At 46.4% G+C, this 142,531-nt stretch overlaps 2 protein-coding genes across 10 annotated transcripts; one reads left to right on the plus strand and one right to left on the minus strand.

The window, feature by feature from the left end:
* Positions 1–8,704: 8,704 nt before the first annotated feature.
* Positions 8,705–34,825, minus strand: RRP1B (ribosomal RNA processing 1B). Of its 5 annotated transcripts, none has more exons than XM_061193853.1 (16): positions 34,635–34,825; positions 27,744–27,826; positions 26,106–26,163; positions 24,782–24,867; positions 24,395–24,456; positions 23,928–24,057; positions 22,541–22,605; positions 21,922–22,103; positions 19,797–19,891; positions 19,102–19,199; positions 17,634–17,653; positions 16,466–16,594; positions 15,317–15,948; positions 13,497–13,646; positions 12,329–12,392; positions 8,705–11,450 (listed from the first exon to the last, which is right to left on the minus strand). In XM_061193853.1, exons 1-16 carry the CDS (start codon positions 34,762–34,764, stop codon positions 11,257–11,259), a joined length of 2,178 nt encoding a protein of 725 aa, XP_061049836.1. In that variant the 5' UTR covers positions 34,765–34,825; the 3' UTR covers positions 8,705–11,256. The 5 variants fall into 5 exon arrangements, 4 of the variants coding, with proteins under 4 accessions (XP_061049836.1, XP_061049835.1, XP_061049837.1 ...); XM_061193852.1 differs by having other exon boundaries at positions 16,466–16,597; XM_061193854.1 differs by lacking the exon at positions 34,635–34,825 and adding an exon at positions 34,207–34,294 and having other exon boundaries at positions 16,466–16,597.
* Positions 34,826–34,937: 112 nt separating this feature from the next.
* Positions 34,938–117,842, plus strand: HSF2BP (heat shock transcription factor 2 binding protein). 5 transcript variants are annotated; one of them, XM_061192828.1, is made up of 9 exons: positions 34,938–35,035; positions 35,810–35,997; positions 36,920–37,070; positions 50,363–50,466; positions 58,201–58,350; positions 60,011–60,143; positions 70,406–70,523; positions 79,370–79,473; positions 117,173–117,842. In XM_061192828.1, exons 3-9 carry the CDS (start codon positions 36,923–36,925, stop codon positions 117,379–117,381), a joined length of 966 nt encoding a protein of 321 aa, XP_061048811.1. In that variant the 5' UTR covers positions 34,938–35,035; positions 35,810–35,997; positions 36,920–36,922; the 3' UTR covers positions 117,382–117,842. The 5 variants fall into 5 exon arrangements, with proteins under 5 accessions (XP_061048811.1, XP_061048815.1, XP_061048814.1 ...); XM_061192832.1 differs by lacking the exon at positions 117,173–117,842 and adding an exon at positions 115,733–115,789; XM_061192831.1 differs by lacking the exon at positions 35,810–35,997.
* The last annotated feature ends 24,689 nt before the right edge of the window (positions 117,843–142,531 follow it).

Here is a 142,531-nt window from a genome sequence, read left to right on the forward strand (position 1 = left end):
CATCTGCAAAGACCCTATGTCCACATAAGGTCACAAACACAGGTGCTGGGGGTTAGGACTTCAGCATTATTTTGGGGACACAATTCAATGCATAACATGGGTTTAATAATATGGGGGATGAAAGCTATTCATGACATGTATCACAGCTTGCTTTCAGTCTACTGCTAAAAGCACACATACAATGTTTTTGTGATAACTGGATATGATTGATAATGTGTATAACCTATAAAATGCTTCCCTGACAGTGTATACCATTGTGTTTGTCAACTACCTCAATTAATTACCCCAAACAAGGATAACTAGGCAAATCTATTCCTATTAAAAAAAAAAAAAAGAAAGGAAGAAAGAAAGAGAGAGAGAGAAAGGAAGAAGATAGAAGTAGTCATAGCACCAAGGGACATGACGGAGCAGGGCAGGCTGCAACCACCCTAGCATCAAGGGACAAATATTTTAATTATCAATGCTGTCTATCAAAAAATTTATGACCAAAGGGGGGAAGTGATAGAAGAAATTTTCACACATTGATGTATGGGAAATCATTCTGCCTTATACATGAGTTAACTTGAAGTTTATGCTAACTAGAATAGCCTATTTGTGGCCTAAAACATATATTGTACATCTGCTTTGATTATTAAAGAAAAGGGCACACTGACCAGAAGTACAGAATATCCATATTAAAAATAAAGATTAAATGCCTTCCTTCCTGGAAAGCCAAAGCTGGTACTCCTTCCATGATAAGATTCCCTTCCCAGGTGCCAAGGCCATAATCACTCGCTGTGTATGTGCTGGCCTGCTTTTTTTTGAAACCTTCAAGGAATGTATCCCTGACTCGTTTGATGTTCTTTGTTCTGAGAGGAAACCATGCTTCTCCAGAGCAGTTCCTCAGCGTTATCCGAGAGACTGTCTTCTGGGCTAGAGTCCTCACTTTGGCTCAAATAAAACTCTTTTCTATTCCTAAAAAATCCCAATAATAATAATAATAATAATAATATGGGGGATGAAATGGGATGATTTGAGGTTGATTTCATGGACTCACTGGGCTCCCAGAAGTCATCTCAGATGCACCTATTCAAACAGTTCACGGAAGCTGGGGGCAAGGGTGGGGGTCTTCGCTCATCTGGGAGGTGCCCATGGAGCCCACGGCACATTCCCAAGTGGTCCCAGGATTCAGAACTGGCCAGGAAGAGCGGGAAGGCCTTCCAGCCACGGGATCCCCAGGAACCCGGTGGGTAAAAAGCACAGCGTGTTTGGGGAACAGAAGGTGAGCTGTGTAGTTAAAACGGGGTAGGTGAGGCTGTGATTGAGTGTGGGGAGCTCAATGGCTCCGAAGGCAAAGAAGGGGGACCCTGTCCAGCACCTTAGGAAAAAATTGTGGCATAACACACCTGAGTGCCATCCGGTCTCATCCCCATTCTTTGCAGCGTTTTCATTGGCAGATTTCACCACGTACTTATGCAACCATCATTTAAGATAAAGCTGCCAGCTTAACTGTGTTAAAAGTAAATAGCGTTGGGACTTCCCTGGTGGTGCAGTGGTTAAGAATCCGCCTGCCAATGCAGGGGGCACGGGTTTGAGCCCTGGTCCGGGAAGATCCCTCATGCTGCGGAGCAACTGAGCCCGTGTGCCACAACTACTGAGCCCTTGTGCCACAACTACTGAAGCCCGCATGCCCAGAGCCCGTGCTCCACAACAAGAGAAGCCCGCGCACTGCAACGAAGAGTAGCCTCCACTCGCCGCAACTAGAGAAAGCCCGTGCACAGCAACAAAGACCCAATGCAACCACAAATAAATAAATAAATAAATAACCCAAAAAAGTAAATAGCGTTGGCAGAATTGCTCCTGGGGAAGAAAGAGCAATGTCTCCTCTCACGGACAGGAAGCCAGTTATTGGGGAAAAGCCTGAGCGTAGAATCTGCTATCTTTTTGGAGTCACTGTCAGTGTGAGCCACGGGCCAGGACATCCGCGTTGTGACGGCTACCAGTGGCACTTGAGGGAAGGTGCCTATAAAACAGCTTTCAAACTGCGAGCTGCCAGTTGAGTATATTGTCAACTTTTATTCTTAAAATCCTAGGTTGGGAAGTACTAATAGGATTTCAAGATTGACGGCCTTGGAGACGGTGTGGAGAAGAGGGGACCCTCCTGCACTGCTGGTGGGAATGTAAATTGGTGCAGCCACTATGGAGAACAGTATGGAGGTTCCTTAAAAAACTAAAAATAGAACTACCATACGACCCAGCAATCCCACTACTGGGCATATACCCTGAGAAAACCATAATTCAAAAAGAGTCATGGGGGCTTCCCTGGTGGCACAGTGGTTGAGAATCTGCCTGCCAATGCAGGGGACACGGGTTCGAGCCCTGGTCTGGGAAGATCCCATATGCCGCGGAGCAACTAGGCCCGTGAGCCACAATTACTGAGCCTGCGCGTCTGGAGCCTGTGCTCCGCAACAAGAGAGGCCACGATAATGAGAGGCCCGCACACCGCGATGAAGAGTGGCCCCCGCTTGCCGCAACTAGAGAAAGCCCTCGCACAGAATCGAAGACCCAACACAGCCATAAATAATAAATAAATAAATAAATAAAATTAAAAAAAAAAAGAGTCATGTACTACAGTGTTCATTGCAGCTCTATTTACAATAGCCAGGACATGGAAGCAACCTAAATGTCCATCGACAGATGAATGGATAAAGAAGATGTGACACATGAATACAATGGAATATTACTTAGCCATAAAAAGAAACGAAATTGAGGTATTTGTAGTGAGGTGGATGGACCTAGAGTCTGTCATACAGAGTGAAGTAAGTCAGAAAGAGAAAAACAAATACTGTATGCTAACACATATATATGGAATCTAAAAAAAAAAAAGAAAAATCGTTCTGAAGAACGTGGGGGCAGGACAGGAATAAAGACGCAGACGTAGAGAATGAACTTGAGGACACGGGGAGGGGGAAGGGTAAGCTGGGACGAAGTGAGAGAGTGGCATGGACATATATGCACTACCAAATGTAAAATAGATAGCTAGTGGGAAGCAGCCGCATAGCATGGGGAGATCAGCTCGGTGCTTTGTGACCACCTAGAGGGGTGGGATAGGGAGGGTGGGAGGGAGAAGCAAGAGGGAGGAGATATGGGGATATATGTATACGTATAGCTGATTCACTTTGGTGTACAACAGAAACTAACACAGTATTGTAAAGCAATTATACTCCAATAAAGATGTTAAAAAAAAAAAAAAAAAGATTGACGGCCTGAAGCCTTAGTCAGCTGGCAGTGACTAATGCCAGGAAGAATTGCAGTCGTTTTTAGATGGGGCCGCAGAGGCCATGAGTCCTGGGAACAAAGGGCTGTCCAGGCATCTGATGAACACGAGGCTGAACTGAGTCAAAATGCAGGCGGCCCGGCCCCCGTGCCACTTGCTTCCACGGGCTGAGTTCGGGGCTCGGTGCGAGCTCCTTCCCCAAAGGGAAACGTACCGTCAGAAGCCGCAGAGGGGGGACGGCTGAGTCAACCAGAGTCTCGCCCACCTGCAGCCCCTGCCGTCGGGACTAGAGCAAGCCCCCCTGCCACGCACACACCAGGCCCCGGCTCCTGCCCTCGCCAGCCCCCGGCAGCCAGGCCCGTCCTCGTGGGCAGTGTGGGGACAGCCCTCTTCGGGTAGCTGTTCCCAGAGAAAGGTCAGAGGGCGCCGAGGTGCATACACCTGCTGGCCCTGAAAGGGACCTCCCTCTGGAAGCCCCTCACCTGTCACTTCCCCCCAAATCCTGTCGACAAAAAAGTTAATCAGTCGATCTAAGAAAGAAATGGAAAGTTTTGAGCCAAATTTGAGGATTCTAACCCGGGAAGAGCATCTCAGAAAGCTCTGGGGACTGTTCCGCCCATTAGATGTCAAGGCACAGTTATGTAAGGTTTTTGAGACAGAGGGCTGTACATCAAATGACCTATTATTGACACTTTACGTAATCCAGGTCTACGCATCATTGTGCTGGGCCGTGTGGTCCCTTACAAGATCAGGAAGGAATGTTATCTTTAAGGAGTTGTCTCGTGGATGCTGGGAGAATGTTGCTCGTCTTGGCTGCGCAGGAATTTCTGCCGATGGGGAGCTTTGGTCGATTCCTAACGCGGATACACGATGCACAGTGCGGGCGAGAGGACGCCAAAGGGCAGAGAAGAAGTTTTTGTTTAAATTTTTCTTGTCTTACCATAAAATATGGATGTTATCTCACAAGCTCCACAGGGAGTGGCCTCAGGCCCGCTGCTCGACCAGGCTGGGAGCTGACGGTGCCGGTCGAAAGGCCAGTCCGTTTTGTAAGTCAGGTGAGGACCAGGCCCGCCTGCCGCCTGGCTCCCAGCCCTCGCGGAAGGAAGGGCGAGGTGGTCTTGGGGGAGACAGAGAGCCCTCCCCTCTGCCAGCCTCTGCGGGGCCCTTCCTTCAGCGAGGGAGCTTGGGGGGCATCTTGAGCTTCTGCACGTGGCCGGGGTGGTGACGGCGCAGGGTGGGAGCTGGGCCTTCTCCCACCTTCCGAACCCCCCAGCAGGGTCACTACCTGAGTGAGCAGACCTGGCTCCAGCAGGCTCTGCGGGCCCAGCAAACAGAGCTGAGCCTTGTCCCTTCTCTGCATTCACGCTGTGATTGCAAACGGAACTTTGACTTGGCTTATGTTTTGTGTATTTAGTCAGGGTGCTGGTAAAATAATCAAGTTTATTCCAGGGTTCCGTTGACTCCTTGCACAATCCAGCCGCGTCCGGGCCTGCTGCCCTGTGTGCTAAGCCCAGAATTTATCCGACGTCCTAGGTGGATCCACAGCTTAAAGATGAAAATCAGGTGATAATCTGTGCATGTGGAGGCAGGAACTCTCGGGGAGATGATTTCTTTGGGGTCTGCCATGTCCCCACGGTGCCTGGTTCAGCGCCTGGCCAGGTGAGAACTGGCCTCCTCGTTGGGTTTGTTTCCCCAGAGATAGAGAACTGGGCCAGACCGTGCGCCGGTACTGGGCTGCCCCTGGGCCCAGCTCTCAGAGAAAACCAGCCTGTGCTCTGGGGACCCAGTCCTGGCTCTGGGCTGGGGGAACTCATCCTTTCCCGGAGTTGAAAATAAAGCCTTTCACTGTATCAGCTTCCTGAGAAAGCTGGAAGGTTGATGTTGGAGATCACGGCAACCGACCCATCAATCCAAGGCTTCACCTGGCCAGCGATGCTGGGGGCTTCCCACCCTGGGGTCCCGAGACCAAGCAGAAAGGTCACAACCCCTGCTAGACCATCCCCAGAGCAATCACAGTCTACCTGGGAGCTGTAGGGTCAAGCTTAGACACACTCTTCCCAAATCCAATGTCGTGAGAAAAAAGTAAGGGAGGAGATGCTCCAGAATAAGAACCTTTATGACACAATAAGCAAATGCCACGTGTGATCCTTGGTGATTTCCTGGTTAGAAAAAGCATGTCTGGGGACAACTGGGGGGAAATTTGACCGTGGGCTTGCGTGAGAGGATGCTGGGGATCTCATTTGGGTTGGCGGGACTGCAGTGATCTGGTTACAGAGGACGTCATTCTCCGGCAGAGCAGGCTGGGCTGTTTGGGATAAAATGTCATGTTGTCCATCATTTGAGAGGGTTCAGTCCAAAAGAACATAAACAAACCCGCGGCCAATGTCAGCATCACTTCACTCCAGACGGTGGCTCTCGGGGCGCTTGTGGGGTTATTTGGTCTGCTCTCATGTAGCTCAAAAACTTCAAGGTTGAGTGGAGGGCTGAGGCCCAGGGCTCCGGTGGGGTTTCCCTAGCTTGGACCTGGTGGATGCAGAGCAGAGAAAACCCCTCTGCTTTTGTGGGTTTGCAGCTGGGGTTGACTCAGGTCAGCGCGTTTGCCGAGGAACCTCCTGCGTCGAGAGCCCTGCGCTGACACTGATCTTTGCACCAGGGCTCCCCCCACTGTGTGTGCCCTAATCCCCTGGTGCCGATTCACTGGGCCTGGGGGCGACTAACCCCTAACTGCCGGCTGGGGTCCACACCGTGGAGTCAGGGTCTGGCGGCGTGGGGGACAGGTGAGCTGGGATCAGAGCCCTGCTCTGCACGTGCGTCTCCAGGCCTCATTTCCTCGTCTGTGACGGGGACTCATCACAATGTACCTGCCGGGACGCTGAGGACCGGATGCAGGGACATCTGTAAGGCACAGAGCCTGGCAGAAGAGAGGGCCCCGTGGGAGAAGCTCCTACACCTCCTGGGGCTGGAGGGAGACCCAGGCTTTTGCCCCGAGCGGCAGAGTCCCCCTCTGTCCGAGTTTTAGCAGGTGCTACCCCCAGAGCCCTTACACCACCACTCCAGCAGCCCTGGTCCTCCCTGTGCTCCCTGGAGCTGTGGAAGCAGCGAAGGTAAAGGTTACTCTTCAGCTGCCGAGTCTCCCAGGAAAAGCTCCTCCACCCCAGGGCAGCAGGGAGGTGGGAACTGCCAGGCGGCTGCCGACACACTGAAGCCGTCCCTGTGAGGCGTGGGTGCGGCCCCAGCTCCAGCACCACGGCTTCCAGGCTTCCACTGTTCTCACGAGCTTCTGTACATATTATCAAACAAACGCTTCTCAGTTTGTCCTAAGCCCTTTGATCAATCTCTAGGGACTCTGAATGGTTCTTTACTAAGTGTGACCAGCTTGTCAGGTCTCTCCTGGGAGCGGTTTCCCTGAGCTCCTGGCATGACTGTTCTACAGGTCCCAGCTGTCCTGGCTGCTCTTTCAATTCCCTGCACGTGCACCTGCCCCAGGGACTTTGTACGGGCTGTTCCTTCTGCTGACTATACTTTCTTCACATACCACGGCTCACTTTTCAATCTCTTTTGGTCTCTGTTCAAACGTTTCCTTCTTCCTAGCAGAGTCAGGTAAATTAAGAAAAAAACGGTTTTATTTTTTTGGCTGTGTTGGGTCTTGATTGCTGTGTGCGGGCTTTTCTCTAGTTGCGGCGAGAGGGGGCTACCCTTCGTTGTGCTGTACAGGCTTCTCATTGCGGTGGCTTCTCTTGTTGTAGAGCACAGGCTCTAGGCGCATGGGCTCAATAGTTGTGGCACACGGGCTCAGTAGTTGTGGCGCACGGGCTTAGTTGCTCCGCGGCATGTGGGATCTTCCTGAAGCAGGGCTTGAACCCGTGTTCCCTGCATTGGCAGGCGGATTCTTAACCACTGTGCCACCAGGGAAGTCCCACATGCTTTATTTTTATTTCCCGCTTTATTTTTTTCCACATGGAGCTCTTGTCCCCAGGTGACAGGCATGCATTTTATCTGTTTGTTCACCCCCCCGCCCCCCGGCCCCTGGGTCAGCATCGTCAGGCACTGACCTTGTCTGCGTTGACTGTTGCCGCTGCAGCATGTAGCACAGAACACAGCCTGGCACACAGCAGGCACTCAACATTTGCTGAATGAATGAGTGATTTGCTATAGAGGATACACAGTGTCAGTACTGGAGGGAAAGATACCCATTTCGCAGTCTTTTTTTTTTGGCCGCGTTGTGTGACTCGCAGGATTTTAGTTCCCTGCCCAGGTGTCGAATCCTAACCACTGGACTGCCAGGGAACTTCCGAAGTCCGTCTTCTAAGGAGGGTGGCTCCTGCAAGGCTATCGTCTGCCACGTAGGAAAAGGGAGGGCACTGAGCATGCCAGGGGGTGCTGGAAGGAGCTGAACAGATGGATGAGTCTGTGGGTGAGGGCATGGGTACTGGCTCAGAGCTGTAGGCATGGAAACGCTGAGAGATCCCCAGAAACCCCACTCTGAGAACTGCCGTGTTTCAAGGTGATTTTAGGTAGTGGTGGCTGAGTGACATAACCCTGCCCCTAACCCCGAACCTTCAAGAACAGGTTGGCTCCCTGGTGCCTGCAGCATCTCAGGAGGGGTGGGCCGGGCTCAGGCCCCGTGCCCCACACTCAGGTGAAGGGATGGGGAACAAGACACAGGCAGAGGCGGACAGCGGGTGTGGGCGCCCGAGGACACAGACCCTGCTGGGACTTTGCATCCACCTCGAGGAGAAGTCCCCACTGGCACCAGGCAGACTGGAAAGCTTGGCTGACATCTGAGCTCCATTCATAACAGCAAGAGCCTGGCACCAAACGCCCGTCGCTGGAGGAACGGGTGGATACAGGCATCTCGTGGTCCTGCTGCTGAGACGGGGGTCGGGGAGGACGTATGAGGGTGTGGGGGTCTCACGGGTGTTCCAGGTGTTATTTTATGGGTTAAGTGACCCTCTGTGGACGTGTCTGGGATGCAACCCGCGACCGAGGAGCGTCTGTTCGGGGAACACGTGTATATCAAGGCCAAGAGCAGATGGCGGTGTCCTGCTTGCCTGGGAGCGGGCCACGCTGACACCCAGCAGGACAGGGCTGTCTACCTTTCCCCTCGGGGAAGATGAACAGCGGCAGGCAGCTCTCTGCGTTGGAGATGGGAGTCCCCGCCCAGGACACCGGCGTCCTCTGCAACCATCCTCACGGGCCGAGGCCTGAGGAGCAGGTGCTTCAGGCCTGGCAGTGAGGGTGTGTGTGAGCAGCCGCAGGGCAAGCCTCGCCACACACCCCCTTGCCGGCTCTGGGCGGTGGACGCACAACAGAAGGACGGGTGCCCAAAGACGCTTGTTTTCAAACACTTACCACTGTCCCCAACGTCGGCGAACCCCGGCTGCATTCTAATAGTTCCCAAAGAGGCGTATTTTTACATACGCTGACAGTCAAGATCAAGTACAAACCTGAGGGCAAAGACTGATTTTTTATTGGATTTGGCTTTGACGAGTACTGACAAACCCTGCAGACACGAATACAAAATGATTGTAAACAAACAGGCCTTGCCAGCAGTCAGGAAAATTCAGAGAAAACACACACACACTAGTCAAAAGACAGATTCAATTCCATATTCCTTCCAACACTAGCAACTGCTTCCCGATTTTCTTTATGCTTTTCTTTGTGCTTTCAGTTCAGCAAAAGTTAGAAAGGATAATACATTTGCAAAGTGTGATACCAAATTGTACAAAACTGATCAGTCCTATGGGGTAAGAGGGAAGATGATCATTTTACAAAAGACTGTAAGATCACCAGCATTAATTTAAATTATTTCCTTTTCTGGACTTCCAAGTCCCCCCTGGCAACTTTAGCTAGGAAAATAACATGCATCCAATAGAAAACTGGTATTCTAAAGACATTTTCCTTATGTGATACATTCTTGGAGTGTATGGAATGAGAATTTTAAAAAATTGTATTTTTTCTTTCTTTCTTGCCAAAATTTAGGCATTAGAAATAAGCCACAGTGAACCTACTGAGCTTACCCACAAAATGGAGCAAGTCAGGACAGAGTCAGAGAAGGACAGATGGCATCCAAGACACACTGTCACTCCTGGGCTCCAGTCCCCAGGACGCCCCACTGGGGCCTCAGGCGCGACAGATGACACATCAGAGCGAGGAAGAAAGCCCCCGCCCTCAATTGCAGGACAAACGAGCCATTTTTGCCGTTGGATGTCTTGCTAAGACATCTTAACATCGTTGGATTATACGGCCCATTTGGCTATATGACCCATCTTGAACGCTGAAATAAAAATTGTTAGAAAAATAATTTGACCAAGGATAACGAAACATTTTTTTTAAAAACAAAAAGTTAAAAATATCTGAGTATTCAAATCTAACCTTTTCACACTATCAGTTTTGGTTTCGATGGATTATATCAAAGGCAGCACACTAAAAACCATGCAACCACCACAAGGTTACAATGACTATTTAACAGCATGATGTTAATGATTTCTTTTCTCGTGGCCTGATTATGATAAAGCTTTATTAGAGAGCGGGCAAAGAACAAAGTTCACACGTCCTCCTCACCAGGGCCCCCGCAGGCCAGCCCACCTGACCTGCAAGTTGTCAGCTGTGGTCTCTGCAGAGGACCCCACCCTGATCACGTGATCGAGGAAACCAAAGTCACATCAGCCCTGAAACCCCAGTGAGGCCCTGTCACCCCAAGTCGCAGGTGGGACCACCAAGGCAACGCTGGGGTCCTCTGCTGGGGAGTAGCGAAGGGGGCTGGCTTGGGTTGTGGTGAGAAACTGGGGCTCCTGCACAGGGGGAGGGAGAAGGCCCGAGGTCCCCTGAGCCAAGAGCTGAAACTATGTTCCCCGCAAATTCTGCACCACCTCCTTAGGGCTGTAAACTCCAGACAGAGCTGGGAGGGGCCCCAGGGGCTTCTCTAAGGTTTCTGGGTCTGTGTCCCACCTGCCACTCAGGCTCGAGGGACAGACACAGCTTCCCAAGACAGATCAAACACCTAGCCAGCACTGCTCTAAGCTGCATTTCTGTTTTTCCAACTGAAGTCTGAGCGCCTTCCACCCCTGATTGCTGTAATTAACTAAAATTAGAGCTTTATAAAAATCTGTAAGTGCAAGCTTCAACATTTGAAAAAAGGTAGCTACGAACAAATAAATAAGCACAGACAATTCTTAAAGGCTGCTTCTTTTGCCTTCCAGCAGGAACCCAGGTTTCAGACACGGCGGCCGCGCCTCTGAAGACGTGAGTTGGGACTGAAGATGGGGAAGCTGCTCTTGGGGCCGCCAGCCAGGGAGGGTGTCGGCTCACACAGCACGAGGACCCGGGCGCCCAGGGAGGACACCCTAGGCTGGCCCAGAGGTAGGAAACCAGGGAGGAAACCAGGCCAAGGTAGAGGGAAGGAAGTGCCTGACCCCCGAGGGCAGAGGCTCTTCTCTCCCACCCCGGTGCCCCCAACTCGCAGGGTCACCCCCGCTGAGCACGCACTGAGAGCGCGTAGAAAAAGCGCGGTATTGCTGATGTGGTTACAAGTCACCTCTACCCCAAACTGCCAAACACCCCCAGAACACGGGAACAAAGCCCTACATGCTTTGAAAAAGAAAAAAGACAGACTGTTAGACCCAAGACCACCAGAAAACCAGCCTCGCTTGGCAGTTCCACATGCGCGGGGCGGGGCCGGCGAGGAACTGAGCCCCGGGATGCCACCGCGTGCGGCATCAGTGCAGGGACACCGGGCAGCGTGCTCTCAGCCCACGGGCCTCGCCGCCACGGCGGGGGGCCCTGAGGTCGCCCACAGCTGGGAACACCCGGGGAGCGGAGAGCTCGAGCACGGACGTCTGCAGAAGCTCAACCCAGACGCCCGCGGCCCCGCGGCTCACCCAGAACCTCGTACACACAACTCACAGGAATCTATAAAACAATAAAAAGGCCCCACCTTTTAAACGTTATAATTTATAGAATACTCTGTACAAAAGCAGTGTCTGAAAGGACTGACTACCCTAGAAGAAGTCTATAGCTGTCGGCCTCCTCTTTGGCGTGCTGGTCAGCGGCTTCTTGGTCCCCAGGGGCGTGCTGGCCGGCGAGCTGCTGGGGGTCTTCAGCACTCCGTGGAGGGGTCTCTGCTCAGGGTTGAAGGCCACCCGGGAGGGGCCCGTGGGACTGACCAAGATGCTCTTGTCCGTCTTCTTGAATTCTGCCCCGGATGAAAGCAAGGCCACAGGTTAACAGGGTCCGCACGCCTCCTCTGTCCTGCCGATCCACCCACCTCGGTGCTCCTGGCAGCGCAGGTTCCCGCAGGCCCCGAGCCGTGAGCTCACTCCCGGGCAGGGCGGTGCCCTCGCCAGGCCCGCAGAGAGGGCCCGAGAGCCGTGGGAGGAAATGGAGTCACCAGGGAGGCTCCTTCCCTCGGACTTTAATCCTCCACGGAAAACGCCCTGAGGCCGCCTGCATGGACGTGGGGGAGCGCCAGGCGGGCCAGGTCGTGGGGGGTGGTTACGGAATATGGGCATTCGGTGAACCCCCAGTTTGGGTCTGGGATGAACCCCAGGTTTAGACAGTTGAAGGAGGAGCCTTTCCTTCCTGGTGGATTTGTTCCCCCCATTTTCTCCAGCGCTGAAGATGAGAGCTTCTCAGGTCCTCTCCAGACAGCCCCTCCTTTCCGCACGCGTGCGTGTGTGCGCGCACACACACACACACACACATGCACACGCACACACACACGTTTACTTGCAGTCCTTAAAAACAGGCAGGACCTAAACTCATTATGTACTTGTAAAAACCTTGGTTTCCTCCTTTGAAAGACAAAGCAAAGCAAGTGAATCATACCCGTATTGAAAGCGGTAAGACAAGCGTGCCCCTCTTCCCCTCTCCCCCCGGGCAGGCAGCCTGCAGACCTTCGCGGAGGCAGGACAGACCGCCAGACCGCAGGCCGACAGGGCTTCTCAATCAGGGCAGGCAGGCCTGGAAGCCGAGGCCCTCCCGCTGCCCCGTGAGCAGCCCAGCCGGGGGCTGCCCGCTGACCCAGCAACGGGCCCAGGCCCTCCCCGCCCCGCAGAGCAGACGCCGACTCACCCGCCGTCGTGTTCCTGCTCAGCCCGAACGTCACCTTCTTGGAGCTGGACGGCGTCCCGTGTGGCTGCGGAAGAAAACGACACCGAGAGGAGTAAAGGATAGCGGCCGAGCCGCCCCGAGAACCCACGGGGCCGCCTCGCAGGCCCAGCACTGGCGGGCCAGCCCCGCTCTGCAGTAACCGCCTGTCACTGGCGCCCCGGGGAGGAGAGCAGAGCAAAATTACGGTGCTTGAAACCTCCCGGGAACGAGAGAAAGCTCACCATTAACTCCATCCACCTCGTCCCAGAGCCCCGCTGTGACCGCGTAAGGGGAGCGATGGGCCCGCTCCCGTCACGGCACCTGACTTCTGGGGGCAATGGATGGGCACTTCCCAACTTCTTGTGCAGGCGGACTCCAAGCGGATTGGATCTTCTAACAATTCATCAAAATTAAGTAACTGCTTCCTATCTGCCAAATTCCTAGAAGCGTCCCCCTTCTGCGTTATGAAGCACTTTATCAAATCCTTCTTAGAATCCCAAATTTGTGTGAATCCCATAATTCTACTTTATACCATTTTTGCTTTAATATCAACATTTTAAGAGAGGGACTTGGCTTGTGTGAGTCTTGAGTCATTGAACAAATACCCCTAAAATACCTTAAAATAAACACAGGCAGCAGTCACCCTGCTGGTTCGAGTGGGTGCTATTTAAATGTGAACTTGCCGGGGTGTCCCCAGCAGGGCCAGCTCGGCCCGCCCGCCATAACGGCTCCGCCAGGACCTCTGTCTCCTGGAGGTGGGCCGGACGCACGCTCAGCGGCCGGGCCTGGGCATCGGCACGGCTGGCCCTGAAACAGGGACCGCGCTCTCCCCCACCGCGACTCGCTCTGACCACTCCCCTCGTGTCCCAGGCGGATCTGCAGACCCAGACACCCCAGAGCTTCCGCCCTCCCCCTCGCTGCCTAGTCCCGCGACTTCCCGGACATGGAACCCCAGGCCCGCCGACGCGGAACGGTGTCACTGACCGCACCTCAAGCTCCCCGCTGAGCCCTGGGGCTGTCCGGGGCCGGAATGGCTGCCTGAACAAGGCCGGCACGCCGCGGGAAGCAGCAGAGGCCAGAAGCGGGGCCCCTGTCCGTGCCTCGGGTGGCCGTGGTGGGCCGGGGGGCAGAGGGACAGCGGGGCGGGTACCTGCAGCCCGGGGCCTGGCAAGGTGGCGGCCCCGCTGCCCTTGGCCTTCCTGAAGAACAGGGGTTTCGGGGAGGAGGAGGCGTCAAACTTCACGAAGTCCTTGTGGGTCCTCAGCTGCTTCTTCAAAGGGCTGAGCGCCCCACTGCTCCCCTGCGTGCAGAGGGGCGAGATGGGGGTCACGCCACCCGTGAATGCGGGAAGCGAGCAGACACAACGCGGGACCCCCTTACCAGCTCACCCCAAGCCCCCCGTTTCCTGTTCCAGGTGTGCAAACACCTCGCTTCCTGAGCAGACGCCACACACACACGAACACCCGCCTCCCCACGCTGGCACCATGCCGACGGCTAGAGGTCTACCTTCTCAGCCACGACAACCCATTTTTACCCATCTTCAAACTTATGCCCATGTTCTGAAGATTTCTGCCTTTCAGAGACCATCTACTAAGCAGTAATTCACTCTCTCATTTCTGATCAGACATCGCTGCCCACAGAAAGTTTGGCACGGGAGGGAGAGTGTGAGGCGACCAGGTTCTGTGGGTCCGTGACAGGCAGACACAGAATGTCCCCAGGATGTTTTACACTGACAACCCCACGGCAGCCCCGCTCTACTCCTGGGGTCTCAGAGGTCTGGGAAACCCAAGGCAGCCCACTGGTGGTTTTGGCAAGTCCTTGGTGTTCCTGGCGAGGACCCACGGTGTCGCAGACATGGACGAGACACGCCACCCCTTGGGGAGGAAAACCTCCCTCGACCCTGTGACTTATTTAGCAGCTACTCCAATCCTCTCCGAGGAGGGCTACTAGGGGCCAGAGAAACGAGACTCGAAGAAGGAAATTCCTCTGATATTCTTAGTGAAGAGCATCAGTGACTAGTGGGTGAAGGGCAGAGGCTGCAGAGCCCAGAGAAGGTAACACAGGTGACCTGGCAGTCAGGGAAGGTCTGAGGTGAGAACAGACTTCCTGAATCCCAGCTGAGTGCCCTGCTGCCCTGGCTCAGACTGACTATGGACCCACTTCGGGATCCTGCACTCTGAGGCCTGGAAGCAGCGTTTAACCCCGTCCACACAAGCTCTGTAGACAAGGGCCTTGACGTCATAACTGCTGCAAAGCAGGAGATGCAGATACACGCGCTGGGCAGGGGTCAGCTAGCTTGTTCTGGAAAGGGCCAGGGAGTAAACGATTCCGGCTCTGCAGGCCGTGAGGTCTCCGTCACTCCTCAGCTCTGCCGCGAGAGGCAGAAGCAGCCAGGCCGGCACGGGCGCCGCTGGCGGGCTGTGTGTTAGGGAGACGACGTCTGCCAACCACTGGCACAGAGGCACTGCACGTCCAGAGAGGAGGATGCGAGACGCAGACCTAGAGCCCAGGTCCCCATCTATAGGTGGCTCTAGAGATCCAAGTGGACAAAAAGTTTTTTCATTCAAAACATCAGTGAGATAAGAGAATTTGGGGCTTCTGCCTTTGCCAAAGGAGCCCAGGGCTTGCCATGAGTTGAAGAAGAAAAATGAGATCAGCGTGTGACGGAGACACACACCTGCCTGTTTATCTGCTAGGACTGGCCACGGGGACAGTTCCCCAGCCTGAGGCTGGCCCTGCCCTGGCCTCTGCGTAGCCGGAGGGGTGGGGGGTGGGGGGGAAGCAGAGGAAGCCACCGAGGTGGGTCACTGCTTGCTCCTTCGTAGAGGCTGTCCGGAGCCATGACCGCTCCCTGGGCCAGGGGCTGGCTGTCCCCTGCCCTGCCCATCCATGGGGCTGAGGAGGTAGGGCCCTGACACTCCTGCCCACCCGGGAGCTCCAGCCCCCCGGCCCTGGGCCCGGCCGCCTTACCAGAGCCTGGACGAGCTTGACCCCTCGGTGCTCCGCCAACTTTGACATCTCTTTCATTTTCTTCCTTTTTTTCAAAATGGCAGCTTTCTGAGCAGACGGGTCATAGAGGTCAAGGCCGCCGGGCTCCCCCCTCCTTTTCTTCAGTTTCCCGCCCTGGGGGGGGATGGCAGGGCAGTCCCCTCTGTCTGCTGGGCTCGCTGGAGGGCCCTCCCTCCGGGGCAGGGGCCAGGCCGGCGTGGGCGGGCCGCTGCCGTTGACCAGGAGGGCCCCGAGCTCCCGCCTCCTCTTCAGGACTGGGGCGCCGCCAGCCGGGGCCGCTCCCTCCGGGCCCTCCACCTGGACCCTCAGGCTCCTCTTCCTCAGTCGTTTCCTCCGGCTGTGCAGGGAGGCGGGCTCCGAGCCGCTCTGCTCCCGGGGGCCGGGCGTGGCCACCGTCCCCAGCTCAGCCGCACTCGCTTCCCAGGCTCTTCCGGGACCGGCCTCCGGCTCCCGGCTGCCATTCTGCTCCGGACACGTGGCCTCACCACCGGGCCCGAAGTGTTCGGGCCGGAGGTGGTTCTTCTTCTTCTTTTTCCTTTTTCTCTTTGGAATACTGCCAGCGCTCTCCTCCTCGGCAGGAGAGAACTTCGTTCCTAGAGACACAAAACGGTCAGTGAGCGCCCAGGCCGCCCTGCCGGCCTCGCGGGGGTCCCAGGGCACGTCCCCACGGTCTCCCAGCAGGTCCTCCTCCGCGCCCTCGAACCCCACGAGCTTTCTCCCCTGGCCCCATCTCTTCCCTGCCCCAGCTGTGACCGGAAGCCTTCCTGAGGCCTGCTTCGATATAAATGGATCTGAAATAGTATTCAGACTTCTACTAATTTTCAGGCCCAGACCCAGTAATAAAACAAATGCTCCGAAGGGCAGTGTCCACCCAGCATCTCCACGTCCCCACCCACTTTCTCCACTAGGAGTCAGTAAATGCCTTTACATTAGGGAGGTTCAACGTGGTTCCACAGGAAACAGCAAAACACTCGGACAGACTTTCTGTCTCAGCCAGCCCCTCAGAGCGACGGCTTCCGCTCTGCGATGACCCGGGTGGATGGCAAAGGCAGTCCCCGCGCCGCCCCCTTTTCACCCCTGCCCTCGCAGGCTGCGGGCTTGGCGGCTCACCTCTCCCTCTTTCCATGTCCATTTTCTCCAAAAGTTTGTTCCCTTTCTTCTTATGCCTTCCTTGACTGAGGGTTTGCTCATCTTCATCAGCAGAAGTGTCCTCAGCGAAACTGAGGTGAGAGATACTGCCTGCTGGACACCAAAGCCCCTTCTGGTCAGCTTTCTGAGACCGGCACCGCTCTGTCCCCAGGGCCTCCGAGCTGCGCCCCTCCCCACGTCAGGTGGGGAGAGTTTTAACCCTGATTTCTGCCGTAAGGCCCTCGCTACTCCTCCGACCCCAACCCGAAAGCTGGGACACAGGAAGTACAGACTTAAAAACACTTTGTTGGGACTTCCCTGGTGGCGCAGTGGTTAAGAATCCGCCTGCCAATGAAGGGGACACGGGTTCGAGCACAGCTCCGGGAAGATCCCACATGCCGCAGAGCAACTAAGCCCGTGCACCACAACTACTGAGCCTGCGCTCTAGAGCCTGCAAGCCACGACTACTGAGCCCACGTGCCACAACTACTGAAGCCCACACGCCTAGAGCCCGTGCTCCGCAACAAGAGAAGCCACCGCAATGAGAAGCCCGCGCACCGCAACGAAGAGTAGCCCGTGCTCGCCGCAACTAGAGAAAGCCCGCGCGCAGCAACGAAGACCCAACGCAGCCAAAAGTAAATAAATTTATATATTAAAAAAAAAAAAAAAAAGCTTTGTGGATCTCTCAGCAGAGGCAAGGGACTGCAGACCTGGGGTGACACCCTCCACACCTCAGCCAGGTCTGCAGGGCCCTCCGATTGTAAGCTCCCCGCGTGCACGAGGGACGGGGGCAGCAGACCATCCACTTGGCTCAAATGTAACCAAGCTCACAGGCAGCAGCTTCCCCTGGGGGACGACTGATCACACAGCAAATGAGAGGGACTCTGAGAGATCAGCTTATCTTCTTCATGAAGAGTCCACCGCGCCCCAGGGGCCCGAGCCCTCGCCCCGGCGCCCACAGGGAGAGCCGCTCTCTGGCCGGGGAGTGGGCGGCGGGCTGGCGAAGGGCCTCTGCTCAGCTGAGCGGGCTACTTCCTCGTGCTTTCAATTCACGTCTCTCAGGCCTGCTCTTCAGTATTTGGCAAGTGCCCCCTGCGGGGCCCACGCTTAGTAAGAACAGCACCAATTGTAATCTTCCCAGTTTCCTCACCTTCAGAGAGATCTTGGAATCTGAAACAGAAAACAAGAAAGGTTCCTAGAGAAACCCCGTCTTTCTGTCTTCTATAAACATATGCACTAACCTTTTAAAATATAAGTGATACTTGTCTTTTCTTAAAGTAAAATCTTTGAGATATAATTCACATACCAAACAATTCACCCTTTCAAAGCGTACAGTTGAATGTTTTATTATCAATATATTTCTATTGAAGTATAGTTGATTTACGTTATTAATTTCTGCTATACAGCAAAGTGATTCAATTATACACGTATATACATTCTTTTTTTTACATTCTTCACCGTTATGGTTTATAATACGATACTGAATATAGTTGCCTGTGCTATACAGTAGGGTCTTGTTGTTTTCCATCTTATATATAGAAGCTTAAAGGGTAAGCGACATTTGGAGTTTGTTAACTCAGCTTCCTTCTCTTCTAGAAGGGGAGGTGGAAGAGGAAGGTGGTGTGAGGCAAGGGCAAGAAACAAGGGACAAAACTGCTCTCAAGTGTCATCATATCACCGACACAAGGATCTAAAGATTTGTCTTGGCACATCCAAGTGAAAGGGAGAAATTAAAATCTTCTTGTTTCTTAAGGCTGAAAAAGCTTACATCTCTACTTACATTCCATTCTCTGCTTTGTTACCAAGTGGAGACAGCCTAGCCGTGTTTTGCTCTACACGACTGCTGCGTTAGAACAAAAGGAGGTGTGGGGCGTGTGCCGTGAGGGGGCGTGTGCTGTGAGGGCACGTGTACCGTGAGGAGGCGTGTGCCGTGAGGGGGCATGTGTGTGTGGGGGGGGGCGCGTGGGCTGCACGGCAGCGCCGGGGAGCAGACAGGCCTGCGTCCAGCTGCGTCTGGCAGCTGCGAGCCCGGGCCATCGGTCGCCTCCTGTGCCCCAGCTAACTCATCTGTTAAATGGGGCCGTGACAGAAGCTGTCCTGGGGCGCTCTCCTGAACATGAAACGATTTACGTGCAGTGCTCAGAACAGGGCCGGCTCACAGAGTGTGTGATCAAGGTCAGCTGTTACCTGTCATCAGTCACACGCCCCGGGGCTGCGCGGTGAATTACCTGAATGGTTGTAATGGTGTCACTACCACACTTCTGGCAGACAAACTGGGAGCTGGGGGGCGGGGAGGGGGAAATAGCTGAACCGCTACCCCAACCACACTGCAATTTCTTGATTAGTAGACTTTACACGTTCTCCACAGGCTTCCTTCTACATCGTCACAAAACAGCTAAGAGGTGGGTTTAGGCGCCTCCACAGAATGAACCTGAGGGGCAGAGGGCGGCTGTGTTCACAGACTCTTTCAGCGGATGGGCACCGCAAGGCTACGAGTGATAACATTAAAGGGCCCAGAAGAACGGTAAGCACGGGGACGGCTCATCTCGTGCCAAGAAACGAAAGCGCTGGACTTGAACACGAACGAAGATCAGGTGAAACCTTCCTCGATCACTTACTTTTTGATGAGCTTGGAGAGACGTTTCCTGTTGAAGGGAGGGATGTTTTTCCTGTTGGTTATTTCCAGGAGTCGGTCAGCAACTGCCTTGTAGTCAAACTACGTGAGAAGAAAAACTAAACATCAGCCCGAAGCACAACGCTGCCTGACTTGGAAATCACATCAACTAGAGACAGGAAACCCAGAGCTCGGGATTCTGGAAGCATCCCCCAACAGGATGGTGCGCACAGCATGCCTAAGGCCTGCCAGCCAGAAGCCTAAGCACTGCCTTTGAAAACGTCCTTCTATTTGTTCTCAGAAGAAGCTACTCTTTATTTGCTCTATTTCTTCTTCCTGAAAATTTAGTTGGGTATGCTGTTCTGTAAATTTAATCTAGATGTTCAATTTGTACTTGGTAATGTAGTAAACCTCCTTTATTTGAAAAGTACCATTGGGCTCGCTTTGTTGTATGGAACAGAACAGATCTTCGTAATTCAGGCCAAAACGAAGACTGACATCTTTCAAATTGCCATCGTACTTAAATCTCTTTGTCTCCAATAAGCTCATTACAAGAAAGGCGACACCAGTGACTGAGGGATTAAAAAAAAACCTTACGCATTAGGCATGTGGTTTAATCAGCTCTGACCCTAATTCCCCAGCAGCCAGGTGGCTCCACAGCAAACCTATATTCTACAAAAAGCAAAACCTGCTACCAACCTGGAGAAGCAGCCCGGCGTCCTCCACGCTTCCGCCGCCGTCCCGTCCGCCTGCCTCACCGACTTCCTCTTTTCTGGAGTGATATCTGCCCAGTGCTATCAAGGAACACATCCACAGACACAACTCAAATACATGGCCATGGCTACCCCCAAAGGAGCCACCTACCGTCCAATTAGGTGCCTCTTAGTGAAAAACAACATTTCTTTTTCTTTTCCTTTAAAAAAAAAAGTTATTTATTTATTTGGCTGCGCCAGGTCTTAGTTGAGGCACTTGGGATCTAGTTCCCCGACCAGGGATGGAACCTGGGCCCCCTGCATTGGGAGCTCGGAGTCTTATCCACTGGACCACCAGGGAAGTCCCAAAAAGAACATTTCTTTATAGACAAAACCCTGCAAGTACATTTATAATCTCCCAAAGATGTTTTGGTTTTTCAGTCCTGGGACATAAAAAAAAAAAAACAAAAAACCTGGGCGAATCACACATTTTGCCTTTTAATTACGTCGTAGACAAGACCCCACTGTGGAGTGCAGTGGAGGTGGATGGGAAACCTGTGGGCCGGGGCTCAGGCCAGTGGGAGGAGGGCAGACAGGGTCTGTCCCTAGTCTCAGGAAAGCTGAGGCTGTGGTGAGCTCTCTACAGTAGGACATTGACTCTCAGGGGGCCGCCTCAGGAAACACAACAGGCTGATGTTTACGTGACTCTGGCATTTAAGAAATAATCCAAAGAGCATTAAAGCCCATGGAGAAGCAGATAGAAATTACTACTGAAATCACACAAGCTCTCAAAGGTGTCCCGTCTCTGGAATCCTATCAGCTCCTGAGTGGTGTAGCCTCAGGGCAGAGCCCGGAGAAGACTGGGCGAAGACTGGGCGGCTCCCACAAGCGTCTGATGAAGAACCTGGGGGGGAATCTTGGGAAGCGCTCAGGGAAGAGGGGGAACGGCTCTAGTTCAGACACAGACGTGGCGGAAGGAGCTGGCCAGAGCCAAGTCAAAATGTGCTCAAGGCCATTCAGTGAGTTGTCTCTTGTGCTGAACTTACAATTAGAATATTTTATCTTTTCTTTTTTAAAGATTTGTCTTTTCCTGACTAAAGAATATATGATCATTGAAGAAAACTTAGAAAAAACAGACAAAAGTACAAAGAAAATAGAAATCACCCACAATTTTGCCACGCAGGGCTAGCTCTTACCACCTTGGTGTATATCCTTCCAGATACATACATACGTGTTTATATGCATATGTCTAAATATACAAATCGGGCACCTTCTACACAGTTTTTTGGTCCTGCTATAAAAAAATTTAAAAATTATATTTTCTCTATTAGTTTTTGAAAACTTTCCTTTTCAATGGCTCTAGAACATTTCAAAAGCATGGGTACAACCTGAACTAGCCCTTTACCTGACACCGTGGCACCAAGATGCTGAAAACCACCGTGAGTTCTGATGAGGCTGCATTTTAAATGCCCCACGCAATTCCCACGGATACAAACAGCGCTGAGAACAGGGTCCATCCACAGTGGTTATTTATACACTCGAAGAAAAAGAACCCTGGAGGAACTCGGAGACAGAAAGGAGGGCTGCAGAAACAAGCATGCGTTCCCAATGCAACAGTAAATCAGGTCTCCCGTCAGGGACCCTCTTACAGACACGAGGCCACATTAGGATTTTTAAACACATCAAAAAAGCCGAAGGAATTCCCTGGCAGTCAAGTGGTTAAGACTGGTTAAGACTCGGTGGTTTCACTGCCGAGGGCCTGGGTTCAATCCTGTTCGGGGAACGAAGATCCCACAAGCCTTGCAATGCAGCCAAAAAAAAAAAAAAAAAAAAGCCCAAACAACAAAAACACACAAAACCCAAAGCAACGGCAACAAAAATGATAAAACCATCGAAGAAAGCCCTGCGACCCTGGGAACTGCAGAACTGTGCATGAGCCCCAGTGTAACCAGGGGCCCTGGACCCCACGAGTGTCTAAACACAGCCCTACTTCCTTTCTCAGGTGGCGGCCAAGGCAGAGGCACCTCTGATGAATTCCAGGGTGTAGTCAGTGAGCTGGCAACAAATGTATTAAAAAGTGTTCCTTTGAGTGAACTTTACCTAAGAAAGACTCTTCAAGTAAATTCTGTTACCTGTTTTCTTCCTACTGATTGCTTTTCTCCACGTCATCTCCTTTCCAGACGTCTCTTCCTCAGAGAGGTCACTGTCACTCACTTTGGTTTTCTGTTCCTCGACCGTCTCTTCAGGTGCAAAAGGAGACTGATCTACAATGACTTCAAAAACACCCCTAGCTATAGTCTGTACCAGAGTCTGGCTGAGGGCGGAAGCACAGCAGAGAGAGTGTGGTTAACAGTCGGCCTGGACTTGGTTCCCTAAAGGAGCACAGAGGGCCGGGAGGTGGAGGAAGTCACCGCACACCCCGTCCAGCCCCCCGGGGACCCGCTGGGACCAGCGGCCGGCACCCGCGTTTCTAACCACACCCCCGCGCCAACCAGCTGCAGCCGCCAGGGGCCAGCTCGGCGTCGTGTGCCGAGGCGGAGGGCCCAGGGGTGGGAGGAAGCCCGGGCGATGGGAGGGCGAGGTCCCCGGAGCCGCTGGGGAGCCCAGCCATGACTCAGAGCTTCCTTCCAACGCCGCGCAGCTGTTCTTAGCTTTGGAGGGCCTGTGCGCCATGCTGCACCTACAATTTTACCACCACCTCCCATAATGAAGCACCAACCGAAGCAGTAAAAACACACGTGGACTACTTACTCCTTAGTCTTGGCGGCCACCTTGCAGAATGGGTCAATAAACTTGAGGTTCTGATCAGCCAGCAGCTGTAATTTAGAAAGAGGAAAAACAATGAGGGGGAGAAAAAGAGCCTTTCTCCTTTCTGATGTGTCCTTGAGAAAGGAACCATTCGCGTTTCTCACACAGACTGAATCAGACCCACACGTATCTCACAACACCCGAAACACACTCCGCTGAAGGCCATGGCCGCCATCCAGCCACCTGGGCATCTCGGCGCAGTGACCAGAGAAGACTGCCCCTCCCAGCATTCCCAACACATACTCCCTCCTCCACGGAGAAGTCCTACTCAGACACTCCCAGACACTAAGGTGAAGGAATTAAAAAACAAATGTTCACCACAGAACACTCGTGAAAGAAGAGAGTAAACCACTGCTCCTAATCCCAAATTCAGATAATCACCGGCGTGCTAAAAATTGTGTATTTCCTTTCTAGCTCTCTGTCTGTTCACGTATGAATATATACTGAAAAAGCCATGCCATTTGCCCAGCTTTGTCTGTGGCCTTTTTTCCCTACTGCTTTTTATTTTTATTTTTTGGCTGCACCTCATGGCTTGCAAGATCTTAGCTCCCCGACCAGGGATGGAACCCGTGCTCCCTGCAGTTGGAAACGCCAAGTCCTAACCACTGGACCGCCAGGGAAGTCTCCCTACTGATTTTTAAAAAATAATTAATTAATTTATTTATTTTTGGCCGCGTTGGGTCTTTGTTGCTGCGCGCGGGCTTTCTCTAGTTGCGGTAAGCGGGGGCTACTCTTCGCTGCGGTGCACAAGCTTCTCATTGCGGTGGCTTCTCTTGTTGCGGAGCACGGGCTCTAGGCGCGCGGGCTTCAGTAGTTGTGGCTCGCGGGCTCTAGAGCACAGGCTCAGCAGTCGTGGTGCACGAGCTCAGTTGCTCCGCGGCATGTGGGATCTTCCCGGAGCAGGGCTCGAACCCGTGTTCCCTGCATTGGCAGGCGGATCCTTAACCACTGCGCCACCAGGGAAGTCCCCCCTCGATGCTTTTTAAAAACTCAACATCACGAGCATTTCCTCATGTTACAGAATCCTTCGTTGGACTGCATAAGCTGTTTTCAATTCTGTTTTATAAGACTGCCATGTACACCCTTACTGCATAAATCTTTATCCACATGACCCATCACCTGCTTAGGACACATTCCTAGATGGGGGAAGAACTACGTCAAAAGAAAGGCTGACCCATCCGTGCTGCTACTGTGGCTGGTAGCCCTGAGCGCCAGCAAAAAGCATTTTCACCCCCAGCTCACAGAACATTCAGAGCAGGGCCAAGGCCCTGCCTGTTCGGGGGAGCTGTGGCCACATTACACTGCTGAAGGGTGTCTGCCCACTTCTTACCTCTTTCCCTCCCACCTTGGACAGTTCATCCAGATAAATATCAATGAAGTGGAATTTCACTCCGTCCGGAGACTGACTCTCAGGATGTAGGATCTCCTTCATCAAGACGTCTAGGAAAAGCTTGATTCGGCTAAAGGAAACAACACACACGGTTCTGTTAACGCCAGCTGCCAACACCCTCTCTTCCCCCAGAGAAACTGGCAACACTCTCATGCCCCCTGCTTAACAAGCAATGCGAGGCGGAAAACGTCTGACAACCACTGAAACGGGTATCAAATGCTAACTGTCACGTGTGCTCAGCTCGGCTGGATTTGAAGTTCTTCACGCGTAAGGATGTTTTGCTCTTGGTACGCAGAGTGGAAGGCGTGGATCAGGCGATTCAAACTTGTTAATTGAAACACCTGAAACCACACTATTGCCTTAAAAGTTTTAAGGCCCCCAAACGCTAACCCAAATAGTTTACCAACCTTTCTTCCCAGCCGTTTCGCTTCAGAACTTCAAAGGACTGCCTCAGGACCAGACGGATCAGCTATAGAGACAGACAACTCTTGTTACAAAGAAAGGGGAAGTGAGAAACATCCATCAGCTGAGCGGAGTGACTGGTATAGCCTGCATCCCCAAAGCGAAAAAGCTTCCGCAATAATCATATTTAGCTTCTAGCACAAAAACTGCTAACTAAGGATCCCCAAACTCATCCCCAACAGCTAAAGAGACAAAAGAGACGGCTCTGAGCACATCTTCCAATGCTCTCCGCTGGTCACCTCACTGTGCACCGCACCAACCCACCCTGGCACGGTCCGCCAGCCGCCGCCCGCCCCCGGCCCCGAGTAAAGGGGCTGTGGCTGCGCCCTCACCATGTGGTACTTGTCCAGGCGCAGCCCGTCGATGTCTGGCCACTCCCGGTTCACGGTTTGCCAGAAGGTCTGGATGAACAGGTGCTCTGCAGTGAACAAGAGGCTCTGAACGCTTGGTTTACAGGGTACCATGTTACCACAGAGCAAGAAAGTAACGAAGGGAAACAGACTAGGATTGTTTATTCACTCTTCTCAAGAACTCTTGGGCAGCTAGAAAATCTGGTCAGTAACTAAGTATGCTCAATAACTTCTTTTACATTTAAATAAAAGCGTATTTTAATAACAGGAAGGCTGGTCATGTCTTAATGTTCAACTCGAATGCTGTCTGGAGAGTGTTTCATTATCCACTGCAAAGCCACGTTTCTGTTAAAAATCAAAAGATTTCCTGAGCCACAGCTACTGGCCCTTTTTCAAAGCCCATCTCTACTTAACAGTCAATCCAAAGCCATTAATTCTGATGAACACTTGGAGGATCCATGTAGAAACTCGGCTTTTTTTTTTTTTTTCATGTTCAGTGTCAGCTGGGTGAGCTCTAACAAAACATTCTATTCTTCTCTTCTGAGCCATGAAATTAGCACTTTTTCACCCCAAAATAATTTGGTTTTTTTGATTTACTTCTTTTTGCACAATTCTCTCTTGATATATGAAAAGCTACAGTATACTCCACGTGTAGAATTTTGGTCCTTACGAAGTCAGCTGAGACCCCGCTAAAATCCAGGGAACCACTGAGGGTTAATAAGGCCAGTGGATGGCTGTGTTCTGAGGAGGGCTGAGCAAAAGAAGCGAATTCTGCTTTCTCTTCCTCTGTAACTTATCAAAGCCTGAATGTCTCAGAAATAATTAATTCCTCCCTTTGTTTATTCTTTTTGGTCAAGAGGGGTTACTTTACAGCTTGTTACCAGTGATGACCTTAAACGGCTCTAGTCTTAAGGAGGATAAGCCATCCTCTACATCCAGAGGTTACTGCAAACACCAGCATATTCACACACAGCCTCTAAGAGTGCTAAAGTAACTCAGGATTTGGAAACTCTGGAGGACTGCTATTTCTTAAAATATTTTTTTGAAATTTTTGAGATGCCAAATGTGGTGTCCCACAGGACACCTCCTTCGTCACCCTCTCAGTGTGTTTAACACAGCTTCCCCATGGGATGGTTTGTCTCCTGACATTTACACACTAGCAGCCCAGGTTCACGTGAAGCTAGCCCATTGGAAAATGGAAACTTTGAAGGAAGGAGAAGAAACAATATTGACTAGATTTCTTAGGCAAGTTACCAAATCTGATGAACAAGGAAGTTTTGAAAGTCATGAAAATATCAGGACTTACGAGCCTCTGAGTTGTTAACAACATGGATGAGTTGGGAAATAGTGTTCGCTAGCTCCTCCTGCAAAGGTGGGGTTGGGGAAAAACATCGGGGTTATTGTGTGGTACCACTGAGACGACAGCATCACGGCCTGAGGGGAGGGGCGTCTCTAGCTCTTGTTCTCAATGTCACTTCCACTAAGAAGAGTGTATCTGGATATCTGGATTTCACCAAATGTGAAATTCCCAATTTCGACGGACCACTGTGCCAACTCAACATGCCTTTGAGAACTGCCTAAGCCGCACGCTTACACAAGTCATCTCTAGCTATGCGCTCAAATGACCTACAGAAGAAACACACTAGTTGTCAACAAGTCCTGGCTGTCAAAATACAACTTGAATTGAGATTCCATCCAAACCCCCAAATAATGGAAACACAGGTGCCAACGAGGGGGAGTTGCCGGCAGGCAGACACCGGGACTGTCGCTCCACAAGGCTCTGTGTGGAACCCGGAAGTCCTCTCGTTGGCCTGCTCAGAGACAGGCTGCAGAGGCAGGGCGGTGGGAAAGGTTAAGGGCATCCAATGCCACGTGCAGAGCCCGTCCTGCTGAGCCACACAAGCTCGCTGGGGAGAATTTGGTGTCTCGGTCTATGAAGAAACCTGCCTTGGGGAGTGTCAACAAAATAACTGCTTATGAGTTACAGAAGGAAAGAACAATCCTTGTCGATATTACCTGGACTCAAGTCTTTCTTACGCATTTTAAATGAACTCCCAGACTTGCAAGTGATGTTCCTTTTCATCTGTTTTCTTCCTCCACTAAAGCTGTTGGTTGTTACTTTGAATGTAACTTAAAAATATTTTGCTCCGCTATCCTACTCAAAACATGTTCCGTGGAATAAAGGCAATAAATCAAAGTGAGTCATTACACGGCTTAGGGGAAGTGGCAAAGCCGCATGGTAAAACCCAGCCGAGTAAAACCTACCCACGACGTGTCAGGGGGCTGCAAACAGTGTTTCCTAAGGCTGACCCTCTACTGTTGCAAAGGCAGGCCTGCTTTTACACGTCAGAACAAAGCTCTTGAAGAACCTAAACCCTTTTCTTTGATAGTTTTGGTGGCGGGGCTCGGTGTGCTCGGCAGACAGGGGTCCAGGCGAGCACGCACACCAGTGACCCGTCTCCACGGCCTTGCGGGTGGCGGGTGAGGCCGTCAGGTCCGGGGCCGCAGCTCACTCTGCAAAGACCTGCCCCCCGCATGGGGGCCGCCCCGTCCCGGGCACCCACTCAGCTGTGGCAGAGGTGGGCCTGGAGCCGGGGTAGCTCACAAGATCTTAGACTAGTGCCATGCTGTTTTTGACCACAAATAATAAAAGACATAACAGAAACTTTAAAATAAGTAATGTAAATAAAACCTACCGTGGAACCTATGAAACTGTGACAGAGAAATAATCTAATTTATGGGTCGTCTTTGCTCTTTGAAGAGATAATTAACCTCACTGCTTGCATCCCTTTCTACACGGACAAGAGGTCAGAAAGTGAACCCTTGAAGCAATGGTTTTCAGTTTGTTTCCGTACATTAGGGATGGATACAGCATAAAATGGGCAGGTCTCTTATCCACCTGTGCCAAAAATCCAGTCATATGACAAAGGGAACTGTAGGTTACCTGTAGAAGGGGTTCATCCTGCACCCACATGCAATAGAAGAGCCCTTTCCATATTTTTAGAAGTTCTTCTTGGCTGAAACCTCCTAGAGGGTAAAACAGCATAAAAATCTTATTTTAGAGTCCAAACATTTCCTGTCTAAGTTTAGAACTGCCACATAAGCCGTGAAAATAATACTGCATACGTTTTCATTCTTTCACTTGCAAATGTCTTTTTAAATTTAAAGCATACATTTTCTTGCTGTTACAAAACAAACACACATAAATTAGGCAGTTTTATCAGCTATGGGGCAGGGCGGTAGTGGTGGCGTGTTCTTATTATCTGAGAAGCAAATGTCATCACAACAAAACATTAACTAATTCAGTGGTCATTTACGAGTTCCCCCAAGTGGCCCTCTGCCTAAAACTAGCACCTCACCCTGCACACCAACATTTTCACTGGTCTTACAAAGCAAAACCGCAAATCCTACAAAAGATGAAGGATTTGCTTAGGTCCCGTACAACTAGCCCAGGGAAACTGGCAAAGCTTTGGGATATTTTTGCAAAGATGACCCTTTTAAGGATCGTACATTCGGCTGTACCTTGATCTCCCTCTCTCCTGGTTACAGTTTTCATTTACTGGGCAAGCGTAGTCTTGTTTTAAGTGGCATCACCCTGGTCAGCCTTGTTCTCACTCATTATTCAAGCCCCCCACCTCTGCCTGAACCACCTATGGCCAAGCCACAAGTTGCACACAGACTTCTGTCTCCTGGGTGGACCCCAGGTGTCACGGAACAATTGCTGAGTAACAATAAGAACCCACAAAATCAGGTAAGTGTAGTGTACACCCTTGCAGTTTCCAAGCCTATGGAGAACAAACGGAATCCTCAAGCCTTGATGCCTGTTACAAATGGTCTTTATTAATATTTCACTAGAAGGTACTAGGAAGAACCTTTTGGAGCAGCAAAGGATAAACTAGGTGAATGTAAACAAGTATGTCTTTGGAATCAATGTGATTTCAATACTCCAAAGCATAATTAAGTTAAAAGTGACAAAGAGATCCCTTTTGATAGAATGAGGTTTATTTATTTTATTCAGAGTATGCTTTAGAGCTTTATAGGTATTGATTTCCAAGTTACTAAAGACCTTTCTCATACCAACAATTTCATTATAGTGCATTTTGATTCTTTGTGATAGGCTCTCACTTCACCAGAAACTACAGTAACATTGGTTTATTAAAGTGCCTTTCCTTTAGGGGTCGGGCGAATGATGTGCCAACCGGTTTCCTCCCCATCTTGTAATAAATAAGCCACACCCGACTACACAGCTATAGTGTAAGTGATAAGTGCCACCAGAGCAGAGCCAACTGCAGTCACGACCGTAGTAACTTTGTCATAGTCACCTGTGTTTATAACCAATCATGTTAAGACTAATGAATTAGTGGATCTGGGTAAGGATCATCAATGGCTGCTAAAACATTAGGTGAAAAAATATTGAGCGTTACAATGGATGAATCAGACCAACAACACCCAAGCCCATTAGATGTCCCATGTGATGCAACAGGAAGAACACAGCATCACTTGTTAAGTATTCTCTCAAAAACGAAAAAGTTAATCTATACCACTTCAAATCTTAACTATTAATACCAGTTTGCAGGAAATATAGGGGTCAGAGGAACATGTCAAATGAGACCCTGGGATGCAGCCAGCAAAACCCCAGATGGCAGAAACTCTATAGGACAAATGACCCAGTTCCTCCAATGAATAAACTGCAAGGGAAAAAAAGGAGGATAAGCCTACTGGAATTTAAGATATTTGTAGACATACTGACCAAACGCAATGGGTGGTCTTGTCTGGATTCTGATTTGTCATAAAGAATCTATGGAATGATGGGAAAAACTCAACAGATTGGATAGTTCATATTAAGGAAAAATGTTCAGAAGGTGTGATAATGGTGCTGTGGTTAGGTTAGAAGGGTCCCTATCTTAGAGGTACACACTGAGGTATCAGGAGATGAAATGAGATGCTGGGGATTTGTTTCCCAAGAATCTCGTGGGAAGGAGGAAGTGGGCCGATTAGACAACCCGGCCAGGTAACTAATAAGTACTGAAGCAAAGTACTGATATTTGAAATTATGCACTTGAAATATTCCTTAATTAAAAGAAGAAAAAAAAGAACTGCATGAGATTATCAAAATGTTATCACGGGCTGTTTTCTTTCTTCTTTTTACTGTTTAGAAAACTCATCATAATGAAACTGGAAAAGCACGACCACTGATGAAACTGGATTTAAATGACACCAGTTCCTGCATGAGGCTTGGGACTGGGCATCCTTGTTTTTGCCAAGCAGCTACATGGTCTCCCCCTCCAGGGCTGCCCCGCTTCAAGGCAGGGCTGGGCAGGGCTCACCTGCGTGGCGGGAAGCAGCCAGCTGGGCTTACGCCAAAGCAGCAGGACTCCCCTTGCCCACAGGGCTGGCGCGAGAAAGGCCCGGTCACCCCACTGCTGGACAAGATCCTCTTGCTCGGGCCTTAGGAGAGACTCGTGACCTCTCCCGGGAGACTTGAAGAGAAGACACGGTTTGGACCCTGCCGCACGGCTGGGAGCCTGTCTGAGAATGGAAGCATCAGGGGGCAGCAGAGTTGTCTGCAGAGAAGCTGGGCTCTGCTGCCATCAGTGGAGCTCCTGCATAAAGCTGTGCTTTGGGTTTTTTCCCCTGAAAACTAGTGTGGCTTGGATATTCTGTCAAGTTCCAACTGAAAAAAAGTCTTAACCAATGAAAAAGAGTCCTAACCAATAAGAAAATTTATGGCAAAAAAGTCATATACTATATCAGAGTACACAATTGAAAGTGGCTTATTCACTGCTTCCCAAACCCAGTCCCCACCCCCCCCCCACCCCGCTGGACCACTGCTCTCTGCCTGGTGGCATCTTTCCTGTGTGTGTTTTACACAACGCTCATGTGTGATAGAGAAACGCACAGGTGTGTGTGCTCCAGCTCAGAAGCCTTTTCACTTAAAAAGAGCACAGTGTGTATTCATCTCCAGATGGCTTCTCTAAGGGCAGCAGCATGTCAAACCACCTCTAAGTGATCCTGTGAGGCACTCAAGCGTCTCTGGATGACCCACACCTGTACCAGGCAAAGGTGTGCTAGGATGCACTACAGAGGCCTTTGTGAGGGAAAACAGCAGATTTCGACAAAGAAACAGGTGAGAGCAGATCCTGGACAGCGGGCAGGAAAGGGGCTTTCCTTGAAAGCCCCTTTTTACGTGAAAGCGTATTCTGACTTTCATCCTACGTGGAGCAACCAAGTACAGCGGAAGTGAAGCACTGGTCAGGCCCTGGTCAGCTCCTTCCTGGCTGTCACTCCTAGAAAGGCCTTGAGCCTCCTGTTCCTCACCTGTGACACGTGTCAGGTTCACGCTTAGGGTCAAAACTAAGTGTACAAATGAGAAGCACGTTGTAAGAGCAAAGCACTACGTGGTGGGCGGGTATCACTGTGATCGTCCCATGTTCTCTACCCATAGCCTAGCAGAGCTCTTCTCCCTTAAAAAACACCTGTTTCCAACATATATATATATATATATATATATATATATATATATATATATATATATATATATAAATCCCTCATTTTCACCCAGGAATTTAACTGGTAAAAACAAGGTACCAATCTTTGAAGCATGTAAACCAAAACAGAGAAATGTTCATCATCTAATTTCTTTCAAGACCCTGAAGATGAAGTACGACATATCTGGAGCAGTTTTGTCCCACAACTGCTTTTGGATTTGTCTTTTTTTCTTGGGGGTTGAGTTTCTTAAACTTAGTACAACTAAGTTTCTAACAATAATATAGGTTTAGTTGCTCCAGAATGAATGAGGTGAGCATGAAAGTGAGACGTGGATACAGCAAGTCCAACAGCTGCTCTCATCACGAATCAGCCCAGGAGGCAGCTTAGCCGGTAACACGTGACCCCACGCCTGTGTGGAAACAGCCATAGCTCCCCGTTTCTCTAACTACTTAGTTGAGAGACCCCAACCCTGCCAGTATGAAGAAACACTTGCTTCCCCCATAACTGCCATTGGCTCTAAGATACCATCAACTATAAGATGTACTGTTATCTTATGTGCTGCCAAGAGAAAGCAGGAACGCAAACGAAACTGTCACAAGGTTGATTTTAAAATTTATCCCAATTTTGTATGTTAAATGCTTAAAGCTGCAGAATGGATAAAAGAGGCAGAGATGCTTGTCTGTTCTGTTCACTGCTGCACTCCCAGTGCCAAGAGTAGTGCACGAAATAATAATAGCACAGAGGAGGCGCTCCACACGTTTGCTGAATCTATGAACGAATAAACAGGGACGAAATGAGCCCTTGTGAATAAAACCATGGTTATTCTACAACCGTGAGTGATCAACAGGAACACTTAAAGTAGCAGAGCAACATTGACTTGCTTTAAGTTCTACAAAGATTTTCAATTTGTTTTTTGAAATCACGAAGCTCTCTATGTTGCTAACCGACAGCAAGAGTAAAATTTCAGACTGCCTTTACTATGCCGAAGACGACACAGAAAACTTGAGTCTGTCAGTGAGATTCACTGTCAGGCCAAGTTATTTCCAAACTTGTGTTTCTATTCTGACGAGCACAGCTGTGGCAGATAGTTTTATTTTGTCCCATCATCACTGTCTAGACATTCACTTTGCAGTTACTTTTTGGAAGGCCCGCTACATTCCCTGCAGTGGGCATGGTGGTGAAAAGGAGTACAGGACAAGTAACTCAGGTGGGATGGGCACTAACCAGACCAGATCCCAGGCACTGGTACACACCCCCGGCCTCCTCCCCCAGCATCACCTTGGCATTTCGGACCCTGAGCCTGTTCACCAAAGGGGTTTGACACCAGGCTGTCTGGCTGTCTCAGCCCGAATGTACTCCATCTGGTCCCTCTTCTGTTCCTGTACACAGGGAGGCCCCCGTATGTCTGGGTGTGCGCCCACTTCCGGCTAGGAAAACAGACGGAAGTTTACAGTGTTTTGGGGGGAGAATGGCACATCTACTGATAATACGAAACAGTGTAGCTAAGTGCCACAACAGAGACATACTGGATATCTCCAAATCCTAGAGGAGCAGGGTGAGGTAAGGAATTTAGGGGCAAGCGATGCTGAACTGAATGCTGGGAGTGGATCAAGGCTGGGAACCTTTTCTGAGTGAACAGGAGAAGTGAAGGTAGAGGTGATAAATGGTGCACTGTACACCAGGAATCAGTGTGGAGCAGTCACATAGGGGCTGAGGTGGGGAGAGAAAGAGAGGACAGATCACGGTCCACAGACCTGGAATTCCAGGAAGGTGGTGATGTGATCCAGCTGTTTTAGGAAGATGAGCCCAGGCTGGTTTGTGGAGCATGGGTTCAAGGGGGGCCCAAATGGAGTTGTTAGATCAGCCAGGAAGTAAGCAAGTGCATAAGTCTAGATGAGATGGAGGGGCCTTCAGTCAGGGCAGAGTAATTCAGGAGAGGAGACAGGGAAGACCAAAGGACAGTGGATGCAGGGTGCAGGGAGAGGATAAGGAAGAGTAGTCCAGGCCAATGCACGTGTCCAGCTAGAGTCTGAGTGGAGGATGGAAACTGGCATCCAAAATAAAAGAGCACAAGAGACCTCCCTGGCAGTCCAGTGGTTAAGACTCCGCCTTCCAATGCAGGGGGTGTGGGTTTGATCCCTGGTCAGGGAACTAAGATTCCGCATGCCACGCAGTGCGGCCAAAAATTAAAAAGACCACGGGCAGCAGAGAAGCACCAGAAGAGGAGGTTTTGGAGGGAAGAAAATGAGTCACTTTTGGGCATTCTGAGTTTGAGGACATGCAGGTGGAGACGTCAGGTGAGTAGGGCATAACTGAGCTGAAAACAGCAAAGGTCTGGGATAGAAGGTTAAGGTTAGGAACCTCTGGCATACATGGGATAAGAATAAATTAAATCTGTCGGGGAGACCCCTAACAGAATCGAAGTCAGAAAGCTTGGCTTCATTCCTCTTTCTAGCAGACTTCCCATGAAACTGTATTTTCTTTTTCCTGGGTAGTCTTTCGTGATTTCTCGTCAAAATAAAACAAACTAAGGATGTCAGTACAGGGATAAATAATATCAATTCTTTCAAATAGACTCAAAGTATTAATACTAGCAATAGACAAATCAGACTTTATCTTAGTGCAATAAAAACCCCCACTGCGTACAGTAGTTCATGCCTTCAAGGGTTTACAGATCAGGTAACAAAATCCGTCAATGGCACCCCACTGCAGTTAAAATCCAAACCACAAAGCCCCGTGTGACCTGGCCACTGCCTACTTTTTCAACTTCATCTGTTAACACCCTCACCCTCTCTTACTGACCTTCCAGCTCTTCCCTCTCGCCTCCTCTCAGACCTGTTGAACGCCACCCCGAGAGGCCTGCGTGGAACAGCCTGTATAGAGGAACTCACTCTTTCCTTGGTTTTCGTTTTCTTTACCTCACTTATACGAGCTCTGTTTCAGTTATCTATTCCTCCCTGGACTTCCCGGGACAAGTTCCTCGAGGGTAGGGTTTCTATCTTCTCTCCTGTAACCCCAGCACCTGAAGGTGTTAGTCAAGTGAGGACGTAACTCAATGAAGAGCGCACCAGAAGCAAGCAGGAGAGTCCACTGATCCAACCGGACAGAAAGGGTCTATTCTCAGCTTCCCCACTCGCTGTGACTTTCGGCAGACCACCTAACCCTGTCGGCCGCAGTCCCTCAACCGTAGAACCGGACGAGACCCAGCAGGAAGCGGACACAGAAGCACATGCAGGAGTGCGAATCAGTGCCGCACGCTCCCCCCGCTCCGCCGGAGGCTCCCCCGGCCCACCCAGGGCTCCCCAGCCCCGGCCGCCATGTGCGCGGCGGACCGCCGGGAGCCCACCTGTCTCCCTCTGCGTCTTCACGCTGATATACTGGCGCAGCTTCTTCACCGCCCGGTCCCGGATGCCCTTCTCGTGGGACGCCAGCCGCTGAGCGAACTGGATCTCGGCCGGCTGCATGGCGGGGGCCATCGCGCCCGCTGGAGCATCCCCGGCCGCAGCCCGCCGCCGCCGAGCGCCAGCCGCCGTGCTGCCCGGGCCGCGACTGCGCAGAAGGCAGCGGGGCGGGCGGCGGCGCGCGGGTTGATGGCGTCACAAAGGCGCCGGACGCCGCTCGCAGCGCGTTCTGGGAGTAAGCGCGGCTGCCTGGGCAGCGGGCGGACTCGCGCAGCTCGGGTTCGCGTCTCGCCTTCCCGGTTCCGCAGTCTCTCGGTCGCCAAAGGTCGGGGCCGTTGACTGCGAGGTTAGCCGGCGTTGGGTGTTGGCCAGGAAGAGACGGATGGCCAGTGTTACGTCATCTAGCATTTTTGCGCCCACTCCACGAAGTCCCCATCCGATCGGCAGCTGTTCCCCGGGATACGCGGCACCGAGTCTTTAATCGCATTGGACTCCTCGGGCCGCCTGGGCGGGGTGGAGGCGGGGGAGAGAGGCCGCCCTTGGGGATTTTGGCGGGATGTTGCGGGCAGCTCTCTCTCCGGCCGCCCTGGCGGGGGCCGGGCTTCACCTCTCCGACCGGTGACCGCCAGTGCCCGGGTCCCTGCAGCGAGGATTGGGAGCGTGAGCTTGTGGGTCCGCCCGCGGGCCTGGAGGGCACGCACGCCGGGGACTCGGCGGTGTCGGCTCGCGGCCAGCTTCAGATAGACGAAGTCCTAGTTGTGGGGGAACCGTTACCTTTGAACGCACAGGCTGCACCTTGTTTTGCGAACTCTGTGGGCGTGTAGGAGCAGGGCAATGGACTCGGTGATGTCTCCCAGTTCATGGTGGTCGTCTCAGTTACGTAGCAGCCGGCTGGACGAAGGCCCCCTACCGGGGCCGACCTCCCGAGCGGCCTGTGGTCGGAAAGCCTCAGCCTTTGCTCATGGAGCTTGGGCTGAGCGCGGGTGCCGGGCCGCCGGCCGCTGGTTCCCTTGAACGCATCGCCCCTTGGTCTGACATCCCCCGCCAAACAGGAGAGGCCTGATTCGATTTATTTCACAGGACACTTACACGTGGGTCTCACTGTCCTTCTACTTTGCAGTTAACAAGTTTACAATCCCGTCTAAGCCAGAAGAGCCAACGCGGGATCTTACCGACCGAGCCCCCGGGCTTCCCGCAGAGAAGGCTGCCCAAACTCTGCGAGGCCTGAACCTCGCGGCTCTGCGTGCCCGACTCTCGCGGCTCTGCGTGCCTGACTCTCGGCGTGGACGCGTTCCCGCGCTTTCTGGCGTGAGGGTCAGAGGGCACGCCGCCGCGCAGGCGCACAAAGCCGAGGCCGCGGCGGCCATGGGGGAGGCGGGCGGCGCTGAGGAGACCTGCCGGGTCAGTGTGGGCGCCTGGGCCGCCAGCCGCCCGCGGGTCCGGGCTGTGGCGCCCTCCGCTCCCCCGCGCTGAGCCGCACCGCAGCCCACCTGGGCCTTGCCCAGTGTGCCCGGGAGGGCCCTGGGCGTCGTCAGCGGACAGCATGGCCTGGGCCGGGGATGGGGGGGCAGCGACCCCAGCCCCGGAAACCGCGCGTGCGGGTCCGGGAGGCTGCGCGGTGGGCGGTGGGCTTGCTCCTGTGCCTCCTGTGTCCCCGCCCGCGAGGCCGTGTCGCCGGGTCGGGCGTGTTCCGCCTCACGGTTGCCCGGCTGTTGCAGCCGCCGCACGTGGTGGTGCCCGAGCGGGGGGGTGGACTTTGGAGCCGCATCCGGGTTCAGATCCTGCTGGTATCCCCTGGTCCTGGGGTTCCTGAGAGTCACCTAGCCCGCCTGTGCCCCCGTTTCCCAGCGGGACAGCCTTGAGGGCTGTGGTCAACACGAAGCGCGCTGGCCAGCAAGGGGCTTGGCGCACCCAGTAGGAATCCAGTCAAATTCCTTTTCCTTCTGATTAGCGTGGCGCCGGCGGAGCGTTAAGAAAAAGCTGCTGGCGTTTCCCTGGGCTTTCAGCAGTAGGGCCTCGCTTGCGCTTGGAAAAACTGGCTCGCCATTTGCAGGCCGGGGCTTCACCGCTCTAGCTGTAATGTACTTAGTGGAGGGCACGTCAGGTGAAGACGTGCTTTTGAAACAATTGTGAACCCGGGAGGTGTTGAAGGAGGCAAGCTCGCTTGGGCTGCTGGTCTTAGTCGTCTGAGGTCAAGTGTAGTAATCTTCACGTGTGCTTGTTCTTTTAGCATATGGGAACTAAAGAAGAATTTGTTAAAGTCAGAAAGAAGGACCTGGAACGACTGACAACTGAAGTGATGCAAATACGGGACTTCTTACCCAGAATACTAAACGGGGAAGTGCTGGAAAGCGTCCAGAGATTAAAGATTGTAGAAAAAAGTGAGTGTTACTTCATCTTTAGCAGTGTCTGATGGTGACAGCAGTCTGTTTCAGCAGGTTTGCCTTCCGTAGCTGTGAAGTGACTATAAATAAACGTTAAGGTACTGTTACAGTCTTTGTAATTACGTTTGGGAGAGTCTGATAAGGCACAAGGGAGGGAGGTGCCCACGATGAGCAACTTGGCTGTGTGCAAATTTGTGTTGGAGGAAAGGGCTGCCAGCTTTCTGAGTATCTGCTACCAACTCTCCTTTCTCCCCCTTTCATCTTTGGCGGAAGAATTTTATGCTTTATCATTTAAAAGCTCTATTCCAAAAATTAAGTCTTTTTTGTGTAACTTAAGGATCTTGCCATGCAGCAACCTTGCAGGGGGTCAGATGTGTCTGTAGAGATACTTCTCTCGATGGAGGAACGGGTCAGTTTTAGCACTGATTTAAGTTGCTAGGACTTGTCCATTCAGACTCTGAGATTTGAGCTTGGCCATCGTGTCAGGTATCAGTCTAGGAGCCCTACTGAAGTTCCTGGAGCTGTTTCGGATTGATTCAGTACTTGCCTGATCGAGGCCGAGTTACTATCAAATCAGCCTTCAATGGTTAAGGCTAACTTACCATTGTGTTTGATTGTTTGCCATCACTGCTTGGCCTCTAGAAGAGGTGTATCTAGGAGGCCCAGGTCACGTCTTTAGCGCTAGTCCAGACAAGAAGGTATCTGGACTCAACAGTACAAGTTTCTGGTTTGTGGAAAAGTATCTGGTCAAGGGGGCAGCCATATCCAGTTAGAGGGGAGAATGCTCATGTTTGCCATGGCTCCCTGCCTGTTATTCTCTCTTTGGAATCCTCAGATCCGCTCTCGGCCCTGTGGTGTGCTCTGGGAGGTGGACTCCTGCAGGCTGCGTGCCTCTTGCCTCCTTGCTGGCTGCCAGCGGTGCTCACCGATAGAAGGAGTTTGGGGTGTTTTCTCCTGCTCCCTCCACAGCTATGACTCGCACCCAGGAGTCACTCGCAGCTCTCACTGGGCTCCGGGAGCACTGTTTCCCCCCCTCATTCTTTCAGCTGGAGGGCTGCTGCCAGTCGCTGGGTGCCTTACCATCCCTTTTGGGTCTCTGACCCCTGCTCTCCCCTCTGTAAGTAGTCCTTTCCATAAAGTGCACACCAGGGTTCCCTTGTTTCCCGCTGGGACGCCGCCAGGTATGCTCTCTGTCACTGGTTACCGTAGCTCCAGGTCATGGTCTTCTTAATTTCCTTAGTCCTGATCTCATGCTCATTTAGGGAAGGAAAGTGCTGACCAGCAGCTGAGTATGTCAGCCTGCTGGGTAGTTCTATTTCTCACTGAAAATTAATCAACTGGCATTCTGAAAAATACATCAGGGTCTTCTCATGAGTTGGTGAGCGCAAGTCAATTTTTGGAGATTAGTCCTCTGTCAAAATCAGGCTGGTGGTTACAAAAACGAGGCCCACAAATGAATCCATGGCGACCTGATCAAAGTGAGGCTCTAGGAGATCTTGCCTCACAGTCCTTGGCCTTCCCCAGCCATGCCATCACCTCTTTTCCATTGATCTTCTCGGTCTGCTTTGCTGAGTCAGCCTTCTTTGCAGCAGCCTTTCAGCTCGTGGAGGTGCTCAAGGCTCAGGCCTAGGCCCCCTTCTCTCCTCACTCCGTGGCCTCTCCGTGGGCAATCTCTGCACACACATAGCTTCAGTTGCCATCTCGATGCCAGTGTCTCATAGATTTTTCTCTAGCCTGACTTCTTCTCCAGGCTCAGGGCCCTGTATCTAACTCCTACTTGACATTTCTTCTCGCTTGTCTCACATTCATTTCAAATTCTAAGTGTTCGTCTTAGTATCATCAGCCTGCAGCCATCAGGAAAGACCTGTATTCTGACAAGGGCAGATTATTGGCTGGTTGCAGTGAGGGAGACCACACACCAGAGGGACTGTGGGCGTCTTGCCAACAAAGGAAAGGACAGAGTTGCTGTAGGATTTGAGGCAGGGCCGAGTTTAGATGAAGTGCAGATGGAGCTGTGATTTCATGGGCTCCAAGCAGAGTAGGTCTGTGTGTGAAGGGGTCAGCATCAGGTCTCACTGCAGTGGCCCCACGTCCTGCTTCCTTGAAAACTACAAAATTTAGGTTGATGGTGGCACATCAGGTCTAGAAATCCTTTATTTGAAGCTCTGCAGCTGGCTGGCTATCAAGGCTCTGCTCTGTGGCACAGTGACTGCGACCCTGCAGGCGAGAGTGGATGTTTCCTCCTTCTTACGAGTATAATTCCAAACAGCACAATTTCTGATAGTCTAGGATTTTAAAGAGTAAATTTTCTCTGAACAAAAAATCAGTAGCCACTGAAAGAAGGGTTCATCATGACACTTTACTCTTGCAGTGTGTCCTTGGGAGAAATGTTGTTTCCTGTTAACTTGGCAGCCAGCTTTCTGTGTCTGTTATCCCAGCCTAGCAAATTGCAGGACAGATTTTCACTTTCTTAGAGCAGGCTAATTTTACTTTCTCACATCTGACTCATGCTATCCCGCCCCTACCCCACTGGACACCGGGCTTTCCCAGCCTCCCCAGGGCACCACCATCCAGACAGAGACCTGGGATCCTCCTTGTTGCCCACCTCTCCTCTCACTGTTCTCTCCCCTTCCAGCCCCGGCCTGTCTCCCCGTAAGTCCTGTACGTTTCCCCTCATGGATGCATCCAGAATTCATCAGCCACCTCCATCGCCACTGCCTCCACCGAGACCAGGCCCCTGTCATTTTGCCTGAATCTCTGCTCCTGATAGCATTCACTCATTGCCACTCGCCAGTCCGCTCTGTGTACTGTAGCCTGAGTAACTTTTAACAATTCAGTCTGATTATGTCATTCCCCTGCTTAAGTCAGTGTTCAGTGGCTTCTCTTTGCTCTTAGGATAAAGACCAAAAAACAAAACCCTGACCCAAACCCCCTACCACCCCAAACCTTAAAACTGTACCATGGCTTGAAAGGATTTGTGTTATTGGACGTAGCCTCCGGCCCAGACTCATTTCCTTATCTGACTGCCTAGACAAGATTTGTCTTCCTGTTGGATGTTGTCATAGCATCCTGTACTTTTCCTTCAGACAGAATGGTTTTAGTCCCATCTTACAGTATAAATTGGTGGAAGGGCAGGGTCTCCCGTTATATTCTCTGTGCCTGGCTGAGTATTTGGTCCTAAGGGACCACCCAGCCTCCCGTTCCTGCATGCTCTTTTTTTAAAATTGCAGTGGTATCTCGTGAGGCTAGCGTGTGCTACAGGTCACTGGGTGTATAGGAAGGGAGGGTCGAAGTGGACCGGGGTGCTTGTGGTAGGCTTCACTGTGAACCTTGAACACAAGCTGGCCCTTGAAGACTTCTGCTTCTCTGGTCTGAGGCCTGGCCTAGAAGATGGCCTCCTAAGAGGCATCTTTCACTTAATTTTGGCTCTTGAATTCTTTTTTTTTTTTTTCTTTTTTTGGCTGCACTGCGCAGCTTGTGGGATCTTAGTTCCCAGCCAGGGATCGAACCTAGGCCCTTGGCAGTGAAAGTGCGGAGTCCTAACCACTGGACCGCCAGAGAATTCCTTGGCTCTTGAATTCTTATCACTCAGGTGACATGAAAGAAAACAAAAATCACCCCCCCCACCCCTTTATCTTTTTGTGAGGACTAGGTCTGATGGCCCTTCCTCAGCCTTCCCAAGGGCTTGTCTTCCCAGAGGGATCACATGAGTCATTGCTTTGAGAATGGGTCCCTTAGAGTCAATCCAAGGATCACACGGTGGCAGCAAGAGCTGTTTGACATGTGGGTTCATCCACCCTCTCACTGGCCTGTGGTCCAGGACAGTTCTTGGCTTTGACCAGTATCAGAGTTGCCGTGTGCCTCCTGTCGTAAGCAACGAGAAAGGGCAACGTAGGAGTGGATGCAGGCAGGGAGGAAGGAGAGGGAAGCCATACACCTGACTTTAGGGCAAGTTTCTTTAGGAGAATAGGTGTGGATCTTTGGATGGTTTGGATGGGCTCAGGCTGTACAAGCCAACCAGAGGACTTAGGACGGTGTGATGGGTGTCAGGTCGTGAATGGGACTTAATTCTGCCTCTAGCACGGTAACTTAGTTTCCTTTGGGAAACTGGGCAGTAGGTGGTGGAGTTTGGAATAATCCTACAAGGGTGTTGCCTGAGAATCTTTGGGGAATAGACGAACATTGAGGGCAGAGGCATGATTTATTAGAAGGGAAATGGGAAGATGTTTTAGGCTGGGGTAAGGCATGTAGGAAAGTCACAAATGGGAGCGAGCAGGATTGGTTGCGGGTTAATAAGCTAGTTTTTCTGCTTGACGTGGAGCAGAGATTGGGGTATAGCAGATGTCAGTGAATGCGAGCAGTTTATGCAAGACAGAATAATCATGGATTATTGTTTTAAATTTGGAAGGAGAGGCAGTTGGAAATTAGCACATGGAAATGACTTCAAAATAGTGATTAAAATGACATTTTCAGGGGAATGATTTTTGCATCTAAGTTAGGATAGGTTGAGGGCTTGGTTGGAAGGTGAAGAAAAATCAACGGTAAAGTGCTCATCAAGGAAGGTGTGGACTTGACGTTAGAGTGTGGGCTGTGGCTGCATGGGTGGAGTGGACAGGATGTGAGAAGAAATGGTTGGTCTGGTTAGGCTCCGTAGGTGGGCGCAGAGCTCAGCCGGGGGGCACGGGGAGGTAGGAGCGGTCTGTGCACTGCTGCTGTCGGCCGTCTCCGCTATTTCCCTGTCTAGAACGAGGACAGCCGCGCTTGCCTCACTGGAGGCATCAGGCTTTACAGTGAGCTCCCCTTTGGCACGTGCTTGGTACAGGCGGGGCTGGGGCGCCCTCCACGGAGAGGACGAGGACGTCCTCAGGTGGAGGGGCCCTGGACCCTCGCGTAGTAAGCGGGTCCCCGTGATGCTGCAGCGCTGCACGGCCCTCCTCGCGGTGACTGCAGAGCTATACTTTGGGGAGAGGGGTGGGATCAGTACTCATAACTCCCGTGTTGTTCAGGGCTCAACTGTACTCAGTAAAAGTTAGCTCACCCCCCTTTTCTCTCATCCCTTCTGGTGCACATTCTTCCAACAGTGAAGGAGTTATTACTACATCAGCGCATGGCACGAATTTGTTTTAAACTGGGAGAATCCTGCTTTTTTAAAAAAAATAAAATTTTATATAGTATATGGTTGTTCAATATGTAAAATAAATGAAAGTTGTATTTCCTGCATAATTATTTAAAAAATTCAGTTTTATAACATTTACTTTTAAAATTAGTGGGTACAATGAAGGTGTTTTTTTAAAATTTATTTATTTATTTTTGGCTGTGTTGGGTCTTCGCTGCCACGCGCGGGCTTTCTCTAGTTGTGGTGAGCGGGGGCCACTCTTCATTGCGGTGTGTGGGCTTCTCATTGCGGTGGCTTCTCTTGTTGCGGAGCACGGGCTCTAGGCGTGCGGGCTTCAGTAGTTGTGGCACGTGGGCTCAGTAGTTGTGGCTCGCGGGCTCTAGAGCGCAGGCTCAGTAGTTGTGGCACACGGGCTTAGTTGCTCCGCGGCATGTGGGATCTTCCCGGACCAGGGCTTGAAACTGTGTCCCCTGTGTTGGCAGGTGGATTCTTAGCCACTGTGCCACCAGGGAAGTCCCCAATGAAGGTGTTTTGATGAAAACAAAAATTTAACGTTAGACATTTTGGAAGACGGTTGCAGTACCATCCTCAGTGTCCAGTTTCTATTTTCAATTGTGGTTGTTAAGTAGCAAAAGAAAGACATAATCCCAGAGATAAGGAATTGCAAATGAGAAATGTTTTAAACAGCTCACCTTTCAACATGAGGACAGTTTTCAATTAAACTGATCTTGAAGCTTGAAATCAGAGGGGTCAGATATTTTTGTTTCACAATTAAGTCACCAAGTCTAAGAATTTCTTGCCTTTCTTGGTTGGCAGGTGTTCATTTTGGAGAGAGATGATGGAAAAGCCACTCAGCCAGTTTAAATTTTCATTGTCTTAGAGAAAACACTTTCCAAATGAATTACGTTGCATTTGAGATGTTAAATGATATAATTTAAAAACAACTTGCCACCTTAGTGGCAGTCTGTCAGATATTCACTGAGTCTCAGAGACGTTGGAATTATTTAATTTTACATGTTGACGCGAAACATAAACTACAGTGTCATTACTGACGTTTTAAAATCTGCAACATTAGTTTTAACTTAAAAAATTTATTTGTTTAAATAAATATACTTAAATGTTAGTAGAGTGCATATCAGCAATGAATACAAAGAAGTGCAGCCATGATATACTGGAGAGATATTTGACTAGGTTTTTAGCAGAGAAAAAAAGTTACTTTGTGTAATTTGAAATCTGTACAGCAGCACCTTACCTCTGTGAGCATAGTCCAGTAGAAACTTCTGTGGTGATGAAGGTGTTGTATGATCTATGCTGTCTACGTCTGTTTTAACAATAGCCAGTAGCCATCTGTGGCCAACTGACCCAGTGCCATTTATTAAAAAGGCAGTCTTTCCCTCCTATGCTACAGTGTCTTTTGTCATAGTAGCTAGTTTTATGTGGGTCTGATTCTCAGTTCTTCATTAGCTCTGTTATTTATTTTAAAATTATTTTTAAATACTAGTATTTATTAGTTTTTGTGTTGATTTTCTACTAGGTTGTTTTTTATTCTAGCTCCCTGGTGAAACTCTCTTGTTGTCTATTTCTGGAACGTATTGGTCACAGTTATTTCAAAGTCTGAGTCTAATAAATCCATTGTCTGGATCACCTGTTGATCTGCTTGTATTGTCTGTTTTTCCTGTTGGTAGTTCTGGTAATTTTTTTTATTGATTAATGGATTTTAAAAAATGAAGTGTGTAGAGGCTCTGGCTGTTGATATTTTTCTCCAGCAAGGACTTTTTCCCCCTGGCTTCTCTCAGTCAGTTAGAATGGAGTCAGAGTAGTTCACCTAAATCCAGTTAGGGATTGAGCTGGTTCACGGCTGGTTTCAGTCTTAGTTCGAGCTGGCCTGTTTCTAGTTCATTCTGCCTCTTAGGGTTTTAGTTCTTCAGGGGGGTCTAACTGAGAGCTTGAGTCATTTCCCAGAGTCCTTCCATCTAGGCTGGCCCTGCCTGACCTTCAGTTCATTTTTCTTTTTTTTTTTTTTTTTAATATTTATTTATTTAGCTGCACCAGGTCTTAGTTGCAGTATGCGTACTCTCAGTTGCGGCATGCATGCGGGATCTAGTTCCCCGACCAGGGATCAAACCCAGGCCCCCTGCACTGGGAGCGCAGAGTCTTACCCGCTGGAGCACCAGGGAAGTGCGCTGACCTTCTGTTCTGACCTCTCCAGCGCCATGAGGTTGATGACAGCTCTGCCTGGCCTCCTGGCCTCTCTCCACTCACTGCCCGCCTGCCTCCCTCTGCAGCCCCTCTGCGCTTTCCCTGTGGTTCCACCTCCTCCAGGATCATGGCCTGCCCCAGGTCTCGGCTGCCTAGTAGCTCTGTACTCCGTGGCGAGATGCTCTGCTTAGCTTTGCTGCCTCTTTGCCTGTGCTGCTTTTGAATATGCAGATGCCTTGGGGAAGAGTGGGCTGGAAAGTTGGGCGTGCTCACCTCAGTGCATTTCCCTCTTCTCTAGGTCTTGGCTCTCAAGGCCTATGTGACTTGGTAACTCTCAGATACCTTGAAACAACTTTTTTCTGGTTTGTTCAAATTCTGCTTTCCTACTTATTCTTGGGGGGGAAGATTGATCTGCTGCATCACCATGCTAGCTGGAAATGGTTCTTCCATGTATGTTGTTATGATTTTTAAATTGTTAAAAATGTATTGTGATGTCATACAGAAAGGACAGGCTATGGAGATGTTCCAAATTAATGGAGACTAAAGATACATGACAATTAAATGCAATACCTGATCCTAGACTAGATGCTGTACCTTGAAGGAAGAAAATGCTGTAAAGGGCAATTTTAGATCATTTGACAAAATTCTAATGTCCGTGGTAGATTAGGTAAAGGTATGTTAATTTTTCTGAGGTTGACAACTGTGTATACTGGGTAACTAAGACATTATCCCTATTCTTGGAAAATGTTCACTGAAGTATTTAGAAGTAAAGGACCATGATATATGTAACTTACCCTAAACTGGCTGAAAAAATGTACTGTGTGTATGCTTGTGTATGGTCCAAATGATGAGCAAATGTGGTAAAATGTTAACAGTACGTAAGTGTGGGTAAAGGGTATGTGGGTATTCGTTGTATTATTTTTATTCATGCAACATTTTGTAAGTTTGAAATTATTTCCAAATAAAACGGTGAAAAACATATTGTAAAATGGAAATACTAATTAAATGTTTACAGAACCATAAGCATCCCTGAGGCACTTGGGTTCTTAGCAGTGGGGTTTGAAAAGCACTGCACTACGTGATTTCTAAAGCATTTGTGGGGTGTGTTGAGATTAATTTCCCAAGAGTTTGATATTAATGAGAAGAGAGGGGGACCTCTGTTTCAGCTCAGAGAAGAATTATTCTGGCCCATAGAAATATGAACTAGGGACTTCCCTGGCAGTCCAGTGGTTAGGACTCCACGCTTTCACTACTGAGGGCGTGGGTTCGATCCCTGGTTGGGGAACTAAGATCCCAAAAGCCGCGTGGTGCGGCCACCAAAAAAAAAAAAAGGAAAAAGAAAGAAGAAATATGAACTAGAGAGAGAATCATTAGAGAGTGGGATCATCATTAAAGAGTGCCAAGAAGATATTATTTAATTTGACCAAAGGTTTACTGTGGCCCATATGAGATAATAAATACCAGAGTGTATCAAGTCCAGCTCCTGGCAGGAAACAGAAGGGGTAAACAGAGCATATCATGAAGAGATGACAGACCAAGGTGGGCAGGGTTTGGGGAACCAGCACAAGGGAGGCGAAGGCCCAGAACCTGGAAGAGTGGGGCGCCGTGGCCTCCCAGCGAGCGGCCAGACTGGCAGGAGGGTGGGTGCTGGGCAGGACCATGTCTCAGCTCGGAGGAGGAAACCACTGCTGCTTGAGCCTGGCAGGGGTAATGTAGTGGGGAAGTCGATGTCTCACCCTGCCTCCTGTCCTTGTTTCCTGTGGGGACCCACTGTCCAAATCCAACAGGCAAGGGAGCCGGTCGCTGTGGACGTCGAGTTCAACCTCTTACCTCTCGGGACAGAGCAGGTTGGAGAGTGGATCTGAAGGGCGCGTGGAGACTGTCTGGAATGCAGGGGACTGGGGAAGGAGAAGATGGCCTACTGCTGGGGGCTTAGTGGACTGAGGGGCAGAAAGGTAGCCAAGGTGGAGGGGGGGAGACATATGTTACTTGGACAGATCACTACCAACCACCCAGTTGTTAACATTGTATTTTATGCCAGTAAATGAAAGGCGGAAGTCCGTGACTCTTTGGTTTGGGAAATAACTTTAACAGAATTCGTTTGAGTTCAGCAAGGTTGATCTTAGTTTTCTGCGATAGAACTCAGTTGGAAATCAGTCAGGTAGGTATTCACTGTATGCCTGGTATGTGTCAAGCTCTGCTAGGTGACGTGGGGATATAAAAAGGATAAGATCAGATCCTTTTCCTTGATAATTCACGGGCAGACTGAGGAGCTCCAACGTGGAGGTGTGAAAAGGTAGTGCCAAGTACATTGGCGGTGCCAGCATAGGACAGACTCCTATTAGTCACACGTTTTCTTCCTCTTATGAAAGAGTGCTCCAGTGGCCTTTACGTTAGAAAAAGAAGCAGATTTTTGGCAGCGCAGGAAAAAAAAATTCTATTTCCATATTCTGGTTCCAACTCTCCTCCCCCACTCCCTTTGGTTTGTTTTAAAAATTTGACAGCTAATTAAAGTGTCATTTGGCTGGAAATGCATTTAAACTCTTTAACTGAGGTTTTTTTGTGTGTTTAAATGAATCCCGGAATATTCTCATCTTTTCACTTTTTCAACTTACATTTTTTGACAGGCCGATTAAGTTAAAATGAGGTCTTTAGGGTGGGCCCTAATCCAATATGACTGGTATCCTTCTTAAAAGAGGAAATTTGGACACAGAGACAGAAGTACACGGAGGGAAGATAATGTGAAGAGACAGGGAGGAGGCCAGACAAAGGCAGAGGCAGGTTGGGGTTACACTGCTGCAAGCCCAGGGACATCTGGGGCCACGAGAAGGTGGAAGAGACGGGAAAGGATCCTTCATCCACAGATTTCAGAGGGAGCATGTCCTTGCCAACAGCTTGATTTCAAACTGTAGCCTCCAGAATGATGAGAGAATACATTTCTGTTCTAAGCCACCCAGTTTGTGGTACTTTGTTATGGCAGATCTAGGAAACTCACATACCCTCCAAATCTCAGCTCATAGTAAAGATGGATTCCATCAGTAGCTAATTCTAAATTCTAAACCTATTAGTGAGAAGAATGTAAAAGTTGATGGCTATTAAAAAAGCCCTTATTTTGGATTTGAGACTCTTTACTGAGCTATTTTGATTAAAAACAAATATTTTTTTTTCTTATTACATGAAATATCTGATAATTTATTAAATATTACAATTAATAATGTATTATAAACATGCCAGGTGGTAAAGGGTAGGAGAAATCGATCCCTTTTTTTATACTTTAAATTTCTTTAGCTGGGTTTTAGTCACCCCGCTTTTCATTTATGGCTCTCTGTACCCTTCCTGTGAATAAGTTGATAGTCATTCTCATGTTATTAAAGCTATCAAAAAAGGATTCTAAGTTTCAGAAGATACATAGATGTTGAAATGGCCTGTGATTTAGGTTGTTTCTATATACTGATAGTCTGTCTAGGCCACCCTTTTACGCAGTTAGATTTCTCCTTCATTTTGAATGCTAAAGCTTAGCAGGTGAAATACAGTCTAGGCTGGGTGGCAGCCTCTTCCTCGTTCTAATACTGAGGCTGGGTAAGGTAATGTCTTGACCATGTATAATGTACTATATATGTATTATTTCTGTCCCTGATTTTTTAAAAAAATTGCAAAAGCAATATATCCTCTTGTAGAAGAATAAGACATACAATCAAAATAGCTGAGTTTTTTTCTTTATCCAAGGATTAGCTCTGGCTGTATAAAGAAGTGAAATTCATTTACGTGACAAGTATTTATAAAGTGCCTGCTCGGTGCGGGGTACTGTTCTAGGCTCGTGAGATGCATCAGAACATGTGAAGATCCCTGCCCTCACGTTTTAGGCGGCAGGCGTGCCGTGTGGGCCAAGTTGAAAATGCAGGAAGGTGGCGGCAGTGCTCCCCTCTCGCCACAAGGCGGTGGCCTTGTTCAGCACAAAGCCACCACCTGCCTCCCGGAGAGCCTGGGGTGGGTGGGTTGACCACCCTGATACTGCCTTTGAATTCTGGGGGGTAGAATGGGATGGTTTAACCCCGTCCCTTTGTTGTGTTAACTTACAGTAAGGTCATAAGCAGCTCTATAGAGTGAGAGATTATGAAATTACCATAGTGAGTCTTTTGGGTGGTCATAATTAATTCCTACATATTTTTACACGTGAGCCATGTAATTTCCTGTCTTTACCATGTTTGAGTAATATACAGTTTAGTAATAGAAGAGAAGAATTAAAAAGTAACTGCAAAGAAAAAGTTTTACGCCACCAATGATTTTATCTCAGTTTTCGTTCATTTTTCTTTTTGTCTGTGACCATTTGCAGTTCACATTTCATTCATAATTATATATGTTTTCCTTTAACATCGTTACAAAAGGCAGATATGTATTTTTCAAAGTATAGCACTTGATTGATATAGTTGGTTTCTTGGGTGGCCAGGATTAGTGGGACAAAATAAAGAATTCCAGTGGAAGTCATGTTGTGGCATAATACATCCCACCCCAGTTTCTAAGAAACCGGTTTTAAGAGCTTTGCCAGCTGTTTCACAATCATTAACTGAATATTTAGCTTTAGGTTTTAATCTCCCTTCTAGGGCAAAGGGTCTCTAGAAAATGTAGGACTCCCTTTATTGTTCCAGAGCTTTTGGAATGCCTGCATTGTTCTTGGCACTGATCCCCGCCCCTCACCGCCAGTGTCTCGTCTGGGCTTTCCTTGCCGTCCCAGACCCCCAGGTCATAAAGCCACACCCCTTGTCTTCTGTCCGTTGGAGGAAGTGTCTGGGAGCCGCTTCTCTGGGGTGGAGTGATGCTCCATTGTCCAGCATCTGCCCGATGAGGCGCTCTCAGGGCAGGCTGCCTTGTACTGCCCTCCATTTTTCTGCTGTTTTACATCCCTGGGGCTGGGCTCCGTTGTTTGCTCTTGCTGGCTGTGTGTTGATCTCATTTTGTTGGTGGTGAGAGATGTGGCTGTTGTCCTGAAGCAGTCACTCTCAAAGTCTGTTCCCAGGCCAGCAGTATCAGCCTCACTGGGAACTTGTTAGAAATGCAGATTCTCAGGCCTACTTCAGAGTCAGAAACTGAGGATGGGGCCTGGCAGGCTGTGCTTGGACAAGCCTTCCAGGGGATTCTGATGCACAGGAAAGTTTGAGAATCACTGCCCCCAAGCAGTGCTACTTTAATTAAGGAGTTACACCAGTAGCTCTGAGCACAAGCCCCCCCTCAAATCTTGGTATATGTTAGCACTAAAACTGATGATATCTTAGTCCTTGAAGTCAAGGCATTTAAAACTTTAAAGTACCTGCTTCTTTGCTTTTTGAATGTCAGTATTTCTGTAGATAATATTTTTTATTTAGAGTTGACAATACGGTTGATTTCAGATTTATTAACATGGATGTCTTTTGGGATTTTTGTTGGCCCTTTGAGTCATCACCTGAACGAATGTGGGGGAGAGGGAGCGTTCCTTACCTCCCATCTTTCACTGTGGCCACCTCTTGTCTCCATTGCCGCTGCTTTCACTTCTCCATTGACTGCGGCGGCAGCTGTTCCCGTGCAGTCAGTCTGCCCGTGGTGAGACGAGCTTTGTGAATCAGCCCGGCTGGCACCGTCTCCTCACTGAGCTGCCTTCTGCTTTTTATGGAGCAGATACAAGTCTGTGCCATGAGACAGTCGGGCTGCTCAGCCCTGCCTTCAATCCTTTAAATAACATGCTTTCTTAAAACCTTGAGTGCAAGTCTGGCAGTAAAATGAAGTCTTAAAAACAGAAAACAAAAAGGTGCTTTCTGCCATGGGCAAAAAACTGACAAAAACTGAAAAAGCAGGACTTTTAGAATATTGGTTATTCAAGGACTGGTGTTATGTGAATAATCCTACCTAAGAAATCAGGTTTTCCTAAGAGAAGATTAAGCAAAATGGATGCTTAGGAGAGATTAGTGATTTGAAATACTGAGTATTCTTATGTCTCTTCTAGACCTGGAAAGGAAAGAGCAAGAGTTAGAGCAACTGAGAATGGATTGTGAGCACTTCAAAGCCCGCCTGGAGTCTGTGCAAGAGGACAGCGTGAGAGAGAAGAAGGTACGATGCTCACAGGGTCCGTGTAAAGTGCCAGCTCTGTGGCTGTGACCACAAAGTGGTGCAGGCCACAGTCCAGCCCTTAAGCCTCAAGACATTGCATTTTTACATGTATTTATCCCGAATGGGTTGGAAAATAGTTGATCGTTTGGATTTACAACCATTTAATGTGGGGGATTATTTACTTGGTGCCTTTTAATAGTCGCTTACTGTTAATTCAGTGTTTAAAAGCCCGATCCAAGTTATTAAAACTCATAATAATCTTGAAAAAATCATGCATACAATGATTTACAATCAGAGATAGATATATTAAATAGAAATGTTTGTAATCAACTTCGCACATCATTTACTGATATTTTAGAAATAACCAGTTATATTTCATTTTAATATTTGGGGAGACTAATAATATTTCTTAAAAATTATACATTTTTTTGCATGGAATAAATTATTTCCTCTTCTGTAAAACTAGAACTCTTCTGCCACTTCTGCTGAAATTTGGAGCGTGAATGAATTTTTATTTTTGAATAGTAAAGTAGTAATAGTACGAGTGACAGAAGCTAGGATGTGTTGCTAACTGTGTGCTGGCAGGTGGTCAGCAGCTGTCCACGCATCTCACTTGTTTCTCCCAGCACCGCTGGATCAGCGTGTGTGTTAACCTGCGGGAGTGTGAGGAGGCTGGTCCCAGGTCCCACTGCCGTGCGCTAAGCTTTGTGTCATACTACCTCCTCATGTGGAGGACTTCTGAAGGTTTGTGGCTACCGTGGAGGTTTTCCAAAACTGGTGGATTTTGTAGAGCCTTTATTTTTCCCCCACGTATTTGTTAATTGTTTATTTATCAAGAAAAACTGTTCCTTAGCCCAGATATTCATAGTTCTTAGTTTCATAGTTTAGGAACACAGGTAAGTGACAAACTGCCATGGAAATCAACCCAAAGACATTCTTTACATTCCAAAATCATTTTGCACTCTGAAAGACAGTAGCTTTCCTCATCGCCTCAAAATCTTTCATGGAATCATAAATTCTGTAGAAATCTGCATATGCCTTCTTTCTTGGTTCAGCCACAGCAAACTTATAGAAAACTGCAGCTCCCAGAGATACAATGAATGCTCCAGCAATATGAAATCGCAGACACTTGGCCAGAAGGCCATGCATCTGAGGTTTCATCAAAGAACTGGAAGCCACGGTAGTTTTTCTCCTTGAAAAAGATGGCTCAACAATGTCTTTCCAGACTGATGGAGACATGGACTGTATAGACTTTAATACCGAGCAAGTAGAGAAGACCAGGGAAAGAGTTTTAGTCTCAAAACTGAGTTAGGTTGAGTGTCACACATTGAAAGCTGAAATTCTAGTTCAGTCATGTTCTATTCAGATCATGATATACTAAGATGGATGCATGGTTAATTTGTCTGGACCTAAAAGTTTCATTGTCTGAAGGAAGTTGACCAGCAGGCAAGAAGGAATTTGATAAATGTGAACAATGCAATCCATTGGTTCTGTACTCCTTAAAATACCAAGACATCCTTGTTAAGGTTGAAGCCTAAATTGGGCAGAATCTTAGATTTCCTATTTTTTTTAATTGATAAGCATAGGAAAAAATGCATGTTTGGCTGGCATTTTAGATGTAATGCTTAAAAATAAGCCACTCAGGGAAAGTGCCAGAATAGAGGAAGAAATGGCTGTGGTAAAGTAGTGTCAGATCATCAGCATGTTATTGCCCAGACACTTTGACCTTAGTTAAAATGTGGGAATATTTTAGGTTAAACCATTACCTATTTCTCCTGCTTAATAGTCCCACCAATTTAATACAGGTTGGAGCCCCTGCACGTTTGCTGTGACAAGGCCCTGTCTCTTCCTGCTGTAGGGAACTGGCAGTTCCCTTTTCTGTGGCCTTTTCTGCCCAGGTCTGTGCAGATCGCGAGGCTGGACTCTGGAAGCTTATTTTAGAGTTGAGGAACTAGGAAAGAATCCAGGGCTAGATACTAAATTACAGTATTGCTAGTAAGTACTTCAGTTGGGGTAAAAGTCATTAAGGAGAAGGCAGACATCACTGAATCCAGCATGTAAGGAACGATCAGAAAACAAAGTGTGGACTCAAAATTATAAAGGAGATGCTGGGTGAGAAGCAGCACCTAACCCTCTAGAGGTTCGTCACTGGGACAAGAAAAGCTTGGTTCGTGCCCTCCGTTGAGATGTTTCCTCAGTGACAGTCGAATGGGGTCAATTTGGGCCTAGTTGGGCCTTGTTGTGATCTAAGGGGTGGGCTGGGAGAGTCCTGGCAACAGCAGCCTTTGAACTCAAGAGAAGAAAGCGCCAGTGAAGCTGTTGGAGGATGTCTGACTTACTATTTGAAGGACTGTGCTGCTACTGTGGGGTTAGCTGAGGCCTTCCACAGCGTCTCTGCTGGCACAGCATTTAGTGCCTGGCCGGCTTTCCCGTGCGTGTGGACTTGTTTCAGACAACGGGCAGAGTCGCAGCGTTCTCTCTAAGGAGCCGTGTTTCCCCGGCTTACCTATGGCTTCATCCTCTCTGTGTGTTTTCTTAGGGCAGCGTCTTTCATAGTCAGTAAACTAACTTAAATATGGACTGCTATTTTTTCATTATCTATATTTTTAATTTGTTAGGAAAGAGTTGTTGCTTTTGTGATGATAAATGGGAAGTTGTTGCAAACATTGTATATTATTTCAGGAAAGTTTTTAAAGAAAAATTAACTGATAGTATAGTTCAGTTATTATAATCAGAAATGAACTACACAAAGATTTTAAAGGAATCTTTAAAATTTTGTGCTTGCTACCCTGTTATGTATGAGTATTCACTTTAGGTAAATATATCAGAGTTTGATTATTGTTTCTTTTTAAAATACAGCTTTATTGAGGTGTATTTTGTATACCATAAAATTCATCTGTTGTAAAAGTCTAGTTTGATAATTTTTAGTAGATTTATGCAGTTGTACAACTGTCACCCAAACCAGTTTGTGTTTTAGTTAAGACATTTTTTGAAATAATTATAGATTCACAGAAAGTTGCAGAAAGTCCAGGGAAGCCCAATACCCTTTACCCAGTTTCCTCCAGTGGTAAATAGCTTTCACAGCTACATTGTAGGGAAACCAGGAGACTGACATCGGTGCCATCCACAGTGCTTGTGCAGGTTTCACCAGTTTTACCTAGACTTGTTTGAAGTTCACCAGTTTTGCCTGTACTTACTTACGTGTGTGAGCGTAGTTCTGTGCAGTTTATCATGTGTAGATTCATGAACTCACCTCCGCACTCAACATGCAGCACCATTGCATCGCCACAGAGACCCCGTCACGCTAGTCAGGTGCACCCATGCCCAGCCGCTTCCCCACGCCTGCCTCCTGGCAGCCGCTGATGTATACAGTTGCCGCACGGTATCTGTCCAATTCTCTTATTTCAAGAATACCACAGAAATGGGATAATTCAGCCTGTAGCCTTTTGATAGTGACTTTTTTCACTCAGATCCTTCCAAGCTGCCGCATGTGTTAACAGTTTGCTGCTTTTGATTGCTGCATAGCGTCCCAGGGCATGGAAGTATCACAGCTTAAATATTCTCCCATTGAAGGACATTTGGGTTGTTTCCTTTTTTTTTTTTTTTTTTTTTTTGCTATTGTGAACATGTGTGTATAGGTTTTTGTGTGAATATATGTTTTCATTACTCTGGGATAAATGCCCTAGAGTGTGATTGCCGGGTTCCATGTCAGGTGCATGTTTAGTTTTGTAAGAAATTACCAAATTGTTTTCCAGAGTGGCTGTACCCTTTTACATTCTCACCAGCAAAGCATGAGTGATTCACTTCCTCCACACCCTAATTAGCATATGGTGTTCTCACTATTTTTTATTTTAGCTGTTCTGATAGATGTGTTGTAGTGATTCGCATTTCCCTGTTGGCTAATGATGTTGAACATCTTTTCATGTACTTATTTGTTGTCTATATATTCTCTCCTCTGCAATATCTGTTTGTGTCTTTTGCCCATTTTCTAGTTGGATTTTTTTTAACTGTTAAATTTAAAGTGTTCTTCATATATTCTAGATAAAAGTCCTTTATTGGATATATGGTTTGCAGATATTTTCTCCCAGTGTGTAGCTTTTCTTTTCTTCTTCCTCATGGGGTCTTTCACAGAGCAGAAGTTTTAAATTTGGATGAAGTTCAACTTGTTGATTTTTGTTTTCATGGATTGTACTTTTTGTGTTATGTCTAAGAACTTTTCACCTAACCCTAGGTCCCAAAGATTTTCTCCTGTTTTTTTTCCTAACAGTTTTATATTTTTATGTATTTTGTTTATGATTCGTTTTGAGTTAATTTTTGTATAAGATGTGAACTTAACGTTGAGGCTCATTTTTTTCTTTTTCTTTTCTTTTTTTTTTTTCGCCTATGATTGTCCATGGTATTTTTGGTCTTTTAGATTTTAGCCATTTTAGTGGGTGTAATGGTATCTCATTGTGGTTTTAATTTGCATTTTCCTCATGACTAATTTTCTTGAAGATTTTTTCGTGTGTTTATTATCCATTCATATATTTTCTTTGGTTAAATGTTTATTTAAATCTTTTGCCTTTTTTTAAAATTTTCTTTGTCTGAGTTGGGTCTTCGTTGCTGTGCGCGGGCTTTCTCTAGTTGCAGCGAGCAGGGGCTACTCATTGTGGTGGCTTGTTGCAAAGCACGGGCTCTAGGCGTGTGGGCTTCAGTAGTTGTGGCATGAGGGCTCAGGAGTTGTGGCTTGCAGGCTCTAGACCACAGGCTCAGTAGTTGTGGTACATGGGCTTAGTTGCTCCGCGGCATGTGGGATCTTCCCAGACCAGGGTTTAAACCTGTGTTCCCTGCATTGGCAGGCGGATTCTTAACCACTGCGCCACCAGGGAAGTCCCGCCTATTTTTAATTTAATTTAATTTGTCTTATTTTTGAGTTGTAAGAGTTCTTTATATATTCTTCATATAAGTCTTTTTTTTAGATATAGAAATATTTTCTTTTAGTCCATGGCTTGTCTTTCTACTTTCTTACTCGTGTCTTTTGAAGAGTAAAAATTTTAAATTTTGATGAAGTTCAATTTATAATTTTTTTTTTTTGGCTGTACTGTGCTGCTTGCGGGATCTTAGTTCCCGGACCCTGGCAGTGAAAGCACTGAGTCCTAACCATAGGACCACCAGGGAATTCCCATCAATTTATAATTTTTTAATGGTTTTAATTTTTTAATGGTATGATTTTGTTGTGATATCTAATAAACATTTGCCTAACGCAAGGTCACAGAGGTCTTCTTCTAGAAATTTTACATTTAGGTCTATGATTCATTTTGAGTTTTTTTTTTTCACGTATGAACATCCAGTTGTTTCAGCATCATTTGTTGAAAATACTACTTTTTCCATTGAATTGCCTTGGCAGCTTTTAAAAAATCAATTGCCATATGTGTCAGTGTTTCATTGATCTATATGTTTATCCTTATGCCATTACCATAGTGGTTTGATTTCTGTAGATTTATTTTGGTTTTTTTTTTTTAAATCAGGTGGTGTTAGTCCTCTAACATTGCTTTTCTTTTTCAAACTTTTTTTTTTGCATTTCCATATGAATTTTAGAATCAGATGATCACTTTGTGGAAATAAGCCTGCCGAAATTTTGATAGGGATTGTGTTGAATCCGTAGATCAGTTTGGGGAAAATTACCCTCTTACCAATATTGAATCTTCCAACCCTTGAACATGGTATATCTTTCCATTTATCTGGATCTTTACTTTTTCTCAATAATGCTTCGTAGTTTTTACTGTACAGGGCTTGAACTAATTTTCTTAAATTTGTTCCTAAGTATTTTCTCATTTTTGGTGTTATTGTGAATGGAATTATTTTCTTTGAGTTCCTCTTGATATCATTGTACTGTTTGTGCAGCCCTGTGTCAGGGCATATCTGCCTGTAACCACCAAATGTGACCATAGAAGACAGTTCTGACGGTCACTCTCAGCAGTTCTTGTTGATCTTAGAGAAGAGCCACCGTAACCAGACTAATCAGAATGCAGCCTGCTTCAACTGTGAGAAAAGCCAGAATTCTGAAGGAAATGCTGTGATACAGTTTTTGCATATGTCACCTCAGCTTGAGTGGCTGAAGCGCAAATCTAGGAATCTAGGCAACTGTTGCGATGAAGCCAGATATTAAAAACCCAGAGTTAATAAATCATGTAAAGCAGTTTTAGCATGTGTCATAGGCTCAGTGACCATTTTTCTCCTAAAGTAAATGTGATTATATGTATGAAGGTGTATGAAGCTCTGATTACCAAATGCATTGTCCCCAGGTAGATATGAATGCCACCCTAGGCCAAGTTACAAAGTCAACAAAGTTCGATTTGTGGTCCGTTGCTCCCTTTTCACCACTAGGCGAAAAGCCCTCTCTACTTTAATTGTCCTGCACTCACCTCTGTAGAAGAAAAAGCTAAAACATCTCATATGCTTTAACTTTGTGGGCTATTGAGCTAATTATACTTCGGTATAAATGAAGTTAGGTTTTTGTGTTTGTTTTTTTTTTAAGGCCATAGGCACGGTTACAGGAGAGGGATAGCTCTTTCTTTTTTTTTTAAATTAATTAGTTTATTTATTTTTGGCTGCATTGGGTCTTCGTCGCTGCGTGCAGGCTTTCTCTAGTTGCGGTGAGCGGGGGCTACTCTTCGTTGCGGTGCGCGGGCTTATTGCGGTGGCTTCTCTTGTTGCGGAGCACGGGCTCTAGGCACGCGGGCTCAGTAGTTGTGGCACGAGGGCTCAGTAGTTGTGGCTGGCGGGCTCTAGAGCACAGACTCAGTAGTTGTGGCTCACGGGCTTAGCTGCTCTGCAGCATGTGGGATCTTCCCGGACCAGGGCTTGAACGCGGGTCCCCTGCATTGGCAGGCAGATTCTTAACCACTGCACCACCAGGGAGGTACCAGGTTTTTGTATTTTTGAGTTTACCTATTATTAAGTAAGGAAATGCTCTCATCTTTTAAGGTAACTTCAGGTAACAAGGAATACTGAAACTGGTGTTGACAGTCGGGGTGGGCAGGAAGCCCCACATCACCCAGGACCCACCTGAAGGTGAACCTTTAGGAGTGCTTGTGTGGTCAGAGGTGACATCAGGGGGACAGTTCACTTGTTAAGAGCCCTGGCTTCAGAAGCCCAGTGCTGGGGGGAGGCTGAGAAATCTTGCCTGGCCTCCGTCTTCTTGTTACGCTGGTGCTTAGCTTGCTGGTTCAGGGCACGCCAGGGAGGCCCTTCCTTCTCACTCCTCTCCTGCCTCTGCTCCCGTCTTCCCTGCCTGGTCTTGGCTGTGTCACATGGCGCTTTTATAGTGGAGTGAGCCACTTGGCGGCGGCAGGCGCCTTTATTAGGAATACTGCTCTATGTGGGGACCGCTGTGCTAGCGTGTTACTTTCTTCGGGTGTCCTAGGTGTTGCTGTCCTGGGTATAGCCACCTGGGACCTGAGATGCCTCACTGTCCATCTTACTTAAAAGAAGACGAATTCAAGTCTTTGGCAGTATTTATAAACGCTAATGCGGTAGTATGTTCTTTTCTGCGACTGTTATTTTTGCCTCTGAAGTTTTTTAAAAAATTATGCATTATGCCTCTCTCAGGGCTAGTTTACATTTGCCAACTGTTTACTATATTCTGTGTGCATTTCTTTTCTTTAAAAATATCTTTGAAAGAGGAAACACAATAGAGGTATTTTGAGGTTGAATGCTGTCCGTTTTTCTGATCTTATTTTGTTTTGATTTCAGGAGAAACTGGCTCTTCGACAGCAGCTGAATGAAGCAAAGCAGCACCTCCTGCAGCAGGCAGAGTACTGTACAGAAATGGGCGCAGCAGCCTGTACCATTTTGTGGGGCGTCTCCAGCAGTGAGGACGCGGTCAAAGCCATTCTGGGAGGGGTAAGCACGCCCGCGGGCTGTCGGGACATTGTTGAGTAGTGCTTGTGTAACTGAGAGGACACAGTGCATCTATTAAGGCGCCTACAGACTAAATCCATTTCTTTTGTTCATCAGATAGTTTTGGAATACCATCTGTGTAGGGCCCACTGTAACTGGTCTCCGGGGGATATGTAAAATGAATGAAATAAGATCCCTTCTCTCCCAGAATCTGTATGGTGTTTGTGGAGATAGTTCCACTTCAGTATTATTACTTGACATTATATGCATTTAACAAAGTTTAAAGTGCTTTTACGTATGTTATTCCACGGGTAATATAATATTTAATTGCCTGAATGTTATATGTTATATGTTAATAGCATGTGCGTGTACACAGACATCAAGGAACTTCACAGAGGAAGAGAGATTTTAAATGAACCTTGATTAACTTGCAGAGGCAGCAGTGGCAGGAAGTGAAGAGGGTCCCTCAGGAGGGGAGAAGTAGAGCAGTCAGAGACCTGGAGTGAGACATAGGGACAGTGTGTGGGTCATCTGACACAGGGTGGAGGGTCAGTGTGGTTGATGATTTGTCCAGTGGGTGCTAGGACGGGATTCCTGAAGGCTTCTTGAGTGAAAAAGTGATAGGACGGGAGGGGAATTTGGGCAGCTCAACCTGACAGTGAGTGAGGATGGAGGGAGGGTGGGGTTGTGGGTGTGGAGACTGGCCAGGAAGACCATGTGGAAGGCCGCCCCGCAATAGAATAGGGGGTGGGAGAGCTGTGTGGGTGAGGCAGGACTCGTGACAGGGTGGTCTCCATGGCGGAGAGGACAGAAGGAGTCCGGGAGGACTGTTATCTGACTCTGGGAGAATCGAGTGGTCCTGAATGGCAAACCATCCGTCAAGGGCGGATGGTTGGCAGGAGGCCAGTAGTATGTTACTCATCATTTGCAGAAATAAAAACAGTGGAGGGACTAAATGTATTTTAAAGTTTCTTGAGCTTTCTTAAGGTATAACTTACATGTCATAAAATTCATTTTTTTGTAAGCATACAACTTAGTGTTTTCTAGCTAATTTTTGGAGGTGTGTAATCATCCCCATAATCCAGTCTTAGGATATTTATATCACCCCATGCAGTTCCCTTGTGACGTGTAAATGCATTGGTTTTCAAACTATTCCTTAGAACCCTGCCCCCGCTAAGGAAGCGCTTTCAAGGTTCTGCAAACTTGGAAACTCTTTTTCCCGAGTAATGAAGACTGAAACTGTCAGATGGGCCTGTTGCTGTATTTTACATGTTGCGGTTTCAGTTAAGATTTTATTTGAAAAACAATTCCTGCCAAAGGTTTGAAAACCTCTGGTTTCATGCCTAGAATAGAGAACATATTTTTCTAGTATATTTCTAGTATATTTTTGGGTGAATTCAACCCAGTACTTCTATCATTGTATAAATTTGAACTGTTTCCCTCATGTATTTTACTATATCAGTCTTCAGGGTAATTTTTCTACATGCCCCAAACTTCTTCTTTTTTCTCATCTTTTCATTGGGAAGTTTTAATGAGGGACTAGATTTAAAAACATTGCTTCTGTAATTAAAACCAGAGTCTTTCCTCTGTGTCCTGCGCTTTGAAAGTGTTTTCTTACTGGTATTTGTGAAAGGGTGTGACATTTCCATTTCTGAACTTTCAGGATAAAGCTTTGAAGTTTTTCAACATCACTGGTCAAACAATGGAGAGTTTTGTGAAGTCACTGGATGGGGATGTCAAGGAGCTGGATTCTGATGAAAATCAGTTTGTTTTTGCTTTGGCTGGAATCGTAACAAGTGAGTAATTCTCTTCAAACGTAGTGACTTTCAGAAGTGAGTTCCAGGGCAGTGATCACAGTCGGGGTGTGTGTGCATAAACACCTCTCAGGAACTTTTCAAATAGGCTCATGCCCTGGAGAATCTGACTCAGTAAATTGGGGGTAGGGACCAGGTGTGTGTTGTGGAACATCACTCCAGGTGATTCTGATAAGTGTCGGTGAGTAAGAACGAGTAGTCTTAGGGAGCACAGGAAGAGTTTGCATGTTCTGTTCAGTTCTCTACGTTGACAGAAGTCACACTGTAAGTTTAGCTACTTGTTATTTGGAATCATCATCATTTCCTAATGTCTAGCTAAAGTGAAAGCCTTAAGCAGAGCTTAAGTTAAACTCTTGCTGTTGTTTTGGTGTTGTAACTAAAGAATTCCAAAACGCTAAATTGTCTCTTTAGTAAATTTTTCCCAAAGATTATAGTTAGATAGAATTCTATGGCAAAACTGCTGTAAAGGATAAAGGCAGACGGCTATATAATTAATACTAATATCTTCATATAGTAGGAGGTGGTATATACTAGGGAGTATTAAGGCTTTTTGTTCTAAAGTCAATGAAATAGTTAAATATAGAGCTATGACTTATTTTTTTACATTGCTTTTTCATCTCTGCTGTATGCTATGCTGTTCTCTGCTGTTAATGAGAGGGGAAATGTTACATTTCTTCATCTACTGAAATCCTCACAAAGTAGATCTCATGTAGATGATTTCTTCATAATCCCTTAGAAATTGGTGATATTCTTCTGGGGCAGACGTTGAGACCCGGATGGTGTTCAGGCCAGTCCTGATTTAGCCCGGCACTTTATCTGCTGGAGGACGGCAATATGCACTTTCATCATAGCGCCTTCAGCTGGTGGAGGCTTGCACTGCTCCACCTTTTAATATTCCTTTAAGCTCTCTTTTTTAGCAGAAGGTATTTGCAGATTTGATGGTTAGATTTTCTGCTATTTGCAAGTGACCTCAAAGGTCTATGATGTATGTGACTTTTCATTCTGCTGAGTTGTGAGTTTGAGCTGCTTGAATTGCCAGCCTGTTGTCCAGCAGACAAGCTCAGCCTGGCTTTGTTTTTCCCTGCCTGGTCGTGGGCATGTCCGCATTCCCCTTACACGCTGGTGAATCATTCGGGATGATTACGTACTACGTTGGTGCTGCTCTCCAGAGGCGTTGGGGCCTTATGTGTGTCAGATACCAAGACTTTGTCCCACGGGGAGTAGGCAGTACAGCAGACACCTTGGTTAGCTGTCAGATAGCTCCTCTGCCTTCTAAAACAACGATTCTTCTTCTAAGTTTACCTACAGTAAACTCACCCATTACAGTTTTTTTCTCACCTTTTTGCAGTCCTGTGAGTTTTGACAAATGCATGCAGTCATGTCACCACCACAGTGAAGACATGGAACAGTTCCACTACCTCCACCTCATCTCCCCATCTGCCCTACCCCTTCCTTTTGTAGCCAACCCCTCTGCCCACCAGCAGCCCCAGGCAGCCGCTCGTCTGGCAATTTGCTAAACCTTTTAGCTGATTTTTCTGGCTGGCTTATCAGGCATCCAGCGCCTGCCCCAGGTGAGCCAGTGCTTGCCTCACAGCTCTCCTTGCAGCACCTGCCTTTTCTTATTTTTCATATCAGTTGGTTGACCTTCAGCCTCAACTCTGATGTGTTCGAGATAAGTTGTGATTTTTTGAATTATCTAACCTGCTCCTTTTAAAGAATGGAGGTGTAGCTCTTTTCAGTTTACTGTATCCTAAGCAAGAACTGGATGTCAAGGATTTGTTTAAACATTGAAATTATGAAATTTCTTACTCATCCATAGTCACTGTTCTTAATAATAGATTAAAATAGTATAAAGTGTCTGGATTTTCAGGCCCAGCTAGTCCACTTCCCAGGATGTAAATTGTCTGGACTTTATTTTCCTTATCTGCAAAGTGGAATAGTAATACCTGCTCTGACTACCTTACACATTGTTGTGAATGTTACTGAGCTATGGTGAAGTGGTAACACATTGTAAACCAAGGTCCTTTTTGACATGGGGGTGGGATTGTTTCCAACAACTCTTTTGTAAAAAATAAATTTATTTATTTATTTATGGCTGCATTGGGTCTTTGTTGTTGGGTCTTCATTGCTGCGTGCAGGCTTTCTCTAGTTGCGGCGAGTGGGGTCTGCTCTGCATTGTGGTGCACGGGCTTCTCATTGTGGTGGCTTCTCTTGTTGCAGAGCTCGGGCTGTAGGCGCACGGGCTTCAGTAGCTGTGGCACGCAGGCTCAGTAGTTGTGGCTCGCGGGCTTTAGAGCGCAGGCTCAGTAGTTGGGGAGCACAGGCTTAGTTGCTCCACGGCATGTGGGATCTTCCCAGACCAGGGCTCGAACCCGTGTCCCCTGCATTGGCAGGCGGATTCTTAGCCACTGTGCCACCAGGGAAGTCCCTTCAACAACTTTTATAAGTGGACAAATACAGAACTTAAAAGAAGATGGCAGATTATTATCACAGCCCTGTGAAGATTAACTTGCTTAGCTTTCAAGTGGAAAACTTATTTTTCGAACTACTTTTTGATCATTTGAAAGTCATAATTGCACTCCTTGCCTGTTAATTCTGGGTTTATTCATTCAAACAATGTTGGGTAATGATTACAGAATCAAAATTACCTTTTTTTTTTTTTTTTTTCTTTTTTGCCACACTGCGTGGCTTGCAGGATCTTAGTTCCCCGACCAGGATGGAACCCAGACCCTGGCAGTGAAAGCACCGAGTCCTAACCACTGGACTGCCAGGGAACTCCCCCAAATTACTTCTTGATTGTTGATAATTTATGGCAGGACTGGATCCAGCTTATCTTTTGTGGACGTAACAGTCTCACAGAGTTGACAGCAGAGCACCCTGGGTCAGTGAGCAGCAGTGCTCCTGGCTCCTCCAACTCAGGGGAGCAGTGTGGTGGGTGGGTGGGATTGAGGCCCAGTGTCCAGTTCTGCTTCTGCCACTGACCAGCCCTGTGTTCTTGACTCTGTGACCCTCAGCTTCATCTTCTGAGAAAAGAGTCTTAGACCCCAGATGATGATTAAGGTCTGCCCCAGCCCTGGACTTGTGTGGCTGCTTTGAGAAAAGGGGGCCATGAGCCTTGCCTCCTGGATCAGGTGACAGGCTCTGAGCGGCAGTGGGCCTTTGGTGTGTGCCGTGTCATTGAGTTAACGTCCCTAGAGCAGTGCTTCTCAGGCTCGGCAGTGGAATTCTCTGTTATGGGGAGTGTTCTGTGCATTGTAGGAGTTCAGAAACATCCCTAGACTCTGCCCGTTAGAGGCCAGAAGCAACCCCCAGGTGTGACAACTGAGAATGTCTCCAGATGTTGCCAGTTGTCTCCTGGGGGCAAAGTCATCCTCCCTTGCCACTTTGAGACTACTGCCCTAGAGCACCGCCTTAACCCGTCATGTACATAGACAGAAAGGTTTATGATACTCCTGGATATTAGAGGTAATTGTTGAGAGAGATTTTGAGATTGCTGAAGGCTGTTTTGGTTTCTCTGTACCCTGGGCATGCTTCTGACATGTTTGATTTAGTCTAGTCATATAACGGTCTTGCTAATTCAGGAGAATTTGGTATCTGTTATCTACAATATCCAGTTAATCACAGAAATTCTCTTAATCGTCTTTCAGTGGTCTGTCTTGGATAATTTGGGTTACTGTGTAATCTTTCCTTAGATAATGCCCTTCCTTCAGTTGACAGAGTGTGGCCTAGATAATGAGCTGTTGTTTTGTGGAATTGGAGTGTTTCTTTGGAAGCTCATGTCCCTTTTTAGCTAGCTCAGTGAGGAGATAAACACAGTCAGACTTAGAGTTTTCCAGACTAATGGAATGTAAGAGGAGGTTATGTATGTGTTGGATCAGAAGGACCCCACAAAGAGCTCCATTGTATCCTTAAGATCTGGGATTAAGACTTGAGAGAAGTAGGATAGAACTTCAGTGAATCCCTGGGGACATAACTTTCAGGGTGAATTGTTGACTTTTCTAGGTGAAGGCAAGTAAATTGGCCAATTTTATAGAATGTGACACTAAAGAGACCTGAGCATTAATCTGTTCCTGTAAAGAAGTGGCTCCAGGCAGGACGGAGAAGAGGAATTGTTCACAGATTTTGGACAAATCCATATCTGCAACCATTAGAGTTTTTTTTAAACAGGTAGCGTTAAGCGATTGTGGGGCTGGTACGAGGAATTACTAGTCCTTTTTCTATTAAGCTGGTCATTGGTGGCCTATGGCCTTCCGTGGCTTCAGCTCTAGAGAAGATGAGGTAAAGATGAGAAGAATCATCTGGAGTCTTTTGGCTTTTGCCCCAATTGTTTAACTGTGTCCATAGAATCTTTTACTGATAGGGATTCTGGGACTACAGTTAATTTTTTGGTTATTTCTTGAATCATACATAGTATGGGCAAATAATATTCAGAGTGGCTATAATTTGTGTATAGGAGAATTTTCTGGGACTTCTAAAAATTATCGTTCTGTAGTGCCTTTTCTTTATCTGTTCCATTTACAAAATAAACATCTGTCCATTAAACTTTGCAGGGGCTGTGTCCCAGAGAAGGGAGGAGTATCTTTCTGATAATGGTCTCAGAGTCATAGTTACAGGTTGGGAGAAAAGAAAGATGCTGGGAGTCTTTCTTTCCTGAGGGTGCAGTTGCATGTTAAGGGAAAGAATGTGAACAAATTGAAAGAACAGGAATTATGCTTGTAGATGAGCCGTAGGAAAGTTGGGGGTTCTGCTTGGAGCTGTTTCCTTCATGGTGGGTCAACAGGTGATAGTATTTGGCTGGCAGTGGCACTCTGTCACCATAGGCCTTGCCCTTGATTTTTCTGTGACTGGGCGTCCTAACAGTCAGAGCGTGCTCACTCCATGGTGGAAACTTACCCAGCCCGGTGAGGCAGGTTTGGCAGGTGGAAGCGTGAGGAGGTTGTAAGAGGTATGGGAACATTTCCCAGGAGTCATGTTGACACTGCAGACTGACAGCAGCAAGCAGGGAAGGACAGTAGACTCACCCCTCTCAGCTGGCCCTCAGGTTACAGGGTGTTTCTCTCTAGCCTGACTTCTCACCACAGAAGCCAGATCACTCAAGTGGGAGAGAAACTGGATTCTGGGAGCCACTTCCCAGTGGGACTGGGCATTCCCTCCAGCTCTAAGGGGGTTTCCATACATAGTGTACAGTGGTAGTTTCCAGACTGAGATTACCCATGGCCTTTGGCCCACTCCCCACCCTGACAGCCAAATAATTGACTTGAGAAGAAAGTACCACAGCAAATGCAAAGAAACAAAAACCAAACAGTAAATCAGAGGCACAATATTCATAGAGGAAACTTTCTTATGTTTCTTTCAAAAACTGTGATGTAGTGTTAGTGCTTCAGATGAGTGGTTTATAGAGAACAGGCCCAGAATGAGCAGCAGAGACCGAGTGATCCACCGAACACGACAACCACAGCCCCACTGTTATTATCACTGTATTTACGTTTTAACAGCTTTATTGAGATAAAAATATACCATACAATTTGCCAACTTAAAGTATATAATTTGATGGCTTTAGTACATTCATGTAATTGTACATCCGTCTCCACAATCAATTTTTAAACATTTTCATCACCCAAAGAGAAGCCCTGCTAACCTCAGCCATCATTCCCCAATCCTGCCATTCTTCTAGCTTTAGGCAGCCAATCTACTTTTTGTCTCTATAGATTTGCCTGTGCTGGACATTTCATATAATGGGACCATATAACATGGGGTCCTTTGTGACTGGCTTCTTTCATTTAGCATAGTGTTTTCAAGGTGTCCATGTCATAGCATGTACCAGTACTTCATTCCTTTCTATGGCTGAATAATATTCCATTGTTTGGCTATACCACATTTATCCATTCATCAATCGATGGACATTTGGGTTGTTTCTACTTTTTGGTTATTATGAATAATGATGCTGTGAACATTTGTGTAAAAGTTTTTGTGTAGAGATATGTTTTCATTTCTCTTGGATATACAGCTAGGAGTGGAATTGCTGGGTCATATGATATGACTTTTAGCATTTGAGGAACTGTCAGACCATTTTTTGACGGTGGCTGCACCACTTTACATTCTCACCAGCAGTGCATGAGGTTTCTCCACATACTTGCCAACACTTTAAAATTATTTTTTTGGTTATAGCCATCCCTAGTGGGTACGAAGTAGTACTTTGTCATGGTTTTGATTTGCATATCCCTGATGGCTAATGATATTGAGCATCTTTTCATGTATTCATGGGCCATTTGTGTATCTTCTTTGGAGAAATGTCTATTCAAGTCCTTTGCCCATTTCAAAATTAAGTCATTTGAGGGACTTCCCTGGTGGTGCAGTGGGTAAGACTCCCCGCTCCCAACGCAGGGGGCCTGGGTTCAATTCCTGGTCAGGGAACTAGATCCCACATACATGCTGCAACTAAGAGTTCGCATGCCACAACTAAGGAGCCCGCGTGCCGCAACTAAGGAGCCCACGAGCTGCAACTAAGACCCAGTGCAACCAAATAAAAAGAAAAAAAAAAATTGTCTGATACAGCCACTATGGAGAACAGTATGGAGGTTCCTTAAAAAACTAAAAATAGAACTACCATACGACCCAGTAATCCCACTACTGGGCATATACCCTGAGAAAACCATAATTCAAAAAGAGTCATGTACCAAAATGTTCATTGCAGCTCTATTTACAATAGCCAGGACATGGAAGCAACCTAAGTGTCCATCGACAGATGAATGGATAAAGAAGATGTAGCACATATATACAATGGAATATTACTCAGCCATAAAAAGAAAGGAAATTGAGTTATTTGTAGTGAGGTGGATGGACCTAGAGTCTGTCATACAGAGTGAAGTAAGTCAGAAAGAGGAAAACAGATACCGTATGCTAACACATATATATGGAATCTAAAAAGAAAAAAAAATGGTCATGAAGAACCTAGGGGCAAGACGGGAATAAAGACACAGACCTACTAGAGAATGGACTTGAGGACATGGGGAGGGGGAAGAGTAAGCTGGGACAAAGTGAGAGAGTGGCATGGACATATATACACTACCAAACATAAAATAGATAGCTAGTGGGAAGCAGCCACATAGCACAGGGAGATCAGCTCAGTGCTTTGTGACCACCTAGAGGGGTGGGATAGGGAGGGTGGGAGGGAGGGAGATGCAAGAGGGAAGAGATACGGGGACATATGTATATGTATAACTGATTCACTTTGTTATAAAGCAGAAACTAACATACCATTGTAAAGCAATTATACTCCAGTAAAGATGTTAAAAAAAATTGTCATTTGTCTTTTTATTATTGAGTTGTAAGAGTTCTTTGTATATTCTAGATACCAGTCCCTTATCAGGCGTATGATTTGCAAAACTTTTCTCATTCTGTAGTTGTCTTTTCACTTTCTTGATAGTGTCTGTTGAAGCAAAAAAGTTTTAATTTTTGATGATATCCAGTGTGTTTTTTCTTTAGTTGCTTGTGTTTTTGTTGTCATATCTAAGAAACCATTGTCTAATTCAAGGACATGAAGATTTACTCCTGTGTTTTCTTCTAAGAGTTTTATCATTTTAGCTCATACATTTAGGTCTTTGATCCATTTTGAGTTACTTTTTATGTATGGTGTGAGGTAGGGGTCCAGTTTTTATTTCTTTGCATGTGAGTATTCAGTTGTCCCAGCACCATTTGTTAAAAAGATTACTCTTTTATCCTTTCTGCATTCAGTTGTCCTGATCCCCTTCTTGAAAATCAGTTGATCATAAATTTGAGTGTTTATTTCTGGTCTCTCAATTCTACCATTGACCTGTATGACTGTCATTATGCCAGTACCTTATTATTAGTTCTATTGTCGAAAATAAGACAGAATTATTACAACCTAAAGCAAAAATATCAGCCATAATATGCCTCAACTCTTTATATTTTTTATCAGCATACATAATTCACACTAGTTTCATTTCTTAAATTATATAATTACTATGGTAACTTCTAGAAATATTTATAAACTTTAAAGAAAAATGAACCTAGAAAAAAAAAGTACATTTTAACAGAAAATTAAACCAGCAATCCTTTGTAGTCCTATGGTTGACTCATAAGCATCCCAGACAGACTGACAAATACTGGAGCTATCTGAGCAGGAATTTATTCACGTTTATTTTACTTCATAGTTTGCTTGGAATGTAGCATTGGCATTTGCTATTGTAATACTGGATACATGATAGGGGACTTCATTTACCAGTAAATTTGTTGTGTTTTGTTGGGTGTTGTTGCCTGCTCTGATACAGTGTACTTTTTTTCTTCAGTGATGTATTAGTGATGTTCCTGTTATCTATTGCTGGGTAACAGACTGCCCCCAAACTTTGTCTTTAAACAACAGTAGTCACTTATTTTGCTCGGGAACCTGCAACTTTCTCAGGGCTTGGCAGGGAGGATTTGCTGCTGCTCTGCTGTCTGGGGCCTCAGCTGGGGTGACTCAAATTGCTGAGGGATGGGAACAGCTGGGGGCCAGTGGGACATCTTCCTATCCTAGTGTAGTCCCAGGCTTCTCCCACTGTGTGCTTTTTCTGTAGTCTGCATCATGGCAGCCTCAGGAGAGTCAGATTTCTTTCCTAGCGACCCAGGGCTCCTAGAGCAAGTGGCGAGAGACGGAGGTGGAAGCTGCCAGGCTCTTTCTGTCTTGCCTTGAAAGTCACGCAGCAGCTGTGCTGCTTTCTGCTGGTCACACTTGAGTCTTAGGGCAGGAACAACCCAAGGTCTGCAGACCAGAGCCGTGGTTTGCTGGGATGTCGTCTCTGGAAACTACTAAAGTATGTAGCTAGAATGTATGTTCTCCTGGGGGGTTCCCGTATGTAGTCTTAACATGAAGAATGTCTTCCCCAAAAAACTACCTTAAAATGACTTTGAGTTTATGATGCCAAATGCTTCATTTCCCCCCAAGTATTTCTTTAGTAAAACTAGAGTGTTTCATATGGTAGAAAATAGAGTCACCAGGTTCAAATTCATTGAACACAGAAGGTTACATTTGTATCAGTTAAGGGTCCTGTCTTCAGTAAAGTTATAGCTGTCATGAAATTATATACCAAATAGCACCAATGCAAGGAAAGAGGCAAAAAGTGCTGGAAGGACAAGCAGAAATGGGAAAAAAAAATCTGTTAGGTTTAGGAAACTTTAATATATCTCTTTTGATCCTCCTCAGCTCAGATAAACAAAAATAAATAGGAATGTCCGGGATCTGATTCCATAAAGTTGTTCTGGTAGCATAGATGAAATTTTATATTGTGCCATTAGGTTACCATTAAAGCAGAACAAATCAGTGATAAAATTCATCTTCCATTCTCGATAGTTATTAGCAAACTAAAAATAGAAAACACTTCCTTAAACTTGCAGAGGATCTCTGCTGGAATCATCCAGTAGACACCGCACTTAAATGTGAATTACTAGAAGCATTTCCGCTGAAGGCAGGAGAACAAGGCTGCTGCTGCCCTGCTTGTCTCCACCCTGGCCGGCTCATTTGGGTTAGGAATTTTAGTCACTTTGAATCATGCTTTATTGTTAGACCTAACTAAAGAAAAATCTTACCGACACATACATAAATATTCTGGACCACTGACGTGTCCTCACAGGTATTTGGGAATGTGATGGAGCCAGCGTTATCTGCAGCGGTGTCCATGGGAGCCCGTGTAGTGACTTGGTCTGGTCCCCAGGCTGGTTCTGTGGGGCCTCAAGCATGAAGAAACGTGATACTTGCTGACCCACAGCAGGATGTACAGTTTAGAAAAATTTCTTTTTGGAATCAGTTTTTGTATTCTCTCTTGGCCTCATGATTTCAGTTTGGTATTCTGGTTTAGAGTCATTAGGATTTCACTCCCAGGGTTGAAAGTGGATTTTAGTGTCCTTGGTCCCAGATAAAGTAATCAACCCCTACCTTCTGTTTGGACCCTGACTGCCCATAGCTGTTTAATCCAGTATTCTGGAGCCTGATGTCCACTTGCTGTGCTGTGGTCAGGCTGCAGACATATTTAGACCCAGTGCTCTGTTCCACCACCGAGGCATTTGCTAATCACAGCGGACGTCACTCACCGTTTTAGTAACTGCTGTGGTTGTCAGTTACCCTATCTGGGCTGTCAGCTCTGTGGATAACTATTCTGTGTGTTCATTAGGTCTGCTAGGAGAAAAACAGCAACACATCCTCTATCTTGGACAGACTTTTGATGCTTTGTTTCATCTTTATGTTGCAGATGTAGCTGCCATAGCAAGTGGTCGTGAATTCCTGGTTAACTCAAGTCGGGTGCTCTTGGACACCATACTGCAGCTTCTGGGAGACTTGAAACCGGGACAGTGCACCAAACTCAAAGTGTACGGTGGATAATATTTAAAAGTTCATGTTTATTTACATAGTAGTTAGAATTTGCTGATTGGGCCCCTTTTTCAAGCAAATGCACTTAATTTGGCTATAGTTCTAAAAAATAGAAGAAACAAATTTCCCGGAGAACTAAGGGATACACTCTCTATTCAATACTATTTTAGGAAAATAATATAAACAAAAGGAATGTTCCCGCCTTAGGGCAATCACTGAGTCCCAAATGCTATCATGGGTGAACTTCAGGGTGAACTTAGAATAGTTGATGGTTTTGACAGCACCCCACTTCCGGGAGCCAGAATCTGGACTTATTTTCCACTGGTGTTTAACAAATTACCACAAACTTATTGGCTGAAACAACACCTACTTCAAGGTCTGTAAGTCAGAGGTCTGAGTTGGCTTGGTTGGGTTCCCTACAGGGTCTCAAGTGGCCCAAATCAAGGGTTGTCCAGGCAGGGCTCCTTTCCAGAGGCTCTGCACAAGAATCTCTTCCACGTGCATCCAGGTTCCTGGAAGAATCCAATTCCCTGCATTGATAGGACTCTGGTCCCTGTTTCCTTGCTGGCTGTCAGGCGGGGCCACGTTTAGCTTCCAGGGCTGACTGAATTCCTTATCACGTAACCTCACCCCATCTTCAAGTCACAACAGCTCGCCGAACCTTTCTTACACTTCAGAACCTCTTGGATTTCCTCTTCTTTTACCTGCCAGAGAAAACTCTCTGTTTTTGATGGGGTCACGGGTTTATATTTGGCATAACTGGATAAACTCCCTTTTGATTAACTCAGCGTCAGCTGATTAGTAACCTTAATTGTATCTGCAGAGTCTCACTGCCTTGACCAGGCAACTTAATGTGACCAGGGTGTTTTATGTCTCTTTCTGTGTGGGTCAGTGCCACCCTGGGTTTGGGGGCTGAGTGGTAAACTGTTGGTTTGGTGGTTCTTAAAATTCTGGTCTTCTTCCCAGTCCACCTGCAGAGACATTTACTTGCTTACTTGACAGTCTTCCATCTGACCCCCGAGCACAGCTGTGTGCGGGCTGTCAGCCTCAGACCCCTCTTGGGATCCCTGTGCAAAGCGGCCTGAGGCAGGTCTTGCCGCTCCGTTCTCTGTGGCCGCCTTCTGATATGCACACCGTTTACCCACTTTTCTCCATCGCTACTAACGTCCAGCCTTGAGTCCTCCGGAACTAGGACCCTTCTTGTACTACAAGCAAACTTCCTTTTCTTTTTGGCCTCTCCATGCCTTGATTGTAGTTTGCCTTTTTCTTGGGGATTTTGCTTTCCTTGCCACCTTCATGATCAAAGGCTGCTTATTTTCAGCAGCTTGGGTGCCTCAGACCCAGAGATGGGGATTTTTAAAAATAATTATTTAGAGCAGTTTTAGTTTCACAACAAAATTGAGAGGAAGATGCAAAGATTTCCCATATACCCCTCTCCCCCCCGCCCCCCATGCGTAGCTTTCCCTGTTATCACCATCACTCACCAGAATGGTGCATTTTTTACCGAGGGTAAACCTACTTTGGCACATCATAGTCACCCAAAGACCATAGTTTACCTAAGAGTTTACTCTTGGTGTTGTCCATTCAGTGGATTTGGACAGGTACATTGTGACACACATTCATTATTACAATAGCACACAGAGGGCCCTGGGTTTATCATCACGTGATCTCCAGCCTCTGAGGTGGTGGCCCCGCCGTGGTCCTTGGACACGTACTCTCTTGCTCAGCTCCCTCCTCCCACCACTCCCTGAACCTCGCTCAGACGCCTGCTGCTCCCTGCTTCCCTTTCCTCCACGGCCTCCCCTCCGCCCAGCTAACCTGGGTCCCTCACCGCCACCTCCTGATGCTCTGACCCTGGACCAGCCATCCGCCTTCTCCCTTGCTGGTTGCGGTGATGCTTGAGGAGAAGGTTTCAAATGCACAGAGTCATGCCGTTTCACCCTCGCCTGGTCCTGAGTCCCCCCTGGAACCCTTCTCTGCATCCTTATCAGTGCCCCTTTAATCTCCACAGTGGCTGGGTCAGACTCAGACTCTCTCTGTGACGCCAACCACTGCGCTGTTCTTCGGTCCTCTGTGGGGCGGGGGCAGTTATCCCAGCAGGTGGCTTTCCTTCCTGCTCCCCAGGGAGAACCGAGGGCTGTGGGCCTGAGCTTTATCATCTCGCTGCCTCACTTGTTTATACCCTCTCACCCTCACTTTCTTCTCTCATGTGGCCTTTTGGGGTTTCCACCTCTGGTTTTGATTAGCTGTGCTTTTGATTAGTTGCCCTCTGGGATTTTGCTCAATTAGTTGTCATCTCTTGCTTCGGCATTTCCAAGTTCTCCCTCCCACTGGCTCCTTTTCAGCCGACTTTCTCCCAGTTGTGCTGTGATCACCTTCAGCAGTGCCCTAGGGTCCATATCAGAGCATTTGCCAGCTCTGCTAGGATTTGGGTGGCTTTGGATTTTCCACGACATGACACATTTTCCTGGAATGAAGGGCTGGCTTATGTTGCCCTGTTCCTTTTGCTTCCCTTGAAGTCCCCGTGGGCCCTTGGGGTTAGTGGCCCCTTATAACAGACTTCATTCTACCGAGGGGCCCCAGGGCCACCTCTTTGGTGACAAGTGGGACATTGTGACTTGGCCTCTGTGCGTTCTTTCAGGGTTACGTCTTCTCAGGCCATTTAATTTCTCGATAGCTCCAGTTTATCTGCCTTTTTTTTTGGAAGACCCTTTTTAAACTCTCCAAATCTAGAAACTTCCAACATCTGGTGGTGAGACACCAGCTGGCCCTCAGGGCCTCTCAAGGTGCTTTTTGCTGCCAGCAGGAGGGCTGGGTCGCTGCTTGCTGTGGTGGTGTGTCTTTTAAGCCTTGGCTTCCGTACCTTCAAGGGGTTGACCTTCTTGCTACACCAACCAGGTCTGTGTTCTCTGTTGATAATTTTTAACATTCACATCAGCCTCTCAGGTGTCTGCTCCATATGGCCACTTGATAGGACTGTGGGCAACCCCAGGCCGGCCCTAGACCAGGCTCTGTCTGCCAAGGCTGGGGAAGTCAGTGCTGCCTGGCAGGGGCTCTTGTCCACCTCTTCTCTGTGCATTTCTTCTTACTTAGCCAGCACTCGGGGTGTGAAGTGTCCAGAGATTCCCCATCCTCACCATCATCGGTCCTTTTCCTTCCACCTCCAGCCATGGGGCATCAGCCTGGCACACACAGCGTCTGGTACAGGCAGTTTCTGTGCTGTGTCTGGGGTTGCACACTGACCTTGGGATTCCGAGGGCCACCAGGTGTCATGCTGGCCTTGAGCCTCGTACGATGGACCCTCAGATACTCCTGGTTGTGGCTTGTTTCCCCGCTGCTGTCATGTGACACTGGTGTTGCCGTTGCCCTTGACACTCAGTAGGAGCTGGACAAACACAATTTTTGTTTCTCATCGGAGATCTGGATTTCAGGAATTAGGATTACTTCCAGCCTTTTAAATTCTCCCTGGTTTCTTTTGCACTTAACTTTCTCATTAACTTTGTCTCATTGCCCATCCTTCATTATGATTTTACCAGTCCTTATTGACACAGGCCTGGGACAGGTAACCCACTTCTGCATACTTACTTCAGGGAAAGTTCTACCCATAAACCCCAGGACACGTGTGCAGAAACCTCATAGCAGCTGTGTTTGTTATAGCACACACTAGGAACTGACCTAAACCTCTGTCAGCTGGAGAATAGAGAAATAAATTGTGATCAGTAGGTTGGGACACATCAGTGAAAATACATTCGAGCTATACAAACCAACACGGACAGACCTCTCACGGTGGTGGGGAAGATTACTGCAGTAGGCGCTGCTGATACAAGCGTGGCGAACAGGATCGTCCGGCTCTGTACATTTGCTGTAAAGGTATGTGGAGACGCACGCCTCTCTCCCGTAGCAAACGAGGATAGTGGTTCCCACCTGCCTGAAGTCCGAGTTCAGACAGAGTTCACGAAGGGGATTTGACTCTGGTGAGGAGGTTTCTTTCTTAACCAGGGAGGTGGGTGTCGTGTTGTTCTGTCTTTTTGTGTGTCTTCTCTGTTAAGTAGTGTATAAAAATTAATCTAAGGTACTTGATTAGGATTACGTTTGGTATAGGCCACAGATTTTTAAGCTCTGCCTTGACTGGGGAGGGGGCCCGAGTCTAAAACAAGCATGTTCACTAGTCGGTTACTGTATCCTCTTTAAAAATTGGTGGGCCTCTAACTGCGAGTTGCTGTCCGTCATCTGGTCTGAAGTGTCTGCCTGTATTGCTCTGCCAATTGCTTCTTTCTCATGTAACATGTGTAGTCTTCTCTAAGAATTTTATTACTCTTTGTTCCTTAAAATTACTTGATGGTGCTAATTTGGCTACTTTAGATTTTAGTCAGTTTTGGATGACTGATTTGTGGGTTTTGTTTCAGGCTAGTAGACATCACAAGTCATGCCTTTTGGTTTATTTTTATTGTTGGTTTGTTTTGAAGTACTGGGTGTGTTTATTCTTTGTTGCTTCTAGGTTACAAGTTATAATTTCTTTTACAATGAAGAATAAGGTACCTCACTTGCATCACCTTTACTTTGAGTGCCTCAGCCTTGGATGTCAGACTGTCTGGAGGGCTTTCTGACTTCTCACCAGGAGAGCCAGCTCAGCTTCCAGGCGCAGGCCTTGTGTATCTAGGTGGAGAGAGGGCCTTGTCATTCAAGGAGAGTTACTTTCGTAGCATTTTAAGTTTACTACTACCTTTATTTTAGCATTGCTTTCAGTCCTTTTATTATCAATGTCAGATGCCTCTAAAATTCTCAAGACTGCAGAGATGGGGAAATTGCTCTTTTGCAGCCCATTAATCCATTTATAATGTATCTTCTGCTTAGGTTCATGGTAGGAAGCAGAATTTACCTACTTTTTTTGTCATTGGAAGAAAAAAATGACTCCTAGTACTACAGTAGTTTGGGAAATGACATTTCCTTTTAATACTGAAGTAGCAGAAGAGTGAATTGAATGGGCAGTCTCTTTTGACCTGACAGTTGGAACTTTGATATATTATTTACAGAGTACTTTTGGTTGGAGTAGAAATGTTGGAATAGAAAGCATTTGCATAAGAAACAGGAAGTGGTTCAGGGTTTGTTGTTTGCTAAGTCGTGGTGTGACCTTGGAGGAGTGTCTGGTCTTCCGAAAGATGTAGCCTGGCAGTAACACGAAGTCAGGTGGCACCATGGCCGTGGCAATTACTTTTGTTCCATTTTAGCTTCTTTTTTTTTTTTTTTTTAAATATTTATTTATTTATTTATTTTGGCTGTGCCGGGTTTTAGTTGTGGCCCACGGGATTTTAGTTGCAGCATGTGGGATCTAGTTTCCCGACCAGGGATCAAACCCGGGCCCCCTGCATTGGGAGCGCAGAGTCTTACCCATTGGACCACCAGGGAAGTCCCTCATTTTAGCTTCTTAAGGTTGGCTGATTGTGACCAAATGTGAAATTTTAGAGACATTTGTCAGTTTGTGTTTTTGCCATCTCAAAGTTAAACAGCAGTCAATGAAGAATTTCAACTAGACATATTATCTGGAGTTTGCCCCATATGTCAGTCATCATCCAGATATTAACTTTGCCTTTTAAGATCTAGAGAAGATTGACTTATTTTCTTTTCATTCTCTAAAGCAGGGGTTGGCAAGCTTTCCTCTAAAGGGCCACATAGAGTATTTTAGGCTCTGTGGACCACGCGATCTCTGTTGCAGTGACTCACTCTTGCTGTTGTAGCCTGAAAGCAGCATAGGAAATACATTGAATTTTAAGGAATTCCAACTATCTTTGTTGGTGATCTGAACTTTTCTCTTCTTGAGATCCTGGATTAGAGATCTCAGAAAATTCTAGTTAATGTGTTGAATTTTCCTCATGAATACGACGTTTGAACATCCCTTAATAACTCATTAAATGGTTACTAGTGCATAGATTTTGGATATGTGTAAAAATTGTCAGGAAAACTTGAAAACATTTGTAATTTTGGCTCATTTTGTGGCCTGTGGGGAGGTTGAAAATCGTAATTTGAGACCTGGGCATTACTGTTCTCAAGGGTGCTAGTCTGGTGTTATCTTCTTGGACGGTAGCATTGCCTTGACTTTGAAAATGCCCATGGAAGTAGGAGGAGAGACAGACCGTCTCCGCACGCTGCCCTGCTGAAGCTCTCAATCGCTGGGAGCTGGTTCGCTTTCCATATTGAACCCGAGCGCTTATCATGTCCCAGGTACTGTACCAGCCTATGTGTCTGTAAAGACAAATCAGCCGTGGAGCTTGCTTTTGACAAACAAAGCTTAGTGGGGAAACCAGCTATTTTAACAGAAAACTGTAATAAACATTTTTCATGGCATGCATGTATGCGTGTACCATAATTTAATTGATCCCTTCTTAATGGACTGAATCGCTATTATTGATTTTCCTTTTGCCTCAGGCTCTAATATGTCTTGGCATGGTACTGTTACTGATCCCATCTTGATTTTAAATTTTGATATATTGCTTATTATGGAATTTTTACAGTAGTTCTGATTTTTAAAAGTTGCATTACAATATATTTTAAAAACCTTGGTTACTAAGCTTTTTTGGCACCCCTTACATTTGCAACCAAAGCAAGCGCCTTGCTCTCCTCACCCTGGCCGGCCCTGCTGGTTAAATGTTCGGTCGTGCACACATAGGACCCTGCAGGAGATGGGCTGTGGGCTCTGGGCTCTGGTACCTTTTCCTGAAGAGAACTGGTGTTTGTCCTAACAGGCAGTTAGCTCTTCCTGACTCTTAAACCCTGGCTCCCCTGAGGTGGCCAGTGCCAAATCTGTGCCTCGTTCCGTGGTTTCCTCTCACTCTCCACTGGGCTCCGTAGTGTCTGCCTCGTCCAGTGGCAGGTCAGAGCCGGCTGCAGCCTGGGCAGATTCTGCATGCTCGCTAGTGCTCCCCTTGTCTGGTACCTGCCTTTCTGGGCTTCCTCCTCCCTAGCTTTGCTCCATTTGCTGCAATTTCTTTAGCTCACTTTTTAAAAAGTTTATTTAATTTATTCTTTTTTGGCTGCGTTGGGTCTTTGTTGCTGCGCGCGGGCTTTCTCTAGTTGCGGTGAGCGGGGGCTACTCTTCTTTGCGGTGCGCGGGCTTCTCATTGCGGCGGCTTCTCTTGTTGCAGAGCACGGGCTGTAGGCGCCTGGGCTTCAGGAGTTGTGGCTTGTGGGCTCAGTAGTTGTGGCATGTAGGCTCAGTAGTTGTGGCTTGTGGGCTCTAGAGCGCAGGCTCAGTAGTTGTGGCGCACGGGCTTAGTTGCTCCGCGGCATGTGAGATCTTCCCGGACCAGGGCTCGAACCCGTGTCCCCTGCACTGGCAGGCGGATTCTTAACCACTGCGCCACCAGGAAAGCCCTTCTTTAGCTCTCTTTTCTGTTTAGTATTTCTCCTTTCCCAGGTGTCAGTTACCCTTGAGTTTTACAGTTTGATTATTAAAGTTTTCATTCTTGTAAGTTCTACTAGGTTCTTTTTTGAGCTGCCTGGTTATTTATAATACTCAGTAGCTCCTTGATGATGTTTTAAATTTCTTTTCTGAATTATTTATACCTATTAAACATAGCTGTTTTCTATTTGGTAATTGATACTTGTATCTGATCATTTTTTTTTATGCTGACTCTGTCATTGGTTCTTTGTGCTGTTACTTTAAGGTCTTATTTTTCATGTGTTTTGTGATTTTTATTATGAACTTAAAATTGTTAGCACTGTATTTGTGAGAATTCTTTGAGTACCCAGTTGAGGGTCCTTTCCTTTAAGAGAATGTTTCTTGTGGCCGGGTGGCTGGAGAAGCTCCCATCCCAGGTCTACTTTCTTATTAAAATTATTGGCTTGTGGATTTTCAGGCCATACAAAAAGTATGCATTCATGCCAAGCTTGACAGTTCACTCTTTCCTGGCTTTCTGAAGGGGTCTGTGCTCTGAAGTCCTGTCTTGTGTTGGTCTGAGGCTTTTCTTTCTGTCCCTCTGCACAGAGGCACTAACACTGACATTCTGTGTCTCTGGAATCTGTCATCTTTAGGGCTCACCTTTCTGAATTTGAGCTCTCACTAAGTTCCTGATTAGAGATGTTTTCCCTTCATTTCTTGCAAGGTCATTCATTTTTTTTCAAGACTTTGCAAAATATTTGTGTAGCCTTTTCTATTACCGTACAGTATGAAGCTTTGGGGGTCTCTGTATTCAGCAGTATTATCAGAAACCAGTCCTATAGTTTTCCAGTTTTTAATAATATTCGACTGTGTATTACTAGTTGTGGTCAGTTCCCAAGACCACTTGTAAAACCCTATTTAACTCCAGGTCAATAGGATTGTTGGTTGTTAGGGATGGTTGGATTGTGGTGCTCTTCATCCCTTTGCTGTGGATTAAACAGGATTGTATGGCCTGACCTGGCTACCCAGACATCATGGGTAGCATTCATTGAATGAAAGGTAAGATTTTAAACAGTGAATTGAACTTTTAGAGTACAGTATACTTATGAATGGAGGGTTATCTGTATATAAATGCAGGATTGGTACTAAAAGAGATTACTCAATAAATTTGGTTTTGAGGTTTCCTGTGCCCGCTTTGCATATGTGTCTCTTGATTATGTGAGCTTATAAGAGGTGGTGTTACGTGGCAGTATTGCTGAAGTTTCCCATTTTCAGGTAGCCTCACAGAGACAAATATTATTTCACATACTCCTGCTTACTATACCTGTCACCCAGATTGTGTTAGACTCGGACATCTGAAGTGTAAGGGCACCCCTAAATATGTTAAGGTCCTATGAACCAGCAGATATGTTTAGGGTGACGCAGTGTGGAGGGACCAGCACGTCAACACCATTTTCTTTTACATTTCAGGTTAATGCTGATGTCCCTGTACAACGTGAGCATCAATTTGAAAGGCTTGAAGTACATTAGTGAGAGTCCAGGATTCATCCCTTTGTTGTGGTGGCTTCTGAGCGGTAAGGAGGGGCTTTACCTGTGCGTCTCCTTATACACCTGTTCCCCTGTGGCGGGAGGAGGTCGTAAAGTATTAGAGATGAGGGTCGGTCATCCCAAGGTGTTCTCATGCCTTCCGAAAAAAAGATTTCAAATTATAGAAAACTCACTGGTATGCTAAGTTATTTCTAGTTCTGTTTCTGAAGTATTGCTTTCAATTTAGTTATGATTCTGTGACACAAAGAAAAATTATCTAATAAAACAGCTAGTAAGGGCGTTAACCTGTCCCTTTCACTGTGAACGATACAGCACTATGTATGTTGTCTGTGGCTCTGAACATCAGGTATAGGGAAATCCCGTCGTTAACCAACGTGGGGAAAAAAGAAATCTGAGAGATTGCAGCTCTGAAGTTCCATCTGTCTATCTATCTATCCATCTGATGTGTTTTTTTGTTTTCTTTGGAATAAAAAGCTGTCTTTACTGTTTCTCCTGCTTTTCTCCCTAACCACCAATTTAACCTAAAATTTTGTCCCAATCTGTTCATCATACTTTTTTTTTTAATAAATTATTTGTTTATTTTTGGCTGCATTGGGTCTTCATTGCTGCATGCGGGCTTTCTCTAGTTGTGGCGAGCAGGGGCTACTCTTCGTTGCGGTGCACGGGCTGCTCATTGTGGTGGCTTCTCTTGTTGCGGAGCACGGGCTCTAGGCGCGCGGGCTCAGTAGTTGTGGCTCATGGGCTTCAGTAGTTGTGGCACGCAGGCTCAGTAGTTGTGGCTCACGGGTTCTAGAGCGTAGGCTCAGTACTTGGGGCTCATGGGCTTAGTTGCTCCACGGCATGTGGGATCTTCCCGGACCAGGGATCGAACCCGTGTCCCCTGCATTGGCAGGCGGATTCTTAACCACTGTGCCACCAGGGAAATCCTGTTCATCATACTTTTTAATACCGTGTCTTCAGTAGGAACATATTTCATTCAAGTGTGCAAAAAAATTACCTTTCCTTATTTTTTTGTAATTCAGATCAATCTCTATTTTTGAGCTTCAGTTCCATTTGGTAGTAAATGCTTATTTTTTGTAACAGGTTTTTTGAGATATAATTGACATGCAATAAACTGCACACATTTAAGGCAAACAACTGATAAGTTTTGACGTAAGTTATATACCCGTAAAATCATCATCACAATCAAGATAATGAGCATACCTGTCACTCTCGAGAGGTACCTTGTGCTTCTTGGATCCCTCCTTCCCGTCCCTCTGTTCCCCTCTTCCCAGAAAATCGCTTGCCTCCTTTCTGTATTACAGGTTAGTTTTCATTTTCTACAGGTTTATATAAATGGAACATGCACCGTGTATTCTTTTTTGCCTCTCTTCTTTCACTCAGCATAATTATTTTGAGATCTATCCATACTGTGTGTATTAATAGTTGATTCCTTTTTATTACTAAATAGTATTCTGTTATGTGGAGAGACTGCAATTGCTTTATGTATTCAGCTGTTGATGGACATTTGGGTTGTCTCCAGGTTTTGGGTCTTATAAATAAAGCTGCTGTGAACATTCTTGTATGTTTTTGCCTGGACACCGGCTTTCATTTCTCTTGGGTCAGCACCTGGGAGTGGACTGTCTGGCTCGCGTAGTAGGTGTTTTTGTGGCACTGCCAAGCTGTGCTGCAAAGTGGCGGCACTGCTTTGCACCCCCAGCCCCCGCCCGGCAGAGAGTTACCGCCTCGCTTGTGCACATCCTCGTCAGTGTTCGGCATGGTCCTTCTTCTTAATTTTAGATATTCCGGGAGGGGTGTGATATACCTCACTCACTTTGGTCTTAATTTGCATTTATGTTATGACTAATGATGTTGAGCATTTTTTCCTGTGTTTATTTGCCCATCCATATATCTTCTATGATTAAATGTCTGTTCACACCTTTTTGCCCATTAAAAAAAAATTGGGTTATTACTCAGCCATAAAAAGGAACAAAATTGGGTCATTTGTAGAGACGTGGATGAATCTAGAGACTGTCATATAGAGTGAAGTAAGTCAGAAGGAGAAAAACAAATATCGAATATTAACGCATATATGTGGAACCTAGAAAAATGGTACAGGTGAACCGGTTTGCAGGGCAGAAATAGAGAGACAAATGTAGAGAACAAACGTATGGACACCAAGGGGGGAAAGCGGCGGGGGTGGGGGTGGTGGTGGGATGAATTGGGCGATTGGGATTGACATGTATACACTGATGTGTACAAAATGGATGACTAATAAGAACCTGCCGTATAAAAAAAAAAATTGGGTTGTTTCAGTTGAGTATTGAGGTTCTTTGTATATTCTGCCTACAAATCCTTTGTCAGATATGTAGTTTGCAAATAATTGCTCTCAGTTTGTTGCTTGTCTTTTCATTCTCTTAAGAGCATCTTTAAAGAACAGAAGTTCTTAATTTTTTTGGTGGGGTTTAATTTATTGTTCTTTTTCTTCTATGAATCATGCTTTTGGTATAGAAATTTTTGCCACACGGATTTTTAAAATGTGTTTTCTTCTATTTTATAGTTTTGCATTTTACATTTAGGTCTGTGATCCATTTTGAGTTAATATTTATATATGTTGAGTGGTATGACTCAAAGTTTTGTTTGTTTGTTTGTTTTTTTTTTTTGCATAAAGCCACCTAGTTGATCTAACACCATTTGTTTGGAAGACTCTCCTTTCTCCACAGAATTGCCCCTGGACCTTTGTTGACAATCAAATGACATTATATGAGAACGTGTAGTTTTTGGACTCTATTCGTTTGTTCTGTGGATCCATTTTTGTAGCATTATGCCAATACCATACTTTATAATAAATCTTAAAGTCAGGTAGTGTAAATCCTCCAACTTTGTTCTTATTTTTCAAAGTTGTTTTGACTCTTTCTAAGTCCTTTGCATTTCCATACGAATTTGAGGATCAGCTTGTCACTTTCTAACAACAACAAAATATCCTGTTGGGATTTTTATTAGGATTGTGTTGAATCAACAGTTCAGCTTGGGGAGAATTGACATTTTAGCAATACCAAGTCTTCCAGTCAATGAAATAGTATATGTATGTCCATTTATTTAGATATTGTTGGGAGAACAGAGGAACTGACCTCCTTTGTTTCTGGCTATCTTTTCAAGGCTGCTTATGTAGTAAATACCCATGAAGGTAGAGATACTGTCTCTCTCCAGAACAAAGGGTGGGTTTGTTTACACTCATGCAATAGGGATAATGCTTCCCTCTGGAGAAAAGGTCTGGCAGGATTACTCCCATTATGAACAATTTGGGTTCCCTGAGCTTGGGGTTTCTCTTCTGTAATGCAACCCATGGCATATGCCTGGCCCTGTGGAATTGGGTCTCATTGAACTGTGCTGACCCTCTGGATATGGCTGTTGCCGTGGAGGAATACTGTTCTTTGCCTTGGACACAGGGGTCTTGTCTCTCCTGCCAGCATCCGTGAGACTCTCGCATGCTGGCTTATTAACTTGCAAGTAGGGTAAAACCCCAGATCTTCCAAAGCTGTAAGGAGGTGGCCGAGAGGGCTGTGTTTGTATTTTAGGAGGCCTCCTACCCACTAGGGTTGGATATTTGACCAGACAGCTTTATTCTCTTGAGAACGTGAGCCAAGGAACCCATGGAATCAGAGGTGGGTCTTGGGCTAGAGGCGGGTAGCTATCCCGGCTGGTCGCCGTGGGCCACGTGCAAGCAGATGGTGTCAGTCGGCGGGGGCGGGGGTGGGGAGAGGGCGAGGGTCATTAAATAAGGGTCCCTAACACTCCTGGAGTGCCAGGCAATGTGTATTTACAGATTTACTTCTCTAAATACCCTTATAAGGCAAATATTACAATTTATGTTTTATATATGAGGAAACTGGAGCACGTAGGGGTGAAGTGACTTCCTCGAGGTCATACAGCTTCTGGGTAGAAGTCCGGGCAGTTGGGTTCCAGGTCCCTTCTCCCAACCACTCTGTGGACCTCCGCTCCGCAGGAAGTGCCTCTGAGATGGATGCTTAGTTCCCGGTGACCTCTCTCCTTTCCTTGTGTCCTGGTGTGGCGTGGCTCAGCCTTAGAGATAGATGTCCTGAAACCTCACGCCCCTCTCTGCTAGCTTGCAGCCAGTGATCCTCCAGCACCTTTTGCCAGTTGTTTACTTTCGCATAAAAAGCGGGCCTTAGGCTGAATGTTCTCTAGGGCCTTTTCTAGGTCTGGTGCTCCAGAAATGTTCCAGGGCCGAGTGGCAGTCCTTACAGTTTCATTTTAATTTAGGCAGCTCTCCAGGTTGCCAGCAACCCAAGAGTGTCGGTTCCTGACCCTCACCAGGGATGGCGCGCTTTGACCAGGGTGGATTGTTCCTGCTTGAACTTCGGGTCCTGTACAGTGGGGGCTGGGGTGAAGTTGCCTTAATGCCACTTTTTGCCCCGGGGCCGTCAGGCTTTCTTGCTTATGAAGACCGTTACTGGTTCTTTTGACAGTGTGCACAGCCCAAAGCCTAATAAATCTTTTGAAAGGTCATCTTACTTGATGTTATTTGCTATCACAGTCAAATAAAGACAAGGTCTATCAAGCCCAGCATGTTTGTCCCCTTATTTATCTATGAAATTAATTTAACTTAAAAATTGAAATTTGTTATAGAATTTGGTGTGTCTTTTAGGAAGGTGAATATATATTTTATTATAGAATAGGAAAATAGAAACAAAAATAGTTCTCTGAAAAAAGTATGTGCATCTTGGTGCCTGGCGGTGGTGGTGTGATTGTTTTCATGATTCTAGACTGTCATAACTGCTTAGGACTAAGAGAATTTTAAAACTGGCTTATTCTTCTTTGCTTTTAGGTAGATCTGCTTTATGAAAATATACTAGAAAATAAGAATCTCTCTTAACTTTTAAAAGATCTAAGAAAAAAGATTCCATTACTTCTTTCAATAATTGGTTCCTATCTTTGTCAGTTTTCATGTTAGGAAATTTGATATGTTTTAAAGAACATGGACTCTGGATTCATTAGACCCAGATTGAAATTACAGCTTGTCTACTTGGGAACTTACCTTTTAGGGTCCCTCTTTTCTGCTCTGCAAAATGGGGATTTCTACCTCAAGGGTCTTCATGTCTATTAAAATGCAGTAGTACCTGGGCCAATACCTAACATAGTAGGTGTTAAAGAGGTGCTTTTTATTTATAATCTAAATCTTTTAGGCCACTATGAAAGCTCATTTCCTTTTAATTCCTTTGACCTAAAGGTGGCAAGTTGCTTTCAAGTATCCGGACTTCTTTGATCCAGAGTACAGGACCAGTTGCTGTTAATCATCCCTGACTAAATAATCTCATTTCCTTTAACCTTTGCTGGGTTTCATGTTCATTCCCTTTATTCAACTGTGTGGCTGGCTTTTTCCCAGGCTTTCTCCGAATTCTTCACATTCCTCTTAAGCCAAAGAACTGGCATGGAACTCTAACAAATAGCTGATGAGGACAGAGCGTTTTGGGAGGACGGCCATATGTTACGTAACCGTTAATGCAAACTGGTGTTAAGATCACACCTGTAACTTTTTAATGCTGCATTTCTTACTCATATTTACAATGTTGAACAGACATATAGGCATTTGCTTCCCATCTTACATTTATTTGGTTTATCTAAGTAATATGAAACATTGATAGTTCTACCCAATTTGTATTAATATCTTTAGCCCAGACCTCTCTCCTGAACTCCAGACTCATATATCTGACTATCTACTTGACATCTCCACATGGACATCTAATAGACATTCAAACTCAGTGTGTTCAGACTAAATTCCTAATCTTCCTCCATTTAACTCTACCCACGGCCTTCCCAGTCTTAGCTGATGGCAACTCTATTTTTCCAGTTTCTCAGGCCTGTAAAGACCTTGGAGTGATTCTTGTCTCCTTCTTCTCTGATACCCACGTGCAGTCTGTAAGGAAATTCTGATGGCCCTGCTTTCAAAATACATGCATAATCTGACCACAATCTACCACTACCACCAGGTTTTGAGCCTCCCTCATCTTCTGTTTAAAAACTTCAAGTCACCTCCTGCAGATCTCCCATCAGTCCATCCTTGTAGACCATGAATTGGGAGGCAGGGGTATGATGGCATAGATCCTGGACAAGTCTCCTTACTGAAAACAGTCAAAATGTCTGGTGAGATATAAAAAACACTTTAAAAATCCTCCTTTGAGCTAGAAAAATAGTAATTATACCCAGAGCACAAAAGCCAAGTGAAAGTAAGATGCCAGAGAGGTTAACAGAGACCTGAGCTAACTCCTGTTCTGAAGGCATTTGTCAAGATGACCTTTAGTTTCCGTGTCCTAACAGGGTGTGGGGACAGGAAACAAAGCTCAGTTACCACCCTAAATGAGAAGCCGGGTAGGGGACTCCCAAAGGTACTTACCAGCATTGTCAGGGTAGACTGAAGGTACTCTTCCGGCCCTTGGAGACTACAGGAAGGTGGCCTGTTTGACCTTAGGGACTGAACAAAGTGGGGAAAAATCTATTCTGAGAATAGCCATAGGTTGTAGTGGAGGAAAAATGTCCTCTGAGAATTAATCACTGTAGACTGGTTTTCATGCAGCTTCGAAGCCTGAATTCAAACCACCCAGGCGGTCCTCATTTAGAGAACAATGCACATCCTTTCTGGAGGATTCTTTGACTTCAACCAGTTCATACAGATAAGGTTCCAAGAGTCAGAGCTCACATATTAAAAATTACAAAAAGCATGGGAAGTATCATTAGTGAAATAACATGACATAGACCCTAAAGAAGATTTCAGATCTATGAGTTATCAAATCAATATAAAATAAGTATGTTTACTGTGTTTAAAGAAATAAAAGAAGGGATTAATATATGAGTAAAGAGTGAGAGATTGTGAAAGTGACTAAGCAGATCTGAAAAAGGGTCAAATAATATTTCTGGAAGTGAACAATATAATGATTGCAATTATAAATTTGTTAGACAGCTTTAACAGCAGATTAGACAGTTGAAGAGATAATTAAATTGATGCAGACAGTTATGAAGAAACTATCCAGAATGAAGCACAGAGAGACAGAGATGGAAAATTGGAGTGGGCAAGAGACACAGAGGAGAGACTGAGCACTGGGCGCATCAGCGTTCTGGGAAGGGAGGGGAGAGTGGGTGAGACAGAAGCAGCGTTCGAAGAGATAATGACCGAGAAGCTACACCCCCCCCCCCCCGCTTGTTTACACTGAATCTGAGAAGTCCACCTGACTGTAAGCAGGATGAAGGGCAAGGAATCTGCACCAAGACACATTGTAATGAAAACCAGAACATTACAGAGAGGAGATCTTAGAAGCAGGCAGACAGAAAAGATGTATACCTTCAAAGGATTGACACGTAGACTGGCAGTTGACCCCTTCCCAGCAACAGTGCAGTATCTTAGCACGGAGAGAAAATAACTGTGAACACGAATTCGTATGCTTCTTTCCCCCCGCCAACAAATAGCTTTCAGAGCAAGGGTGAAATAAAGACATTTCAGACAAACAAGAACTGAGAGAGTCTGTCACCAATAGACCTTCCCAGTGGGAGCTTCTAAAGGGTGTGTATATATATATACACTTCAGGAGGAGCTTGATCTCGGATGGAAAGTGTGAGATGCAAGTGAGAACAATGATCAGAGACGGTAGCATATGTATCAATAAGTCAAAATAAACACTGACGAACAGAAAACCCAAACAGTAGAATACCAAGAGCAGAGTAATAGCATGTGCACTGGGAGGAGGATAGGCAGAGCGGCGGCATCGTGAGGTCCAGCCCTGTTCAAAACCGAGAGCCGAGATAGTGGCTAATTTCAGACCTTGATAGTATGCAGGTGAAAATTTCTAGGATCACGTGGAGATAATAGAAGTAGACCATATGCCTATAACGTTAATACAGGATAAAATGCAATGTGAAAAATAATTCAAAAGATGGCAAGAAAGAGAGCAAAAATGAAAAAATAAGATGGGAGCAATAAATCCAAAAATATGTACAGTTACAACTATAAATGGACCAAATGACCCAGTTAAGAGATAGTCATGTCAGACTGGATTTAAAATAATCATCCAGTTATATGTTGTTTATAAGAGATTCATTTAAAACGTAAGAATACATAAAGGTTGAGAATAAAAGGAAAACATACTAGGCAGATTTTCATCACCAGATTCTTTATCACCAGGATATAACATTTTGAACTTCTATAAACACTTCCTAATATAGTCTCAAAAATGAAACAACTAAAAGCAGTATAAGAAGGAATTCATAAATCCCCCATGATCAGGGACATTTTCACCCACTTCACTCAATACTTGATAACTAAAAAAAAACAAACACTCAATAAGGAAATGAATGGTTTGAAAAACACAATTAACCAATCTGCCCCACTGGATGCATAGAAGACTCCAACTGTATACTTGTTTCAGTTACACATGGAAAATTTATGAAAGTGATCATTTTCTGGGGTTTGAAGCAAGTCTCACATTTCAGATGATAAGAATCGTATGGGATATCTTCTTTGACCACAATACAGTGAAGGTGGAAATTAATAACAAAAAGAGAATTAGTAAAATCCTGCATGTAGAAATTAAGTAACCCATGAGTAAAAGAAGAACTCATAATAGAAATCAGATGTTTTGAACTGCATAATGAAAATATTACGTATCAAAAATGGTGAAATGCATTTAAATCAGTATTTAGTAGAAAGATTATCAATTTAAAGAAGAAAGCAGAAAATGAATGAGCTGAACGTCTACGTAAGAACTTAAGAGATGGAAACAACTCTGGGCAGGCTCAACAGCAGATTTGAGCTGGTAGGAAGAATCAGCAAACTTAACGCTAGGTAGAGATTATCTGGTCTGAACAACAGAAACAAAAAAGAATGACGGAAAATGAACAAAGCTCAGAGACCTCTGGGACATCATCAAGCATACCAACATAAGCACAGTATGAGTCCCTGAAGGAAATACTTGAGAGAAAGGGGCAGAAAAAATATTTGAAAAGAGAACATCTGAAAACATCCTAACTTTGATGAAAAACAATCCATACATCCAAGAAGATATGTGAACTTCAAGTAGGATAAACACAAAGATCTACATGTAGACATGTCACAGTCACACTGTTAAAACTTAGGACCAAGAGAACATTTCGGAATCAGTGAAACACGTACAAGGAAACCACAGATTGACAGCTCACTCCTCATCAGAAACAGTGGTCCTAAAGCAGAGGGATGATGTGTCCAAAGTTCTGAAAGAAAAGACCGCCTACCAAGAATTCTGTGTCCAGCTAAACTAGTCTTCAAAATGAAGGCAAAATACATTCCTGGATAAGCAAAGACTGAGAGATTTTATTGCTAGCAGACCTTCTTTACAAGAAAGGAAGTTCTTAAAGCTAGGAGAAAATGACCCCAATGCATAACTCCAATCCAGAGATATTGGTGGAGGCCACCTTGCCATGGGCTCAGTATGATTCATGGGTAAGGCTGGTGTTTCAGAGGCGCTCTCTGTTGAAACTGTTGTTTTAAAAGACTTCTAGTAAGAGTGAAAGATCTTATCCCATCCCTGGGTACATATCCAAAAAGAATTGAAAAAAGGATCTTGAAGAGATATTTGCATACCCATGTTTACTGCAGCATTATTCACAATAGCCAAGATAAGGAAGCAACCTAAATGTCCATCGACAGATGAATGGATAAAGAAACTGTGGTCTATATGTACAGTGGACTGTTTTTCAGCCTTAAAAAGGAAGGACGGTTTGACACCTGCCACAACGTGGTTGAACCTCGAGGACATCGAGGTAGCTGAGTGAAATAAGCTAGTCACAAAAAAGACAAATACTGCCCCATCCCCCTTATATGAGGCATCCAAAGTCATCAGACCCAGCGACTTTGAACACCGCCTCATTCGGTCCGCCCGTGCTCTTCTGCCGTCTCTGCAGGCTCAGCTCGGGTCACGCCTCTCGGGAGCTTTCGGCTGCTGCTCTAGCCCACGTCAAGTCCTGTCTCCTTTGGTTTCCCATTTTACTTAGAGACATATTAATTTAACATTTTCTTGGTATCTTGTTTCATAAATATCAGTCATATCCAACTAGACCGTACGTTTCCTTTTGGTTGGAACCAGATCTTAGGTTTCCACGCAATTCCTGTTGTCGAAAGCCTGCCTGAAAGCCTGCCTCTCCCCTTGCCCTTGGCCGTGGTCTGCATTCCACCCGCTGCAGGAGCTGCCCCGCGCTGCTCCCCGTCTGTTAGGAGACGGTGTCTGGTTTCCCTCAGGCCATTCATGCATTCTCTAGCTTTCCCCGTGGGCTCCTGCCTCTGTTCTGGATTTGCTTTCTAATTCTTCACTGAACTGAGCCCTGACTGGGTCTCTGAGGATCTTCTGTTTCCCACCACTTTGCCCAAGCGTCTGGGTCTTTTTGCCACGACCTGCAAGAAGTTAGTGGCCACCTCTGGCCCAACATTGCCTGGACGCTCCTCCTGTTCTGTACACTCCTCAGGTTGGTCACCAGCCTAGGCAGAGGTGGGGTCTCCAAGTTCACTGTTGGTGGCGTGATTGGACCCTGGGCTAGGAAAGTTAGGCTTGACTCAGTTTCTGTGGGGCTGTTGCTTAGGTCTGCTTGGCATGCTCCTGCCTTCTACCCTGACCACTGGTCAGCGTGGGGCCTGGTGGTGCCATGGTGATGATCTCAGCGAAGGGCACGTGGCCTGAGCCAGACCAGAGTCGTCCTCCAGGAGTGTTCTGGCTGGAGCTGCTGAAGAGGAGTATTTTTCCCAGTCTGGGCCATAGAACTATTGGGTGTGATCCAGAGCTGCCTGTGGCTGTGTGGCTGGCCACCTGGGGGAAGTTTATCTGTGCTGTCGGTCACTGAAGCCAGGTCAGAGTGCTGACACAAGGATGCAAAGAGGGATCCTCCAGTTTGCAGTTCGCTTCACCCTGCCCTTCCCAAAGCTTGGTTGTTTAGCTTTTTCTCAAATTTTGAGTTACTCCAGCAGCTTCTGTGAATAGCTCCTCTCGTTTTTCTAAAGTTAGTTTAAGCATCATTTTCCTTTCATTTAGTTTAAGCATCATCATTTCCTTTCATCATTTTCCTTTCATCATTTTCCTTTCCTTTTCCTTTCAGTACCTCCGTCCTCTAACTCACACCTCCCTACCCCACTGTGGTGTCACTTTCTCTTTTCCTGTGGCACCAGTCACCTTTTGACATACTGTGTAATTCCCCTGGTTGGTCTGCTTGTTGTTTATTGTCTGTCTTCCACACAGGAATGAAAGCTCCAAGAGGGCAGGGATCTCGTTTGGCTCACAGATGATCCCAAGCACCTGTAACATGTAGGAGGTGCTCAAAAACACATCTCCAATGAATGAATGAAACACTTCAGTTTGTGTGCAGCTGTCCATCATCTCACACAGAGATGCAACGCTCTTATTTGGACTTTGGTTATATCACAGAGAATATTTGGCATTTGGTTATATATATTTGGGTCATATGCACAGAGAAAGGCTGAGAGGTTTGCATGCTGGTGAAAGTTTAGTTACGTATCTTCAGCATTCCTATTAGCCCAAATAGGTGGTCTTGCAAGGGTTGTGATTCTAGTAAGCTACATCTTTATTACGTGAACAATGATGATAACCATGTGATCAAAAAGCAAAACATTTAAGATGGTTATTTACAAAGATTTTCAATATAACTTTTATTATGTTGGTTAAATATTTCTCCTAATACTTTGCATTAGCCCAGTGTTCAGATTGTCAGTGCAACAGGTGTGGTATTTGTCTTTAAAAAAAAAAAACACAGAAAACTCTCAAATATTATTGACTTGACACTTGGCCTTCAGGTCCAATAGGACAAAGAAGTCAACCTCCCCACAGGATATTGTGGGGCCTGTTCTCTTTGATTAATCAAACCTTATGTAACAATTTTAACCAGAAACACAGTCTAAATGTTTGATTTTTAGCTGTTGATAGAATTGAGTGGTCAAATGACTACTTCATATCTTGAAGGATGTCAGAAAACATTTGGCTTACATATGTCAAATCCAACAAGCTGAGAACAATCGAAAATTTACTCTAGTCTGATAGAGGTATAATTAATTCATGGTCACAATTTAGAAAGGAGAGGTAGTTTATATGGAAAGATGAGTTTGGTGTGGGACATGCTCAGTTCAGTAAAAAAAAGAAAATATCCGAAGGGAACTATCCAACAGGTCATTGGAGATGAGAAGCTTGGAGTTCATGTGATAGGCCAGAGGCATGGGTTTGGGAGTCATTATTAGAGAAGTAACAGAACAGAGGACTGGGAGTGTGGAGACTGTCATGCAGCAGAGCTGGCTCTCCCAGGGCCATGGGGAGAGGCCTGAGCCCCGAGGAGGGGTCTCCGGGAGCCCGGAGTGAGGAGAGGCAGGCCGAGGGCAGAGGTGGGCCTAGCCTCTCTCTGGCAGTTTCCTGGTTTGTGGTTCTGGGCGAGTCCTTTAGATTATATGACAATCAGGCTTGTCATCTACAAAGTAGAACTGCAAATGTGTCTCTGCTTTCCTCAAAGGGAGGCCATGAGAATTTAGTGTAACAGTAAATGGAAATGGTTTATAAATTTAAAAAAAGGAGAAAATAGTCATTTGTGAAGAAAGGAGTCTAATAGTGTCAGATATATGTTGAAGATCAAGAAAACAGGAATGGAGAAAAGGCTTTGGTGATCTTTGAAAAGATTTTCTGTAGAGTACAGAATTAAGGACAAAGGAGATTGAAGGAGGGGATGGGGAAAGGAGAGCAGTAGGGAGGGTAATGCTGCTTGGGCGGGAGTTTGTTAGTGAAAGGGGGCCTTCGTGTGTTGGTATTAAGGGTATTAAGGGTAATCAGGTCCTAATTTTCAGGTTTTGAATTTCAAATAGAAAGGAAATAATTAAAAATAAGAATTAGGGACTTCCCTGGCGGGCCAGTGGTTAAGACTCTGCGCTTCCACTGCAGGGGGCGTGGGTTCCATCCCTGGTCGGGGAACTAAGAATCCTGCATGACGAGTGCTTGGCCAAAAAACAACAAAAACCCCCAAGAATTAATATATCTTACTTTACAACACACTGTGACCATAACATTTTCTTGGGCAAGGAGTTATTTTCTCTTGCAGTTCATCTTTAAATGGTGAATTCTTTTCTGGCATAAAAGTAGGTTACTAAAATGTGGTACTTACTTCATTTTTGGTGGTTTGTTTTAATATAGTCTGCTAATATTAGAATAGTTTTTATAATCATTCTTTCTATATGAATTCTGCATTATTCTTTAAGAAAAGACATCATTAAGTATTTTTCACTAATTCACTGATGGAAGATCCAATGCTTAGGATTATTGTTCTTTATAAGATTATTCAACCTCAGCTTATGAAATTTCTCATAAGATTTGTAAACGTTCCAGCGGTGAACACACTCTACTGATAACACGAGTTATGTAACATCTTGGAAGCCAGTTTATTCAGGAATCAAAAGAAAGCCTTTAGAAGGTGAAAATTGGGAAGTTAGTGTTTATTATATATTTGCTGAGCTATATTTTGTGGACACAAATGTAACATTTTAAGTGCTAAAATTATAGAGAAAAACTTGCATGTCCCAAGGTCATATGGCTCCAGGAGAGAGCCTGGCTAGAACTTGAAGGTACACGACCAGAGCATCTTCTAATCTTGCCTGCATTACCCTCCCAGCCAGAATGTCCACCAGGCCACAGAGGCTTCTGCAGAGCAGGGGCAATGCCAGGGCACCAGGAGGCCACCGTGACTTCAGCTCAGGAGCAGCACAGAAGGCAGGGACCCGTCCCCCCATTTAGCATGGGAAGGTGCCCGTTAGAGCGCTGCTTACGTTACGTGCAAGGCACAGGGTTCTTGAGTCGTCTCTTACAGTTGGACCGGATCATAGCACTCAGAGATTATTGCCCCTGTTTTACGAGATGTGCACTACGCAGTGCTGAGCGCGATGCAGTCCCTGAGCCTGTAGCACTGGGGGCGGAGCCACTTTGCCTTTCTCCCGTGATTTCTCTGGTCGTGGCTGTATATTCTGGACACTGTGCATGACTTATCCAGCACCCCGTGTCGTGTCCCTCGTATCTGTTACTCAGGGCTTCACTCTCCCTTTCATGGACTGTATGACCCCGGGAAAGAGATTCTAAACTCCAGTAGGGGCTTTTGTGGAAAAAAAAGGAGAACATACACACGCACAAACCTACCTGTGCCCTAATATTCAAGCTTGGGTCCCCATCCATAGAGGTTGTAATTTAACTGATTGGAGTGGGACCCAGATGTCGCGGTTTTCACACCTTCTCGGTGACTCTGATGCGTAAGACAGGGTTGAGGGCTAGTGGTCTGAGGCAGTCATGGCAGTCCTGTCATCGTGCCAGCGACTGGCTTAGGACTCAGGGCTTACTCCACTCAGTGCGGGGCCTCCTTCTGCCCACGGTCATGGGTCCGGACGTGGATGCCTGAGCTAAGTGAGGCCCGTCCAGACCCCAAGGAGGCTGGAGAGGCTTCTCCCTCACCGGACGTGAACAGGGAAGCACGTAGCCCGGCATGCTGCTTGCGCCTCCCTGTGACTGAGTGCGCCAGCCTTACAGTGACGCTGTGTAGCGTGGAGTGGGGGGAAGGCGGACCCAGGTCTTCGATGGCATGATTGAGCCAGTGAGCCCAGCTCTATAATGGACTCGATATGACATCATCAATGTTATTAGTGCTTAAGCCAATTTGAGTTGTAGTTTTGTATTTTTTGCTAAGTATTCTGACTCTCTGTTTCTGTAGTAAAATTCAGTAGAATTTCCTAAATCAGTTCCAAGTTTCTCAATACGCAGAATGAAAGGATACAAAGAAGGTGTGATAGTCGGAGGTAACATCTGCATTGCCTTGAAAGTGTACCCTGCCAGCATCAACGTACCTGCTTTGCTCTTCTTGACAAAATGTGAAGATTTAGCAGAGTTCTTTGCATGTGGTTCAGAAGTGCCGGTCGTAGGTTAGGGGTGCAAATCCTACTTGTTAGTTGTTGATCTTGAGCACATTCGTTGACCAGCCTCTGCTCCCACTCTTCACCTGTAAAATGGTGACAGTGACATCTGCTTCGGGGCGGTTACAGGGATTCAGTTAGTCCATCCATGGACACAGGGCACCGGCACAGTGCGTGGGGCTGGGGCTAGGCTGAGCCACGTGGAATTGCCAGTATTTGTCCATTTTGCACCTATAAAAATGACAGTTTCACATGGTTCAGCTGAACACATTTTTAATAATAAGTGAAAATTGGGAACTGGGGATGTCATCAGGATAATTAAAAGCATTATTTTGGCCTCAAATAATGTTCAGTGAAAGTTGTTTTCTTTTTTTTAAATGGAGTTAGCCATGTTTCACTTTACTTCATGGGATTTAAAACCTCAGCCAAAGAAGTAACTTACATGTTTAATTTTCAAGGCTGTGCACAGAGTACTTAATTCTTAGGAAGACAGATTATAATTATACCATTCTTTAAAAGGTTCAGCATCACCGAGGCAGGGTTTTCATCTGTGAGACGTGATAGTGGAGGGTTGCCTTCTATGTACTGTTTTGTCAAATATATGTGACTGGCTTATTTTTAATCCAGGGGCCCACACCCACGGTGCTTCTGTGGTGAACAGCAATGGAGCACACATGGGTACAGCACGTTCTCTGTGCACTCGCTACGTGACGGCCACTGGACCAAAGTCTGTGCTTACTGTGCTTTGTGTAGTCTTTACAGCAGGTGTATTTTATACACAAAGATGCTGAGGCTCATGGAAGCGTAGGGTTCTCTGAGGCCACACAGCTAGGAGTGTGGTGCTTTAGAATGCGAGTTTAATGCTGTGGATGGTCACAAAGGCGTAGAACGAACAGCAAAACCTTCACTGCTTCTCCACTTGGAAATTTAAGTCACTGAGCTCTGGACCCAGGAGGGCAGTGACTCTGTCTGAGGTTGGTCTTCTTACGCACGATTGCACATGGGGACCTGGAAGTGACTTTTGAGTTCGGATTTGAATATCCTTAGGACCTGCCACTGCCTTTCAGTGGGCCCCAATCTTGGCCACTCTTCACCACAGGTAGGAAGAAAGCTCCTTAAGGAGTTTTCTTATTCTGCGGTGGGGCCCTAGCAGTCCGCTCCATCCTCCTGAGTCAGGGAGGAAGGACATCTGACTCTGGCAGGCTGACTTGACAGCAGACGGTAAAGAGATGTTGCCCCAAAGTAAGAAGGCAGTACCGGGTGTGAAAGCACTTGTAAGGGGTGAACTGCTCGTCAGATGTAAGTTGTTTTTATCGTTATCTCCTTCCGGAAAGAATCAGGCCTGCACAGGTGGCCAGTGCTACACGTAGTCCTGCAGCTCCTCCCACCTCACGGCTGGAGAGATCCAGTGTTTTCTTGATTCCTGAAGGGAGCCTGAGAGCCCAGGTGAACGATGGAGTTCTTGAGGCAGATTTACGGCTTCTCCGTGGAAACACGCGGGCTTTGAAAGAAGTTGCTCTTATTTTCAGGGTAAAGGGGTGGTTCTCTAGCACCTAGAAGGATGAGGTACCCGTGGGTCTGAACGAAGCTTTGTATTTTCATGTGCTGTGAACTTTGTCAGTGGCTGATGGCCTGTTACCAGCATTGTGATATAAACACTGTAACATTTGAAAACTATCAAACCCTGGAGGTTCAAATATTTTGAGTCTGATTTTTAAATCAGAAAGAAAATATGAATAAGCTATTTTAAAAGCACCGTGGGAACTTGATTAGAAGTGAGGAAGGGGAGCGAAGTCCTCCTGTGGCTCCTGCACTTGGACCGTCCCGTGCACACCTGTGGGCTCCCCAGGCCCCGGAGGAGAGAAGGAGCAGAGGGGGTGCCCGGAACTCTGCGTGTCTGCCGGCTCGTCCTGCTGCCGCCTTAGCCGCTCCCTAAGCAGGAGAGAAGGCGGAACAGCTCTGATTGGGCCCTTTGCCGGCAGTCCCGAGGAAGGCATCCGTCTCCCAGCAGGGAAAACCGAGATCTGTCCAGCAGACTGCCAGCTTCCTCCGAGGGGTGGGGGGGGTGTGTGTATGTGTGTGTGTGTGTGTTGGTGTTGGGGAGGATTAATTCACAGCTCTTATCAGAATTTGAAGAGGGTTTTTTAACTCAAAAAAAGATGGTAAGAACCGTTGCTTGCAAGATAAACGCCCAACTTGTAGATTTGCTGGGTGCCTTCAGAAGAGTCAGCAGGTATGGGGCAAGAGCATGGTGGTTGGTTTGTATGGAATTTAAGTGCTAGATAGGATCACGGGTTGAAAGGGCCTGGTGAGTGACCTTGCTGTTTTCCAGGGGAAGGCTTGCTGGAGCCCGTCAGCTGAGAGACCAGCTGGGCCTCCCCCCTCTTTCAGGGCCCAGGATGCGCTGGATACTGAGGGCCGCCTCTGGTCATGCTCACTCACAGGAACTGGGTCTGCAGAGCAGGGAGCTAGTGGAGTACTGGACCTCAGGGCGCTCCTGGCTAGTGGCTGGGATGCTCTTGTCCCCACCCAGAGCGCCTTCGTCCTGATTTCTGAGTCCTTAGCAAGCCAAACTGTCCGTCACAGAGCTGCCCTGGGCGTAAGAACAGAGGGAAGGATGTGCAGAGCATGGACGCAGATCAGCCGAGAACCCTCAGGGTCCCCCATCCCTCGGCGGCGCTCGGCTCCGGTGAGGGGCCCATGGTCTACACGGTCCTCAGCGCCCCCCTCACCCTGCCTCTCTGCCAGCTCCTGCCACGCTTGAGCCTGGCCAGCCCCTCCATTCCCACGGTCCACCTCCCAGGGTGCCTGCCACGACTGTCACACTGTCTGTGCCCTCTGAGGGCGGGGGTGTCACGTCCTGTTCCTTGCCTGATACCCGGCCGTCACCTGCAGTTAGATCAGAGCCCCATCGGCATTTGTCAGATGTGGGAGGGAATTTGGGTCTGTCCTCTGGAGGCTGCAGCAAGGTCCACGACTCTCTGTTCATATGTTTTCACTTAGGTTCCTAATCTGTACATTCCAAGTGTGTGGGTTTTCCTCATTTCACTCTGAGAGGGCAGCGTTGTTTGCAAGTCCTTGGGGGAGCCCCGTGTCCTCTGGGCCGTGGCCTGCACAGCCAGTTTATGGAGCTGCGGGCCCACTGCACGTGGGACCCACCCCCACAGCCACGTGTGGAGCGGGCCGTGTTCACCCCATCCGTCACCTGGGGGAAAAACGTGACACCAGATAGTGTTTTTTTCTGTAGTCACAGTGCTAGCAAGTGGGGGAACCCCGATCGAACCCTGGTTTTTTGGCTCCCCCTGCAGGGGTGTGGCAGGTGCCTGCGGAGGGCACGCTCACCCTACAGTCTCTCGCTCATGGATTCATTCATTCATTCTCTAGATGTTATTGAGCGCTTACTGATGACCAAGTAGGCTCCTGGCGCAAGAAGTGAGGTGGGGAAGGTGGAGCCTTAACGTGTCCTCTCTGTTCGGCTGTAGCTGGGGAGGGCGGGGTTGGTGATGGATGTAGGGTTGCCCTAGGGAAGGGGGAGAACTGGGCCAGGGCATCCTCCGAGAGTCTGAGTAGGGCCATTAGATCCCGTGTCCAGATGTCCCTGGAGTCCTCGGGAAAGCACACTCAGTAGAGTTGTGGGGACAGAAGCTGTGCTGGAGGGCTAGGGGTGGAGGGAGCACCCCAGGAGCTGTGTAGGGGTGGGGAAAGGAGAGGAGTGAGCCCGCGGGAGGGAGGGGCAGTGACGGAGGAGGCCAGAGCGTCGGGGTGCAGCCTACAGGACCTCGTGGGCCTTCTGGGGTCTGCAGGTGTATCTGGGTGGCCTCTTGAGGACCCCTGGATAATTGGCAATGAAGAGAATGCTTATACATCTGTATGTTTTGAATATATACGAAAAATCTATTACGCCTGAGTAACAGTACAGAACGTGACGTAGCATGTGAAGTGTTTCTAACTACTGGGGATTGTGATGCCACCTGACTCTTTAATATGTTTGTTGTATGGCACATGTTCTAATCTAAGGTGACATTTAATTTCCAAATATTTGGAGATTTTCTAGGTGTATTTCCGGTTTTGATTTCTAGTTTGATTCTGCTGTGGTCAGAGAACATACTGTGGCTGACTCCAGTCCATTTAAGTTTACTGAGACTGGTTTTATAGCGCCAAGTGTGGTCTCTCTTGTCAGTGTTCCACTGCACTTGAAAAAGATTGTGTATTTTATTGTTTTGGAGTAGTGTGTTCTTTAAATGTCAGTACTTTCAAGTTGGTTGATAATGTTGTTCAGGTCTTCTGTATCCTTACTGATTTTCTGTTTGTTCTATCAGTTATCAAGAGAGGGATATCGAAATCTTTGACCATCACTGTGGATTTATTTTTCCTTTCAGTCTGTCAGTTTTCACTGCATGGGTTTTGAAGCTCTATTATTAAGTGCATAAACATTTAGAATTGTTATGTCCTCTTAATAGATTGACTTTTCTTTAATCATTACAAAATGTCCTTCCTCATCCCTGGTAATACTCCTTCCTCTGAATTCTGCTTTGCTTGAGGTCAGTATAGCCACTGCATCTTTCTTTTGATTAGTATTAGTATATTTTAATACATATGTAAAATATACATATATAAAATATACTTATATATAAAATGTTAAAAAGTATATTTCCATCCTTTTACCTACCTGTGTCTTTATATTTAATGTGGATTTCTTGTAAACAGCATGTTTAAAATTAATCTGAAAATCTCTGCTTTTTTAACTGTAGTATTTAGATAATTTATATTTAATGTAATTATTAATTTCTATGGGTTTAAGTGTCATCTTGCTGTTTGTTTTCTACTTGTCATATCTGTTCCTTGTTCTTTTTCACCCTTCTTTTTTTGGATGAATTTAGTATTATTGTGTGATTCCATTTTATCTCCATTATTGGCTTATTAGCTGTTTCTCTTGTTTTTTTTTAAAGTTCATTTTGGGGGTGAAAATTTTAAATTTTATTTATTTATTTTTTGCTGTGTTGGGTCTTTGTTTCTGTGCGAGGGCTTTCTCTAGTTGCGGCGAGCAGGGGCCACTCTTTGTCGCGATGCGCGGGCCTCTCACTGTCGCGGCCTCTCCTGCTGCGGAGCACAGGCTCCGGATGCGCAGGCTCAGTAGTTGTGGCTCACGGGTCCAGTTGCTCCGCGGCATGTGGGATCTTCCCAGATCAGGGCTCGAACCCGTGTCCCCTGCATTGGCAGGCAGATTCTCAACCACTGTGCCACCAGGGAAGCCGCTCTTTCTCTTTTTAAAAAAATATTTCTTGTAGTGGTTACTCTAGGGTATAAGATACACATATTTAACTTACCGTAGTCCACTCAAAATATACAACTCATGTGTAGTGTAAGAAGCTTACAGCAGTAGACTTCTTTTTCCCCTTTCCATTCTCTTACAATTGTCATATGTATGTTGAAAACCTCAAAATACATTTTTATTATTTTTGCTTTAAACAGCTACCTTTTAAAGAGATTGAAAAGATATGAAGAAAAAGGTCCATGATTTACCGTTTCTGGTGCTCTCGTTCCTTTGCGTAGATCTCAGTTTCCACCTGGTATCACGTTAACATTTCTTAGGGTGCAGGTCTGCTGGTGTAGAATTCTCTCAGTTTCTGTTTGTCTTACAAAGTGTTTACTCACCATTATTTTTGGAAGATATTTTTGCTGGGTATGGGACTTGAGGTTTCATTACTTTAAAGATGTTGCCCCCTGTTCTCTGGTCCACATGGTTTCTAACCAGGAGTCTGCTGTCATTCTTACCTTTTCTTTCTACCTCATGTTGTTTTTCCCCTCTTGTTGCTTCTAAGAATTTCTCTTTATCACTGGTTTTCAGACATTTGATTATGATGTGCCTTTACCTTCTTGGATCTGTAGGTTTGTGGTTTACCTCAAATTTGAATATTTTAGGCCATTATATCTTCAAAATGTTTTTATGTCTTCCCCCTCCTCTCCTTCTAGGACTCCAATAACAAGCTTGATATTGTTCCACAGGTCACTGGTGCTTTTTGCTTTTTTTTTTTCTTTCAATATTTTTTCCTCTTTGTGTGAGGGCAAAAAGTTCATCAAAGAAAATTACAATATGAGGGAATTCGGTAGCTTTATGTTCTCCCTTGGGCTTGTGGCCATCCTCCTCCTCAAGAAGTACTTAGGAGCAGGCTGTCTGGGCATCCAGCTCACAGCGTCCTCTTCACATCCCTGCCACTGCTTCTCCCCACACTGCATCATCACAGGAAACAGAAACAGCTGCTGGCACAAACCCTTATGTTTAAAATTTACTGCCCATAAACTAATCTTTCCAGAAAAATAACCCAAAAGGTAACTCTTGGAAAGATCTTTCAGATAAGATGCCTAAATTCTGTCAGGCCATAGGTGTGAGATATTCCTCATGGCTGAAGGAAGCGCAACAGCCGGTCAAAGTTCTAGCAGCTACGCGTACTGAGCCCTTACTCTAGCCAGCACGTGCTTACGTGCGTTCTCTAATGCGTTCTCTCAAACCCTTTGATGTGGTGTGTGTGCTGATGTACTGACCAGGAAACCAAGGCTCAGAGAATGTGAAATCCTTACTTGCCAAGGCCGGGCAGTTAGGAAGGTACCATATTTGGTGTTCATATCCTGGCCCTCTGACTCCAAACCCTGAGCTTGTGTGTTTTCTCCTAGGCTATGCTGGCTTTATGATTTAAACCTACATTTAATTTGAAATGTGAAAATTGTGTGTGGCCTCCATTTAATAGATTATATACCATTTTGAGAAGTCTGTTTTCCAGTGGTATTGCTGTTACGGTTACTAACATCTGCTTATTTTCATGTATTTTGACGTGTGTTGAAGTGGGACTAATTTCGTTGTGATTCAGGCTCTGCATATGTGTCAGAGCTGACCCATCTGCCATGCAAGTAAATTTTAGAAAAGGAGCAAATTCCTAGCTGGGCTAAGTAACCCTTTTTCCACTTCCCTCTGTGTGTGATCTGTTGTCTAAAGTATTGTGTCGAGAAAGTTGAGAAGTGATTTTGGAAAGAGGGAAATGAGGAATCTGTGTTGGAGTGTGATCCAGAAACAGATGAGCTGATGGAAGAAGCCAAGATGCTCACATCCATTTGGAGGGAGTTTTAATTGGTGAAGGTTGAAGTTATAACATGATTTTGGAAAGAAAAAATTAGAAATGTGATAAATGATTAGACACATTACGTTCCCAGATCTTTAAAATCCAACTAGAAACCACTCTCTAGGGAGCCTTTCCAGATGTCCCACCCCCAAGACTGATCATTCCTTCTTTAGGGTCTCATGGTGGATATTACAAACAGACTCATATTCGTACTTTCTAATCTATTGCTTGTTAATGGCCTGGAACTATTTTATTGAAAAAGAATCCCAGAGTAGTTGAGAGAGTAGAGACTAGAGGTCGTATTTCTTTTGTCTCCCACAAAGTACACTGCTGGGGCTTGGCATCCCCTCTGCAGACTCTGCTGCTGAGCTGGGGGCTTTACCTGCCCCCCTGGTGGTTCAGTGCTTTACCTGCCCCCCTGGTGGCTGGCGCCACGGGCAGGGTGCACTGCAGCTTGGAGCACTCCGGAAGCTCATATTTTACAGGTGTTCCTTGAGCGCCGAGCCTGCCCTAAGAACTGGACGTTCAGAAGTGAACAAGACAGAGCTCTTCCCTTGTGGAACTTATATTCAGGTGAAAGACTTGACAACCAGCAGAATGGCGGAGATCGTGTAATACAAATAAAGATGGGATGGTGTGAGGGCCTCGAGGCACAAGGTGGGGCTGCTCTGTGGGTGTGTGAGTGCAGACCTGAGTGAAGTGGGGGACAAGCCATCAGAATTCTGCGAACAGAGCGTCCCCGGCCGAGGAGGGGCAGTGGGAAGGCCCTGCGGTGGCCGTGGCCGTGAGAATGTAGGGGTGAAGCGGCGGTGTGGTGGAGAGGTGCAGGGGAGTGTCAGGAAGGAGGTCAGGGAGCCCGTCGGGCCGGGTCCCCTGGGGCCTGGAGTGGGCTGTGAGGGCAGAGCAGGGCAGCCCTGGTCTGAGGGGCGGTCACAGGGCTCCATCTGGCTGCCGTGGCTGGGGCCGGGGCCTGGGGGGAAGGTGCAGGGTGTGGGTGGGAGGGTGTGGCGGCTGCGGGTAGCAGCAGCAGCGACAGTGATTGACGTGCGTGGATTCAGGATCCATTTGGAGGGGAGGGGGATATGAGGGAGGGCGGGCCGGGGTGATGCTTGAGTTTGGGGCTGAGTAGCTGGGTCCCTGGTGGTGCTATTAGGAGGACTTGGGGAGGAACCAGTAGTTCGGTGCCTGTGAAATTCGAGATGCCTGTTTGACCTTCCAAGGGGGGTACGAAGTGCATGGTTGGGTTTCTGAGCCGAGTTCACGCAGAGGCTGGGGCTGGAGACCACTCTGTGAGCCGTCATGGTGTGGGAAGCACGTGTGGCCCTAGCAGTGGACTGCGTCATCCCGGGAGTGAGAGGGCTCTGAGGACGGGCCTGGGCCGCTCCGGCGTCTTCAGTGCAGGAGGAAGAGGAGGGGGAAGCAAAGGAGACGCTGAGGGAGCACGACGGAAACGGGACGAGGGGGGAGAACCTGGAGGACGTGGTGTCCTCGAGGTCCCTGAAGGTCGTGAACCCGGAGCGACTGCGTCACACGCCCCTGAGCAGCCGAGCTGCAGTCGGGGGAGCCTGCAGGCCAGGAGGGGAGAGGGCCCGGCTGGGGGGCGCTCGGGGGGGAGCCTGAGGCTGGGTCGTCCGTGGGTCCTCAGCAGGGCTCGCGATGAGCGGCCAGGTCAGTGCGGCCTGACTCAGTACACAGCGGGTGTCAGAGTCCTTATGCGGACGTGGCGTCGGCGTCTAAGGCGGTGACAGCGATGTTTGGGAATGGCTCACAGATTGGCTCTGAAGGCAATTCCAGGAGGCGTTCCAGAAACCTTCTGAACAATGACGGTATTTCTGGAACGAAGCTGAAGCCCTCCCAGCTGACTGCTTCGGTGGAGAGCAGGCTCTGGGTTGTGAGAGTTCTGGAACTTGGTAGAATGGTTCCTCTCCTTGCTCTGAAGTGCCCTGGAGATGCCCTGTCTGGGAGGCAGAGCCAGCTCTTGGAGCCAGGGAGTGGACAGCTGCTGACCCCCAGCCTCTCCTGCCATGTTGAACTATATTGACGGAGGGACCGGTTTCCTTCTGTTTGGTTTTGTTGCATTCAGTAGATTAGATTTTCGTGGAGAGGAATTAAAAATCTAATTATATTTTAATTGTTCTTGTAATTTAACAGGATTCTATGGTCAAACCTTCTGTAGTCACCTTGAAATTCATGTCTTATCAAGCTCTCTTTTTATAGTTTACTCCAAACAAGCCAAAGCACGCTCGCCCTCCCTTTTTCCTTGCTCGCTCGTCCAGACGACTGCTCATTTCCCCAGGCTCCCCAGGCCTGTAGGCTTGTCTTTCACCCGCTGTCTGAGGGAAGACAGGGCAAGGTGCTGGGCTCTCAGAGCTCATGCGCTGGTGGAGCCAGGCGGCAGGAGGGTGCTGCAGCTGGAGGGTGCTGAGACGCCCGCCAGGAGGAAAAGTGTTTGCTCGCTGGTTTATGTTAGAGTGCTAAAGGGACTCAAATACTGTTTCAGGATGAGGCTTCTGTGGCGATATTAAATGTCATGAATCTGATCTGTCTTCACGGTTAAGGCTCAATAACTATCTCCTGGTTAGAGAATCAGAGAATAAGTTTTGGTTGATTTGTGAAGATGGATTTTGTTTAATTTTGATGGGATTTTTTCCTTTATCCAGTGAATTCCTCCTTTACCACAGAAAAGTAATTGTAGAGAAATCCTCAGTGTCGTTTCTCTTATGAGTTGCATACGTTTGCATTTAGGTGAAGGCTGGTGGTGCTGTGAGTACTGAGAGATGTCACCAGCTGATGTCACTGCTGGGGGGGCAGTGCAGGGACGGCCGGAAAGATTCATAGAGGACGTGAAACAGTAAAAGAGTTCGTAAAATGCTCACTTGTCACTTGGAACAAGTAGTGTGCACGGCACGAATTGAGTTATTCCTACTTAGATTTTAGTTGATGACACTGGTGGCCTTAGAGATATTTGTACCTAGTAGTTTAATATTCAAGGCACCTATTTCTTTAACTTAAGGAAAAAAGGCCTACAAGCAACAAAGGAAAACCAAGTAAGTATTTCATTTCTTGGCTGGCTGAGCTGCTGCGTGGCGTGTAGCTTATTTTGAAGGCATGTTTGGCATTATTTCTTTTCAGAATCTGTCCACAGTCAGACTTGGGTCTAATAGACAGTCAGTCTGGGCCATGCTCCCAGGAGCAGAGCCCCTCTGCAGGGTGTGAAGCGCGGCTCTCCTGCCTGCCTGGGAAACTGGGTGCACTTTGTGTGCGGTGGGACTCATTGTGACGCAGGTGCATCTCTGCGGACCAGCAAGCTTTGCACAGCACATGTGCTGGGTACTCAGGTGCAGTACCAGCCAGTCTGCAAAGACTCCCGGTGAGCATCTGGGGTGCGCATAGCACTGGCTCTGGGTCTGTGAGGGTTACTGCCTTGTCTCCCGTGTTCAACAACTTGAAATTTGCAGGGAACGTGTATTAGGGTTCTCCAGAGCAATGGAACCAGTAGGATGGATAGATCGATAGATATGAGGAGATTTATATGGAGGCCGAGAAGTCCCATGATCTGCTGTCTGCAAGCCAGAGAACCAGGAAAGCCAGTGCTGTAGTTCAGTCCCAAGTCCAAAGGCCCAAGAACCAGCAGCGCCATGTCCAAGGGCAGGAGAAGGTGGACGTCCCACTCAAGCAGACAGAGCGAATTCACCCTTCCTCTGCGTTTTTGTTCTATTCAGGCCTTCAGTGAATTGTTGATGCCACCCACACTGGTGAGAGTGATCTTCTTTACTTGGTCTGTGGATTCAAATGCTGATTTCTTCCAAGGAAACCCTTACAGACACACTCAGAAATAATGTTTTGCCAGCTCTGGGCATCTCTTAGCCTAGTCGATTTGACACATAGAATTGACCATCACAGAAGGCAGGACTTAAAAGAACTAATTTGAGATGGTACAGAGTACTTGATGAGATGCTGATGATAACTAACATTTCCGAGTGCTTGCTCTGTGCCAGGCCTTATCCTGAGCTTGTTACATGCATTTAACTATATCATCCCCTCACCGGCCCTGTGAGGTCACTACTAATGCCACCCAGGGATCAAGTGGTCAGGCTGGGACCTGAGCCAGGCAGTGGCACTCCCAGCAGAGCAGGGGTCCAGGGAGGAGAGATATCCGTGTGGGCCCGAGTGGGTAGGCAGCGTGGACCGCAGGAGTTGGGGGGCCTGGGAAGAGCGTCTCTGGATTGACTTTGGCAAGTTGTTATTTTTCTTTCTCTCCCCCTCCTTGCCTTCTCCCCTTTCTTCCTCTTTCTCTTCCTTCCTTTATCAAAATAAGTTTAACAAGTGTAACATATTTAGAGAAAAGTACACAAAACATACAGGCCAAGCTGAGAGAATTGTCGCGAGGAGCACTTATTAAAACCGTCCAGGCTGAGGAGTGGGAAGACGCCAGCATGCTGGGATCCCTTTGTCCCTCCTGACCCCTACTGCTCCCTCCTCCATTGAACGTGACGTCAGTGGAGTCTCATGTTTTGTGTCGGCGTCCTCATTTATGTTTTGTTTGTAGGTTCCTGGTGCTGTTGCCTGTTCATTGCCGTATCGCCACTAGGTGCCTGTAGCACCCCCGCCCCCAGTTGTGACAACCAAACATGTTCCCTGCAGGGCTAAGTGCCCCACCCCGGTTGAGAACCACTGCTGTATAATATTTCATTATATGAGTTTATCCATTTACCATTTGGATTGGACACTTGTTTCAGGTTTGGGGGTTTTACAAATAATGCTGCACCAAAAATTCTTGTGCCTGTCTATGGTAAACATGCATATTTTCCTGTTGGGTGTCTATTTAAAAAAATGGAAGTTTCAGGACTTCCTTCGTGGTCCAGTGGTAAAGAATCCACCTTCCAATGCAGGGGACACGGGTTTGATCCCTGGTTGGGGAACTAAGATCCCACGTGCCACGGGACCTCTAAGCCCACGCACCACAACTACTGAGCTCGCGTGCCTCAACGAGAGAGCCTGCGTGCCACAAACTACAGAGCCCACATGCTCCGGAGTCTGCATGCTACAACTACAGAACCCATGTGCCCTGGGGCCCACGCACCACAACTAGAGAGAGAAAACCCACACGCCACAACTAGAGAGAAGCCCGAGTGCCGCAAAGAAGAGGCTGTGCGCCATAAGGAAAGGTCCCGCAGGCCGCAACTAAGACCCGACACAGCCAAAACAATAAGGAAAATAGATAAATAAAATAAATAAATATTTTAAAAAAAATAATGGAAGTTTTGATCTATGGAAGTGTGTGTCTTCAACTCTATAGCTTGTGCAGGGCTGTTTTCCAAGATGGTTGTACCCAGTGTAAATTTGACCGACAGCATGTTAGCCTTCTGGCTCCTTTCCATTCTCACCACCCCTGCTACTGTCAGCCTTCTTCACCTTAGCCAGTCTGATGGGGGTTATTTTATTGTGGGTTTTTTTTTCTTTGTAAATTTATTTATTTTAGGCTGCATTGGGTCTTCGTTGCTGTGCACGGGCTTTCTCTAGTTGTGGTGAGCAGGGGCTACTCTTCGTTGCGGTGCGTGGGCTTCTCATTGCAGTGGCTTCTCTTGTTGCGGAGCATGGGCTCTAGGCGCACAGGCTTCAGTAGTTGTGGCACGTGGGCTCAGTAGTTGTGGCTCATGGGCTCTAGAGCACAGGCTCAGTAGTTGTGGCGCATGGGCTTAGTTGCTCCACGGCATGTGGGATCTTCCCAGACCAGGTCTCAAACCTGTGTTCCCTGCATTAGCAGGCAGATTCTTAACCACTGCGCCACCAGGGAAGCTCTATTTTATTGTGGTTTTATTTTGTTTTTTTAATTAAAGAAATTTTATTCCAGTTTTATTAAGATGTAGTTGACATACAACGCTGTATAAGTTTAAGGTATACAGCATAATGATTTGACTTACCTCCATCATGAAATGATTACAGTAAGTGTAGTGAACATCCATCATCTCATACAGATATAAAATTAAAGAAATAGAAAAAAAATTTTTTTCCTTACGATGAGAACTCTTAGGAATTTCTCTCTTAACTTCCATATATAGCATACAGCAGTATAAATTATACTTATCATGTTGTACATTATATCCCTAGAACTTATTTATCCTATAACTGGACATTTGTACTTTTGACCACCTTCATCCAATTCCCCCTTCCTGTACTCCCTGCCTCTGGTAACCACAAATCTGATCTTTTTCTATGAGTTTGTTTGTTTTTGAAGTATAATTGAGGAGACAAAATTTCTAAGATATCTTATGTCTGAAATGTCTTTATTTTACCTCACCTATAATAGTCAGAGTTTGGCTGGGTATAGAATTCCAGGTTAGAATTACTTTTTATTTCTGAATTTTGAAAGCAACATTCCATTATCTTCTGATGTCCAGTGTTGAGAAGTTTTGATTCCTGATTCTTTGTATATGGTGTGTTTTCCCTCTAGAAACTTGTAGAATTTTCTCTTTGTTTCATTTTCTGAACTTAAATTTTATGTTGGTACGCCTGGTGTATTAGATGTAACTTTTATCAGTTTTGCTGGAAACTGAAAGGGACCTTTCAGTTTAGAAACATATCTTTTGATTCTAGGAATCTTTAAAAAATTATTTTGAATTACTGAATCATTATAGAGTGATCTCCTCCTATCTGCTGACACAGTTTTCTCTTTTTGGAATATCTAATATTTGGTGTTGGGCCTCTCTTCTTTTTCTCCTATTGTTCATCTCTTTGCTTATTTTTTTTATCTTTTATGAAAAATTCTGTTGATGAAGATAAACAAACTTGAATAAATGGAACGATAAATCCTTTTTTGGCTGAGAAGATTCTATATTGTAAAGCTGACACTTTTCCCCAGTATGTCAAATAAAAATACTGATTGGGGAAGTCCTAGCCACAGCAATCAGATAGGAAAAAGAAATAAAAGGAATCCAAATTGGAAAGGAAGAAGTAAAACTGTCACTGTTTGCAGATGACATGATGCATGTACACAGAAAAGACACCACCAAAAAACTACTAGAAGTCATCAATGAATTTGGTAATGTTGCAGGATACAAAATTAATATACAGAAATCTATTACATTTCTATACAAGGAACTATAGGAAAGAGAAATTAAGGGAACAATCTCATTTACAATCACAGCAAAAAGAATAAAATACTTAGGAATAAAATGAAGGAGGTAAAAGACCTATACACTGAAAACTGTAAGACCCTAATGAAAGAAATTGACGACGACACAAACAGTTGGGAATGATATACCATGTTAATGGATTGGAAGAATTAATATTGCTAAAATTTCCATGCTACCCAAGGCAAGCTACAGATTCAGTGCAATCCCCATCAAAATTGCCGATGGCATTTCTCACAGAACTAGAACAAATAATTTTAAAATTTGTATGGAAACAGAAAGACCCTGAATAGCCAAAACAATCTTGAGAAAGAAGAATGGAGCTGGAGGAATCATACTCCCTGACTTCAGACTATATTACAAATCTACTGTAATCAAAACAGTATGGTACTGGCACAAAAAGAGACATCAATGGAACAGAATAGAGAACCCAGAAGTAAAGCCACACACTTATGGTCAATTTATCTATGACAAAGGAAGCAAGAATATACAATGGGGAAAAGACAATCTCTTCAATAAGTAGTGCTGGGAAAACTGGACAGCTACATGTAAAAGAATGAAATTAGAATATTTTCTTATACCATATACAAAAATAAACTCAAAATGGGTTAAAAACCTAAATGTAAGACTGGAAACCATAAAACTCCTTGAAGAAAACATAGGCAGAACTCTCTTTGACATAAATAATAGTAATTTTTTTTGGATCTGTCTCCTAAGGCAAAGGAAACAAAAGCAAAAAAAACCCCGAATGGTACCTAATTAAACCTAAAAGCTTTTGCTCAGCAAAGGAAACTGTTGACAAAATGAAAAGACAACCTATTGAATGGGAGAAAATATTTGCAAATGATATGACTAATAAGGGATTAAATCCAAAATATATAAACAGCTCATACAACTCAATATCAAAACACAAAGAACCCAATTAAAAAATGGGCAGAAGACCTGAATAGACATTTTTCCAAAGAAGACATACAGATGGCCAATAGGCCCATGCAAAGATGCTCAGCATTGCTAATCATCAGAGAAGTGCAAACCAAACCACAATGAGCTATCACCTCACACCTGTCAGAATAGCTATTATCAAAAAGACCACAAATAACAGATGTTGGTGGGGATGTGGAGAAAGGGGAATTCTTGTATGCTTGCTGGGAATATAAATTGATGCAGCCACTGTGGAAAACAGTATGGAGGTGCCTCAAAGCTAAAGATATTGGGTTGGCCAGAAAGTTCGTTCAAACAAACGAATGAACTTTCTGGCCAACCCAATAGAACCAGCCCATGATCCAGCCATTCCACTCCTGAGTATATATCTGAAGAAAACAAAAACACTAATTCAAAAAGATATACATCCCAATGTTCATAGCATCATTATTTACAGTAGCCAAGATATGGAAGCAACGTAAGTGTCCATCAACAGATGAATGGATAACGAAGATGTGGGGTATATATATATATATATATATATATATATATATATATACATACATACACAATGGAATGAAATTTTGCCATTTGCAAAAACATGGATGGACCTGGAGGGCATTATGCTTAGTGAAGTAAGTCAGACAGAGAAAGACAAATACTGTTTTATCACTTATATGTGGAGTCTAAAAAATACAACAAATGAATGAATATAGCAAAACAGAAACAGACTCACAGATATATAGAAAAGAATAGTGGTTGCTAGTGGGGAGAGGGGCAGGTTAGGGGCAAGATAGGCATGGGGTTTAAAAGGTACAAACTACTATGTATAAAATAAATAAGCTACAAGGATATATTTTACATCACAGAGAATATAGCCAATATTTTATAATAACTTTAAATGGAGTATAATCTATAAAAATTTGAATCACTATGTTGTACACCTGAAACTAATATTGTAAATCAACTATACCTCAATAAAAATTTTTTTAATATTTTTTTTAAAAAGGACGAACACTGGAAAAAATGCCAATAGGAATTTTTTTCTCTAAAAGAGATTTAGTTATTTATTTTTTATGGGTTTATAACATTATGTTTCACATGTACAAATTTTATATTTTGACTTCTGCATACACTACAGCGTGCCCACCACCAAAAGTTTAGTTTCCATCTGTCACCATACAGTTGACCCTCTTTACCCATTTTTCTCTTCCCCACCCACTTCCCCTCTGGTAAACTACTCTGTTCTCTGTATCTATGTGTTTGTTTTTGTTTGGTTTGGTTTGTTCATTTAAAAAATTGCACATATGAGAGAAATTGTACAGTATTTGTCTTTGTCTGACTTATTTCACTTAGCATAATACCCTAAAGTCCATCTATATTGTCTCAAATGGCAAGATTTCATCTTTTTTTATGGTTGGGTAGTATTCCATTGTGTGTGTGTGTATATTTATATATACACACATATATATTATATATATATATATATATATAATATATATATATACACACACACACACACACACACACACACACCCACACCCCCACATCTTATTTATCCATTCATCCATCAATGGACACTTAGGTTTCCATATCTTGGCTAATGTAAATAATTCTGTGATGAACATAGGAGTTCAGCTATCTTTTCAAATTAGTGTTTTCCTATTCTTTGGATAAATACCCAGGAGTGGACTAGCTGGGTCATTTGGTAGTTCTATTCTTAATTTTTTGAGGAACCTCCATACTGTTTTCCATCGTGGCTGCACCAGTTTATATTCCCACCAACAGTACATGAGAGTTACTTTTCTCTACATCCTCACCAACACTTACTTCTTGCCTTTTTGATAATAACCATTCTAACAGGCAAGAGGTGGTATCTCATTTTGGTTTTGATTTGCATTTCCCTAATAATTAGTGATGTTGAACATCTTTTCATGTGCCTATTGGCCATCTGTATGTCTTCTTTGGAAAAATGTCTGTTCAGCTCCTCTGCCTATTTTTAAATCAGGTTTTTATGTGTGTGAGTATGTGTGTTATATTCAGTTGTATGAGTTCTTTATATATGTTGGATATTAACCACTTATCAGATATATGCTTTGCAAATATCTTCTCCATTTGGTTGGTTGCCTTTTCTTTTTGTTGATGGTTTCCTTTGCTATGCATAAGTTTTTAGTTTGATGTAGTCCCATTTGTTTATTTTTGCTTTTGTTCCTTTTGCCTGAGGAGACATATTCAGAAAGATATTGCTAAGGCCAATGTCAAAGAATGTACTGTGTTTTTTTTTTTTTCTAGGAGTTTTGTGGTTTGAGGTCTTACATTCAAATCTTTAAGCCATTTTGAATTGATTGTTGTGTGTTGTGTGAGATAGTGGTCTAGTTTCATTCTTTTGCATATGGCTGTCCAATTTTCCTAATGCTACTTATTGAAGAGGCTATCCTTTCTCCATTTTATGTTTTTTGCTCCTTTGTTGTAAATTAATTTTCCATATTATGTGTGGGTTTATTTCTGGGCTCTCAATTCTGTTCCATTGATCTATCTATCCATTGATTTTCTGCCCAAACCATACTGTTGTGATTACTATAGCTTTGTAACATAATTTGAAATCAGGGAATGTGATACTTCCAGCTTTTTTCTTTTTCTCAGGATTGCTTTAGCTATTCAAGGTCTTTTGTGTTTCCATATAAGTTTTAGGATTGTTTGTTCTATTAATGTGAAAAATGTCATTGGAATTTTGATAGGAATTGCTTTAGGTAATTTGGACATTTTAACAATGTATAACATTCCAATCCATGAGCATGGGATATCTTTCCACTTCTTTGTGTCTTCTTCAGTTTCTTTCAACAGTGTCTTATAGTTTTCAGTGGACAGGTCTTTCCTCTCCTTGCTTAAATTTATTTCTAGGTATTTTATTCTTTTTGTTGCAATTGCAGATGGGATTGTTTTCTTAATTTTTCTTTCTGATAGTTTGTTCTTAGTGTAAAGACACCCAACAGATCTTTTAATATTGATTTTATACCCTGGAACTTTACTATATTTGTTTATTATTTCTAACAGTTTTTTTTTTTTGGTGGCATCTTTAGGGTTTTCTCTATATAAAATCATGTTGTCTGCAAACAGTGACCGTTTTACTTCTTCCTTTCCAAACTGGATGCCTTTTATTTTCTTTTACTTGCCTAATTGCTCTGGCTAGGACTTCCAATAGTATGTTGAATAAGAGTGGTGAAAGTGGGCATCCTTGTCTTTTTCCTGATCTTAGAGAGGGATAGCTTTCGGTTTTTCACCAGTGAGTATGATGTTAGCTACGGGTTTGTCGTAGGCCTTTGTTATGTTGAGTTATGTTCCTTCTCTACCCATTTTATTGAGAGTTATTATCATAAGTTAATGTTGAATCTTGTCAAGTGCTTTTTCTGCATCTACTGAGATGATCATATGATTTGTACCTTTCATTTTATTAATGTCATGTAACACATTGATTGATTTGCAGATGTTGCACCATTCTTGCATCCCTGGAATAAATCCCACTTGATCGTGGTGTATGATCCTTTTAATGTATTTTTTGTATGTAGTTTGTTAATATTTTATAGAGGATTTTTGCATCTGTGTTTATCAGAGAATATTGGCTTGCAGTTTTCTTTTTTGTGTTGTCCTTGCCTGGTTTTGGTATCAGGGTAATATAGGCTTCATAAAATCAGTTAGGAGGCATTCCCTCCTCCTCAGTTTTTTTGGAAGTGTTTGCATCCCTTTGTCTTTTGTACCACTTTTGAGAGATTTCCTCTACTTTATTTTCCATACTGCCTATTGAAGTCTTCATCTCTACTATCATGCACTTAATTTCCAGCTGCCTTTTTTTTTTTGGAATTAAAAAAATAGCATCCCATTCTTGCTTAATGGATAATACAACTTTTTAAAAAAATCTCCTTGAGTAGGAGATTAATAAAGTTTAAAAAAAGTTTTCTTCTCATTGCATAGTCTTTCTTTTGCCCTGCTTTTGTTTTTGTTGCAAATGATAATTATCTTCTTCTCAGGTGTCTGGTAATACATCGTTTTTTGCTTGTGTTTAAGGGTGGGATTTATAATGCCGATTGGAAACCCTGAGCATGTGAGTGGGGCTTGTGAACTTCACTGTAGTGTGAGCTGGCTCAGCCATTCTCAGCCATTCACTGGGAACCCACAGGTCAGTATCTTTAGATGTTTCCTCTTGGGTTGCTCAGATTGCTCAGAGAAGACTCATCCAACTCTAGAAATGGAGAAGGGGAAGAAGGAGCATCTTAGAATTTGTGGGTATGTTTTAGCTTAATCCAATGTGTTTTCCAGACAGAACCTCCATCTTCAATTGTTCCTAATGTCCCCTGCTCCAGAGATTCTTTTTTTGAACGAATCTTAGTAGTTTATGTCTTCCAAGCAGTTTGTCCATTCCATCCAAGTTGCAAAATTTATGGGCACAAATTTGTTCATAATATTCCCTTATTATTCCTTTAATATCTGTAGGTTCTATAGTGATTTCTCCTCTTTCATTCCCCAAATTTGTAATCTGTGTCTGTCTTTTCTTCCTTCCCCCTTTCCTTGTTTAGCCTGGCTAGAGTTTTATCAATTTTATAGATTTTTTTTTAACAGGGTCACCTTTTGGGTTTACTGTTTTTTCACCAGTTGTTTTTTATTTGTCCTCATTTGTATTGATTTCTGCTCCTTATTATTACCTTCCTTTGGCATGTTTTGGGTTTGATTTTTTCTTTTTTTTTTTTAAGATGAAAGCTAAGGTAACTAATTTGAGACCTTTGTTCTTTTCCAGTATGAGCATTCAGTGCTATAATTTCCCCTGATAAGCAGTGATTTAACTGCATCTATAAATTATGATACTGTGTTTTCATTTTCATTTCATTCAAAGTATTTCCTAGTTTTCCTTATGACTTCCTTCTTGATGCATACATTATTTAGAAGTGTGTTGTTTTATTTCCAAATATTTGGAGATTTTTTCACATATTTTTCTGTTATTTATTTTCTATTTCTGTTATTTATTATGTATTTCTGTGATTTCTAACTTAATTCCTTGTGATCACAGAATGTACTTTGAATCCTTTTGAATGTATATTTGGTCAAGTTGGTTGATAGTGTTGTTCAGGGATTCTGTATCTTCACTGATTTTCTTTCTTTTTTAAAATCAGTAATGGAAATAAAAGTATTAAAGTTTCCAACCTCTGATTGTGAATTTATTTGCACTTGGATTTCTAGCATATTGTGCTTTGTTTCTCTTGAAACTCTGTTGTTAGGTACATACCTAATTAGGACTGTCATGTCTTTTTGATGCATTAGCTTCTTTATAATTATACAATTATAATTATACAATTATAATCCCTCCTTATCCATGGTAATATTTTTTGTTCTGAAGTCCACTTGTCTGATAATAATATAGGCTCTGCAGACTTCTTTTAATTAGTGTTTGCATGGCATGTTTTTTATTCTTTTATTTTTAACCTATGTCTTTATATTTATCTTGGGTGTCTTGTAGACAATGTATAATTGGGTCTTGATGTTTTGTGCATTCTCTGTCTTTTAATCAATGTGTTTATACAGTTTTCGTCTAGTGTATCTAGAAATACAGAAATATTTCTAGTTGTTTCTTTTTTCCTCTTTTTTGTCCGCTGTTGGATTGAGTATTTAATGTTCTATTTTATCTGCACTGTTGGCTTATCATTTACATTTTAAAAACTCTTTTTAGTATTTTCCCTAGGGTTTACAATACAATCTTTAATTAACTGTGATTAATTAATTATACTAATTAATTAATCACAGTTAGTTAAAGATTTTCAATTGAAACATTAAAAATCTTTAAATAATATTGTACTGCTCCAGGTATACTGAAAGAACCCTAAAACAGTGCTTTCCCATCTATTAATCATATTTATTTCAGATTCCTTTTCTAATTGTTTCTAGATCTGGGTTATCTCTGAGTCTGGCTCTGCTGATTACTTTATTACTGCAGTGGGGTTATGTTTCCCTTGCTTTGTCATTGTATTCTGATTGAGTGTTGGACATTGTGTGGAGGGCAGTAGAGCAGAGGTCAGCAAACTTTTCCTGTAATGAGCTAGCTATTAAATACTTTGAGCTTTGAGCATCATGTGTGGTTTCTGTTGCATATTATTCTTCTGTTTTGTTTTCTTTTAAGATAACTCTTTAAAATGTAAGAACCAACCTTAGCTCACAGCCTGTGCAGAAACAGGTCCTGGGCTGGATTTGGCCCTTGGGCCGCAGTGCACCAACCTCTGCAGGAGAGAATGAGGTACATAGAGAGTGTTTACACCTCCTGTTCTGCGGGGCTGTCGGTGTGGGCGTTGGGCTGGTGTGGGTTTTGTCACTGTGGTGACCTCTGTGCCACTGGTTTCCAGTCTTCTCCTTCCTTGTGCTGCGGGTGAGGACTGAGTTGCCAGAGTCCTTTGTCAGTCTCCACCCCCAGCTGCGGGCCTTCCCTTTGGGTCTGTGCCTCGGAGGGGTCTCCTTCCATCCTATTGCCCCTCCCACTGCTGCCGTAGACTGCTTTCATTGGCCGCTGGGTGTTTGCTGGGCCGCTGGAGGACGCAGGGGAGTTCTCTGTTGTTTTGGTTCGGCTCCCATCCACCTGCATCCGAGTGGCGCCTTCCCCATGATCCTGTTCTCCTCCCTGTGGCAGCCGCTCTGCCTGTGTCTTTGGCAGTTTTTGTGCCAGAGCAAGTTTCCTTCCCCTTCCCCCAAATAGGAGCACTTCAACGGTCTGGGCCCAGGGTAGGGCAGGGTTTTTTTCCGCTTCCCAACACAGCAGTCTTCACTGAGCCCTGGTGGCTCTCATTCAGTGGGGAAGGGCTCCGGGGGCCTTGGTGCTGTGGCAGTTCCCACTGAGGGTTTGCTCAGTCTACCCTCTCAGTCCACTTACTTCTTAAAAGGTTTTTAAAGTGTAGTGCTAAGAAGGAGGTACTGATTTTGAGTCTGGTTCCAATTACAATATCTAATCAAGAATCAGTGGCATGTTAAAGGCTCCCAGTAGAGAGACATGGTGAGGAGAATTGGATCCCCGGTGGTTAAAGGTTATAACTTGTGTTGGGCTGTTGTTTCAGTCCAGCTGCTTTTTAGTGGTTGCTACAGTATATGCAGGGCTGCCAGGTTCTGTAACTCCAGAGAGCATTCACACGGAAAAACGGAATTCACTTTGAGTGTTGCAGCTGTGACTTTGCAGAACTCAGTGGCCTGAAGAGATGCCATATCTGTATGTGGTCTCTCAGGGCTTTGCTGCACGTGGAGTGAAAATGAAGTAATACCTCTTAAAACAATCTTATGACTGGGCAGAGTTACAGAAAACTACATGAAAAGCCCTCGTATTTTTAGTTGAGCATTTTAAAGTTATGTGATTGTAACATTGGAAGGTGGAACGTTACTAGAGGATGACATTGTCATGCTCCTCTTATGAGCTAAGTTTTTGCGTCAAGAAGTGGCACTGTTTGGGGTCAGCTCATAGTTCACTAAACTGTCACATCCATCGTTCAGAGAGGCCAAGGACCCCTGAGGGGTGGATTCTGCCCCAAGGTCCCTGCAGAAGGTTTTATTCTAACCAGAAGTGTTACCTCTTCCCCCCTAGATCCAGACACAGAGGTGTGTCTTCATGCGCTGCGCCTTGTCCAGTCTGTGGTTCTGGAGCCAGAAGTCTTCTCCAGGTCGGCCTCAGAGTTCCGGAGTTCCCTGCCCCTGCAGCGCATCCAGGCCATGGCCAAGAGCCGCAACCCTCACCTGCAGGCCGTGGCCCAGGAGCTCCTGGAGGACCTGCGCACTCTGGAGTGTGATGCGTAGGGGTGCTCAGCGCCGGCATCTTCTCCCTGGGTCCCCACTTTGTCTTCTAAAGCCACCAGCCGTGTGCCATGTGTTACAGATAGCAAATGTGATGCCTAGAGATGGCTGTGTATTGAGACGTATCTACCTGACTTGCTCCTGGAAGTGAACGTGCTTGTGGGTGGTTGGTTAATCTTGCCAGAGGTGAGCTTGAGAAAGGGTCCATTCTTCCGTGAAGACCCATGTCAGCTGCATCCGGAAGAGGGCCTTCTCAGAGTGGCTCCTGCTGCCCAGGAGACCCTGAGACCTGTCGGTTCCCCCCTAAAAGCGGAAGGTTGAATAACCGCCTACCCCGTTGGTCAGCGTTTTCCTGAGATACGTTTCTTGAAAAACAATTCATTCGCTCTCTAATAATTATAATTAATCCCCCCCCAGCACCCAGTTCAAGTTTACCTTTAAATCTTTCGGTGAACCTGCTATTTCAGATGATATTGGACATTTTAGTTCTGTATTTTTGTGCCTCTTTTATTTTTGAGTAAAGAAAGTCAGAAGAATCATTGGTGTGCTACAACTATTGTTTTCTGAAATATTATAAACTTGATGTTAGGAAGGTATATATTACAATGCATACGCGTGGTTGGTGGAAAAATCTCTCCTTACATTGTTCTGGGTCCTTTGGCTATAAGCTCAGGAGTCCAGTTTTTCATATAACAGTATCATGACAAGGGCCTCATAGATTAGAGCACATGCAACTGCTTGGAGTTCTTTAAACAATGTGCACGGGTATGTGTACCAGGTCCCCTCACCATGTGTCCTTCTCAAGTGCAGAGAACAGAGGAGGATGTGCTCCATTTCTTACGGGTGTCACGACGTGTGAGTGCGGTTCCCTCTCTGGCACTCCTTAGAGTCATAGCAGCGCGTGCTGTGTCCCTCAGGATGACGCTGCAGGCCCGTGGTCTCTGGGCATCCTGTAGGAGCAAAAACACTTGCAGGCGTCCCATACACATTTGTATGCTGTTTCTGCTGTGCGTGGCAGTTTGGAATAACTTCATGTTTCTTTTATAGGCAATGTGCAGTTTATGGCTGAGGCTGAGTGAAGGAGCTTACAGGAAGGCACAGTTGCTTGAATTTCACGAGCCGACATATTGTGGAACCTGGCTCATCAGAACCAGAGAAATGTTGTAAAAGGCAGTTTAAAATTCACGGAGGCAGAAATTGGTCCATCTGTGCTGTGTGGCTCTGTAGGTCCTGTTGATTGGCAAATAAAATTGAGGACGTTGTGTTTTTGTTCTTTTCTAGCATAGTATCATTTTCGTTTTGGTTATTTGTTTGATAAGGTAACAGGAGATAAACTAGTATAATTAGTTGTGCTGCCTCTAGAAATGCAGGGTCTTTTTCCTGCCAAAGATGGGATCAGTGGCATATAGAGAAAAATGAAACCGGGCCAAACCTATGAATGTTGCATAGTTTAGGTAATTAGTAGATGGATGTGATTAAGAAGGATACGTTTTTTTTCCTCCTAATTTTAACGTGCTAAGGATAGCAAGAGTTCTTATGAAAACTCCTTAAGCAAGAAGCATATGTCATATATATGGAATCTAAAACAAATAGTTCTGAAGGAGCTAGGGGCAGGACGGGAATAAAGATGCAGATGTAGAAAATGGACTTGAGGACATGGGGAAGGGGAAGGGGAAGCTGGGACGAAGTGAGAGAGTAGCATTGACATATAAACACTACCAAATGTAAAGTAGATAGCTAGTGGGAAGCAGCCGCATAGCACAGGGAGATCAGCTCGGTGCTTTGTGATCACCTAGAGGGGTGGGATAGGGAGGGTGGCAGGGAGACGCAAGAGGGAGGAGAAATGGTGATAAATGCACATGTATAGTGATTCACTTTGTTATGAAGCAGAAACTAACACACCATTGTAAAGCAATTATACTCCAATAAAGATGTGAAAAAAAAAGAAACATATGTCAAATACATGTTTTGAATGTATATCACAGGAAAAGTACTTAAGGCCAATTTTAAGGAGTGACTAGCCTTTCTAATATTTTTGCTCTTCTTATGAAGGTCAGGGGGAAAATGGGTTCTTCACTTTTTTTGCATCTAAAGCTCTAAAGAAAACTCAGTTTAAAAAGTATGCATAAAAGCATGTATGTGGCAGTATCTGAGGTCTCTTGTGAATTTTAAAATCAGAAACAAAAATCAGGGACTTCCCTGGTGGTGCAGTGGTTAGGAATCCGCCTGCCAGTGCAGGGGACATGGGTTTGAGCCCTGCTCCGGGAAGATCCCACATGCCGTGGAGCAGCTAAGCCTGTGCGCCACAACTACTGAGCCTGCAGTCTAGAGCCCATGCTCTGCAACGAGACAAGCCACCACAATGGGAGGCCTGCGCACCGCAACAAGGAGTGGCCCTGCTCGCCGCAACTAAAGGAGGCCCGCGCGCAGCAACAAAGACCCAGGGCAGCCAAAAATAAATAAATGAATTTATTAAAAAAAAAAAACCCAAATCAATAAAATGGTACATATTTTTTTTTAATAGATCTTTATCGGAGTATGATTGCTTCACAATACCGTATTAGTTTCTGTTGCACAACAGAGTGAATCAGCCATATGCATACACATGTCCCCATATCCCCTCCCTCTTGAGCCTCCCTCCCATCCTCCCTATCGCACCCCTCTAGGTCATTGCAAAGCACTGAGCCGATCTCCCTGTGCTATGCTGCTGCTTCCCACCAGCCAACTATTTACATTCGGTAGTGTATATATGTCGATGCTACTCTCACCTCAGCTTCGCCCTCCCACCTGACTCAGCAATCCCACTGCTGGGCATATACCCTGAGAAAACCATAATTCAAAAAGGTACACATGTCTTTAAATTTTAAAGAATTCCTTTTCTATTTATTAAGTTAAGGAACTTTTTCTCCTTGGTGCTGTCAGTTTGTATGTAAAGGCATGAAACCTACCAGGTCAACAGCCAGACTTCACCCCCCCTCCTCTCACCCCGCAACTGGTGATCAGGGCAGTTTCTTGCTGTTCAGTTTCTCGTTACCAATCTAGTCTGCCTTCTGTGACATCTGAGAGGAGCCTGTCCTGCTAGGATGCAGGTCGTTGTGTCTGCTCGTGGCATGAACTGGGATAAGCCTAACGTTATTAGGACTTCATCTCATCCCAGATACTTATATAGCCCCATGTTTATCACTTACTCCAGAGAATTTTAAAATTAATTAGACTAGCAAGCATAGCATCACAAGTCTGGGACTTGAAGAAAAGCAGCCGAGGCCTGAAGTCAGACGATGGGCAAGGAGGAATTTTAATAAAAGTTGTAAATGTGCCTGTTACACTGATTCTGTAGCTATATTGCCATGACATTAATATGAATGGAAAAGGTTGGTCAATACTTTTGTAGGCTTACTGATTTTCTGAGAAGCCCTGAAGTTGAAGTTCACTCTGTTTTCTTCCATGATGTAGATGCTTAGACAGCTTCAGAAGGGCCTCTGACCAGTGTAGGGTCTTTGGTATAGACCCTGATACAGTGTAGGACACAGGATAGGATACAGCGTTCTGTGGGGAGAGTGTGGCCTCGGAAGGTGGAGCCGATGAACCCATTAGAAAGTCTTTGGATACTTTTCAAGTCCAGGCTCAGGTGGGCAGGGCAGGGGTCCATCTTTAAGGCCCACAGCTGTCTCTCTGCTCTGGGAATGTGCACACTGAAGTTTGTCTCCAGCTGCAGAATGAATGTGCTAGTGCATGTCACACAATGAAGACTGTTTCTCCCTTCTGTTGTTGTTGTTATTTGTAATCCTTCAGGTTTTTTGAGTTGTGGTAAAATTTATCACAGAAATGTAGACGGTGAACATAAAATTTACCATTTAAACCATTTTGAAGTGTAGAATTCAGTGGTATTAAATATATTCACAGTGTTGTGTAACCATCACCACTGTCTGTTGCCAGAACTTTTTATCGTACCAAGTAGAAACTCTGTACATTAAACAGTAACTCCTTCTTTTCTTTTCTTTTTTTAAAAAAAATATGTATTTTATTTATTTGGTTGTGCCGGGTCTTAGTTGCAGCAGGTGGGCTCCTTAGTTGCGGCTCATGGGCTCCTTAGTTGTGGCTCATGTGTCACAGTGGTTAAGACTCTGCACTCCCAATGCAGGGCGCCTGGGTTCGATCCCTGGTCAGGGAACTAGATCCCACACGCATGCCACAACTAAGAGTTCGCACGCCACAACTAAGAGTTCGCATGCCGCAATTAAGGAGCCAGGTGAGCTGCAACTAAGGAGCCAGGAGAGCCGCAACTAAGGAGCCAGGCAAGCTGCAACTAAATAACTCCTTATTTTATAACTGCCCTCCTCCCAGCCCTGGTATCCTCTGTTCTATCTCTATGAATTTGACTTCTCAAGTACCTCATATAAGTGAAATCAAATATTTGTCCTGGGTCTGGCTTATTTCACTCAGCATAATGCCTTCAGTATAATGTATAATAGTCCATTGTATCTTTGTAACACATTTTGTTTATCCATTTGTCTGTTGATGGACACTTGTTTTAACCTTTGGCTATTGTGAATAATGCAGTGAATATTGGTATACAAGTATCTGTTTGAGTTCCTGCTTTCAGGTCTTTTGCGTGAGTACCTAAATGTGAAATTGCTATATCATGTGGTTTAGGGTTTTCTCTCTCTATAAAATCATGTCTCAAATAGTGATAGTTTTACTTTTTCCTTTCCAATTTGGACGCCTTTTATTTCTTTTTTCGCCTGATTGCTCTGGCTAGGACTTTCAATACTACGTTGAATAAGAGGGGTGAGAGTGTGCACCTTTGTCTTGTTCCTTATATTAAGGGAAAAGGTTTTAATTTTTCGCTGTTGAATATGATGTTAGCTCTGGGCTTGTTGTATTTGGCCTTTATAGTGTTGAGGTATGTTCTGTCCATACCCAGTTTGTTGAGAGTTTTTATGATAAATGGATGTTGGATTTTGCCAAATGCTTTTTCTGCATCTATTGAGATGATCATATATGATTTTTATCCTTCTATTTGTTAATGTCGTATATCACATTGATTTGTGGGTATTGAACTATCCTTGGCATATTGGAATAAATCCCGCTTGATCATGGTGTATGATCCTTTTAATGTGTTGTTGAATTTGGTTTGCTAATGTTTTGTTGAGGATTTTTGCATCTATGCCCAGGGATATTGGCCTGTAATTTCTTTTTTGGTGGCATCCTTGTCTGGTTTTGGTATCAGGGTAGTACTGGCCTTGTAAAATGAATTTGGGAGCATTCCCCCCTCTTCAGTTTTCTGGAAGAGTTTGAGAAGGATAGGTATCAAATCTTCTTTGAATTTTTGGTAGAATTCACCAGTGAAGCCATCTGGTCCTGGACTTTTGTTTGTAGAGAGTTTTTTGGATTACTGTTCAGTTTCCTTACTAGTGATCAGTCTATTCAGATTTTCTATTTCTTCATAATTCTGTCTTGGAAGATTATATGTTTCTAGGAATTTATCCATTTTTTAAAATTTGGGCTAATTCTAAGGTCCAATTTATTGGCATATAATTGTTCATAGTAGTCTCATGATTCTTTGTATTTCTTTAGTATCAGTTGTAATTTCTCCTCTTTCACTTCTGAATTTATTTGAGCCTTCTCTCTTTTTTCTTAGTGAGCTTATCTAAAGGTTTGTCAATTTTATCTTTTCCAAGAACCAGCTCTTAGTTTCACTGATTTTTTTCTATGTCTGTTTTAGTCTCTATTTCATTTATTTCCACTTTGATCTTTATTATTTCCTTCCTTCTACTAACTTTGGGTTTTGTTTGTTCTAGTTCCTTCAGGTGTAAAGTTAGATTGCTTGAGATTTTTCTTGTGTCTTGAGGTAGGGCTGTATCGCTATGAGCTTCCCTCTTAGAACTCCTTTAGTGTATTCCAGAGGTTTTGGTATGTTGTATTTCCATTTTCATTTGTCTCAGGTATTTTTAAATTTCTCCTTTGATTTATTTGTTGACTCATTGGTTGTTCAGGAGCATGTTGTTAATCACCACCTATTTATAATTTTTCCAGTTTTCTTGTAATTGATTTCTAGCTGTATGCCATTGTGGTCAGAAAAGATGCTTAATATGTCTTCGGTCTTCTTAAATTTACCCAGGCTTGTTTTGTGGTCTAAGATGTGATGTATCCTGGAGAATGTTCCCTGTGCGCTTGAGAAGAATGTGCTGCTGCTTTTGGATGGAATGTTCTCTCTCTATATATATCTATTAAGTCCATCTAGTCTAATGTGTCATTTAAGGTCAGTGTTTCCTTATTAATTTTCTGTCTGGATGATCTATCCATTGATATAATTGGGGTGTTAAAGTTCCCCAACTATTATTGTATTGCTGTCAGTTTCTCCCTTTGGGTCTGTTAAGCACCTATGTTGGGTGCATAAATATTTACAAATGTTATGTCTTCTTGTTGGATTGACCCCTTTTTCATTATGTAATGCTCATTTTTGTCTTTTATTAGTCTTTGTTTTAAAGTGTATTTTGTGTGATGAAGTGTAGTTATCCCAGCTTTCTTTTGGTTTCCATTTACATCATAAGACATTTAAACATTAAACATTAAACATAATTTACATTTAAAGTAATTATTGATAGGTATGTACTTATTGCCATTTTGTTATTTGTTTTCTGGCTGTTTTGTAGTTCCACTGTGTTCCTTTCTTCCTCTCTCGTTTTCTTTCCTTGTGATTTGAAGGACTTTCTGTATTGTTATGCTTAGATTCCTTTCTCATTGTTTTTGGTGTATCTAATAGGTTTTGCCTTGTGGTTACCATGAGGCTCACATGTAACAGCTTATATATATATATATATATATATATATATATATATATATATATATATATATATATATATATATATATCAGTCTGTTTTAGGTTGATGGCAAGTTAAGTTTTTTTTTTTTTTTTAATATCTTTATTGGAGTATAATTGCTTTACAATGGTGTGTTAGTTTCTGCTGTATAACAAAGTGAATGAGCTATACGTATACATATATCCCCATATCCCCTCCCTCCCTCTCCCACCCCTCTGGTGGTCACAAAGCACCGAGCTGATCTCCCTGTGTTATGCAGCTGCTTTCCACTAGCTATCTATTTTACATTTGGTAGTGCATATATGTCCATCCACTCTCTCACTTCGTCCCAGCTTACCCTTCCCCCTCCCCGTGTCCTCAAGTCCATTCTCTACATCTGTGACTTTATTCCTGTCTTGCCTCTAGGTTCTTCAGAACCATATATATTTTTTTAGATTCCATATATATGTGTTAGCATATGGTATTTGTTTTTCTCTTTCTGACTTACTTCACTCTGTGTGGACAGTCTCGAGGTCCATCCACCTCACTACAAATAACTCAATTTCATTTCTTTTTATGGCTGAGTAATATTCCATTGTGTATATGTGCCACATCTTCTTTATCCATTCATTTGTCGAAGGACACTTAGGTTGCTTCCATGTCCTGGCTATTGTAAGTAGAGCTGCAGTGAACATTGTAGTACATGACTCTTTTTGAATTATGGTTTTCTCAGGGTATATGCCCAGTAGTGGGATTGCTGGGTCATATGGTAGTTCTATTTTTAGTTTTTTAAGGAACCAGCCACTGTTCTCCATAGTGGCTGTATCAATTTACATTCCCACCAACAGCACAAGAGGGTTCACTTTTCTCCACACCCTCTCCAGCATTTATTGTTTGTAGATTTTTTGATGATGGCCATTCTGACCGGTGTGAGGTGATGATACCTCACTGTAGTTTTGATTTGCATTTCTCTAATGATTAGTGATGTTGCGCATCCTTTCATGTGTTTGTTGGCAATCTGTATATCTTCTTTGGAGAAATGTCTATTTAGGTCTTCTGCCCATTTTTGGATTGGGTTGTTTGTTTTTTTGATATTGAGCTGCGTGAGCTGCTTGTATATTTTGGAGATTAATCCTTTGTCAGGTGCTTCATTTGCAAATATTTTCTCCCATTCTGAGGGTTGTCTTTTCGCCTTGTTTATGGTTTCCTTTGCTGTGCAAAAGCTTTTAAGTTTCATGAGGTCACATTGGTTTATTTTTGTTTTTATTTGCATTTCTCTAGGAGATGGGTCAAAAAGGATCTTGCTGTGATTTATGTCATAGAGTGTTCGCCTATGTTTTCCTCTAAAAGTTTCCTCTAATAGTGTCTGGCCTTCCATTTAGGGCTTTAATCCATTTTGAGTTTATTTTTGTGTATGGTGTTAGGGAGTGTTCTAATCTCATTCTTTTACATGTAGCTGTCCAGTTTTCCCGGCACCACTTATTGAAGAGGCTGTCTTTTCTCCATTGTATATTCTTGCCTCCTTTATCAAAAATAAGGTGACCATACGTGCGTGGGTTTATCTCTGGGATTTCTATCCTGTTCCATTGATCTATATTTCTGTTTTTGTGCCAGTACCATACTGTCTTGATTACTGTAGCACTGTAGTATAGTCTGAAGTCTGGGAGCCTGATTCCTCCAGCTCCGTTTTTGTTTCTCAAGATTGCTTTGGCTATTCGGGGTCTTTTGTGTTTCCATACAAATTGTGAAAATTTTTGTTCTAGTTCTGTGGAAAATGCCATTGGTAGTTTGATGGGGATTGCATTGAATCTGTAGATTGCTTTGGGTAGTATAGTCATTTTCACAATGTTGATTCTTCCAATCCAAGAACATGGTATATCTCTCCATCTGTTTGTATCATCTTTAATTTCTTTCATCAGTGTCTTATAGTTTTCTGCATACAGGTCTTTTGTCTCCTTAGGTAGGTTTATTCCTAGGTATTTTATTCTTTTTGTTGCATTGGTAAATGGGAGTGTTTCCTTGATTTCTCTTTCAGATTTTTCATCATTAGTGTATAGGAATGCAAGAGATTTCTGTGCATTAATTTTGGATCCTGCTACTCTACCAAATTCATTGATTAGCTCTAGTAGTTTTCTGGTAGCTTCTTTAGGATTCTCTATGTATAGTATCATGTCATCTGCAAACAGTGACAGCTTTACTTCTTCTTTTCCGATTTGGATTCCTTTTATTTCTTTTTCATCTCTGATTGCTGTGGCTGAAACTTCCAAAACTATGTTGAATAATAGTGGTGAGAGTGGGCAACCTTGTCTTGTTCCTGATCTTAGTGGAAATGGTTTCAGTTTTTTACCATTGAGAATGATGTTGGCTGTGGGTTTGTCATATATGGCCTTTATTATGTTGAGGTTAGTTCCCTCTATGCCTACTTTCTGGAGGGTTTTTTATCATAAATGGGTGTCGAATTTTGTCAAAAGCTTTTTCTGCATCTATTGAGATGATCATATGGTTTTTATTCTTCAATTTGTTAATATGGTGTATCACATTGATTGATTTGCGTATATTGAAGAATCCTTGCATTCCTGGGATAAATCCCACTTGATCATGGTGTATGATCCTTTTATTGTGCTGTTGGATTTTGTTTGCTAGTATTTTATTGAGGTTTTCTGCATCTATGTTCATCAGCGGTCTTGGCCTGTAGTTTTCTTTCTTTGTGACATCTTTGTCTGGTTTTGGTATCAGGGTGCTGGTGGCCTCATAGAATGAGTTTGGGAGTGTTCCTCCCTCTGCTATATTTTGGAAGAGTTTGAGAAGGATATGTGTTAGCTCTTCTTTAAATGTTTGATAGAATTCGCCTGTGAAGCCATCTGGTCCTGGGTTTTTGTTTGTTGGAAGATTTTTAATCACAGTTTCAATTTCAGTGCTTGTGATTGGTCTGTTTACATTTTCTATTTCTTCCTGGTTCAGTCTCAGAAGGTTGTGCTTTTCTAAGAATTTGTCCATTTCTTCCAGGTTGTCCATTTTATTGGCATATAGTTGCTTGTAGTAATCTCTCATGTTCCTTTGTATTTCTGCAGTGTCAGTTGTTACTTCTCCTTTTTCATTTCTAATTCTATTGATTTGAGTCTTCTCCCTTTTTTATCTTGATGAGTCTGGCTAATGGTTTAGCAATTTTATCTTCTCAAAGAATCAGCTTTTAGTTTTATTCATCTTTGCTATCATTTCCTTCATTTCTTTTTCATTTATTTCTTATCTGATCTTTATGATTTCTTTCCTTCCACTAACTTTGGGTTTCTTTTTGTTCTTTTTTCTCTAATTGCTTTAGGTGTAAGGTTAGGTTGTTTATTTGAGATGTTTCTTGTTTCTTGAGGTAGGATTGTATTGCTGTAACCTTCCCCATAGAACTGCTTTTGCTGCATCCCATAGGTTTTGGGTCATTGTGTTTTCATTGTCATTTGTTTCTAGGTGTTTTTTGATTTCCTCTTTGATTTCTTCAGTGATGTCTTGGTTATTTAGTAATGTATTGTTTAGCCTCCATGTGTTTGTATTTTTTACAGATTTTTTCCTGTAATTGATATCTAGTCTCATAGCGTTGTGGTCGGAAAAGATACTTGATACGATTTCAGTTTTCTTAAATGTACCAAGGCTTGATTTGTGACCCAAGATATGATCTATCCTGGAGAATGTTCCATAAGCACTTGAGAAGAAAGTGCATTCTGTTGTTTTTGGATGGAATGTCCTCTAAATATCAATTAAGTCCATCTTGTTTAATGTATCATTTAAAGCTCGTGTTCCCTTATCTATTTTCATTTTGGATGATCTGTCCATTGGTGAAAGTGGGGTGTTAAAGTCCCCTACTATTATTGTGTTACTGTTGATTTCCTGTTTTATGGCTGTTATCATTTGCCCTATGTTTTGAGGTGCTCCTATGTTGGATCCATGAATATTTACAATTGTTATATCTTCTTGTTGGTTTGATCCCTTGATCATTATGTAGTGTCCTTCTTTGTCTCTTGTAATAGTCTTTATTTTAAGGTCTATTTTGTCTGATATGAGATTTGCTACTCCATCTTTCTTTTGATTCCCATTTGCATGGAATAGCTTTTTCCATCCCCTCACTTTCAGTCTGTATGTGTCCCTAGATCTGAAGTGGGTCTTTTGTAGACAGCATATATATGGATCTTGTCTTTGCATCCATTCAGCCAGTCTATGTCTTTTGGTTGGAGCATTTAATCCATTTATATTTAAGGTAATTATCGGTATGTATGTTCCTATTACCGTTTTCTTAATTGTTTTGGGTTTGTTATTGTAGGTCTTTTCCTTCTCTTGTGTTTCCTGCCTAGAGAAGTTCCTTTAGCATTTGTTGTAAAGCTGGTTTGGTGGTGCTGAATTCTCTTAGCTTTTGCTTGTCTGTAAAGGTTTTAATTTCTCCGTTGAATCTGAATGAGATCCTTGCTGGGTAGAGTAATCTTGGTTGTTTTTCCCTTTCATCACTTTAAATATGTCCTGCCCCACTCTTCTGGTTTGCAGAGTTTCTGCTGAAAGATCAGCTGTTAACCTTATGGGGATTCCCTTGTGTGTTATTTGTTGCTTTTCCCTTGCTGCTTTTAATATTTTTCTTTGTATTTAATTTTTGATAGTTTGATTAATATGTGTCTTGGTGTGTTTTTCCTAGGGTTTATCCTGTATGGGACTCTCTGTGCTTCCTGGACTTGGGTGACTATTCCTTTCCCATGTTAGGGAAATTTTCCACTATAATCTCTTCAGATATTTTCTCAGTCCCTTTCTTTTTTTCTTCTTCTTCTGGGACCCCTATAGTTCAAATGTTTGTTCATTTAATGTTGTACCAGAGGTCTCTGAGACTGTCCTCCATTCTTTTCATTCTTTTTTCTTTGTTCTGCTCTGCGGTAGTTATTTCCACTATTTTATCTTCCAGGTCACTTATCTGTTCTTCTGCCTCAGTTATTCTGCTATTGATTCCTTCTAGAGAATTTTTAGTTTCATTTATTGTGTTGTTCATCGTTTGTTTGCTCTTTAGTTGTTCTTGGTCCTTGTTAAACGTTTCTTGTATTTTCTCCATTCTATTTCCAAGATTTTGGATCCTCTTTACTATCATTACTCTGAATTCTTTTTCAGGTAGACTGCCTATTTCCTCTTTATTTGTTTGGTCTGGTGGGTTTTTACCTTGCTCCTTCATCTGCTATATATTTCTCTGTCTTCTCATTTTGCTTAACTTACTGTGTTTGGGATCTCCTTTTCGCAGGCTGCAGGTTCGTAGTTCCTGTTGTGTTTGGTGTCTGCCTCCAGTGGGTAAGGTTGGTTCAGTGGGTTGTGTAGGCTTCCTGCTGGAGGGGGACTGGTGCCTGTGTTCTGGTGGATGAGGCTGGATCTTGCCTTTCTGGTGGACAGGATTGCGTCCAGTGGTGTGTTTTGGGGTGTCTGTGAATTTATTATGATTTTAGGCAGCCTCTCTGCTAACGGGTGGGGTTGTGTTCCTGTCTTGCTAGTTGTTTGGAACGGGGTGTCCAGCACTGGAGCTTGCTGGTTGTTGAGTGGAGCTGGGTCTTAGCATTGAGACGTAGATCTCTGGGAGAGCTCTCACCGATTGATATTACATGGGGTTGGGAGGTCTCTGGTGGCCCAGTGTCCTGAACTTGGCTCTCCCACCTCAGAGGCTCAGGCCTGACCCCTGGCTGGAGCACCAAGACCCTGTCAGCCACAAGGCTCAGAAGAAAAGGGAGAAAAAAGGAAGAAAGAGAAATAAATAAATAAAATAAATAAAGTTATTAAAATGAAAAAAAGAAAAAAGTAATAAAAAGAAAAAAAGAAGAGAGCAACCAAACCAATAAACAAATCCACCAATGATAACAAGCACTAAAAACTATACTAAAAAAAAAAAAAAAAAGGACAGACAGAACCCGAGGACAAATGGTAAAAGCAAACCTATACAGACAAAATCACACAAAGAAGCATACACATACACACTCACAAAAAGAGACAAAGAAAAAAAATATATATTTATATAGTAAAAAAAGGAAGAGAGGGCTTCCCTGATGGCGCAGTGGTTGAGAATCTGCCTGCCAATGCAGGGGACACGGGTTCAAGCCGTGGTCTGGGAGTATCCCACATGCCACGGAGCAGCTGGGCCCGTGAGCCACAATTACTGAGCCTGTGCATCTGGAGCCTGTGCTCCGCAACAAGAGAGGCCGCGATAGTGAGAGGCCCGTGCACCGCGATGAAGAGTGGCCCCCGCTTGCCACAACTAGAGAAAGCCCTCGCACAGAAACGAAGACCCAACACAGCCATAAAAATGAATGAATTAATTAATTAATTTAAAAAACAAACAAAAAAATTAAAACCCTTTCACATTGTTCGATAATTCACATCTAAAAAAAAAAAAGGAAGAGAGCAACCAAATCAATAAACAAATCTACCAATGATAACAAGCACTAAAAACTAAACTAAGAAAAACATAAAAATCAGAAACTAGTCAGTTGCCTACAGCAAACCCCAAGTCTGCAGTTTCTCCCAAAGTCCACTGCCTTAATTTTGGGATGATTCATTGTCTATTCAGGTATTCCACAGACGCAGGGTACCTCAGGTTGATTGTGGGGATTTAATCCGCAGCTCCTGCGGCTTCATGGAGAGATTTCCCTTTCTCTTCTTTGTTCGCACAGCTCCTGGGGTTCAGCTTTGGATTTGGACCCGCCTCTGCGTGCAGATCGCCCTCTGGCGTCTTTTGGGAAGTCTGAGGTCTTCTGCCAGCATTCAGTAGGTGTTCTGTAGGAACTGTTTCACATGTAGACGTATTTTTGATGTATTTGTGGGGAGGTTGGTGATCTCCAGGTCTTACTCCTTCGCCATCTTGAAGATCCCCCTAGGAAAACTAGTTCTTTGATCTTGGACCAGGCAGTTAACTTCTCTGTGCCTCAGATTTCCTTTCATGCAGTACCTTCTCACCCCAGAGGCCCAGTCAGGTGCGAGGGAAGGGCTGTCGCTCACAGGCTGGCACAGGACCGAACTCAGCAAGTTAAGTTTGAACACATTCTAAAACTCTGCATTTTCACTCCTCTGCCCAGCCTGTGCTTTAAGTTTTTGATGTCACGTTTTACATCTTTTTATTTTGTGTATCCCTTAATTAAATGTCGTTATAGTTATTTTTACTTCTTTTGTCTTTTACCCTTCATACTAGCTCTGTAAGTGATTAATCTACTTTCTTAATTATATACTTAACCTTTACCAAGTAAGATTTTTCCTTTTATATGTTTTCTTGTTACTAATTGGTGCCCTTTCTTTTCAACTTAAAGAAGTCCGTTTAACTTTTTTTGTAGGGTTGTTTTAGTGGTGATAAACTCTTTTATCTTTTGCTTGTCTGGAAAGCACTTTTATCTCTTCTTCAATTCTGAATGATAACCTTGCTGGGCAGAGTATTCTTGGTTGGAAGTTTTTTTCCTTTGAATATATCATGCCATTCCCTTCTGGCCTGCAAAGTTTCTGCAGAGAAATCTTCAATAGGCTTATGGGGGCTCCCTTATATGTAAAAGTTGTTTTTCTATTGCTGCTTTTAAGATTCTCGCTTTACTGTTAACCTTTGACATTTTAATTATAATGTGTCTTGGTGTGGGTCTCTTTGGGCTCATTGTATTTGGATCTTTCTGGGATTCCTGGATCTGATGTGTTTTCTGCTGCGGAGTTACGGAGCGCTTTGACAACCCGATAAACTGCTCTACACAGAAATGCCTGTAAGCACACATGTGCCATTTCCTATACAATTTCTGGGAGTTTGTGGGAACCCACCATCAACAGCTTGTAAGGACCTCTTGCTCTGGACGTGAGAATCATGTTTGTTGAGTTCCTGTGGCCTAGTGCAGTGCCAGGCACGTAACAAGGCCCTCTGGCATGAAAAGCATTTGATAGCGTCATGCTTTCTGTGAAACTGTAAGGTTTCCCACATTGACGTCAGCCCTGTAACTGGACACAGAGCATTTGGTTTCCTGGTGGCCATCAGGGCTTGTGTCCAGTTTGTACCAGCCCAGTGCTCACAGCCACTTTCTGTGGGTGAGGGGACGAGCCCAGAGAGGCCACGCTGCCTGCCCACATGGCCCAGCCACGATTCAAGCCTGTGTCCCTTTTCGGTAGCCCTTAATCACGATGTGACGTCACCTCCACCTCCTGGGATGTGTGTCCACCATTGTCTGTGGTCACTTGTTCTCCAGACCAGGGTCAGGTCCTACTCTTGGACTTTCATAGTTCTGGTGACCTGCAATTTAGATCCCTCTGGCACCCTCTTTGGCCACCATGCCTGGATGCTACCAGCAGGCCCACGGGGTCATAGAGGGTGGGAAGGAAGGGAGGCAGAGGACAGCGGCCAGACGTCCACCATTTACACCTGCCCACCCCCCATGTGGTGTTTAGACAGCACGTGCTCATACATGACAGGTGCCCGTGGCTGCCTGATCACATGATAGCATTCAGAGATAGGGAGAGATGGAGATGAATCGTCAGCATTAAAAACGTTGACTTTTATTTTAACATCTTTATTGGAGTGTAATTGCTTTACAGTGGTGTGTTAGTTTCTGCTTTATAACAAAGTGAATCAGCTATACATATACATATATCCCCATATCTCTTCCCTCTTGCGTCTCCCTCCCTCCCACCCTCCCTATCCCACCCTTCTAGGTGGTCACAAAGCACCGAGCTGATCTCCCTGTGCTATGCGGCTGCTTCTCACCAGCTATCTATTTGACGTTTGGTAGTGTATATATGTCCATGCCACTCTCTCACTTTGTCACAGCTTACCCTTCCCCCACCCCATATCCTCAAGTCCATTCTCTAGTAGGCCTGTGTCTTTATTCCCGTCTTGCCCCTAGGTTCTTCATGACCATTTTTTTTTTTTTAGATTCCATATATATGTGTTAGCATACTGTATTTGTTTTTCTCTTTCTGACTTAACTTCACTCTGTATGACAGACTCTAGGTCCATCCACCTCACTACAGATAACTCAATTTCGTTTCTTTTTATGGCTGAGTAATATTCCATTGTACATATGTGCCACATCTTCTTTATCCATTCATCTGTCGATGGACACTTAGGTTGCTTCCATGTCCTGGCTATTGTAAATAGAGCTGCAGTGAACATTGTGGTACATGACTCTTTTTGAATTATGGTTTTCTCAGGGTATATGCCCAGTAGTGGGATTGCTGGATCGTATGGTAGTTCTATTTTTAGAAAAACGTTGACTTTTAAAAGGTTCTGTTCAGTATTTGCAGGTCAGTTTACAAAATTAATATTTATTCCTGTTTCAGGATCACTACAGCCTGTCTTGCCTTTGCCTGGAATAGCTGAGTATTTCTCTCTTTCAGTCTTTCTTTGAGATCCCATAGAGCTGAGACAGATGAGGCCAGGAGCAGACAAACTCTCCTACCTGCTCTAGTCCAGAAAGCCAGCTCCAGGCGCGGCTGGGATTGGAGATAGTTGGCCTCCTGCCCCCCACCCCCACCCCCGCTCTGGGGCGGGGCCATGGGGGCCAGAGGGGAGGCAACCCCTGGCACGAAGGACTGGTGCTTTTTCTTTTTCTCCTTATTCTTTAACCAAATGCCAATAGAGGAGAAATAAAGGGGCAGCTGAAGGTTGGAAGATATCATCTAAGGGCAGAGGGGAGCAAGCCCCTTGGGTTGGCACAAGATTCATGAAAAGTGCGTTTTTCCGGGCCCTGAAGCATCAAAGCTGTTTTTTGAGGTGAACCGTTTTCATGACAATCTGTATATAAACAAGACATCACACACTTGCTGCCCTTATACGTTGTACTTGGCACGTTTAACTCTTCTTGATGAGTCAGGGTAGCCACTAGCCAGGAAGCAAGTCCCAGAACCTTAGTGCTACACTTGGTATTTGAACACACTTCCTCCAGTTATGAGGGTAGGAGGTGCTTCTTGGGTTGGGATGAATTTCTCGCCTCCGGGTGCCTCCTGGTTATGGGGGGCAGCAGCACCTCTGTTGGCCCGAGTGCCTGTTGGTCAGAAGTGGTTCAGGTGTGGTTCTGATCAGGTGCAGGGAGTGGTGGGGCCTTTCCACCCCAATGGGGCTGTGATCCTGGCATGGCTGCAGCCTGGGGCGGTGCTGCGTCCAGAGCGTGGCCGTGTGGGACCAAGACCTTGGGCTTCTCCCTTCAGGTCTCCTGGCCTGCAGGAAAGTGCCCTGGGGGAACAGCGGAGCCCCCGCCCTGCACTGCTGGCACCCAGGCCGGGGCCTGGCGCCCCACTGGCTGGGCCCAGCAGCCCCTGCTTCTCTGCCGTCTTGGTTCTCATCTACCTCGACTCCACCCTGGCTCCCCGGCTCCCTGGGAGGGGAGGAGTGACCTGCCCTTTGGAGGCCTCTGCGGCTGAGGCCCTGGGCTCCTGCTGTCCTCATGTTCTGGATTTTATCCTCCTCTGGAGCACTCATGCCACTGGATTGCTGGGACACCGTGGCTGAAGCCACAAAGGCCGCTTTCCTGTGGCCTCTGCTCTTGCTGCCAACTGCCCCCGCTCCTCCTGCCCTCTCTCCCCACGTGCACACCAGTGTGGACTCTCCCCGCATCCCTGCCCCCCAGCACTCCCTGCTCGGACACAGGTCAAGTTCAGTAATGATGTCCCTGGAAGGTCTGTGAGTGGTTGCAGCCCCAGATCTTGTCTGTGAGTGTGTGTATCCGTGTGCATGTGTATCCATGTGTGTGCATCTATAAGTGTGTCTGCATGCATGCATGTGTGTCTGTGTGCCTGCGTGGGATTTGTCATCCCTTTCTGCGATGCTAAGCAGGTGTCTTGGCTCTGGTCCAGCCAGGTTACCCTGTTATGCCTGGTCTCCAAGCCCATGAAATCCTGGAAGAAATTTGGCCACAAATAAGAAAACCCAAGTCTCTAGGTATAGATTTCTGTCCAGGAGTGGAAGGGAAGCACGTAAAAGAATAAAAATCCGGAAGCAGCAGCATCCTTGTAGATTGTCCTCCAGGGAACGGCACAGAGGGGAGGGCTGGCTCGCTGAGCACCATGCACTCAGCTGGCCTGGGGCTGCCCTCTGTCACCTGTGTCTTGTCTGAATGGACCTGTCACAGGGGGGTTGTTATTTTCTACCTGATGTTGAGGTCATGAGTTTCCAGTGCAGAGCTAAGGAAACCCAGAGTAAGACAGGGCCTCTGCTGAGGGGGCCAGACTAGGGTTCAGAGTGGACATTTGTCCTCCTGTCCTCCTGTCCCCCTCACTCTGTGTCCCCATGTAAGGTGGGGTTAGGGTTTGTGTGCTCGCAGGAGGGCTGTGGCTGCAGGACTCCCGGCGACGCTGAAGACGCTTACCTCCCGCGTTTCTGGGGATGTATATCTGTTTTGCTGTTTCTGACTGTGGACCACGTGTACTGTGCTCAGACATGGGGCCAGGCTGAAGGGAGCAGTGACAGGTGACAGGGCCCTGGCCCTGCAGGACAGACCTGAAGCTCCCTGCTCATCTGAGGTCAGGTTTGCATGTCCCCTGAAACCCAGCAGCCAAGTGACCGGGATCCCGGGCAGAGGGCCAGCCTGAGGCAGAAGCCCCTCTGCTCCTCGCCCCCCACGGTCCTATGACCTCAAGCCCCTTTCTTAGTCTTGTTTCCTTCCTGTGCTGGGAAAAAATCCCGCTCCTGGAAGTTGCCTGGAGGAAAGCGCCGTCCTGAGGTCAGGGAGCGGGAGTGAGAGGGAAATGAGCAGACCAGGCCCTGGCTGGAGGCGCAGCCTCTGGGGTGAGGGTGCCCATCTCGGAGCCCCGCTGCCTGCTGGCCAGCCCCTCCCGCCCAGGCCGGACACCGCCTCACGCCCCATGGACGTCACAGCTGCCTATTCTCTCCGGGCTCCTGACGCTGTCGTCTCGCAGGCGACACTGGCCGGGCTCTGGCAGGGGAGAAGCCTTCCTGTCTGTCCCGCAGTCAGTCGCAGTGACTGCGGCCAGGACACACTGTCTGCGCCAGTTAATCCCCAGTGCCCGCCGGTGGCCCCGGGCCTGCACAGCCGGCCATCGGGGAGCAGGACGGCTTGTCCTTTCCCCGGAATCTGCCACCCCTGCCCTACTCGGCACACGCTTCCTCTTTTCCAGGTCCTTCTGGAGCGTTGCGGTCTGGGCCACGCTCGGCCCTGCTCGGGAGGGGCAGCCTTCGTCACAGCGGGCAGCTCTGTTTCCGCCGGGAGCGCTTGGCCTCCTTCCAGGGCCGCTGCTCCCCAGTTTCCTCGTCCAGAGAGGATGGCCTGGGGGCTGGGGAGGGGGGCGGTCTGAGCCCCTGGCCGGGTGAAGGGGCACAACCTGTCTGCATTTCTCTAGCGCGCCCCAGGCACGTGAGAGCTGGGAGGTGGGACTCCGGCCAGGGACCCAGACGGTCTTGCAGACAGTGCTCGCTGGGGGCAGGGGACGCTGCCTAAAGGGCGGGCCTGTCCTGAGGCAGCGTCCCTGTGGAGGCTGGACGGGGCGGCCTGGCCTCACAGCCCCACAGCCTGACCAGCGGGGCGGCGTCCCCACTCCCCTGCCCTACTGCTGGTCCTGGGCCTGTGCCCGGCAGTGGGGACTTGTCTGAGATTCCCCCGATTCTCCTCCGCTGCCCAGTGCCTCACAAGGCCGTCCCTCTGATGTCTGCCATCTGCCCCTACGCCTTCTAAAGGGCGCCGATTAGGGGAAAGGCTGCTAGGGGTTTCGTAGTGTTTGCAGCCTGGCACCCTGAGAGCTTTTTAGCCCAGGGTGTTTCTCCATGTGGCCCCAAGCAGCTCTGTCTCTTGTGGGGTGGGGCTCTGAGCCCTGGACCCCGACTCAACTTCACTCTGGCCACTGCTGTCCGCAGGCGTGGCTGGCAGTGCCCCAGCTGCCCGGTCCTTCGCCCTCTCCCCAGGCTCCTTGACAGGCCAGTGGGACCACCTGGCCAGCATTCCAGGGGCAGGGCACACACTGCCTGCCCCCCAGCTCCTCAGAGGCCCCCGAGCTTTAGTTGCTGCTCTGGTCTGAATATTTGTGTCCCCCGCCCCCCACAAGATTCACGTGTTGAAACGCTGGCCCCCAAAATGATGGCATTAGGAGGTGGGACCTTTGCCTCATGATGGGACAGTGCCCTTACAGGAGAAGAGAGAGAGATGACCTCTTTCTCTCCCGTGTGAGAACACAGCAAGAAGGATGTAGCCATCTCTGAGCCAGGATGCGGTCCTCACCAGGCGCTGCATCTGTGGGTACCTCCGTATTGGGCGTACAGCCTCCTGTCTGTTTTGTGGGCCGCCCGCCCGTGGTGGTCTGTTACAGCAGCCCGTAGAGATGATCAACAGGAGTGCACGAGGTGGCTGTGTCCCCCTGGCCCCCGGCCCCCCCTCTTCCTTGGGATTCGCCAGAAACACACCAGGGTCTGCACCTGAGCCCTGTTCTGCTGCAGGGGAGCCCGGGGGTCCAGCAGACGCCCTTGTCCTGCCCAGTGAGGCTGGAGTGTGTCTGAATCACCCGGCCGCTCACACTTGGAGGGAGGTATGACAGCAGGTGCACAGACAGGCCATTCTGAGACCTGCTGTCCACGTCCCCTCCTCCCCGGGGGCTCCCCCCAATGCTGGGCATCCTCCCATGGGACGACCCAACGTCAGGCCTCTGCTCTGGCCCTGGGCTACACCCTGCAGCCTCGGACCCAAAAGTCAGGGTCAGAACGCAAGTCAATCATCAACGTACCCGGGCAGACGGTCTCCATGAGCTCAACACATCCCCCCAAGCCTGGGCCTTGTCTGAGCCCTGGGTGCCTCCCCCAGACCCTCTGGGCAAAGACTGAAGTTGTCAGTTCTTTTACAGGTAAGGAAACTGAGGTTTTGAGAGGTTAAGTGCTGTGTCCAATGTCACATTTCTAGGAAGAGTGGGTTGGGGCTTGAGTCGGGCAGTTAGATGGTAGAACCTTGGCCGAATAGGAGGAGTTGGGGCTTTGGAAGGAGCACAGATGAGGTGCTGCCTGAGCTGGGCTCTGCAGGACGCTCACGGCTCTGCTGAGGAGTCGGGGGACGGCGTCATACGGGAAGAGCGGGTTCTGGGCAGAGCCCCCAGGGCATGGCTTGGAGGGGAGTAGGAGCTGCAGGGTGTCCCGAGGCCTGGATGGCCAGCCAGGGCCTGCGTGGCCTCGAAGCTTCTGTCTCGTCTCCCCATCAGGCTGTAGTCTTGGGTCCCAGCGTCTGGACAGACGAAGCACCGCATCCAGCGAACGGTGCTGAGTTCAAGTGAAGGCCGCCAACCCTCGGATGGAGAGCTCTGGAGGGAGGCCATTCCGAGGGAAGTTGGGGAAACAAGGGGACACATACGCAGGGCTCGGTGTTTGGAATGTCCGAGAACGTTCCATAATGGACGGCCAGCAGCTGCTCCGGTGAGGCTCAGCTGTGGGGGTGACGATCAGGCCCTATCGCCGTGCGGAGGGGTGACACACGCAGTAGCGGAATGGCCACGTCGTTCCTGGGGGGCAGTCCAGGAAAGGGAGGGCACCTGCCAGAGCTCTCTCCAGAAACCACAGGCTGCCCCGGAGGCCGTGGGCCGCGCTCTCTGGGTCAGGTGGCAGGGGTGACGGGAACGGGTCTGCGGGGGTGTTCTTTCTGGGCAGAAATCTCCTTGGCACAAACACCTTTCCTGCTGCTACGACCGGGTGAGAAGGGACCCGCAGTGCGGCCCTGGCCCTGTGTGGGAGCCTGGCCAGGGGTGGACACAGGTCTTTCAGGGCCAGTGGGCAGCGAGGGCTGGCAGGAAGAGCAGTGCCCTAACAGGAGAGGGGCCCTGTCTGAGCGTGGGCGCCGAGGGCAGGTGAGGGCAGGACTGCTCCCTGGCGGCGGAAGTTTCCAGCATCGCACTGCCCTGGACCAGCTTCTCCCTGGCTCTGCCCTTCCTGGAGATTGGTCCCCACCCCCGCCTGGAGACAGACGTCAGCAGGGCCTGCACTTCCTAGAAAGCTGGTTACTAGAGATTTCCCGCAGACAGGCCCTTCCTGGGAAACAGTGAGGAGGGCAGAGCATAAACATTACCCAGTCCTGGTGTCTGGCTTCACGTCTGGGGTGACAGCCCCATCTGAGCTGGAGACCAAGGGCTATTGCGGCACTTGGGGCCGTGTCCTGACCTCTCTCCTCAGTCCCTGGTGTAGATCTGCTGGGCCCTGCAGGCCAGGGAGGGGCTCTGAGCTGGAGGAGGCTGAGGGGGGTCGCGCAGGACAGGCTGGAGAGCAACTGGGGAGGAGCGTGGTGGACAGCGGAGCCCTGGACAGGCCGAGGGCCCTGGTCCCAGGCGTCTCTGGTGCTGGGTCTGGGGGAGGCATCTGGGGGAGCCGGGTGTGTGGGTGCCCGCCTGTATGCGTGCACGTGTGTGGGTGCATGTGGGCGTGTGTGCATGTGTGCAGACGTGTGTGTGTGGATTGGAATCCAGCTTGATGGAGCCTCTCTTGGGAGCCCTCTCCGGATGTGGCTGCAGCCGTCCAGCGGGACGTGGGGCTCTGTCCCCCACTTGGGCTGCTGTCGCCACCAGCTTCCCTACCTTTTGCAGGTTTTCTGTCCCAACCCCAACTGAACCCTCCTCCAGGCGTCTCCCGCGGAGCACCCGGGTGGATGGTTCTCAGAGGGCCAAGGGGGTGCTCCCGGCTTTGCTGGGAAATGAAGCAGATGCCGCCCCTGAGAGGCTAGTTCTCGCAGAGTTCTGCCCCCCGCCCCGGGGGCGGGGGGGAGGGGGCAGTGGGGAGGGGTGCGGGGAGGGCCCTTCAGGGGGCTTCGCCCACACGGAGGAGAGAAAGAGGCTTGAGCAGGCCTCCGCCCCCTCCGGGGCCCCCCACCGGCTGCCACGCCCTCCCTCAGCGTGGGAAGCAGGACAGGGCTGCGGATGGAACCCTGGGCCCGCTTCAGCCCTGCAGCGGGGTCGGCGTGTGTGATCGCGGAGTCCCCCCGGGCTTTCTGAGAGGGGCGGGGGAAGGAAGTGAGTCACAAGACCGGTCGCCACCGCGATGCCCAGCGGAGGCCCGCCGCCTGCGTCCACGCTGCGCCCGCCCGGCCGGCGGGTGCGGACGAGGCCCCGGGAGACGCTTGCTCGGCGCCAGGCGCTCCCTGACAGCTGAGAGGTAAACCCAGGCTCCTGTGGCTCTCAGGCACCACCGGGCATCTAAGGCGCCGAGCAAGTGGGCGGGAGCCCCAGCCGGTCAAGGCCGTCGTGGGGGCGAATCCGGACCGGGGCCTGGAAACCACCTGCCCTCCGTCCCGGGCTCCCACGCGAGCTCCTGTTGGGGTGACTCGGCAGCCAGGGTGACGTCTGGTCTTCATGAGAGGCGGCCGCGCGAGCAGCTGGGGACGAGCCCCGCATGGAGGGCGGCGCAGCAGACCGCGTGTCCGGAGCGGGACGGCGGGAGCAGCCGCGTTAGCCTGGGGCGCGCAGAGCCCGCGCCACCCCAGCGCTGGGGTCCCAGGGGCCGGGTGGAGGCTAAGACTCCCTTTTAGGGCACAGTCTTCTTCCCGGCGCTCGGGTTTGGGGTCAGCTGTGGCCCGGGGCCCCTTGAGCCTGCGTGACGACCAGCAGGGCCCCTCCATGGGCTCGGACATCACAGCCCCAAGAGCAGCCCCTAGTCACCGTTCCGTGGGCTTGCTCATGTGTTCCGAGCACGTCTCACGCATCCCGTGTAACAGGAAGTGTGCATGTTCACACACGTGTGAGTGTGCTTAAACACGCAGCTTATGCAGGCGGACGAGCTGCTGTGGGATCCGCGCCCGCCCGGGTCCTCACGGCCTGACGCCAGGGGCCGGGCAACAACGGAGAGGCCAGCGCTCCTCGTGGAGGGCGGCCCCCTCCCCTCCGCTCCCCTCCCCATCTAATCAGCCTCCCCGCTTCTTGGGGGACCGCCCGCTGCGTGCCACCTGCTCCCCCTTCTAAGGGAGGCCGTCCTCGGCATCGTCTTTGCTGACGAAGAAGCAAGGGCACCGAGGCGCTCTTGAGCGGGTCACCCGATGCGCAAATGTGACCCTCCCCCTTGGACGTGCACTGGCCTCCGAGCCAGGGATGCCAACCTGTCCTGGTTAGTCAGACTTGTATGAAGGAGGCCCCTTTGACACTGTCACTTCCACGGGGATCGGTGGCCCCAGGCCGTGAGCGGTGGCACCGTGGCTGGATGCTGGGGAGTAGTGACAGCTGTCAGCAAGTGCCGGGGAGAATGAGGTTGGCGGCCTCCACGGAGGACCCTCCCCACTGAAGCCGAGGGACCAGAACGCCTGCCAAGGGTGGTGTGGCGGAGGGGTCCGCTTCAGAGCAAGGAGCCCACGGGCCAGGCTGCCTCGTGGGGGGAGTGCTTGCGTGGGTCCGGCTCACTCACCGTCTCAGTCACCTCGGGCTGCTGTGACAAATACCACAGATGGGGCGGCTCAAACCACAGACACTGATTGTCTCCGTGCTGGAGGCTGCAAGTCTGAGGTCAGGGCGTCAGCAGGCCTGTCCCTCCCGAGGGCTCTCTCCTGGGCGTGCAGACGGCCATCTCCTCCTGTGTCCTCACGTAGTCGTCCCTCTGTGTGTGTCTGTGTCCTCATCTCCTCTTCTTAATCAGGCACCAGTCCTGTGGGATTAGGACCCACCCTAGTGACCTCATTTAACCTTCATGAAGGTTAAAGACTCTGTAAAGACTGCATCTCCAACTAGGGCACATTCCGACGTGCGGGGGACCAGGGCTCCAGCGTACGAATCTGGGGGACACAACACAGTCCATACCGTTTCCTGGGAGCTCTGGGCACTGTGTTTTTGTTTCCATTTTCCCGTTTTGCTCACTCACGTTTCTTGGAGGTGGAGCTGTTATCAGCCAGGTTCCCGGGTGGGGAGACTGAAGCTCAGAGACGTGAAGAGACGTGTCCACAGACCATGCTGGTCCAGCAGAGGGGAGTGTGTGGACGCTGGGCCACAGCACAACATGACAAATGCTGGAAAAATGGCTCGTATGGAGGGCAGTGGGGACGGGGAAGGGGCCTGGTGCTTGCTGGCACCCCGATGGTGTGCTCTGTGAGGGCAGGGGCCCCGCTGACCCTGGCCCTGGGCAGCAAGCACTGGTGGAGAATGGGCATGGTCCGAGTGTCACGTGGTCACCGCCTCCAGACCGTGTGGCCGTCTGTGTGCTAGTCCGATGCTCCGGGTTTGTCCGAAGGGTCCAGCCATGGTCTGCTGTTGGCAGCACCTCTGAGACCCCCTCGCCAGCAGTCGCTGTGCTGTCTGGAATGTGTGTGACCTTGTGCAGGGCTGCGATATGGTCGTACTGCTTTCTCTTTCATCCCTGATTCATTTCCATCTAAGAGCCGAGCCTGCAGCCCCAAATCACTCTGCTGAGCCATGGAGTCCCCGGCCCAGACACTGCTGC

This window comes from Eubalaena glacialis, chromosome 6 (assembly GCF_028564815.1).
Source record: "Eubalaena glacialis isolate mEubGla1 chromosome 6, mEubGla1.1.hap2.+ XY, whole genome shotgun sequence".
In the NCBI taxonomy this organism is placed as follows: domain Eukaryota; kingdom Metazoa; phylum Chordata; class Mammalia; order Artiodactyla; family Balaenidae; genus Eubalaena; species Eubalaena glacialis.

Excerpts from the sequence above, each read along its gene's own strand:
- RRP1B (XM_061193852.1), bottom strand. The coding sequence starts at position 34,764 with ATGGCCCCCGCCATGCAGCCGGCCGAGATCCAGTTCGCTCAGCGGCTG. Across the intron at positions 24,868-26,105 it reads TGTTAACAACTCAGAGGCTC|AGCACCTGTTCATCCAGACC; the intron begins GTAAGTCCTGAT and ends TGTTCACTGCAG. Across the intron at positions 13,647-15,316 it reads TCAAGCTCGTCCAGGCTCTG|GGGAGCAGTGGGGCGCTCAG; the intron begins GTAAGGCGGCCG and ends CTCTGCACGCAG.
- HSF2BP (XM_061192828.1), top strand. The coding sequence starts at position 36,923 with ATGGGAACTAAAGAAGAATTTGTTAAAGTCAGAAAGAAGGACCTGGAA. Across the intron at positions 58,351-60,010 it reads TCAAAGCCATTCTGGGAGGG|GATAAAGCTTTGAAGTTTTT; the intron begins GTAAGCACGCCC and ends CTGAACTTTCAG. Across the intron at positions 79,474-117,172 it reads GTTGTGGTGGCTTCTGAGCG|ATCCAGACACAGAGGTGTGT; the intron begins GTAAGGAGGGGC and ends CTTCCCCCCTAG.